Genomic DNA, 126,974 nt, shown 5'->3' on the forward strand with positions numbered 1-126,974 from the left:
TCTTCAGTCGAGACGCAACCAAAAACTTCTTCAGTCGAGACACAACCAAAAACCTCTTCAGTCGAGACACAACCAAAAACCTCTTCAGTCGAGACGCAACCAAAAACCACCTCCGCCGAGACACAACTAAAAACCTCTTCATCCGAGACACAACCACAAACCCCTTCAGCCGAGACACAACCACAAACCTCTTCAGCCGAGACACAACTAAAAAAACCTCTTCAGCCGAAACACAGCCAAAAACCTCTTCAGCCGAGACACAACCAAAAACGATGACGTTCTATTATATACCATGTGTGTTCTTTGCGTGATAAAATTATTCAAGGAAATGAAGTAGTAGTCTATAAACACGTCATCAAAGCGAAAACGTCACTCGAATGATAATAGCAATGGACACCAACGGTATAAATATTTCAATTTGCATCGACTTGACAGGCAATGCATGGGTACCAGACGGCTTCCATGTCGCAAACTAGTTATTGTCAGGGTTATAAGGTTGAATTATAGATTACTGTTACGTCATAAAACCATTACGTTATAATGAATATTTACATGACATTAGTTATCGGCACCTAACGGTAAACAAACCCTCTTCAGGTATTTCTTGGATGTTTCCCCATAGCCAAAACGAGCCAGCTGTGAAATTGTTCTCAGAAACTGTTTATGGTGCGTGTTGATGTTATCAGTAAAGGTAATTAAAGGTAAGTTAATATACCGAGATAATTTACCTATATAGAATCCTCAATCAGCGAAAGTAAGTTAAGATACCGAGATAATTTACCTATATAGAATCCTCGATCAGCGAAGGTAAGTTAAGATACCGAGATAATTTACCTATATAGAATCCTCAATCAGCGAAAGGTAAATTAAGATACCGAGATAATTTACCTATATAGAATCCTCGATCAGCGAAGGTAAGTTAAGATACCGAGATAATTTACCTATATAGAATCCTCGATCAGCGAAAGGTAAATTAAGATACCGAGATAATTTACCTATATAGAATCCTCGATCAGCGAAGGTAAGTTAAGATACCGAGATAATTTACCTATATAGAATGCTCGATCAGCGAAAGGTAAGTTAAGATACCGAGATAGTTTACCTATATAGAATCCTCGATCAGCGAAGGTATTTTGAAGGTAAGCTAGGATACCGAGATAAATTATCTGAAATCAGCGAAGGTAAGTTGAAGGTTAGCTAGGATACCGAGATAAATTATCTGAAATCAGCGAAGGTAAGTTGAAGGTTAGCTAGGATACCGAGATAAATTATCTGAAATCAGCGAAGGTAAGTTGAAGGTTAGCTAGGATACCGAGATAAATTATCTGAATTCAGCGAAGGTACGTTGAAGGTAAGCTAGGATACCGAGATAAATTATCTGAATTCAGCGAAGGTAAGACAAAGCTGAGATAAATTCTGTATGTACAGGATCCTAAATGAAATGTTATCTCATATCAGATTTTATGAAATGCGTCTTCAAGTTTTTATTTTTGCGAGCCTTGGAGAAAGGAAATTTTATATGAAATGTAATTAACTTTGAATTGTTTTTTTATCACATAACTCAGAAAACCTACATTTTGATAGGGTTTAATGTCACAATTTGAAGGCCAAATTAAACGAAGGCATTGTCAATATTCATGACGTAGCATCACATTTGATTTCTGACTATACACAGGTATCTTACACTAGTGATACTCACTGGATAATAGGCCGATTGTATGACAAGCTAAGTTATCATTTACTCCTGGAGCAATGTTGATCCAGTACTTATCCAAATTATATAAATTATATAAGATATTCTATTTATTATAAAAGATATCCTATAAAGTATATAAGATATCTTGTTTATATCTTATTTCTATGTAATACGATATAATTTATTATATAAGATAGGTTATGTAATTTGGTTGATTACTGGATCAACATTGCTATACAATCGGGTAATAAATGCGTTGCATGTCTGTTTTTTTCACAACACGTATTACTAAAATTTTGATTGGGCGGATGGCAGATTATTGGTACCAGACTGAATTTCTCAGGGTTAATACTTTGTCCTGAACCAACTATACAATAACCATCGCGTATGGTCAAGTCTCTAGTGAATGACGACGACGACAACGACGACGATGTTGACGAGGAGAGGTTGAGGTTTACATGCATTGTTTGGGTGTGTCCAATCCCACGGGGAGAGGCGGGTCTGCCATTACGTGAACATTTGACCCAAGCTAAATTTCCACGTTACTATAGCCATCTTTAATTTACCTTTGACTTTCGCTGGAATTTCCTAAGACCCGAATACCATGCAGACGTTTGACATTATGACCAAAACTGTCTTGATGTCTGCTGTTGGGGAAACTCGTTAAAAGGAAATAACGATTACCGACGACGGATTAAAATTCATAACAATACTTCACACGGCCTTCTGCTCAGATGTGTATAGCTCACCAGTTCTGCGATTTATGACATGAACCCTTTGTTACAGTTGATTAAGGTGATGGATGTGAAAGCCCAAGTTAAATACCTCGATTTCTGATAAGTGTTTTTTAAAAAGTGTATTTGATACCTACACTTTTAATGGCTATACATTTTGACAAATTTTTAATATGATAAATAAATAATTATTATGATTAAAATTCTTTTACTCGAGGACCCCATTGGAAATAAGCTGTATATCGGCTTTCATGGGCAATCCTAGGTAAAGCAAATTTACTCCATAACACTAATGTGCAATATATAACGTGATACGTATGTCCACTGTGATATTTCAACAATATTTGTGATAGTATTCATTAATCACTCATCGTTTTTATCTATTATGAAATTAAGAAAATAAGGAAACGATGTAAATATCATATAACATATATATGATACTATTGTACTGTGTATGCTTTACCTAAATAAATATTATTATTATTGTTACAAGTCAAATATCATTGCCTTGGGATTTTGTATTCTGGAACAACTAATTGGAAGATCTGATCACATTTGACCCCTGTTGCCTTGAAAGCAGGTCAAGGTCAATCGCTGGAAATCTATACTAGGAACACAACTGTCCCAAATATCGTAAAATGGGATCACAATTGTTAATATAACTTACACGATCCTTTTAACAAGGGCCGCGGTGGCCGAGTGGTTAAGGTGTACCGACACTTTAACACTAGCCCTCCACCACTGGGTTGCGAGTTCGAAACCTACGTGGGGCAGTTGCCAGGTACTGACCAAGTGGGGCAGTTGCCAGGTACTGACCGTAGGCCGGTGGCTTTCCTCCATCTCCAAAACCTGGCACGTCCTTAAATGACCCTGGCTGTTAATAGGACGTTAAACAAAAACAAACAAACCTTTTAACAGTTTAAAGCAGGTCAAGGTCATTTGCTGGAAATCTACTAGAAACACAACTGTCCCAAATACAGATGTATCTGAAATGGGGTCACTGTTGTTAATATAATTTACAGGTCAAGTTTAAAGTAGGTCAAGGTCATTCGTACCAGAATTCTCTGGGATGCATTGATATCAGCTTCCATAGTCCCTTCAATCAGTTCAGTTGAATATGTTTAATAAAAATTGTCCCATGGACAAATGGTGTAGCAACACATTTAATTCTTCACAGGTGAGTAAAGGAGAAAAATAGGATGCTTTTGCTTGATTATTTTATTTCAGTTTGTATAAAAAATGATCAATTACATAAAAAATAACCGTTTACTATATACAATATGACACACTTTAATTAGATACTTACAAATTAATCATGTATATAAAATCTGTATACTTCTATTCTCTACAGATAATGTATGTGGAAATGTCTGGTACCAGCTCCTTCCTACCGACATGACAGGAGAAATGTTCTATTTAGCTCTATCAGTAGGGCATCAGACTGGAAAGTCTGGGTCCTTGGTTCAATTTCCTTTAGTCATGTAATACAATAAACCTAATTAATAATGCCTTCTATTGCAGAGATGTAGCATTCCAATTAATTCATGGAGTGATTTAATCATAAAATTGAACATTAAGTGAAAAATATTCCCCCCCCCCCCACATATCAATATTAAATTTACTGATCAAAGCAATATATTAAGTGACATATAATATTGTATAATTTCTACTGTAATTTAAACCCTTGTATTAAGCTGACAAATACACAAGTACGAAAATTTTTTTGCCAAAAATTTATAAGTGATATGTTAACATAACAACCTTTAACATTTCTTAAGATTATTTACAATTTCTAGAGAACGTACATAAAAATGTCATGAATAAGTCCGGATCACGAGTGTCATGTTCAAAACCTTAAACACTTGATTTAACTAGTAAAAGTTAAAAACTATTTCTGAGATTATCTACAGGTCTATTGGCAGACGTATACTAGAAACTGTAGAAATACAGAATATGAAACAGAATACAGAGCTCTGTTGATGAGCAAGACTAAGTAGAATCTTATCAGTGATTTCTGGGATAACTTTATCTTCCTCAAATTTAAAGGGGTTTTGTTTCTGTACAAAATTTGAAGAATGCACCCTTTGATTTCAAGATGGACACCAATATTCAAGTTCAGCAATTCTATCATGATTCTATTTGTGATTCTAGTTTATTGCTTATCAACAAGCAACTTTGTAGACCATACGCAGTTTTTTTAAATATAATTATGATTAACCCGGTACACAAAAATTAAAGGATGTAATCAATTTCGTTTTTAATTTGAATAAATTATTTTTCTATGAAGTGAGTTGGGTTGTTGTCAAGATTCTGTGACATTACTATATTTCCTTAGTATAACGAAGGTTTATATTGGTTTGGAAGACAGTAACAAAGACGTTTTTGTTTAAGACCATGTCATAGACATCAAAAATATATGGAATGTACAAGTATGCCATAGATTTAAGCTAGGGAAATGGAATGTAAATCAATTCAATGACTCCTATATATACATGAATATGTACCTATATACATTGTGTTCCTGGTGTCCTAAGATTTATATATACAATGGTAAAAATGGCATTTTTCAGATGATATATACAATGTTATAATGAAATTAAAATATAAGTTCTAAATACAAGTTTAAAATCATGTCAATCAACTTTAACAGGATTACACCGATGAAATGTTTAGGAAAGTTTCCTTTGCGTCTGATCAGACAGTGATATTTTGTACAATAATGACATCTCTGTTGACTACATTCTCCTGTGTATTACCATGTCTTTGGTAGCTTGGATTACCTCCCCTGATAATACAAATAACCATGCATACATTTGATATACGAAACATCGTTTACAATACATAAATTCTTGTTTATCGTAGGTAGACTTGATCAGGTCTCAAATTTACTGATGTACATGTACTTTGAAGATTTTATCTTTCAAAAATAATTTACATTTTTAGTACAATATTTTTTTTTTTAATGAAGTAACAGCATACATCCACTTTGTATGCCAGTTAAAAATCTAGGTAAAGCAATGTTAATAGTTTAACATTTAAATTAAATGTATATTAAACATATACCTAGCATAGAAAATATTTTTTCTGCTTGAAGGATCTCTACAAATTTCACTAAAGAACACAACATTTACTTATTTAGTTACAGTAATTGTACAAATACAAATGTTTGAAGTAAATATTGCAATTAAGAAACATGATAATTCAATAGCATAATTTAATTTTATGGGTATTTTCTAAAAAAAAATTTTTTCAATTAAAATTTAATCCAAAAATTGTCCAATTTGCCCTTCATTAATTCATGTTGTTTAAGCTCAATATGTAACACTACTGGGTATTCAAGCTTAGATAAAACTGAAGACAAGCAGAGCACTTAAACGAAAGATTCGGAGGCCTTCCCAGTGGTAGTACTTCCCAGCTGACTTGCCGCTGGAGGAGGTGGGGGACGATGTTTATCCTGCACTCGAGTCCCACCTCTCCTCTTCTTTTTGCGAATGTCTGTAGATTTGATGAATGAGGCAAGGCCGCCAAATGCTGAGAAAAACCCAGACAGGACGTAGAATCCGAACGAGAATGAGAAATAGCTTAGCCATGGTCTAGGCATCCAATTCGGATCTTTGGCCTTGAACGCAAACACGAACGAGCAGATCAGTACCAGAATACCTGGAAATAAAAAAGTCCTCATATTAAAAATGATTATTATTTGGAGTTCTTATATTTACATGTTACACCATTATATCACAACACTATCATATATAGCGGTCTCAAAGGGGTTAACAAATTCAGCCAATGTTTTTCTCAACTCCTATGGTGATGTGCATGCATACAGCCGGAGCTGCCATTCACACTTACAGCTAGCACACTACAGTTCTTGCACTGCCATATAGTTATTACCTACTCATTTACAGCCAAGTCAATTGGAATAGAGTAAGGGATCTTGTACAACGCTACAACCCAGTGCTGTGCTGGGACTCGAACTAGGTACTCTAAGGGTTATGCCGCCCGATGTTCTACCACTAGCTATAGACCTACAATCTTTTAATGTGAGCTATTTTGTTTTTGTTTTGTTTTGATTTTTCTATTTTTCAAAGCAATGGATACTGCAATCTTGTGAGTCTACTATCATCTTAATTTACTGTACCTCTCATTTCCGATTGTGTGTGATGTTTATCTTATCAAATGAGGTCAACAATGTCCCAATACTATTAAATTTGATATTTTTCATGTGGGGGGCCGGGCTACATTGACATTTGATAATGATTAGTTATATTGTCCTTATAGTCTCTCAAAGAAATATGATGTCTCTGTGACGAGGACACAGAACCCAGAAACTTGGCTGATTTCGGATTTCCACTGGGTGATAATTTCCCAAAATGACCAGTAAAACCATTGATATATAATTTTATTACATTTTTACCAGTAAAATATCGAAAGTTATTCATTTTATAAAAGTGACATTTTTCATTTTTCACTTGTGAAAAATATCACTTTTTCTGATTTAACACTGCTTTATTACAAACAACATCGGGGAAAAATAAGATTTGCATATAGCTCTCCGTCATTAATATGATGCCACAATTTGGCGTACATTTGTGAGCTGTTGACAGAGGAACGCAATGAATTCTAGGACAGATTGAGCTGCCTTGGTATATTTTGCTATAAAATGTAAAACTCGTGAAATATATTTGGTATTACTGAAGACATTGTTAGATATCTTCTATATACTGTATCTAATATATACCCTAACAGTCTGTGCCCTGTAATAACATAATTATGTCCCTTGGACGCAGGGTTTTATCTCTCTAAAATGACTTTTTAAATTAGAATCGTGACATGACTCATATTTTGAAACTTTAAATTCATGGGAAAATGTTAATACAAGTAAGCAATTCATTAGTGTCTGGAATCACTATTAACTTCATGATTAATCATTGCAATTTCTTAAATGATTGATTATTGATTGATCATGAAGAGAAAGGGAATCATCTACAAAAACAAACAAAAATGGGGAATATGTTTTGGATATGTTTTATGGCATATCTAGCATTGTTTTAAAATGTTGTTTTAATGTATATTTTTATTTCAATTTACTAGTGATATTGTTAACATATTAATTGTCTAAGTCAGCTTCAAATCTTAAAAAATTCAATATTATATTGATCAAACCATGATCAATCACAAAAAAATCATGATCGATTAGTCATATATAGTCAGAGGTAAAACGAGTAATAAATCAATTAAATTGATTATCCAGTACAACACAACAATTCATCAGAAGGAAAATGCTGGCTTTGGAATGTTTCTCAATTCAAAGAAATCTCCTAATTGCCATAGGACAGCATTATATTCCAGAAGAGTTTAAGGAAATTAAAGTGTCCCTTACTTTAATAATGGCTCCACTTTATATGAACAACTTAAATTCTGCTACACATGAAATACACAGCATCCAGTTACCATCAAGAGTATGTTTTTGAAATAAAATCATATTTGACTTTTGAGTTTGAATGTACATGTCAATTTGACATGTTTGACACTTTTTTGTGAAATAATAATTTTACTTCTGAAATTACTTAGAAGTCAAGGATCAACTTGATGCCCTGTAAGATTTTGGTTCCTAAAAATATAAATCCTCTACTAGTAAATTGAGTAATCTTATATTGTATATATTAATTTTAATTATTAATGTTATTTCTCAAAACGCTGCAACGCGATACTTCACGACAACCACGAAAGTACATAATCACGCAAAAACAAATTGAGGAAATGTTTTCCTCCACCTATCATTTTGAAATTGTGGTGATCCCTGTATTTATCATTCTGTATTTACAAAAGTCAAAACAAGAACAATGGTTCTATTCAAGGTGTTGTCAATTATATACCTGAAGCGAAAAATAGTGTAGCAATGATCATAAACATCCTGAATTTTCGTTTTTCGTAGTACTTGATCCTGTAGTTTTCACACATGTAGAAACTCATCAAGAAGACAACTGCAATGCAGCATAACAGGGTGAAGATGACCAGGGCTTGGACAGCTCGGAACCATGCTGGTGATAAACACATTAACAAATATAAATGGAGAAACGTACAAAAGCAGATGTTTGTATACTAAAGGTACTTAATCACTAATAATATAAAGGAGCTGTCAATTCATTATCTCTGTACATCTGACTCCCAAATTTTGAATTTCAATCGGTGATAAAATTCAATTAATTTTGATGCCTGTACTTTATTGACATTTTTGTTTTACGATGATTATTTTCACCGGTTCATCAAAAATTACAACGAAAGTTATGTCCCCTTGGTAAAATGTATGAATCATAAACATTATACAAGTAAACATTAAAATTGCTACTCGTTTATATTTCCAAATAGTTTTCGATACACATTAAAATAAAACACATTTTCATTACAATGAAACTTTGGGAAAATATCAATATTTCTACAGTAAATGTAGTTTATAACAGATGATTCATTAGTGACCTACATTTTCAATACAGGTGTGTATCGTTTACACCTGTAAAGGTATACTCACGCGGCATAATGTCGTCAAAAACCTCCTCAAAGAATGTTGAATGTATCCACCAACATCCAACATAAGACCTCAAACTAGGATCTCTTGGTTTAACCCATCCTGAGAGACAAATTTGCCACATGCCCACATTGGCGAGCGGGCTGTGAACTCGTCCCCAAGATTTGAACCAGTACGGTGAAGCGAACGCCGTGAAAGTCAGAAAAAGGGAAGCGATGGCACACATGTAGGAGAACCAATAAACATATCCTAGACCTGCTTCCCGAATCCTTCTCCTCTCTGATGCTGTTGTGGTGGCCTCAGTAACCACAGATCCCCCCGCATTTGAGTCCGCTCCCCAGTCTCTTCGTCCCTTGACCATAGCCATTTTGTTATTTCTACCTGTTTGTTCCGTTGGACGAGTCGATTTTCGCACCTGTGTAGCTTCCTGTTTCCGCCGTTCGATTTACTCGGATTTTTACCTATTCCCACTACACTCAAAATGGAATAGTAATTTCTTTAGGGTAGACAGGTTCAATGTGAGAATTAATAAGCGGATTTAAGAGTAAATGCATATTAAGATACATTTAAGTAATATATGGATTGTTTTTGAAAAGATAAATACAACGAAATTAAGAAAGAAATATAAATCAATCAATTGGTTGTTTGCATTTTTTACCTGCGTTGTTGACATTCTTGGACACTGACATCACCCTCATGTTAGTGTCTCGGGCATCTTCTTTATCGTCAGAAATCCCCCTCAATCACAGCAGATTTATTTATTTATTTAGTTACCTATTTATTTATTCATATTCATCAAATGCTGTCTTAAGGCACAACAATTACCAAATAAAAAAGTTTATATCCATGTCTTAGTCAAGTACATCCGGACATAAAACTCTTGTTTCCGTTATTATCCCCACATGCAAATAATAATAATAAAAAATTCTGCAGAACTGAAACGCACAAAAACTGTACATTTTGTACAACTTTGATAAATATCTTTATCATATGGGATAACTTGAGAGAGACCTACATGTATATTTTGTATGTAAAACAATTATATTCTGACATTTTATATAATTACTCAGACAAAATTATATATACTTAGCCACTTTTTACCTTATATGGTACATATCGGAGACGTCTCTGTACATATGTACTGAATGGATAACATTAAGATAATAATTTCTTAGAGATATAAGTAAGAAATACCACCGACCACTGTCTATTTGTTAAAGGCACATCAATAAAAAATAAATTTCCATTATAATAATTCAGTTCAAGTCAATCAATTAAATTCAGATATTGTTTCACACTTCTCAATATTCCGAATGATTCTCTCTATCCTCTACACTGCTGGGGCGGTGATCCCCCCCCCCCCCCCCCCGTTTACTAGCGCAGTATCACGCATCCGATCATGTCAGTATATTAAAGCAATTATAAAGATTATGTGTTGCCCCATATTAACCTGGTGACATACGTTTGCAAAGATCCAGTGCTATCTGGAAGATTATCGTTTTATTACTTCTTTCCCCCCACATAACTGTATATGAATGGGGCAAAGAATTAATTCCAACAGTGTACACAATGATAAATGTCAAATTATGTATACAACAAACATACATAACGATGTTACAAATCCACCTCCAAAACCTGGCACGTCCTTAAATGACCCTGGCTGTTAATAGGACGTTAAATAAAACAAACCAAACAAACAAACATTTACAAATCAATATAAATTTAGAGAATTAGATTATACTGGAAGCAGACCTCCTCAGTTCCAACGACTAATGCATAGACAAGTTTAATAATAACAGGTTAATAATAATCAACATCTTCTGACATTTCTAGATTCATTTTGTAGAGATGCGTTTCTCTCACGGGGACTTAGGACTAGCTACAGTCTGTGTGTAATTGGACCTTCCCTGGTCTGAACATCTGAACATTTTCACACGTTTTGGAGGACTAGATTAAAATTCGGCAAAAATGGCTTCCCTTGGTGTTCATTAGATTAATCTAGCCCACAGAAAAGGTCTGGAAATGTGCTATACATACTGGGGATGTCCAATTACACGCAGACTGTAACTAGTTCTCAGGTCCCCGTGATTTATCTAACATTATCATATAAAGACATTTATAGTAAAAGTGGATTTCGTCTTCAATAACATTGTAAACTGTACATACTCTGAAGCGTACAAGGTCGGATACAGGATTTTCAGTTGGGGGTGGGGGTGGGGGTGCCACACACCCCCCCCACCCCCCCCCACCCCCAAATCCGCCAGTGGTGTACGCATTGGTAAGTTATTTACTTCATTACGGACTAGTTCTAAATCATGCTCACAGAATCTTATATAGATATCCGTCTTGGTTTCCGGCTGAAATTCCTGTTTCAACGTTATGCATAGCTTTATTTATAGTTTTAACTAACTGTAACATACACGATGCCTTTGCATGCATTTGTGTATTTTTAAACTATCTCAAAACGCTTAGAAATGTCCTCGAAATGACATCTGCAGTCTTGATAAGCTATATGACATCATACGTGCCATTTGCCACTGATTGATAATGGGAGATAACTCTGTCGTCTTTAATCGTCTGATAGTACGCGTAGTGATCGATTCATCATTTTCTCCATATAGTTATAAGCGAAACAAGGTAAGACTTTAGATACTCTGTACATAGAACAGAATAATTAAAACGGTACTATTTGACCACACAACTGTAAAATTCTATGGGACTTCAGTAACTGTTTCCATGAAAAAATAAGAAAATACATTGTGTGAAAAAAAAAATTTATCAAATACCAAAAAAACAGACATACATGTATATATAAAATGAACCTATTTTGCTTCGCAACGCTCTGGCCACTTCGTTGAATTGTGTTATTATTTTTTTGTGCAAAGCCACGCTCTTAACACCCAGGGTCATAAGGACAGGCGTCAAGCAGACACATAGAGTAAGACGTAAGACAAAAAACCACAGGGCAGAAATGATAGGGGGGGGGGGGGGGGGGGGGGAAATAAAACAAAATAGAAGGCTTGTAGTCGTCTTCTACCATCAACATGCAGTGTGATAGAGTGGGCTTCAAACTGTTGTAAAATAGCAAAAAAGAAACCGTCACAGTACCAGAGTAAAATGGGAATGTTGCTGTCGATTAAAGACTTACCTACTTACCTGTTCCACAGATAACTGATGATGGTGACCGTCCACTGGTACCGATGTACGTGAGGAAAAACCAGAGGTGTGGTAACTATAATATATAGTGAGAAGCCAGAGGTGTGTGGTAACTATAATATATAGTGAGAAGCCAGAGGTGTGTGGTAATTATAATATATAGTGAGAAACCAGAGGTGTGTGGTAATTATAATATATAGTGAGAGGCCAGAGGTGTGTGGTAACTATAATATATAGTTAGAAGCCAGAGGTGTGTGGTAATTATAATACATGTATATAGTTTACTGTTGTACAGTCCCAAAAGTCGCAATGGGAACAGAAGATCTATTTTGGTCTCTTCAATGAAGACACAAGAAAATCCCCGATTCTGCAGGAAGCCCACTTAAGTCGTCTTCTACGATCGACATGCTGTTGGGAAACAACAGGTTTTACTCTTCGTATCTCGAATGATCCCCAAACAGGAGAAAAAAACAACATTAAAAAAACAACAACAACAACAAACAAACAAAAAACACACACACACCAACCATGTTCAGGAGAGGAACACTTTAATCAGCCGACTTTCATGATAATCGTGAGATACAACATACATATCATTCCCCTGCTCCTGCATGGGTTCCAAATTATCTTCTTTTTCAAAAGAACATATTTTCTTTTATTCAAAACAAAGTTTAGACATTATAAACAGTGTCTTCTCGAAGGAGGGCTTTCTCTCGTCATTCACCTTTCTCTACATTCATTCTACTTTCATGCATCCTTGTTTATTTTATTGATATTGTTGTTATTATTATCTTACGATGGTATTCATTTTAGTGTTCTATACTGCCATCCGTTTTCTTTCATTCTTACACACTTAATTAGTTATAAATAATATTTGTACAAAATGTGAATTGTTACGTTAAACACAAATACATAAACAGAAAATTCAATAAATAAAATTAGATAGATAAATAATAAATAAATAATAAATAAATAATAAATAAATAAATATATAAATAATTATTAATTAAATTTTAAAACAAAATAGATAGATATAGAGATTGATAAATAGTTAACAGTTTTTCAATGAATAGATAGGATTAGTCAGGATCTTAGTGTGTTTAAATTTTTGTATTTTATATCGGGACAATTCATTCCAAAACGAATACGGCCACGACACCAGCTCCACACAAACAACGCGTTCCATATTTTCTACCAAATAAACTAAATTAACAAAGAAAACAGAAATACACTCTATAAAGATTATAGTGAAGGGGGGTTAAAAATGTTGAATATTGAAAATTTCATTATTGAATCAAAACAACATGGCTCCGAAGATTGATGATAGCACATACAAGTGAATGGATCAACGTGTTTTGAAAGACAAAACTGTAATAGTAAATACATTGTATATATATGATTTGGGTCCTGATTATGTCAAAAAGATTAGAACAGTAATCTATTCTGGAAAGATGTTTTTATAGTTTGGAATCAGGTAACAAAGAAAAATGAGCCACAAAATTGTAATAACATAATGAAATCTCCTTTATGGCACAATTGATTATTTCAAATAGATAATATATCAGGGTTTTTTTTGCAAGGAATGGTATGAGAAAGGTGTTAGAAATGTATGTGATCTTATGTCTGAAGAGGGTACTTTAAAAAAAAAAAATGAAGAATTTAAGAACATTTTCAGAATACGGTCAAATAATTTCTTATTGTTTAGGGGGCTTTGTCGGGCAATACAACAACAATGTAGAACGAAGAAAATAATAATGCAATCAACAGAACCATTTATACCTTACCACATACATATACTTCTTAGAAATAAGGAGAGTCAAGATATGTATACAACACTAAATAAAACAAATATCTCGAGAAACACAGCAGAGATAAAGTGGGGGAAAACAACACAATACACACCAGAAGTTTGGAAACAGTATTATATAATACCATTCACCACAACAAAAGATACAAATTTACATTGGTTTTAGTTCAGGCTACATAATAGAATACCACCAGCAAACTACCATTTAATATTACTAAACAAAACTCCAAATGACACTTGCAATCTTTGTAACTATCAGAAAGAAACTATAGAACACGTATTTTGGAACTGCGAAAAAGCTAGAACAATCTGGAGGAACATTGAACTTTGGGTATTGAAAAAACAAAAATTAATCTAATCCTTAATATCAAGAATATCCTATTCGGTATTTCAACAACTGATCAAAAACAAAAAAATCCAAGCAATTTTATAATAATATACTCAAAATACTACATTAATCTTACATCAAGAAAAAAATAAGACATACATATCAATGAATTAAAAGCATGCATAACAGAAATGTACAAAATACATAAGATAATTGCACAAATACAAAATAAATTGCATCTTTTTATTCAAACACGGGAAGACTTCCAGCAATTATTTTCCCAATAACATAACATTAATAAGTTAACATTAAAATGAAATACTACATACATGTACATGTATATACAATACAACATTTTTTTTAGTATTTCATCATTAAATCTTGTGTTGCCAAACAAAGTATAAAGATGTTAAAAGATATAAGTAGCACATGTATATTTATTCTAGAGTTATCTGACCATGGGTTTACTTAATTCTAGTAAATAAATTTGCATTTTTTTCTTATCCTATGTGGCCTGATCTTATATAAAGATAATCGATACATGTATAGTTATACTTGTTTATCTGGCCATGTATTTACTTACTTAATTCTAGCAAAAAAAATTCTAATTTGTTTATTTCATCCTATGTGCCTTGATATTATTTTGTTTCCTAACAAAGTATGAAGATGTTAATAAATACATATTTATACTTGTATATCTGGACATGGGCTTACTTAATTTCTAGCCGTTTATTTTGTCCTATGTTCCTGGATCATTTTTTTTCCAGAAAACTGTTTGCTTTTTATAATCTATCGATAGACTGGGTGAGAGTAGGAGTGTAAGTTGTTTGTGTTATTGCTATGTGGTAATGTTTATGTGAGAGAGTGTGAGATGTGTAACATGTGTCAGTTGTGTGGCGAGTGAGAGCCTCAACCTTGGCAGCCTTCCAATGTATTCATGTTCTTGGAGATTAAAATGTTTTTATATAAAAAAAAAGCAAACTAAATTTAGCTTATTTTATAAGAAAAAGAAAAAGAAATAAAATCAGATTCCGGTTTAAAATATTCCACATTAACTTAGAATGAATGGCCAAAGCCTGGTTTTTCTAAAAAAAACTACCCAGGAGAATTGTGATGCTTTGGCTTGAAACCTAGAATCAGACATATACTAGTGATAAAAATGGTAAAGCTTAATTCTACAATAACACCGGAATGGGCAAGTTATGTTTCCCTGTAGATCTCTTCCACTACTGAGAATCAAGCAGGTGGAACCAAATACCACCAAGCACCAGACATGGTGTCAGGGCCAGAGGAAACTCGGGCTAAGATTTAGTGTGTCTAGCCTGGGGTCAGACCCTATATTCTTCCATCAATCACCGCGGTGGCCGAGTGGTTAAGGTGTCCCGACACTTTATCACTAGCCCTCCACCTCTGGGTTGCGAGTTCGAAACCTACGTGGGGCAGTTGCCAGGTACTGACTGTAGGTCGGTGGTTTTTTTCCGGGTACTCCGGCTTTCCTACACCTTCAAAAACCTGGCACGTCCTTAAATGACCTGGCTGTTAATAGGACGTTAAACAAAAACAAACAAACCAAACCTCCATCAATCACAAATTTCCTTCCCATTTTATCTGTTCAAAACATCCCCCAATGGCGTGATTTCTTTATCAACTTCTCGAGTATGGTCTATAGAACATGTGCTGACAACAAAACAATCACGTCAACGGCGAAAACACTGTGTTGTTTCGTCAAACATTATTTATTATTTAAACAAATTCGAATATCACCCCGAGGTTTGGAGATATCTCTATCCAACCCTCAAGGTAGGGGGAGGTTGTATAAGTCATCTTACCGAGAAGTGAATGCACAAAATCAATATCAATGCAGTGCAACTGTCCACGGAGACAAAATCGAATAAAGCGATTGATTTTGTTTTGTTTTGTTTTATTTAACGTATCAACAGCTATTGTTATTTAAGGAAGGCCTTCCCTATATGCGAAATGTGTGTTTTGGGAGGCTGCAGTATGTTCGTATTTGTCTCCTAGTAATAGCTCGATTCTGATGTTGACAATATAGTGCTACCTCACTGAAGCACACTGTAGAAGACACCCAGCATGACACCACACCCGGTTACATTATATTGAGAACGGGCTAACCCGTTTTGCCTTTAAATGCCGAGCGATCAGCAAGAACAGCAACAACCGTTTCTTTTATAGAACCTGGACCCGGTTTAATCAACGATTCTTCAGGATATCCCTTAATTTAAATTACCCGTAGGAAAGCATTAAAGATTTAAGGAAAAATTCTTAGTTAAGGAGCTTTCCTTAAATTATGTAATGATTTCCTACGGAAACCTTTAACAATACACAACCATACACAACAAAACACAACAATACACAACAAAACAAAACAATACACAACAATACACAACAATACACAACACAACACAACAATACACAACAATACACAACAATACACAACACAACACAACAATACACAACAATACACAACAAAACACAACAATACACAACACTACACAACAACACACAACGATAACCACACGCGGTATCCTTGCAGCGTAAATGAGAGGCTACGGTTAGCTGAGAACATAATTAGGGCTTAAATATATCATATTAACAACGTATTGAAAATTATGTCAAATGAATATTTAAGAGCGTAAGTATATCATATGAGTAGTTAGGAACGTATGCCACATATAATTGGGAGTAAAGTATGTTACTTGTTCAGAGCGTAGGAATGTCACATGCTTATTGAAGGATGTATAGAATATGGATAGATAAAAGCGTATAATGTACGTATGGCACATAATTAGTTAGAGAGCGTAAGTAGGTAACATGATTAGTTATAAGAATATATGTCACATGATTATCTCGGAGCGTAAGTATGTCACATGATAAGTGAAGAACGTATATCACATGATTATCTAAGAGTGTAAATATGTCACATGATCAGTTAAGTTAGAGCGTCTGTCACATGATCTAAAAGTGTGACTATGTCACGTGATTATATCACTACTCTAAGTCGATAATAGATTAATTGTATGAGTGCATGGATTAGGTGATACTCTTTGAGTCTGTAAATAATTTCATGAATTTTGTATACGAGATATAACTTCATACACTTAAAGAGTACAAATGAACTACTCATACATATACATTAATTTCCCTTCAATTGAATCGGTCATTGACCCTCACTACAGTCGAACGTGCGGACCAGCGTTCATTGACCCCCTCGGCTGAAACGCGTGGCCGCATAGAACACATTATGCGGAATATATACTTGGGTGGGTCAGTGAGCCCTAGTTACACCATGACATTGCCTACTGACATACATACAGACCAATAGGAGCTCGCGTCCTTAAATGACTTCTCCTTAATAACCTGACAGTTATCCTTTTACATTACAAACTAAGGACAAATAATTTGGGCGAGGGGTGTTTGATACGTTTTGTGCTATTTTAGATATATCCTAAATATCTATACGTGATCTTCAGTTTGTAGTAAAAAGCAAGCAAGAGAAGTTGAGCGAAAAGCGTTTAACGCCGATGATGACTGTATAATGAGACTGTGAGATAACTTGTAATAATCAGTCTAGAACAAGGTGCCCGGCCAGATCTGGCTGGCCGGGAGGGGCAGCCCGGCGGGGAGGGACACACAAATGTAGCTGGACAGAGAGGATACGAACCAAAGGATACATTTGCCTGAGATAGAACTAAATGTGGTAAGTTATATAAACAATGGCAATACAAATGTAATTATATACATTTGTAATTATATTTTCAATGACGTTGCATTTTTGTGAATTTGTTTTAAAAGCACGTAAGAAATGCCCCTTTTTAGATAATTTTGACTTTTCCCCGATTCAGTACTGTCATTTGTCCTGCAGAGGGATGACGAGGTTTTCCCCCCAAGTATGACCGAAATTCAAATTCAGTTATTAGGTCATTCGTTCTCAATATACTTCCTGTTTTCTGTAATCAGCTACTTGTTTTTTTCCAGACAATTTATAAATGTAAAGAAAATATGTCAAATATTATATTATCTTATGCGATAATTGAAGTGTGTTTTTCACAATTCACAATTGTTGTAGTTTGATGTACATTGTATGTTTTTCACACTAAATCATGATTGAAGTTTGATGTACATTGTATGTTTTTCACACTTAATCACGGTTGTAGTGAGATGTACATTGTATGTTTTTCAGACTAAATCATGATTGAAGTTTGATTATATTGTGTATTTCACACTTCACAATTGTTGTGGTTTGATATATGAACATTATATTTTGTATTACGGTTTTATTTAGAAAGTACATGTACTTTATATCACTTTCTCACCAGTGCTTTAATTTGGCATATTTACAATGCATCAATGTGTCCTAGAACCTAGGGGGTGGGGGAACCCAAGCCAGTACTGAATTGATTCAATTCTAGTTAATAATGATGCGTCTGCATCTGGTTATTAATGATAGAAAACAATATAAGCCAATACTTTATCAACAAGGTGTAACACTTAATACTTACCAGATGCAGACGTTAAGGGGCATCTAAACAGCAAATTCTGTAAAACATTGATATTTTACAAACCTATAAATTCCTAATATGTATCATGGCAAACCATGGGCCTTACTGTAATGTAATTTGTAATTTCCACAAAACATGCGAAAATGCATGTTTCCGGGGGTCACAATTAGCATTTGTATCGCGTATATTGCACTAAACAACCATGTCATTATGCTCATAGCTTCACAGGTATCTTAAGCACACAATAGCAGCATTGGTTTGACCAGATTTGACTTTATAATATGTACGAACACTGGTTCTATATTGACCTTGGAATGACAATGGCGGTTGTGAATAATATCGCACAAATATGGCATTTAAGGAAGCATATCTAACATAAAAAATGTTCTTAATTCACGCTATCAAGAATTCTAGACATCGCAAGAAGACTGTGTTTAGGAAAAATATTCAACCGCTGAGTTTTGGGTAAAAGATGCATATTTCTACAAAGGGGTCAAACTCACCTGTTTAATAATTTGTCATAAAACGTCCATTTTACTATGATCAGATGTCTTAAATGTATGCCATAGGAGCATTTGCCATATTTGTGTAATATTGTTCACAGCCGCCATGTGCATTTCAAGATAAAAACAAAATAAGTGTTTATACATCCATAAAGTAAATTCCGCTCCAACAATTACTCCTACCGTGTGCTATAGATATTTGTGAACTTAACAGTATGGCTATGTTCAGGTTTGATTATTTGTATGACTGGAACTATTCCATGATATACATTTTACCACAAAGTAACTCTATAGCAGACACTGTCACCATCTACAGCATATTATTGGTGATTTGAAGAAACTGCATGTCCCAACAAATATATTACTTAACTAGATTTGTTCAAAATTGAAGTAATTCGTGTTTGAAATTCAATATTATTCTCCTATACAGCTAACCCTTAAACATCCACATTCTTAACTAGGTTTTGATAAATACATGCGCCTGGAATAATAAACAGTACAAATATAGAGCTAAATGATCTGTATCCATATTATTACATATACTTTTTTTTGTATATATTCAGTAATACGTGTAGAGGATTTCCATCCTGCACCAGAAATAAATCTAATCTCCTAAATCGATAATATAAATAGAATCCATGCATGTGTTATATACTTTACATATAAGCAACATATACAATTATGCTCAAACAAACTGGCAGTATATTGGTTGTTTATCTAGTACCCGGTATTTGTAGTAAGAAAGTAAGTAACAAACATTGTTTTAAAATTGATATATCATCTATAAAAATAGTACAAGCTCGCAATCATTCCAATTTTCTTAGACGACACTAACCCCACCTATATATATATATTTATATATATATACATACAACACGTTTTGTGTGCTTTCGGTCAGTGACCTATATTCCTCACTGGATCAATGCTCCCCTACTTCTTGCGGGCCCCATTAGCATATTATAAACTATCGATAGGCGTGGGAGTACTCAGTGTATCACCTATTACGGAGTATTTAGACAAAACTTACTTATTGTATCAATACGCTTCTATATGTACACGTATTATTTATGTATTGGGAAGGTGTATATGGATGTATATTGGGGTGAATGACCTGTACAAGCCCACACTACTAGTCTCGTCTGTCAATACACTCTTGGCATACGAGGATAGTACCTGTGTACAGGCCATGCTATTGGTAACGTATAACAGCAGATACTTCACACTAATCATGCTTCAATATAATAATCCTGTAATAATATAAAAATAAATAATATACTGCATAGGTTACACAATGTATCAATATTTCATATATTGTAAGGTTACTACATGTACAGTTCTTCATAAAACCACCAGCAACATGGTGCTTATATTTTACATAAATAATTGACAAGCACCATCACTGCTAGAACGAACACAATTCAATTTTACATAATAGAAAACAACACCGTTATCACATTGCTGCATTGATTAGTATCCCAGCTCCTAGGTATAAATGCCCGAGGTCTTTACATTGACGATTCCTAGAAGACGAAACAGCTGCATGATGAAGTTTAATTTTGGTTTTACTGTATATAATTCTGTATTGAAAGGTGCTAATATCTTTTGAGACTTTTACTCTAAGGCCTATGTGGTTCTGAACGACAGAGGATGATTATGACTTAAGGTTATTGACCTCCCTATATAATCGATACCATATACCACTACACCACTGTCCCCAACACATATAAGACCAATTGGATCTTGACCTAGTTTTTTGTCCACTGTGGACGGCCAATACAACCAGAATACGATATAGCCTGGTAAAGGTGAATGACTCCTAGGTCTACAATAATTAGATCAATACCCTTCTGTTCTAACAAGTGTGCTTGTTCCGATGTAGGATGGTGGGTCCTGTTAAATGTCCTGACTGCTGTATATTATTCAAGCTCTATTTCTGCGATGTCAGTTAGTTGTGACTCGCGTACTATCACCATTATATAGATGATTGATATCGGTTGTCCTGATATATGATCTACATTAATGTAGTTTGAAATCCGTACATAATCATAAATTAACACGGTTGGAACTCGTGCACGCGGTAAAAAAAATAAAACATATTTAGGTCAATATTCTCCTAATTAAATTACATGTATGTATGAACAAGTTTTCAAACCAAACATAATTATCTTTTAAAGTCACAGGACTATTATTCCGTAATGATGATTAAGATGATATCTCATGATGAATACAGGAGATGCCGGGAACGTTCTAGAATCTCTACTGAAGTGAATGACCTGGCACGGCCAGCACAGTATGCTGTTAACAGTTTATAGATAATGTATACTATATATATATATATATATATATCACAAATACTTTTATATAATTAAAAAATATTAAAATCGAATAACTCAAATTTTCATAAATTTCTATATATTTCATTGTTATAAATTTCACACTTTATCATAACTAATATGTTTTGTAAATAAAACAGAAAATACATTTGTTCAATTTTAACCTTTACATTGAAATGGCACATTATCAATAAGTTCAAGTCAACGTTACCTCAACGTTACCTGTTTCATTGTGATATATATCAGGTATATATAATCATAGAATTGTATATTGTTTGTATATCTGATATACAAGTCTCTGATATAATGTACTTAAGAGAAAACGATTAAAAACAAAAACACTTTAAATGACATTTTAATAGTTCAAGTAAAACAATTTAAATAACGTATGATCATGAAACTGATTGAATAATAAAGCATAAATCAGTATAATCCTAGAAATCACGGATAAAGTTCACAATATCACCAAAATCACTGTTTAATCATATCGGTGGTTCTCATATATGCAGTCTTCACATACGAAATTATTCACGTAATAAATAGTTTAATCTTATTATTACAAAGAAACACTAGTCTATATAATTGTCACTTCCTTTAACACGAGTATACGCTAATCATAACCCTTGCAAGTTCAAGTTTCTTTATGAAATCGAATGTTAAATTACACTTGTATATAATGTTTAGAATACACAAGTTCCATTTCTCAAAGTATATCATAATCATTTAGGTTGCTTTATGATATTGAATGTTAATGTTTAGGAAACACAATTGCAAGTATATGATACACGTGTATATAATTGTCATTATCCTGGATTTATTACTCCAAGTGGATAAGATGTGAAGTTGCATCAGCATATGCAGTCACATTCATGGTGTTGTTTCGTAGTCTCATCTTCAGAGTCTGGAGTCTCCATTCCAGTTGGCGATTTTCCCTCTTCTTTGCGCATGGTTTACCTCCAGCTTGATACTCTACCATTCTCCAAGAAATCAACCCTAATCTGGGCATTTGCCATTGCAATTGCAATCTATAATCTATTTTCAGTAACGTCAAGTACAGTCAGTGTTCAGAGAAAAATAACTAATGGAATTGGTAAAATGTTTTGACTACATATCATTGAGGTTTATGCTGTTAACTCTTTATGTGATTATAACAAAATGCACCTTTATTTTTTTTTTGAATCAATAATTCAATTAGTAAGAATTAGAGTTATAATATAGTAATCATATCTAATTGAAAGGGGAAAAACAAGAAAAAACTTATTGAAAGTACTATATATCATTGTTACCTATACATGTATGTGATGCATTTTTAATTATGAATTTTTTTCCCCATTATTTCATTTTATAGTGTTGTGTAATATCATTTTAATATAAGTGACAAATTATCACTATATGTATTCTGTTAATAATACGTAAATATCAATGTATATTTTTAAAGATATTCTTAAACATTTTCTTCAAAACATACGTACTGTCGGGTTTACCTATACCAGCTACAGAGCAAATACCCATTACTCAGGCATATACTGATGTATGTTAACGTAACAAAAAATGAATAGAAATCATTAAAATGTTTTATCTTATAATTTCGTTATAGAAGCAAATTTTATCGGCGACAGGCACAAGGCTATTGCGCGTGATATATTAGCTTGGTGTCATGCCTCAGCCTCCACCCGTTCTTTGCCGAGTGTCTTGTAATGCAAACTTTTATATATCACGTGCTTTATACATCGCTAGATGGATTAACATAAGAAGAGATATGATATGATAAATAAATTAATAAAGCTGATAACGTAAGATACATATTTTGATAAAATCAAATACTTTATGGTTTTGGATATCTCTGCAAATCAGTATCAGATAAGACTGAAAACATTAGGGACTCCTTATTAAAATAAGAAGATTTTACGATTTTGACACTATCGAAAGTTAAAATGCCTATTGGTGAGGCAGGTAGGGACACCGATTAGGGGAATTAATTAAAGCTTTCCTTATCAGTAAAATATATCACACTAGCAAACGCAGTCTATATAATCGTTGTTTAGAATAGATAAATGGATGTATTGCATATCTTTATGACCCGCTTATGTGTTTAAATAACTGACTGGACGATAGATCTGACCAAGGTAGAAATACTGATATGGCAAAATGTGAGGTATAAAGGACTTGAGCAAGTCTACTTACGTACCAGTACGGCCTGATCTGTGTTGACCTCATCAGTCAGTGACCCCCCGGTTGGCTGTATGCATGGCTTTACAATGATACGTCATGGGCTTGCAAGGAAATACCAGTACAAAAGAAAACGGAGTTCAGTGTTTTAGTTATGGAAGAGGTTAAATCATATGTAAATATGCTATGTATACAATATAGTCATCATACGGTTTGATTTCAATTCGATGAAGCTCTGTTATCAGTCATTCAACAGTTGGACGGACGATTGCCTGATAACAAAACGTAAAATTATGATTGAAATCAAGTATAATTGAAGCAATACTAAACGAATGTCGGGTCCTTCATTTTTCATAATCAGTGAAAGTGACTTTACCTTGTTATTTATTTATCAATACCAGAGATAAGACGAAATTAATTTCCAAAAGAGGATTTCTTATCAACGTACAATATAAAGATAGGAGCTACAACCAGAAATATATATAACATGTTTCTACTACAACAGTTGATCGATGCTATATTAATTCCCGTATGTACGTGTGTACAACAGTCGTTTTAGTCTGACCGGAGTGGTCAGTGACCTCTTTCACACAATGCGCATGCGTAAATACATTCACTGGAGAAAAAGCCAATACACAGCAAGTAGAAGCCATGAAGCGGCATGTTCAATTGCAATGATCTATAAATACCCACACGTGCCAGAAAAGGGTAGTATATAATGTACAGGTGACCTTAGTTCGACTAGTGCCGACCTACCGCTGAGATAGGGACGGATTAATTTATCGTTGGATATGTGTAAAGAATAGATATTCTTTTGGATTATATTGTGTTACAAGGAATTACGTCATTGGTAACTAAAACAATAAATGTAAGTAATAATAATTTTCATAGAATTTACTCTCATTCAACTTATTTGGTTCTAGAATAATCATAAGTTTGGTAATCTTATGATATGGCAATATCTGGTCAATAGATGCCATAAAACGATCAATTTATAATATATTCATGTTGCTACTACAATGTAGATATTTTAAAGTAAAAGTCAAATAAGTAATGGGATGTCCGATGTCGATAAAGTGACACAAAGTTTAGTACTATAAGTACTATAAGTGACGAGATGTCGTTTTATTATATGATAGGGAGCATTTATAATATTGTCACACAATTCAAATAATATGATACACATACAAAAACATACCAATGAGCCTCGTCAGTTACATAAGTGACGAAATGACGGAATTTATAAATGACGTCACACTATTGTACATGACATCACGATTGTTACGTCGATTATAAATCAACCTGTACATGTACCAGCATTAGTGACATGTTCCGTTTTACTTCTTAAAAATAACTTGTTTAACATGGATAACAATTTGTACATTTCAGATGACATCTACACATGGAATCTCATCGTATACATGAAATGATCTCAGCTGCTACTGAAAAGTTATTTACTGTGTAAAGGGTGAGTGTTTTGAAAGTTGTCTCATTGTCGCGGTATTTTTACATAACTTTTACTCTTATGTAGACCGGAAATACTTAAAGTCACATCTCTATTAGAGAAAAACATCCAGGTACATATCTATTTACTTGATATTTCATTGGGTAATTATCTGTCGGGTCTTTGTACATATAATGTGTTTGTATTACAGTCAAGATATGTCCCTTGATCTGGTAGCATAAGAAGAAGCTGGTAAAACATTATATTATCTAGTTGCTCGCGTGAACAAAGACTGAAGAAGTGCTGTATTGAAATTTGGTGTCAAAGGCTTGGGTTTTCTTAATTATACAAAGGAAATCATTTCTCGAGAAACAAAAACGATATTCTCATCAAACAAAAACGGTATTCTTATCTTGAATGGATTGAACATTAAACTTGCATATCTCTAATCTTTTTACAAATTGTGAATAAAAATGAGACTTGAATTAATGAAATGAGATTGCTAGTATGTCTGTTCCAGGAGTGTCAGACAAGGGGAGTTAAATCTAGTATAAATACTACTCAGTTTCTAACGTCTAATACATGTGACTCTATTTTGCAACGATAATTGATTTTATTCCGACATTTTGACACGGCAATCTACTCTTATCGAAATATCTTATTTCATGTGCATTTTTTTTTCCAGACAGAAATGGAAAATGGAATTAAATAAAATGGACTTTTAAGATCATGTACTTGCCAGCTGACCACCTCTCTGGGGCAATTGGTAAGTCAAGCCATGCAGCAGACTACAGCCAGAAGTCGTATGATTACCCAGTACCGTCTTGAGTTATTTGTCATACGAGTTTCAGTGTGAACAACTTAAGTGAATTTGTGATACATATGGAAAACGTCAAAAGTTCAGCTGTTACCATACTGCATGGGGATTCAAATAAAAAATAAAGAAGATTCATTTACACTCTAAAAAATAGACTGTACCATCATAAAGTGTTAACTACCAACGGAAAGCATCATTTCGATAAATGGAAGGTACAAACAGACTATACCTTCTTGTCCCTGAAGAGCATCTAATGGCGAAAAGAAGGAGGGAATACACAGACCATTATTTCTCATACGTGGTCTTTATTTTAACATTGGTGAATAGTTGTTCAAAAGTGATTCGCACAATTAGTTGCAGATCATTAAAATAGATATTTAAAAATTATGTAAAAGCGTATAATTTGCTGTGCATGTCTGTATTCTTCTGTTGTTAGAGAATTGTTACAGTTTTTTGACATGTCAGAATCCTGGGTATATCAAGACCCAATAACACATAACATCTAACTTAATAGTATTGTGTAAACAATATATTCAGAGTAGATGAGAAAAGGAAAGATGTTATAGCTAGGCTATTCATTAAGAGTGTATATATGTGTAAAAGTACGTTTGTGTATATACTAATGCATTGCGTATATGTGTGTTGATGAAGGGTGATAGAAAGAGAATCGGTGTGCACTATATATCATTATAATAATATACAGTTTACAATGTATATAGATATAATCATAATTATATAAATTCTATATAGATATGATTATATATAGTTCATATAGATATATAAGAAAGAACGTTCAGTCTGTGAAACGGTATGAACATTCTTTTTTAATCCACTACAGATAGAACCTCGATAAGCCGTAAAATTATATTGTAAAACAAAAATAAATGCAAATTTTGATTACCCCGAAATTTATTTGAGTATGTGAGGTATAAAGATAACGAGCTTCATGGTGAGAGTAAAATAGAGCAAACCTATTGTCAGAAAATACGTATTAACGAGATTTAACGAGATTTACGGAGTATCAGATGTTCTACTGTATCGTATCGATGTAAATATACTGATTCGGAAATAGACCGACAGTTAAATGAAGGATGACCTTCCCGGTGAAATTGTATATAAAGTTATAAATACTTAATGTGAAATTGTACGTAAAGTTGGCAATACTTAATGTGAAATTGTACATAAAGTTGACCATACTTAATGTGAAATTGTACGTAAAGTTGGCAATACTTAATGTGAAATTGTACATAAAGTTGACCATACTTAATGTGAAATTGTACATAAAGTTGACAATACTTAATGTGAAATTGTACATAAAGTTGACAATACTTAAATGTGAAATTGTATATAAAGTTGACAATACTTAAATGTGAAATTGTATATAAAGTTGACAATACCTAAATGTGAAATTGTACATAAAGTTGACAATACTTAATTGTACCATATCTATGCAAACTAATATAGTGATGTAATACTTATTCAGGACCCAGCTATTTAAATCCGTATCAGCTTAACGACTCGTTTAAAAATCTTTGAAATAACAAAAAGGAGAAAATAATTCTTGAAATATAGCTAACATTTTCCGAACTATTTCGTGTTATGCATTGAGAGATCATTATAAATTCTTTTACAACTTCAGTTTTAGATTCCATTTTTATGATATACTCGTACTACATTGAAGTTAAGTTATTGAGGATCTGAATTAGGGGTCCTGGATCGCTGACATTGTACATCTGTACATCTGTATCCATCATCATATGCTTCAATTAGAAGTAGTTTTTAAGATCGTTCCGTTGTGCCGGGTAAGGCAGAGGTGATATGATATGATAACGGTACCTAAAGGGGCGAACTGTATCGTATTCAAGTCGACGCATAGATACAATCGTTAAAACAATATGATTCACTTTTATTATTCCAATTACACATAATTAATGTCTGATTGTTATTCTGTGCCAAAACTATTTTATTACTCGTGATAATGTACAATGAAAATTGTGAATCATAATTTTAACAATTTTATTTGTTTTTTTGCTTCCTCTTGAAAACAAATTGCAATTGAAAATTGCTGCTTTATTTTCAATTTTATTTTGCATAATATTTATGCTTCAGTGTATATAAATCTATTTTGAAGTAGTGGTAGCTTTTACCATCATTTCGTAAAGCGGACAGAAAACAATGAACGATATAGTACATCAAACACAAATAAATCGTCACTGATATTCGTTAAATACAAATACATATATAATTGAATAATTAGCGCCTAAGAAGTGATAGCAACGTGATGGCCCAATATAGGTACTGGATCATTAGCTGGATGCGTATTACTAGATACACGATCTGTGAGGTAATAGCGACAGTCTGTACTGTACGGTGGTATCGCTATTAATTCACTGATGGTATAATTAAATAGTTAAATATATATATGTATATGGTGTATGCCAATTAAGACACCTTTGTTAAAACATATGGTTTATGCCAATTAAGACACATTTGTTAAAACATAGAAGGTTTTGCGCATTTTGATTTTTGAATTTTTGAATATGGAATCATTAAGAAAGAATTATCCCTTTTTATAATCTACAAAAATAGATATTAACTTATACGTTGTCATGGTACTGCATGTCATTGTTTTCTGTCCTCACACATATCGCTTGATATGTCTGTATAGTGCATTAACGTTATTTCAAACGTTGTTGTTTCTCAGGGGAATGGCTTATACGTTCTTCGAACTATCGCCATTCACGGATGAATTATTTCAACCCGGTTATTTTTATTTGTGCCATTATGTCATAAAATGCTGATTATTTAATGCTTGAGTGAACAAGTAAATATGAGAGGAGTGTATGATGAATATATAACGTGTGTTATGTGTTGAAGTTGAGATCATTTTGTGACGTATACAAACTATTGAAATGGTATACTAAGTATATGCTATAATCATAATTTATGAACATATATTGAAATGAGTGTGATGGATTTTTAAATGAAATATCTAGGTGCCTCAGTGATGTGTGTTAACTGTATCATGATGGGTGCATTCTTCCTGTAAATTTAAATACTTAGTATACGTAACTGTTAAGTAAATCATAATCAAACTCGTAGCAGTGGCCTAGAAATATAACGTTACAATCTTATAATGTATACAAAAACTGCTTTTCAAAAAATTACTTTGTGACTTCGGTAGAATAAAATCCGTATTGTAATTTACAATAACAATAATCGTCCGTATTGTAGATTTGTCTGCGGTGAGAATGTTTTATGCTTCAGATTATCCAATCTAAAAATATATAACTGAATAATCAATTGTATATAGGGAAATACTGACCCCCTATGGGCAAACAGAATGTTACATCCTTGTGAAATGTGTGGAAGGAGAGAAGAATGAATAAAACTAGATGTTACAACCCGGTGAAATGTGTAGATGGAAAGAAGAATGAATAAAACTAGATGTTATAACCCGGTGAATTGTGTGGATGGAGAGAAGAATGAATAAAACTAGATGTTATAACCCGGTGAAATGTTTAGATGGAGAGAAGAATGAATAAAACTAGATGATACAACCCGGTGAAATATGTAGATGGAAAGAAGAATGAATAAAACTAGATGTTACAACCCGGTGAAATGTGTAGATTGAGAGAAGAATGAATAAAACTAGATGTTACAACCCGGTGAAATGTGTAGATGGAGAGAATAATGAATAAAACTAGATGATACAACCCGGTGAAATGTGTAGATGGAGAGAAGAATTAATAAAACTAGATGTTACAACCCGGTGAAATATGTAGATGGAGAGAATATTGAATAAAACTAGATGTTACAACCCGGTGAAATGTGTAGATGGAGAGAAGAATGAATAAAACTAGATGTTACAACCCGGTGAAATGTTTGGACGGAAAGAAGAATGAATAAAACTAGATGTTATAACCCGGTGAAATGTGTAAATGGAGAGAAGAATGAATAAAACTAGATGTTACAACCCTGTGAAATGTGTAGATGAAGAGAAGAATGAATAAAACTAGATGTTACAACCCGGTGAAATGTGTAGATGGCGAGAAGAATGAATAAAACTAGATGTTACAACCCGGTGAAATGTGTAGATGGAGAGAAGAATGAATAAAACTAGATGTTACAACCCGGTGAAATGTGTAAATGGAGAGAAGATTGAATAAAACTAGATGTTACAACCCGGTGAAATGTGTAGATGGAGAGAAGAATGAATAAAACTAGATGTTACAGCCCGGTGAAATGTGAAGATGGAGAGAAGAATGAATAAAACTAGATGTTACAACCCGATGAAATGTGTAAATGGAGAGAAGATTGAATAAAACTAGATGTTACAACCCGGTGAAATATGTAGATGGAGAGAAGAATGAATAAAACTAGATGTTACAGCCCGGTGAAATGTGAAGATGGAGAGAAGAATGAATAAAACTAGATGTTACAACCCGGTGAAATGTGTAGTTTGAGAGAAGAATGAATAAAACTAGATGTTACAACCCGGTGAAATGTGTAGATGGAGAGAAGAATGAATAAAACTAGATGTTACAACCCGGTGAAATGTGTAGATGGAGAGAAGAATTAATAAAACTAGATGTTATAACCCGGTGAAATGTGTAGACGGAGAGAAGAATGAATAAAACTAGATGTTACAACCCGGTGAAATGTGTAAATGGAGAGAAGATTGAATAAAACTAGATGTTACAACCCGGTGAAATGTGTAAATGGAGAGAAGAATGAATAAAACTAGATGTTACAACCCGGTGAAATGTGTAGATGGAGAGAAGAATTAATAAAACTAGATGTTATAACCCGGTGAAATGTGTAGACGGAGAGAAGAATGAATAAAACTAGATGTTACAACCCGGTGAAATGTGTAAATGGAGAGAAGATTGAATAAAACTAGATGTTATAACCCGGTGAAATGTTTTTATGGAGAGAATAATGAATAAAACTAGATGTTACAACCCGGTGAAATGTGTGGAAGGAGAGAAGAATGAATAAAACTAGATGTTATAACCCGGTGAAATGTGTGGAAGGAGAGAAGAATGAATAAAACTAGATGTTATAACCCGGTGAAATGTGTGGAAGGAGAGAAGAATGAATAAAACTAGATGTTACAACCCGGTGAAATGTGTAAATGGAGAGAAGAATGAATAAAACTAGATGTTACAACTCGGTGAAATGTGTAGATGGAGAGAAGAATCAATAAAACTAGATGTTACAACTCGGTGAAATGTGTAGATGGAGAGAAGAATGAATAAAACTAGATGTTACAACTCGGTGAAATGTGTGGACGGAGAGAAGAATGAATAAAACTAGATGATACAACTCGGTGAAATGTGTAGATGGAGAGAAGAATCAATAAAACTAGATGTTACAACTCGGTGAAATGTGTAGATGGAGAGAAGAATGGATAAAACTAGATGTTACAACTCGGTGCAATGTGTGGACGGAGAGAAGAATGAATAAAACTAGATGATACAACTCGGTGAAATGTGTAGATGGAGAGAAGAATGAATAAAACTAGATGTTACAACCCGGTGAAATGTGTAAATGGAGAGAATAATTAATAAAACTAGATGTTACAACCCGGTGAAATGTGTAGATGGAGAGAAGTATGAATAAAACTAGATGTTACAACCCGGTGAAATGTGTAGATGGAGACAAGAATGAATAGATTAAGATGTTACAACCCGGTGAAATGTTTGGAGGAGAGAAGAATGAATAAAACTAGATGTTACAACCTGGTGAAATGTGTGGATGGAGAGAAGAATGAATAAAACTAGATGTTACAACCCGGTAAAATGTGTAGATGGAGAGAAAAATGAATAAAACTAGATGTTACACCCCGGTGAAATGTGTAGATGGAGAGAAGAATGAATAAAACTAGATGTTACAACCCGGTGAAATGTGTAGATGGAGAGAAGAATGAATAAAACTAGATGTTACAACCCGGTGAAATGTGTAGATGGAAAGAAGAATGAATAAAACTAGATGTTACAACCCGGTGAAATGTGTAGATGGAGAGAAGAATCAATAAAACTAGATGTTACAACCCGGTGAAATGTGTGGACGGAGAGAATTAGTAAAACTTTAAAATGTTTTAAACAAGATAAATGGTTAGAGAAAGAAGAGAACCAGGGATACAAATTGACTAAAATATGTTTACAAATAATTTGAAATAAGTTAAAATAATCCACTGATAGAAAATTGGACAAAGAACTTGTATTAAAAATAGATGACAACTATAAGGGTAAATTGGCGAAAAGCAGTTTATGTAAACAAAGTGTACCTGTGATATTGTGCATGAGGTATATATATGGCAATGTGAACGAGATACAAAGTTTATCTATAAGAATGTGTATGGGATATAAAGTTTATCTGTGATAATGTGTTTGCAATATAAAGTTGATCTATAAGAATGCGTATGATATATAAAGTTTATGTATAATAATATGTATGGAATATTAAGTTTATCTGTGAGAATGTATATGATATAAAGTTTATCTGTGACAATGTTTATGAGATATAAAGTTATCTGTTAGCATGTGTATGATATAAAGTTTATCTGAAAATTTGTATGAGATACAAAGTATATCTGTGAGAATGTATTAAGATGCATGTCACGTGATATACATGTACACACTGTATATAATAGTTATAGATGTATATATAACATTGAATTTAAATATACTATGTGGATGAATATCCCGGTGAATTAAGTACCACTCGTCCATTGGGCAGTGGTATTTCTTGTGTTTAATTGTGTCTGAATGGACGAGTTGATCTTTATTAGATTTTTGACATTATGAAGAACTAGCTTACACACTAGTGGTGAGATAAATGGCAGCATGCTTGAGATGAAGGTTGATATGTTTTATTTGTGTATATATCAAATTGTTAATATAACCTAGATTATAAACGTAATAATACTTACCAAAATCTGTGATTATCCGATGATGAAATGCATCGTCACTTGACTTCTGAATACTGTATAACATAAAATATCCGTGAGTTCTTTCTTTCGTGGTTTCAGACTATTTAGATAGCTACGTGGAACACAATTAATGTTTGCGGGAGCATCATGTAAATAGTGGTCTGGTTATTCAACCAAGTTCGAGGTTGTTTATCAACCACGAAAAACGTGAATTCGTGTTTATATGTAACGAATATTTTATGTTATACAGTAAGTTATTTTACCATTCCAATGAACATAATGATAATCTGTTTAAGCATTAGCATTCATTGTCATCTCTGTTTAAAGTCAAATTTATTATTAGTTCTTCAGAACATCAACTTTAAAAAGAGAACTTTATATATATATATATATATATAATAGATAATAAATTGTTTTTATCCTTACGGACGAATTATAAAAGTAAAATAAAAAAAAAAAACTCTCCGTTAGCGCTTTCGTCGCGTCATGGCGACTCTTCAGAATATATATATATATATATAAACGGCGAGAAGCTGATAAAAGGTTGTAATAAGTATCTGTACAATATTGTAAAAAATGAACCTTAATGATCTATGTAATAGTTTATAGTATAAGCGTTGAGGATCGATTTCATGTCTCTGGGTGATAGAATCTACACTATAAAATGACGTCAGAGCGCTGAATGAACCGTATTGTGTCTACTCTACTACAAACAATAATTGTACATATAAAATTGTTTCAATATGGTCTTAGATAATAAAACCTATTTGAAAATTACTTTTAAGTAGCGAATATATTTAGATTACATTTTAAAAACAAGACAAAAACGGATCGGAGACTTCATCACGTTTTGTACTAGATTTCAAATGAACTTTGTATAATTTATATCTGTTAGTTTGTAGAATGTTTGCACGTGTTAGTGATTTGTAGATAGATTTAAGAAATAAATTTTGAACCAGTAGTTTAGAAACGTTTAACCTTTCTTGAAATGAAACCGTACGAGGCAATATGAGATTCTGGAACATTTTTTTTTTGAAGGAGATCACGAAATAAATAGCAATAAAATGGATGCAGTATCAAACCGGACAGTTTAATAAAAACGAAAAAAAAAAAAACAAACAAACAAACAACAAACAAACTCGTGCTCGTACGGCTATTTATCTTTAGAAAGGTTTTAAACTGTTCAGTGAACGAACAACCGCGGATTCGAAACCAGTGCCATATATTTTGAATCAACTACTAGTATATGATTGTTCAACATACTAAATACATATATTAAGTGTATGTGTTGTTAGTTATAAAATCTAAATAACATATATCACCTTTACAAACTTATGTAGGAATAGATGCATAATATGTAAAATGTATGTATATATGTTGTCTATTGTCTAGATGTAATAAAAAATGAATACATATATCATAAATACTTGTGACGTATTGTTGAATTTTATCACCTGCACGCATCATCCTGATGTAAGGACATCCGTGTCGGTTTGTGTTTCTCGGCAAGCTGACAAACGGGCCGGTCTGTGCTGTTGTGGTTGGGTCCATGGACAAAACACTTTACCCGAATTACTCTGGATGGCATGTGACGGACCTTTGTATGTTGATAAGTGAGGTAGCCACCAACTACTACAATGAGACAAGATATAGACCAGGCAGATTCACAGTTTATATCTTTTGCAATGGAATCTTCAAGTTTGTATTGTATTTTCAATCTAAAGTTATTAAACTATTTAACGTCAATAAAACGTAAAATTCAATGTAAACACTACAATATGTATATATTTCCATATTGCCAATATTCGTTTACTTTATAATGAGTCCTATTTATGATTTCATTCGTATCACGATCAATAGTTGATTATCAAATTAGAGAATATATAGTTCAACTACATCATATATGAACCAAAAGAAACCGTGCAAGGAAATATAATGAAAATGAAAGTGAGAGGTTGTGACGTCACAACTCGTAGGTGATTGCAATATGGCAGGCGTAAACGCCTCCATAAAAAACGTCGGATTTCAAATCTACGCCATTTGTGAGCGTCTCCTTTTGATTTTAATTCACACGCTTATTGTATATCAAACTAAATGTTTAGAATTCATTTACGTTTGTTCGTAGTATTTATAGAATTTGGTGGTGTACATATAACTTTCGTAGATCTTACGTTCCGCCATTAGACTACCAACCAGCGTCTCCGAGGAGCTTGCAGCTAACACTCTTGCCAGTGCGGACGAAATATTTCGTAATTCTGAGAAAACACAAGCTGAAGTCAAACTCCAAACCTCCTAAGATCCTGTCTGTTACATCAGGTTAGCGTTCAGAGAGAATTCGTGGTCTAAAATCGCCATCAGGCACCGTCAGCCATACCCAACATTTTCGTTAAAGGGGACTGGATCAGTCAGAAATACCCCAATACGATGTCCATTCATGTAACCAGCGTCAACTGGGGTTAGGATAGCTTAAAACAGCCAACATAGGGATTGGTCAACTTAAAATCAAAGAGGATATGTACAAACTAAACCGTAAATCTAACTCAAACTCGATGAAAAGGGGGCAAGATATGAAGAAAATACAGATTTGCTTGAAGATCACTGACAAAGTACAAGAAACTTATGACGGCCGTACTCAAACAATGTTAGAGGATAAGATGAGAAACTTATGACGGGCGTACTCCAACAATGTTAGAGGATAACAAGGCGATAAACTTATGACGGGCGTACTCCAACAATGTTAGAGGATAACACGGTGAGAAACTTATGACGGGCGTACTCCAACAATGTTAGAGGATAAGATGAGAAACTTATGACGGGCGTACTCCAACAATGTTAGAGGATAACAAGGCGATAAACTTATGACGGGCATTTGTTGGCGTCAGAACCAAAAACTAGTCAGAGATCTTTAAAAGCTAGCTCAAGTAAATAAACGTCTTCTGCTTCTTCGAGTTAACCCGCCATGAAGATCGAGATTAAATCCAGGTTAATAAATTCGGTATTTATCCTATTAATATTTTCCACTGTTTGTTCTCCATAATACGTTCATAAATGTATCTACATTTGTATTTCATCAACACTACTATTGTATGTATGTTTGTAAAGAGAATGAAATAAAACTTTGTAATTACATCCTTAAAATGAGGACCAGGTAGATGACAATTGTACACAATATATTGTTTCTACCCACTCACCACACCTACAGATATACGTTCTGTTCTAGTTTATAACAAGAGGCCCATGGGGCCTGTATCGCTCACCTGGTTGGATTAGACCAAATGTTGAAATAATGTTCATATTCAAATTGTTTTATTTGTAAAACTCTAACAATGCTATATATGGTTATAGTGTGGGAATCCGAACTGCTTTAAAGATTAATGAAGTCCAGACTCTCTAAGGTCTGAAAGACCTCAAGAATTGCCCCTTTGGCCATTCGGGGGTCAGAGTCACCATTTATGCAAAATCTGTTCCCCTGTTTCTGACCAAATTGGGTTCAAATCCATTCATAACTTGATGACTAGTAGCGATTCAAAGGAATTACCTCTATTTCCCCCACTGGGCCCCTCCCTTTTGTCCCCTTTAGAGTCAGAGCCACCATTTATGCAAAATCTGTTCCCCTTCCCCCAAGGATATTTCTGACCAAATTGGGTTCAAATCCCTTCACAACTTTATGACAAGTAGAGATTTAGAGGAATTCCCTCTATTTTCCATATTTGGCCCTGCCCCTTTGGCCCCTCAGGGGTCAGAATCACCATTTATGCAAAATCTGTTCCCCTTCCCCCAAGGATATTTCTGACAAAATTTGGTTCAAATCCATTCATAACTTTATGACAAGTAGCGATTTAGAGGAATTACCTCTATTTCCAATATTTGGCCCCGCCCCTTTAGCCCCTTTGGGGTCAGAGCCACCATTTATGCAAAATCTGTTCCCCTTCCCCCAAAGATATCTCTGACCAAATTGGGTTCAAATCCATTCATAACTTTATGACAAGTAGCGATTTAAAGGAATTACCTCTATTTCACCTATTGGGCCCCGCCCCTTTGGTCCCTTTGGGGTCAGAGCCACCATTTATGCAAAATCTTTTTCCCTTCCCCCAGGGATGTTTCTGACCAAATTGGGTTCAAATCCATTCATAACTTTATGAGTAGTAGTGATTTAAAGGAATTACCTCTATTACCACTATTGGGCCCTGCCCCTTTGGCCCCTCGGGGTTCAGAGCCACCATTTATGCAAAATCTCTTCCCCTTCCCCCAAGGATGTTTCTGACCAAATTGGGTTGAAATCCATTCATAACTTTATGACTAGTAGAGATTTAGAGGAATTACCTCTATTTCCCATATTTGGCCCCGCCCCTTTGGCTCCTCGGGGGTCAGAATCACCATTTATGCAAAATCTGTTCCCTTTCCCCCAAGGATGTTTCTGACCAAATTGGGTTCAAATCCATTCATAAATTTATGACAAGTAGTGATTTAAAGGAATTACCTCTATTTCCCCTATTGGGCCCCGCCCCTTTGGCCCCTTGGGGGTCAGAGCCACCATTTATGCAAAATCTCTTCCTCTTCCCCCAAGGATGTTTCTGACCAAATTGGGTTCAAATCCCTTCATAACTTTATGACTAGTAGAGATTTAGAGGAATTACCTCTATTTCCCATATTTGGCCCCGCCCCTTTGGCTCCTCGGGGGTCAGAATCACCATTTATGCAAAATCTGTTCCCTTTCCCCCAAGGATGTTTCTGACCAAATTGGGTTCAAATCCATTCATAAATTTATGACTAGTAGTGATTTAAAGGAATTACCTCTATTTCCCCTATTGGGCCCCGCCCCTTTGGCCCCTTGGGGGTCAGAGCCACCATTTATGCAAAATCTCTTCCTCTTCCCCCAAGGATGTTTCTGACCAAATTGGGTTCAAATCCCTTCATAACTTTATGACTAGTAGCGATTTAAAGGAATTACCTCTATTTTCCCTATTGGGCCCCGCCCCTTTGGCCCCTCAGGGGTCAGAGTCACCATTTATGCAAAATCTGTTCCCATTCTGCCAAGGATGTTTCTGGCCAAATTTGGTCAGAATCCAATTAGAACTTTATGACTAGTAGCGATTTGAAGCAAATGTTGACGGACGGACGACGGACGCTGCGCCATGGCATAAGCTCACCGGACCTTCGGTCCAGGTGAGCTAAAAACACGCAGTAATTGAAAACTTTACAGTACATTGTACTTGTACAGGTAAGCTATGTATGATCCATTTGGAACTCCTCGTTTTTTTTCTTCAAAAATACACCGTGTATTTTTGAAAAAAAACCCCGAGGAGTTCGGGATGATGTATTATCATGGGATTACAGGTGTTATATATAACTTAGCTGATCAGATGGTAAACGTTTGTTAGTTACTATATTTAGCCGATCATGTGGTAAACGTTTGTTAGTTACTATATTTAGCCGGTCAGGTGGTAAACGTTTGTTAGTTACTATAATTAGCTGGTCAGGTGGTAAACGTTTGTTACAATGTAGTTACTATATTTAGCCGGTCAGGTGGTAAACGTTTGTTTGTTACTATAATTAGCCGGTCAGGTGGTAAACGTTTGTTAGTTACTATATTTAGCCGGTCAGGTGGTAAACGTTTGTTAGTTACTATATTTAGCTGATCAGGTGGTAAACGTTTGTTACAATGTAGTTACTATATTTAGCCGGTCAGGTGGTAAACGTTTGTTAGTTACTATATTTAGCCGGTCAGATGGTAAACGTTTGTTAGTTACTATATTTAGCCGGTCAGGTGGTAAACGTTTGTTAGTTACTATATTTAGCCGGTCAGGTGGTAAACGTTTGTTAGTTACTATATTTAGCCGGTCAGATGGTAAACGTTTGTTAGTTACTATATTAAGCTGGTCAGGTGGTAAACGTTTGTTAGTTACTATATTTAGCCAGTCAGGTGGTAAACGTTTGTTAGTTACTATATTTAGCCGGTCAGATGGTAAACGTTTGTTAGTTACTATATTTAGCCGGTCAGATGGTAAACGTTTGTTAGTTACTATATTTAGCTGGTCAGGTGGTAAACGTTTGTTAGTTACTATATTTAGCCGGTCAAGTGGTAAACGTTTGTTAGTTACTATATTTAGCTGGTCAGGTGGTAAACGTTTGTTACAATGTAGTTACTATATTTAGCTGATCAGATGGTAAACGTTTGTTAGTTACTATATTTAGCCGATCATGTGGTAAACGTTTGTTAGTTACTATATTTAGCCGGTCAGGTGGTAAACGTTTGTGAGTTACTATAATTAGCCGGTCAGGTGGTAAACGTTTGTTAGTTACTATATTTAGCCGATCAGGTGGTAAACGTTTGTTAGTTACTATATTAAGCTGGTCAGGTGGTAAACGTTTGTTAGTTACTATATTTAGCTGGTCAGGTGGTAAACGTTTGTTACAATGTAGTTACTATATTTAGCCGGTCAGGTGGTAAACACTTGTTAGTTACTATATTTAGCCGGTCAGGTGGTAAACACTTGTTAGTTACTATATTTAGCCGGTCAGGTGGTAAACGTTTGTTAGTTACTATATTTAGCCGGTCAGGTGGTAAACGTTTGTTAGTTACTATATTTAGCCGGTCAGATGGTAAGCGTTTGTTAGTTACTATATTTAGCCGGTCAGGTGGTAAACGTTTGTTAGTTACTATATTTAGCTGGTCAGGTGGTAAACGTTTGTTACAATGTAGTTACTATATTTAGCTGATCAGATGGTAAACGTTTGTTAGTTACTATATTTAGCCGGTCAGGTGGTAAACGTTTGTTAGTTACTATATTTAGCCGGTCAGATGGTAAACGTTTGTTAGTTACTATATTTAGCTGGTCAGGTGGTAAACGTTTGTTAGTTACTATATTTAGCCGGTCAGGTGGTAAACATTTGTTAGTTACTATATTTTGCTGGTCAGGTGGTAAACGTTTGTTACAATGTAGTTACTATATTTAGCTGATCAGATGGTAAACGTTTGTTAGTTACTATATTTAGCCGGTCAGGTGGTAAACGTTTGTTAGTTACTATATTTAGCCGGTCAGGTGGTAAACGTTTGTTAGTTACTATATTTAGCCGGTCAGGTGGTAAACGTTTGTTAGTTACTATATTTAGCCGGTCAGGTGGTAAACGTTTGCTAGTTACTATATTTAGCTGGTCAGGTGGTAAACGTTTGTTACAATGTAATTACTATATTTAGCCAGTCAGGTGGTAAACGTTTGTTACAATGTAGTTACTATATTTAGCCGGTCAGGTGGTAAACGTTTGTTAGTTACTATATTTAGCCGGTCAGGTGGTAAACGTTTGTTAGTTACTATAATTAGCCGGTCAGGTGTTAAACGTTTGTTAGTTACTATATTTAGCCGGTCAGGTGGTAAACGTTTGTTAGTTACTTTATTTAGCTGGTCATGTCATAAACTTTGTTAGTTACTTCAAAATAGTTTAGTTTTGTGATCACCAATCCCACAGACAAGGTGTTGTGGTTTATTCCATCTCTAGTTGGTACTTGTTACGTTAAAGTTGCTCACACGTGGTGCATGTGTACTTAGACCTTAGTCTGTATCCCACTTTCGTGACTTTTAGTTGCAGGCAAGACAAATACAACAATAATCGTTTTACAGATTTAATTAATTTTTTATTTAATTAAGTTTTTTTTTCATCTTTTACTCACTTGTTATGAAGTGCTTATTAACATATTTGATTCATAACTAGAAAATCATGGTGTTCATCCATCTGTTACCTAGGCAATGTAAAGTTAAAATACTTAAGTAACAAAATCAGCTGAAACTGCCAAATGTACCTGATAACCTGGTTAAAGCTGTCATTCTTTGTAATTAAGGTTAAGAATTATTACATGTACAAATCAATTATCACGTGAGCAATGATTCATATAAAACAAGAGAAAATACATAAGTGAAATGCCCTTGAATCAATATTTTTTGAGTACAGAAATAAATCACCTCGTGGAATTAAGCATGCATGAAGTTAATTAAGTCATCTACATTAATTTACAGTAATATTACATAATTATTCTGTTGACACTTAGGGATTCAGTGAAGTATCAATTAATGTAAACAATTAATCAGTAGGTACACAACATGTACCAAGTTTTAATTATGGAAGACAACATGTTACATTAAATTTCATATAATCATACATACCATACATATCTATACTCCGATAGGCTTAACAATACTGGAAGGTGAAATGAATATAATGTTGGTATTTCTACTGAACAGCAAAATTAGGATGGGCTTATTACCAGACATGGGCTTATTACCAGACATTGGCTTATAACCAGACATGGGCTTATTACCAAGTGTGGGCTTATAACCAGACATGGGCTTATTACCAAGTGTGGGCTTATTACCAAGCATGGGCTTATTACCAAGTGTAGGCTAAGATGATAGTGTAGTTATAGACACAGGGACTTGACATGAATTCCAAGTCAATATCTATCATACATATTTATGGATCACAGGTTGAAAGTCCCTGTGGTTATAAACCCTTATTATATCAAACATTTTAATATAGCCAATTGTGGAAGAAGGGCAAACAAAACCCACCTTTTCATTCATACAACATTAAAGCTAATCTCTCCTTCCTCCTCTTCAACTACATCTAATATTTGATTGTAAATATTTTGAGCATTTCATTCACAAAAAAATATACACAAATATGTACAAAACATGCGTAATTATAGTGAAAATGATTGTCTTACCCCACATTTCTAAAGCTGCATGCCTTATCACTCAATAAATACACCTCTTACTCAAATCGTTCAATAGTTAATGACAATAACTTATTTTTTAAAATAATAAATACAAATCAGTGTAATCTCGCTCAATAAACAATGGAACCCAAGGTCAAACCTTTCAACAATTAATGAAACTCAAGGTCAAACCTTTCAACAATTAATGAAACTCAAGGTCAAACCTTTCGACAATTAGTGGAACTCAAGGTCAAACCTTTCAACAATTAATGAAACTCAAGGTCATATCATTCAATAATTAATGGAAATCAAGGTCAAACCATTGAACATTCATAAATTAATGGAACTCAAGGTCATATCATTCAACAATTAATGGAACTCAAGGTCATATCATTTAACAAAAAATGAAACTCAATGTCAAACCATTCCCACAATTAATAGAATTCAAGGTCATATCATTCAACAATACATGAAACTCAAGGTCAAATCATTCAACAATTAATGGAACTCGACATCATATCATTCAACAATTAATGGAAATCAAGGTCAACCCATTCAACAACTAACGGAACTCAAGGTCATATCATTCAACAATTAATGGAACTCAAGGTCAAACCATTCAACCATTATTGAAATTATAGTTACATTGCTCAGTAAGTAATAAATCTAAAACTTGTTATATCATAATTAAACAATTAAACTCAATACATCAGCTAAATGGTATATTATTAATTAAAGCATTAAAATACAATGGATTTCATTTTGTATATGAACATTTATATTATGCTTATAATGAGTATTTTAAATCACAAAAAAATTTAACTCCTCATCATATTTGATATATCTTTTTTTATAAATTAACACATGAATCATACATTACTGGAAAATACACTTTGATTTTTAACAGGGCAATGCCTCAAATTTTGTTTTATATCATTCCATGATTATATTCTTGTTGCTTCAAAATTCTGGTTAAATTGCAAAAAATATTAACAACATTTAACTGCAAAAAATATTAAAATATTAAAACATTAAAAGTTTGATACGTGTATACTGTTTAAATATTAAAGAAAACATTATTTTTAACATCTTTACACAAAAATAAACTTAGCACCACAAAATTAATCTCCTTTGTATCATGAAAACAAGTCTAGGTCATCATCCTGTGAGGCATTCTGTTGAATATACTGCATGATATCATCTGTATCCAGTGTTTCAACTGTTTGTTTCTCAGACTCAATGTCTCCACTTGTTGCAGTTGGTTTCTTTGGTAACACTGGTTTGACCCCCTGACCTCCAGAAGCTGGTTTCCTTGGTAATACTGGTTTTGGCGATAGTCCCGGTTTAGGCTTCTAAAATTTAAAATGTTTCAGATTATTCAATAAAAAGATCAATAAAAAGTCTCCGCTGTCTATAATGGCCACAAAAAGGGAGCAGAAAAGTGGCCTTTGCATAGAATAGATGCCTTTAAAACAGGGTTATAGACAGGTGACCTTATGGACAGTTTTTGTTACTGTATATACAGGTGACCTTTATGGACAGTTTTTGTTATATACAGGAGGCCTTTCTGGACCGTTTTATTATATAAAGGTGACCTTTATGGACAGTTTCTGTTATATACAGGTGACCTTAATGGACAGTTTTTGTTATATACAGGTGACCTTTATGGACAGTTTTTGTTATATCTTATATACAGGTGACCTTTATGGACAGTTATTGTTATATACAGGTGACCTTTATGGACAGTTTATGCTTTATACAGAAGACCATTATGGACAGTTTTTTATATACAGGTGACCATTATGGACAGTTTCTGATATATACAGGTGATCTTGATGGACAGTTTCTGATATATACAGGTGACCTTTATGGACAGTGTTTGTTATATACAGGTGACCTTTATGGACAGTTTTTGTTATATCTTATATACAGGTGACCTTTATGGACAGTGTTTGTTATATACAGGTGACCTTTATGGACAGTTTTTGTTATATCTTATATACAGGTGACCTTTATGGACAGTTTTTGTTATATACAGGTGACCTTTATGGACAGTTTTTGTTATATCTTATATACAGGTGACCTTTATGGACAGTTTTTGTTATATCTTATATACAGGTGACCTTTATGGACAGTTTTTGTTATATACAGGATACCTTTATGGACAGTTTCTGTTATATACAGACCTTTATAGACAGTTTTTGTTATATCTTATATACAGGTGACCTTTATGGACAGTTTTTGTTATATACAGGTGACCTTTATGGACAGTTTTTGTTATATCTTATATACAGGTGACCTTTATGGACAGTTTTTGTTATATCTTATATACAGGTGACCTTTATGGACAGTTTTTGTTATATCTTATATACAGGTGACCTTTATGGACAGTTTTTGTTATATCTTATATACAGGTGACCTTTATGGACAGTTTTTGTTATATCTTATATATAGGTGACCTTTATGGACAGTTTTTGTTATATCTTATATACAGGTGACCTTTATGGACAGTTTTTGTTATATCTTATATACAGGTGACCTTTATGGACAGTTTTTGTTATATACACGTGACCTTTATGGACAGTTTTTGTTATATACAGGTGACTTTTATGGACAGTTTTTGTTATATTCAAGCTTCTTTTTTGACAGTTTTAGTAATTAGAGTACTATTGCTATATACACTGGTATGTCTCAGCTAAGGGACATGTCCCAAAGCCTTCCTAACAGGGGTGAATGCTCAACTAAAGGCCAAACGTCAGGCATTGTCAAGGGAGACATTTGGAAGAGTAAAGATTAACAAAAAATCAAAATAAAATCTGATTAGGACTAAGTGAAAATAAGTGTGATATAACTGTGGCAGCACCTTCCATCCACCCTTTGTATCACTGGTAGCCATAGGACAGATCAAATTTCTGACAGAATTACATTTTTTAAATATTCTCAATTGGTTTCAAAAGCAACAAACTTCAACATTTTGAGTTTCTTCCTTTGTCTCCTAGTTATCATCAACACTTTAGGCCCTTAGCAACAGCTGTATGATGTCCCTGACATCACTGACGAGTCCTAGAGGGACGTAACAGCTGTATGATGTCCCTGACATCACTGACGAGTCCTAGAGGGACATAACATCTGTATGACGTCCCTGACGAGTCCTAGAGGGACGAAACAGCTGTATGATGCCCCTAACATCACTGACGAGTCCTAGAGGGACATAACAGCTGTATGACGTCCCTGACATCACTGACGAGTCCTAGAGGGACGTAACAGCTGTATGATGTCCCTGACATCACTGACGAGTCCTAGAGGGACGTAACAGCTGTATGATGTCCCTGACATCACTGACGAGTCCTAGAGGGACGTAACAGCTGTATGATGTCCCTGACATCACTGACGAGTCCTAGAGGGACGAAACAGCTGTATGATGTCCCTTACATCACTGACGAGTCCTAGAGGGACGTAACATCTGTATGACATCCCTGACGAGTCCTAGAGGGACGTAACATCTGTATGATGTCCCTGACATCACTGACGAGTTCTAGAGGGACGAAACAGCTGTATGATGTCCCTAACATCACTGACGAGTCCTAGAAGGCCGGAACAGCTGTATGATGTCCCTAACATCACTGACGAGTCCTAGAGGGACGAAACAGCTGTATGATGTCCCTAACATCACTGACGAGTCCAAGAAGGACGAACAGCTGTATGATGTCCCTAACATCACTGACGAGTCCGAGAAGGACGTAACAGCTGTATGATGTCCCTAACATCACTGACAAGTCCTAGAAGGACGTAACATCTGTATGACATCCCTAACATCACTGACGAGTCCAAGAAGGACGAACAGCTGTATGATGTCCCTAACCCTCACTGACGAGTCCTAGAGGGACGAAACAGCTGTATGATGTCCCTAACATCACTGACGAGTCCTAGAAGGACGTAACATCTGTATGACATCCCTGACGAGTCCTAGAGGGACGAAACAGCTGTATGATGTCCCTTACATCACTGACGAGTCCTAGAGGGACGAAACAGCTGTATGACGTCCCTAACATCACTGACGAGTCCTAGAAGGACAGACAGCTGTATGATGTCCCTTACATCACTGACGAGTCCTAGAGGGACGAAACAGCTGTATGACGTCCCTGACATCACGGACGAGTCCTAGAGGGACGAAACAGCTGTATGACATCCCTGACGAGTCCTAGAGGGATGAAACAGCTGTATGATGTCCCTAACATCACTGACAAGTCCTAGAAGGACAGACAGCTGTATGATGTGCCTAACATCACTGACGAGTCCAAGAAGGACGAACAGCTGTATGATGTCCCTAACATCACTGACGAGTCCGAGAAGGACGTAACAGCTGTATGATGTCCCTAACATCATTGACGAGTCCTAGAAGGACGTAACATCTGTATGACATCCCTGACGAGTCCTAGAGGGACGAAACAGCTGTATGATGTCCCTTACATCACTGACGAGTCCTAGAGGGACGAAACAGCTGTATGACATCCCTAACATCACTGACGAGTCCTAGAAGGACAGACAACTGTATGATGTCCCTTACATCACGGACGAGTCCTAGAGGGACGAAACAGCTGTATGACATCCCTGACGAGTCCTAGAGGGATGAAACAGCTGTATGATGTCCCTAACATCACTGACAAGTCCTAGAAGGACAGACAGCTGTATGATGTGCCTAACATCACTGACGAGTCCCAGAAAGACTAAACAGCTGTATGATGTCCCAAACATCACTGACGAGTCCTAGAAGGACGAACAGCTGTATGATGTCCCTAAAATCACTGACCAGGCCTACAAGGACGCACGCTGTATGATGTCCCCAACATCACTGACGAGTCCTAGAACGACGAACAGCTGTATGATGACCCTAATATCACTGACGAGTCCTAGAAGGACAAAACAGCTGTCTGATGTGCCTAACATTACAGACAAGTCCTAGAAGGACGAACAGCTGTTTGATGTCCCTAACATCACTGACGAGTCCTAGAGGGACGAAACAGCTGTATGATATGCCTAACATCACTGACGAGTTCTAGAAGGACGAAAAAGTTGTATGATGTCCCTAACATCATTGATGAGTCCTAGAAGGACGAACAGCTGTATGATGTCCCTGACGAGTCCTAGAGGGACGAAACAGCTGTATGATGTGCCTAACATTACAGACGAGTCCTAGAGGGACGAAACAGCTGTTTGATGTCCCTAACATCACTGACGAGTCCTAGAAGGACGAAACAGCTGTATGATATGCCTAACATCACTGACGAGTCCTAGAGGGACGAACAGCTGTATGATGTCCCTAACATCATTGACGAGTCCTAGAAGGACGAACAGCTGTATGATGTCCCTAATTTCACTGACGAGTTCTAGAAGGACGAACAGCTGTATGATGTCCCTAACATCATTGACGAGTCCTAGAAGGACGAACAGCTGTATGATGTCCCTAACATCACTGATGAGTCCTAGAGGGACGAAACAGCTGTATGATGTCCTTAACATCACTGACGGGTCCTAGAAGGACGAAACAGCTGTATGATGTCCCTAACATCACTGATGAGTCCTAGAGGGACGAAACAGCTGTATGATGTCCCTAACATTACTGACGAGTCCTAGAGGGACAAAACAGCTGTATGATGTCCCTAACATCACTGATGAGTCCTAGAAGGATGAACAGCTGTATGATGTCCCTGACGAGTCCTAGAGGGACGAAACAGCTGTATGATGTGCTTAACATCACTGACGAGTCCTAGAGGCATGAAACAGCTGTATGATGTGCCTAACATCACTAACGAGTCCTAGAGGGACGAAACAGCTGTATGATGTCCCTAACATCACTGACGAGTCCTAGAGGGACAAAACAGCTGTATGATGTCCCTGACATCACTGACGAGTCCTAGAGGGACGAAACAGCTGTATGATGTCCCTAACATCACTGACGAGTCCTAGAAGGACGAACAGCTACATGATGTCCCTAACCCTCACTGACGAGTCATAGAGGGACGAAACAGCTGTATGATGTCCCTAACATCACTGACGAGTCCTAGAAGGACGGACAGCTGTATCAGTGAATATGTCGTACCTGGCGTCATTCCAAACAAAACATTCAGACTCATTTTTTGTAAATATTCTTACTGCCTATTCTATCTCTTTCAATTTTGAGTTTCCTGAACTATTTATTACTTTTTACTGTTTTATGGAACATATTGAAAAGGAACAAAATTTTTCCTTGAATACATTTCCTTTTGAAATGACCTCTATCATACAAACAATGGATTTTTACCTGGACTAAAATTTATCCTTACTGAGAGCTATTTTTAGATTTTTATCAACCAAATATCTATAAAAAATAGGAACATTTTCAACAAAACAAAAAAAAGTGTCCTTACTATCACTGGTTTCTTGTTGGTATCTTGCAACTCAGCAGGCTTTGGTTTCCGTGGTGCTGGTACTGGTTTTTCTGGAGAAACCAAAGGTTTCTGTGAGGGGACTGATGGCTTCTTTGGGGAAACAGCTGGCTTCTCTGACTTTTCAATGGGGCCAGGTGATGGTTTGGGTTTGGTCTCAGGCTTTTTGGTTTCAATATTCAAGAGTTTATCTAAATCATCGTCGATCCTAATTAAAAAACAAAAAAAAACAACATTTAAATGTTAAAAAAAACCTTTCAGCTATAGTTACATTTTCTAATGTAAATGCCTGGCTAGGTTTTTTGTTTTCCATATTTGATAATTTATAATGTCATCAATTTTAATATAAAAATGAAAGGATTTAACTGTTAAAATACTTGTTACTCTCATTACAGTGTATTCAATCTTATACTAACAAGCTATTTAAATTTCTAGTTGATGTGAATTTTGAATATTCTACTATCTACCAGTATTTACATGAAATATTTGCTTTAATATTTGATATCAGAATTTAGGAGTTCATACTGTATTAATAGGACAAATTTAAGGTGTCACTTTTCCCAATACACAAGAACTAATTGAAATTATGGTTTTTAATCGCTTGATTAACTATTCCAGTTGGGAATTTATTAGTTTGTATTCATATCACAATGATACATTTATAAAAGTATTGGTTCAATGAACAAACACAGTCAGAAGACAACACAGCTCGCCGATTGGGTTAAAATTCAGAATAAGTTTGTTAAAAGTAGTTCAAAGGTCAAGGTCAAGGTCAAGGTGAGCAAATGTAATACCAAAGGAAAGGAAAGGTCGCAAGGAACTCAAATGTCAAAAACCTACCGGTATAATATGTGTCTTCATTAGTATTGACACAATGACACAACATTGTCCTATAAAAAAACTTTAACCTAGCTGTCTACAGATGATGCCATACCAACAGCTCCCCTGGACTTGGTCTCAGTAAATTAAAAATTAAATGTACCAATTCAAAACATGCAGATCATGTTTATACATACTCTACATGAAAGATGCAATATTTCAGAAAATATATTTTAAACTTTCAATATCACCTACTGGAAAAGGTCAGAATTATCCTCCTCTGTAAACAAACTTGATGAGTCTTTGGTTTTCACATCCCTAGCATCAGGAAGGACAAAATCATTAGCATCATCTTCGGTGAAGGCTCCCGTTAAATCTTGGTCTTCAAAAAGCTTAGTATCATCTGTGGTTAAAAATTGTAAGTTATATTTTTAATAAATATTTGTTAAACTCTTACCCAGTACTTATGGTCTCGTATCAAAGAGCAACAGCTAAAATGGATCTGCATATTATATAATTAAGTGGATTACATTTGCAATTGTATTTAATGAATATTAATTAGTTAAAAAATGGTGTGAAGTTCAACAAATTGGAACTCTTCTTTGTTTGAGATACAATGTACTGTAAAGTATAAAGTGCTTGGGCCCTTAATGACATGATTTTTATACCGTGACAAATCAATCTGTTTGGAATCTGGTTGACTTGATATTACAATGTACCTTCAAATCTATTTGTGTAATCATCTTCTACACCTCCTAAGATATCCTCTCCTCCAGTATCTTCTTCTTTAGAGAAGAAATCATCTACATGCTCCTCCTCTTCTTCATCAAATAAACTATAAAACATCATCAGAAATTGGTTTGATATGCAAAGATGGCGAAATTTCCAGCAGCCACAGAATTATCAAACAAAGATTATAGCTACTTGGAAAACTTTGTTTCATGTTCTCTGTCTGTGATGTCATTTTTGTAGATATACAATGTATAATATAGCCCTCTGATAAGGCCAATACAAGGTTTTATTAACCTGAGAAAATGATATTGCCAGATAAGATTAATAAAACAATGATGCATTGACCCAAAACAAAATGCTATAATGATTTTATCATAAAATAACTACATTGTACTATAACAAAAACCCAAAAGTATCCATGTTAGAGAATTCTTTGTGAAGCATTTTGTACATTTGACCCAGGGGAGGTAATTCCTAATCTATTTTTTTACCAGCTTATTTTGTGCGGTCAGTCAATACCACCATTCTTTGGGAATCATGTGACACTATTTTGGCCAATAAGAAAGTGTTAAAAACATCATTTCATAATATATATTTATATCTAATTGATAAAGGGACACATTGCACAGACAATTTAACAATACACTCTGTCTGCACTGTCATATACAATGTAATTGTTACTATTTTGATTATCTACTGCGAAATATTTCCATACTTCAGGGTTAAGAAGAAGTACAGAAATATGAGATGTCAAACAATTTAAAATGGGCCTAACTGACTTAATAAGTTTGGCTTTGTTTATTTGTCCTACATACAGGTACTTGAAGCATGTCTGCCAACTCTCGTATCATTGAAAGTATCACTTGCAAACTCCCATAATTCCATTCCGTAATACGTATCAAGCAATTTTTCTCCGTCCACATCAACATATAAAACTCTATTAATGGCTTTGTTAATTTCAATACATGCTTTAGTAAAAGTTTTATAGAATGTACTTTCTATGGATACATTGCCTAGGTTCAACACCAATGAACAATCCTGCTAGAATCTTACAAAAAGAACTTGAGATAAATAACTTCCTTGCAGTTTAACAGTCAATGGATCTATATTTAATGGTGTCTACTCAAAAAAATTTTCTTGTAATCTAATCCACCTTTGTTCAGTATCTTGTGTGTCCTGCACTGCTGAATCATCTTGGTCTTCTGAACTCTTATTATTGTCTGTGTCTTCTTGAAGCTCTCCATCCTTCCTGTACTTTCCTGCTTTTATTGCATTTACACCTAAGAATGTATACATAAACATTTACAAAAATTATCAAAAATATGCATGACATTTTTTTTTCTGGTTTTATTGCCCCATTTGCTAGGATCATTTTGAAGCAGAACCCTCTTGTAGTATATGGTGGCTACTTCACTGAAGGCGATTTCATATTGGAGGCCTGACACAAGCTATCTAGATCAATATTAGGGTAAAGTGTCTCGCCCTAGGACATAAACACAAAAGCAAAAGCACAGACTGGTTGATGATCTCAGTTTCCACACGAAACACAAACCACCCTGTGTAGGGATTGAACCACACATCCCTGATCTTCACTCGAAGTTACATATATATTTGTATGTTGTAAGAAGCTCTGCCAACTGAGCCCTTGTAGCCTTCAAAAGAAATCAGAAAAACACAATGGTTGCAGAGATCAGTCTATTCCTAAATTTTTATTTTAACAAACCCTGTCTACAACACAATCAGCTTTAAAATGTCCCTTACCCAAAAATTCCAGCAAGACGGAGGAGGTAGAAAGCTTCGGAGTACAAGCTATAAATTTCAGAAAGGAATCAAGATTGCCACGTCTTTCTTTGGCAACAGAAGCATTGACAAGGATGGCTTTCTTTGACAATGGAGGCAAGACTGTTCCTGAAAACTTTCCAGTCAGTTTTGAGTGTAGATCTTCAAATTCAGCAAATTTTTTCGATACCTGAAATCAAATTTAAAGGAATATTTAACGATATTTCCATTTCAAGTTTCATTAATACCTGAATTACTTTAAAGCAAAAAGTAAATGTATTAGAGGGCTATCAAACACAAAACCCTTGTATCAAGTTTGTAGTTTAATTGAATGCCTACACATTGCATGAAAACATCAATATTATCTAAATCTTCTTTCAAAATAGTCATCTATATGATACTGAAATTTGTTTATTTGTTATTGTGTTGGGAAAATGAATTAGGTTGATATTGCTGCTGGCTATAGGTAACTTGAAGTGACAATAACTGTAGATCTCGCTCATTAAAACAATGATTTCTGGTTATTAATAGTGAAAAGGATTCAAGATATAGCAATACCTGGGCCTATACCATAAAACATGGTCTATAGATATCTTGTGAATCAGTTTTAAAACAATGGTTACCTCGGCGTGCTACATGGAGCTAGCCGAGGTGAACATGTGGGTACGAGTGACGAGTCGGCACAGCGTCTTGATTATGGACAGTATTTCTAACAAGAGATCCCAGAGGGATCTTGGCGCCCACCATTGAATGATCTTTATAGGTTCCATGTCAGATTGATCTTCTCTCTACTTTTCCCTTCCTCTTACTAATCTGTGTAAATTGAGAAACATCCTTCCAGTACTTTTCAAACAAGGGGAACCTATATATGAAATTTGACATTAAGCGATAATGGCTGTCTGTCGGCCATGTTGTTTCAGATTGGTCCCAAAATGCAATGCGAGGGACCAATGGGAACCCACATATGAAATTTGAGAACGATCCCTTCAGTACTTTCTGAGAAATAGCGATAACAAACTTCAATTGTTAAAATCCAAGATGGCTGCCTGTCAACCATGCTGTTTTCCGATTGGTCCCAAAATGCAATATGCATAACAAGGGACTAAGGGGAACCTACATATGAAATTTCAGAAAGATCCCTTCAGCGCTTTCTGAGAAATAGCGATAACAAACTTCAATTGTTAAAATACAAGATGGCTGCCTGTCGGCTAAGTTGTTTTCCGATTGGTCCCAAAATGCAATATACATAACAAGGGACTAAGGGGAACCTACATATGAAATTTCAGAAAGATCCCTTCAGCGCTTTCTGAGAAATAGCGATAACAAACTTCAATTGTTAAAATACAAGATGGCTGCCTGTCGGCTAAGTTGTTTTCCGATTGGTCCCAAAATGCAATATGCATAACTAGGCACCAAGGGGAACCAACATATGAAATTTCAGAAAGATCCCTTCAGTACTTTCTGAGAAATAGCGATAACAAACTTCAATTGTTGAAATCCAAGATGGCTGCGTGTTGGCCATGTTGTTTTCCGATTGGTCCCAAAATGCATTTTGCATAACAAGGTACTCAGTACTTTCTGAGAAATAGCGATAGCAAGAATTGTTTAAGGACGGACGGAGGGACGGAGGGACGAAGGACCACGGACGCAGGGCGATTTGAATAGCCCACCATCTGATGATGGTGAGCTAAAAATATATTAAACCTGAGGTATTTTTCAATAGTGATTTTTACAGTGATAGTCCCATTAACTGGTTAGAGTGTAGAATTCAGAGGTATTAGTCTCACTCTGGTCATCACATTTTTCCTCTCCTATTACTATAAATGATCAAATACTGGCATATAGGGCACATTTCATGTCTACCAGGCCTTGGACACATGTCTAGGAAGGAGCAAAACATCAACTCTGCCTATTTGCATACTGTACACTGCTTATTTGCATATTTTACCTGGAAAAAAACATATGCAATTAAGCAGATTCCTCTGTATATGTAATCTCATGGCTTTAGAAACTGAAAAATATGACAGATTGTAAAATACTAGCCACAATCCACCTCACAGCTAGAGAGATCTTCTCGTTATCTTGATTGGTGGAGTGTAAGACTAGTAAGCCAGAGATACTGGGTCCCATCCTGAGTGGAGGTTTGAATTTAATTAATTATGTGCTCTGTTACATAGAGATTCAAATTACCATGTATTGGACTACATCTCCAGGTTTGTGTTTCGCTGATTTGAAGAAAGGTAATGACGACACCACAACTACATGGAACTCAAAGTTGACTGTAACAGTCCTTTAGTTTCTTTATAAGTTGGTACTGTCATGTCAATACATGTGTCTTTGTTTTTCAGCTCCCTGGAAATATGTGAAAAGGAATAACAAGAGATCCCAGAGGGATCTTGGCGCCCACCATTGAATGTTCTTCATAGGTTCCATGTCAGATTGATCTTTTCTCTACTTTTCTCTTCTTCTAAGTCTTACTAATCTGTGTAAATTCAGAAGAAACCTCTAGTACTTTTCAAACAAGGGAAACCTTTATATGAAATTTAAGATTTAGGCACCAAGGGGAACCTATATATGGAATTTGAGAAAGATCCCTTCAGTACTTTCTCAGAAATAGCGATAACAAACTTCAATAGTCAAAATCCAAGATGGCTGCCTGTCGGCCATGTTGTTTTCCGATCGATCCCAAAATGCAATATGCATAACTAGGCACCAAGGGAAACCAACATATGAAATTTAAGAAAGATCCCTTCAGTACTTTCTCAGAAATAGCGATAACAAACTTCAATGGTCAAAATCCAAGATGGCTGCCTGTCGGCCATGTTGTTTTCCGATCGGTCCCAAAATGCAATATGCATAACTAGGCACCAAGGGGAACCTACATATGAAATTTGAGAAAGATCCCTTCAGTACTTTCTCAGAAATAGCGATAACAAACTTCAATGGTCAAAATCCAAGATGGCTGCCTGTCGGCCATCTTGTTTTCCGATCGGTCCCAAAATGCAATATGCATAACTAGGCACCAAGGGAAACCAACATATGAAATTTGAGAAAGATCCCTTCAGTACTTTCTCAGAAATAGCGATAACAAACTTCAATGGTCAAAATCCAAGATGGCTGCCTGTCGGCCATCTTGTTTTCCGATCGGTCCCAAAATGCAATATGCATAACTAGGCACCAAGGGGAACCTACATATGGAATTTGAGAAAGATCCCTTCAGCACTTTCTCAGAAATAGCGATAACAAACTTCAATGGTCAAAATCCAAGATGGCTGCCTGTCAGCCATGTTGTTTTCCGATTGGTCCCAAAATGCAATATGCATAACTAGCCACCAAGGGGAACCTACATATGGAATTTGAGAAAGATCCCTTCAGTACTTTCTCAGAAATAGCGATAACAAACTTCAATGGTCAAAATCCAAGATGGCTGCCTGTCGGCCATCTTGTTTTTCGATCGGTCCCAAAATGCAATATGCATAACTAGGCACCAAGGGAAACCAACATATGAAATTTGAGAAAGATCCCTTCAGTACTTTCTCAGAAATAGCGATAACAAACTTCAATGGTCAAAATCCAAGATGGCTGCCTGTCGGCCATGTTGCTTTCCGATCGGTCCCAAAATGCAATATGCATAACTAGGCACCAAGGGGAACCTACATATGGAATTTGAGAAAGATCCCTTCAGCACTTTCTCAGAAATAGCGACAACAAACTTCAATGGTCAAAATCCAAGATGGCTGCCTGTCGGCCATGTTGTTTTCCGATCGATCCCAAAATGCAATATGCATAACTAGGCACCAAGGGAAACCAACATATGAAATTTGAGAAAGATCCCTTCAGTACTTTCTCAGAAATAGCGATAACAAACTTCAATGGTCAAAATCCAAGATGGCTGCCTGTCGGCCATGTTGCTTTCCGATCGGTCCCAAAATGCAATATGCATAACTAGGCACCAAGGGGAACCTACATATGAAATTTGAGAAAGATCCCTTCAGTACTTTCTCAGAAATAGCGATAACAAACTTCAATGGTCAAAACCCAAGATGGCTGCCTGTCGGCCATCTTGTTTTCCGATCGGTCCCAAAATGCAATATGCATAACTAGGCACCAAAGGGAACCTACATATGAAGTTTGAGAAAGATCCCCTCAGTACTTTCTGAGGATTAGCGATAACAAGAATTGTTTACGGACGGACGGACGGACGGACGGACGGACGGACGGACGGACGGAGGGAGGGACGGACGGACGGACGGACGACGGACCACGGACGCAGGGCGATTTGAATAGCCCACCATCTGATGATGGTGGGCTAAAAATCTTTGAAAATGAGATAACTCTCCCCCTTCATTATGTTACACATGCAATTTTTTGTTCTCTTTTATTTTTAATTTCAAAGCATACAACAAAAAGTTTCCAAGCACCATCTTTGTTTACTTTATATCCGTTAAAGGTGCGCTCTCTGCTGTTTACATTTGTTTTTACAGTGGTGCATGTGTATACACTTTAGCAAATTAATTTAATACAAGTACATGTACAGTGGAACTTCATTAACTCGAACTCGGAAAACTCGAATACCCCGCTTAACTCGAAGTACCTCATCAGTCCCGGCCGAATTCTCTCTTTATCTTAGTAAAGAGAAAACTCGGAGGAAAACTCGAAAAACTCGGATAATACGAAGTGAAAATTTGGTCCCAACAATAAAAATCCTATTTGAAATGATCGAATAACTCGAAGTATAATTTTCGTGTCCAACAACAATCGGTGTATCTGTATATTTACACACTGTAAAAACAAATTAATTTAATACAAGTACGTGTATCTGTATATTTACGAAATTTGCTAAAAGTCAAATAAACGATGCAATACATGCAAATCAGTGATATCATTAAATGAGTTATTGATTTATTTATCATCAATTCAAATTTATGAGATCACTTATTCTAGGAATTGATATCAATAAAAAAAATGAGAATATCTGAAAAATAATGAAAACTCTAAATCAAATAGATCTTATCACTTATATTCATCAAAATTATACATACAAAGTGTATCATTCAAAGATGTATCCCTGTTTATGTATATCTGTATGAGTACATCATAGATTCCCAGTTGGTCTATTAGTACGAAGTGAGAAAGATTTAATTGCAGTGCCTCGCTAGGTTGAGCTTGAATGACTCAACTAGAGACTGCTCTGTTCCAGGTGGATTCCGTCAAAAGGAGTTTTATCTTTGGTACAAATTAGTTTTAATTTCTGTAATATTGTTGTTTGCTATCATTAATTCTTTAATTGATATCATTTGTTCAAATTACTGATATCTTTGGGGGATCCATGCAACTCCAACTACTAACTGTGTTAGAAGAATGGACCAAGATCTTTGATAACGGAGAAAACTTCATATAATATGACCAAGATCTTAGATAACGGAGGAAAACTTGATATAATATGACCAAGATCTTTGATAACGGAGGAAAACTTGATATAATATGACCAAGATCTTTGATAACGGAGGAAAACTTGATATAATATGACCAAGATCTTAGATAACGGAGGAAAAACTTGATATAATATGACCAAGATCTTTGATAACGGAGGAAAACTTGATATAATATGACCAAGATCTTTGATAACGGAGGAAAACTTGATATAATATGACCAAGATCTTTGATAACGGAGGAAAACTTCATATAATATGACCAAGATCTTAGATAACGGAGGAAAACTTGATATAATATGACCAAGATCTTAGGTAACGGAGGAAAACTTGATATAATATGACCAAGATCTTAGATAACGGAGAAAAACTTGATATAATATGACCAAGATCTTAGATAACGGAGGAAAAACTTGATATAATATGACCAAGATCTTTGATAACGGAGGAAAACTTGATATAATATGACCAAGATCTTAGATAACGGAGAAAAACTTGATATAATATATATGGACTTAATGAAGGTCTTTTATAAGGTGCCCCATCAACGCCTTATCAAAAATCTATCAGACTATGGAATGGGCAAACAACAAGTTATTAATTGGGTTCAGGATTTCCTTACAAACAGACGTCAACATGTATTGCATGTGAATGAAAAATCGTCTTCAACATACACGTATTCTGTAATAAGGGGTATTACCCAGAGAAGTGTATAAGGTCCAATTCTACTCGTCCTGTATATAAATGATCTCCCAGGAGTTGCTGTGCCCCCTTCACCACTATTTGCTGATGATACTAAATTATTCAGGTAGATAAAGACTAAGGTGGATGTTTTATTCTTTAAAATGATTTAGGCAAATTACAAAAACTGGTAGGATCCGTGGCTACTTCATTTTCATCCACACAAATTTAAAGTATTATCCATAATAGCTTCAGAAAAATTATGTCAGGACCAGAAGAAGGACTGCTTCAATTTAAGAAAATATCACCAGCGAAAAGTTAATAAGCCAGTTGGATTATTAAGTTCATTAGTGTATCTTGATATATAGGAATATTTAAATTATTATTTTAACATTATCAGACCCCATTTAGAGTACACTACTAGTGTTTGAAGCACTTACAAAGCTAAAGACATCAATCTCAACAAGAACATGCATTTTTAAAAAGAGTGACTAATTAAGCTACTTCCTGGCTTTAAGTATCTGTCAGACACCAAACGTTAGAAAAAAATTCAAACTTTAATTTGATATCAATTTCACATCGTTTGAACTTCAAACGGGCGAATGAAGGGATGGGGTCACTAGTAATAACATATAGTAAATTATTTAGTTGTGTGAGTCATTAAAAGAGATTAAATCTACCAACAATAAAGCACTGATGGAGCAGAGGAGACATAATAAACGTTTTCAAAATTGTCAACAATATTTATGATTCAAGAGTAACTAGAACAAATTTCCATGGACAATGTAAACAGAACCAGGGGCCACCAAGAAAATATATAAAAAAAGGTGTCATCTGGATATAAGAAAAACACTTTTTCAGTCAAAGTATTATTGGTACATGGAACAGTTTACCACAATCTGTTTTAGAGGCAGACAGCACACAACATTTTGAGATGCATGTATAATTAATGTACACGTATAATGTACATACCTAACAAAATGTAGCTCCAAATGAACATTGGAAAAAATAATTGTTTCAACAAGCAATAATAATAATAATAATAAAAGTACCAATATTGTCAATTAATATAATCAATGTATATATCGCATCAAAGATGAAGTATTATATCTATATTAAATTTGTTTGTTATTTATGATATGGACATAGAGGCTTTCATCCTTCATCCATCAGCTGTGGGCCATCAGCCTGTCAGCTGTCCACAGGTCCATGCTATATCCGAAACAACATGTAGATATTTTAATATGTACAATATAAAAACCTCACATGTTTACAAAATTCGAAAATAATATTTATCACGCATTTTAACAGGTATTTACCGCACTGTCAGTGTTGCTGAAGGCATGTTGCTCGTGTTGTTTTTCGTCTCCTAGGCCAGAATCTGACACACCCACTTGTTCATGGACGCGGCCATTGTATGTGATACTATTGACCGTCGTGTAGAGATGTATACTTCAAAAGCGCCCGGCAAATATTCAACGCTTCTAACATTCAAGCGGGTAAATTTTGTCTTAAGAACTATATCTGCTTCAATTCGATGGCAGCTAGTAGGCTAAATAGCCTAGTAATTTTAGATAAGCCTAAGAATAAATAACAATCTTTACTTTCTCCATAGATTATTTTTTACTCACAAAGTTGTGTCCCTTGTATATTGGAACTCTCTATTTTGTTTATAGAAGGAAGAAAACACGTGCTGTGGCCCCTGTTGATGTTGTGTTGATTTCCCGTAATTTGTCAGTTACGTTGTTACCAGCTAGTTATACTTATCGCGGGGATACCATATTCTTACTGAAGTTGGAAATCTAATTAATGGATTTATAAAGCAAATTGTCAGTACATCTAAAATTACATTTCTTCATATTACTGAGGAAATGGACGGGCCCAGTAATACTGTAGCGACTGTTAGGTACGTTGAGCTTGTTGAGTAACAGTAATACCCCGACCCCAAAATTTAGGATATTGTCGATCCTCATCAAGAGTTAAAATTCATTTTCATATACATGTAATATTAATCCTAGGGACTTAGCATGAATTCCCAACCCATGGTCTATTTTATATACTATGGTACTGTAGTATATTTCCTTATTTTATATGTATATATACATGTATATATATTGTATAAGTTGGAAATATTATTGTTCGTCGTTTTAGTAGTTCAGGTTTATGTTTACCATGAGTAATTAAATGGGGTGCCCCATTTGCCCTACATTGCCCGACTCAATTATACAAGTGTATACATGCTGACCGTGAGAATTTAGGCAGAGTAATACGCCATTCACTGATAATGTTTTTAATTACATTGATTTGTGGCTACAGTTTGTGTGACACCGTTTATGTTTGTGGTCCACACTACGGGTAAGGAGGTGTTAATTGCCCCTTAATTGATGTAAGGTCACCTGCAGTTACACCTCCCTGGGAGTTCTTTATAGTGTCCCGGCTGTCTATAATACACAAGGTCATCATATCATAATTAACTCATCCCTAATCACCATCTAATATATGTTTACATGTACAGTATGTGTATCCATGTAATTAAGTAAATTTGCCCGACAGCTCCTGACAGTTTGCCCGACTGCTCCTACAGGATTTGGTCAGGTTACGACAAAAGGTCGGTTAAGGTCACGTTTACCCGATTGGGCAAACTTTGCCCGATTGACTTTAGTATAAAAGGGAGAAGACTATTGCAGTTGAAATATTTACTGTGAGAGTTTAATTTCGCGCACTAGAGCAGTAGGATTACGCTACAGTACATATAATATGGACCATGGGAATTTTTGTCAAGTCCCTATGCATGTAATAGTACATATTGCTTTCATGGATTTCGGTGACTACATTACCATTGAAATGTTTCTAATGCAGGACAGAAACTCCTACCCATGATGCACCTTGTTTGAAAAGAAGCTTCTCTGACAATGTTGATAGCGAGACCAGTGAACCACAAAAGAGACTGAAAATTCAAATAAAGGTAAGGAACACTTCCTATATTATACATATCAAGTTCTCATTTTGAGTACAGATATAGAGCTGTAATTTGGTATACAGTTATTGTATGTGGTTGTATAATGATAAAGGAAGGGTTGATTTTGATATGGTCATGATCAAATGACAATTCATTTTGCTATAATTATATGGTCAGTTTAACCCATTTGATTGAATTTTTTTACAAAAGAAAAGTATGAACACGATTGGAGAATCATCTTAAACCCTAGTGGCCCCATGGGATTAAAAGAAAATCTCGAAAAAATGTTATTCCGAAATGTATACCTTGGAGTTTTTGTTAACATTGTTCTAGTTGTATATTTCTGTCAAATTGTTCTTGTTCTGAGGATTGTACACATCCTTTCAAAGCAAATCACACTAACATGTTCAAAACTTCTCCTTAGTTTTTAGCTCACCTGGTCGGAAAGACCCAGGTGAGTGTAGGCCATACCATACCGTCTGTCCTTCCGTCCTTTGGTCTGTCCTTTTGTCCGTCCTTCCATCCATCAACAAATGACTTCTTCTACATAACTGCTAATAGGAATTGAAAAAACTGCTAATAGGAATTGAAAAAAATTTGACTGGTAGCATCAATATGGGGTGGGAATTAAAAATTTTACAAATGATGGGGCTGACCCATAACTCAGCCAAATAACATCCGCAAAATTCTATCAAACTTGGTTGAGCCATATTCGCCATTTGAATGTTGTTACCAAGTTTCAAGAAAATCCAATAATATTTTTTTGCTGTTATTGCATAGAAACTTCCAAAAATGACATTTATATTAATAAAACGGCCATAACTCTACCAAATAATGTCCAGGGAAATTTGCCATAGAACTTGGATGAGCCATTAGGCATTTAATGTTGTTAGCAAGTTTCAAGAAAATCTGATAAAACTTTTTGCTGTTATTGCTCGGAAACAAAGTGTGACAGACGGCTGGCTGACAAACCCAAATTAACATCCCCCGTTTTGGTGAAACAGGGGATAATCAGATGAGGCCAAATTATGAATAAAATATTATTTTCATGGAGACCCTTGAAAAGTAAAAAAAAGGTTTAAGGCCATATATTCCCGTGGGGGTATCGGCAACAACAAAACCACTAGGAATCGAACACATTTTACATCATAGTTAACAAGAAATTAGATTATTTCTCATTTTCCCCAGTGACATCATACACTGAAATCAACATATCTGTATATTAATTTACATTGTCTTTCTACTCTCAGACAGATCCATGCTTTCTGCCAAACGACGTGGTCCTAGTCGTCGAGGATCATCGCCTTCATGTTAACAAAGATTTACTTGAAAGTGCATCCCCTGTTTTTGCGGCATGGCTTAAAAAGGAGTGGCAAAACGGACAGAGTACCGAAAACACGAAACTGGAGTTGTCATTACCCGGGAAATCATACACTGATATGTCAGTTTTCATTAAGTGTCTCTTGCCGTCTTTTCCTGAACGAGTCACTGGTAATTATCGATAAACATAAGTAGTTGTGTAAACATATTTATTTGGGAATACTGAAATTTTAGGGGATAACAGAATTTGAACAGGTGACTTAAATAATTATCAATACATTTAAGGAATGTACCTCATTTTGACTGTGTATACAGTAGTATGCCCGCAGTTGGCAATGAACATTTCCTATGGTTAGCTCGTATATGCTTATTTATTAGCAGTCAGAGTTTACTAAGCTGAAGAAGGGAGAGATGTAAATATACATATATGTAGCAGTGTCATTCCTTATTTATGTATTGCAAAATATGTAAATAGGTTTATCATAGCTCCAAACATTTGGCTCCTGGCATCACTGAGGAATATATAAAAAACATAACTAAACTGCAATTAGCTCAGTTATGATTAAGAAATAGCCACAAAAAATCAGATAACTCCCACAATATGTTTACCAGACAGGCAGGACAGGAAATCTGAACATACTTGGTACAGCTCATCTTGATTATAAAATTAAAATAATAAAGCTTAGAATTATTAAACAGTCAGTAGCACATCTAGAGGTACCCTGTGGTTAGTATAATGTACAGTACAATGTAAATTGATTTATTTTACAGATAAAACATTGGATATAGTGCTACCCTTAGCAGATGAGTATCAGGCAGATGGCCTGATCCGAGAATGTGTAAAGGTGATCCAGCAGAGTGTGGATTCTCTCTCCGAGGATGACATTTACATTCCACCTTTTCGAATTGTGGCATATCTACGCTGTGTTGAAAAGTTCCTTCTTGAAGATGCGAAACCACATGTGGTAAGACTAGCATCATACTTTGAGGGCAAGGAACTTTTAGCAGAACCAGAATACAAGGAGGTTGGATATGAACTTCAACTGGAGGTATCAAATGCAAGAGCCGAACTGCTTGGAAGTCTATTTGTGCTGACTGTTGATGAAATTACGGGTATGCATGATATTACTTGTCTACTAATTTAATTCAACCTTCATCCATGTTTGTGTAAGGATTTCCTGTTCAAATGTAGTTTTTAGCTCACCTGGATCGAAGGACTGGTGAACTTATGCCATGGCGCAGCATCCTTTGTCCTTCTGGTCGTTTGTTCGTCGTCCCTCGTCCGTCAACATTTGCTTTAAATCGCTACTTGCCATAAAATACTTAGTGGATTTTAACCAAATTTCGTCAGAAACATCCTTTGGGGAAGGGGAACAGATTTTGCATTAATGACAGTTCTGACCCAAAGGGGCAGGATCAAATAGGGGAAATAGAGATAATTTATTTAAATCACTACTTGCCATAGAATTATTGATGGATTTCAACCCAATTTGGTCAGAAACATCCTTGGGGGAAGCACAGGTGCTTGCTTTGAAAATGTGATTTTCAATTTTTTTTTTTATATGACAGTGGTATGTGTACTCTGTAAAGTACAAGGGTTGAAGTGAGATTGGGTGCCGTTTCGCTCGTGACAGAATTTCCAAGTACAAGGGTTGAAGTGAGATTGGGTGCCGTTTCGCTCGTGACAGAATTTCCGGCCTTCACTTTTGCACAGTACACATACCACTGATATCTTCTTTTTTTTAATTCTCATTTTCTATGCAAGCGCCTGTGGGGGAAGGGGAACAAATTTTGTATAAATGGTGACTCTGACCCTCAATGGGCAAAAAGGGCGGGGCCCAATAGAGGAAATTTAGGTAATTCCTTTAAATCGCTACTACATGTAGTCATAAAGTTATAAATGGATTTGAACCCAATTTAGTCAAAAACGTCCTTGGGGCAAGGGGAGCATATAGGCCTATTTTGCATAAATGGTAACTCTGACCCCGAAGGGGCCAAAAGGGCAGCTAGGGCCATGCACTAGGAGAAATAGAGGTAATTTAACGCTTTTAAATTGCTTCTTGTATAAGTTCTGAAAAGATTTTAACCTAATTTGGTCAGAAACATCTTTGGAAAAAGGGGATCAGATTTTGAATGGTGACTCTGACCCCACTGGCCCTAGGGGGATGGGCCCTATAGGGGAAATAGAGCTAAGTCCTATAAATCGCTACTTAGTCATAGAGTAGTGAATAGATTTTAACCAAATTTGGTCTGAAACATCCTTGGGAATATTTAAGGGAAACAGATTTTTTCATAAATAGTATCTCTGACCAACCCCAAAATATGCCCTGGGGTCTTTCCCCACCCCTACGTACTTAGTTTCTTTGATATATCTTAGAAACCATTTAGATCCCCACCCTATAGCCATATATAGCATTGTTGGGCATAAAGAGATAAAAGAAATCATGTTGCAGATATATGCCCTTGGGTCTTCCCCACCCATAGGGACTTAGTTTCTTAGTTATGTTTTTAGCCCACCATCATGGTATGGTGAGCTATGCAAATCACCCTGCGTCCGTGGTCCGTCCGTCCGTTGTCCCTCCGGAAACAATTCTTGTTATCGCTATTTCTCAGAAAGTACTGAAGGGATCTTTCTGAAATTTCATATATAGGTTGCCCTTGGTCCCTAGTTATGCATATTTCATTTTGGGATTGATAAGAAAACAACATGGCCGACAGGCAGCCATCTTTGATTTTGACCATTGAAGTTTGTTATCGCTATTCCTCAGAAAGTATTGAAGGCATCTTTCTAAAATTCAATTTGCAGGTGCCCCTTGGTCCCTAGTTATGCATGTTGTATTTAGAACTAATCTTAAAACAACATTGCCGACAGGCAGCCATCTTGGATTTTGACAATTGAAGTTTGTTATTGCTATTTTACAGAAGGTACTGAAGGAATCTTTTCTCAAATTCATATATAGGTTCCCCTTGTTTGAAAAGTACTGGTGGGATGTTTCTCAAAGTAACACAGATTAGTAACAGGAAGGGAAAAATATAGAGAAGATCAATCTGACATGGAATCTATAATGATCATTCAATGGTGGGCGCCAAGATCCATCTGGGATCTCTTGTTGAAACTGTTGAGAGCCCCACCCCATAACCATATACAGAATAGCATTATTTGGCATCAAGAAATAAACATAATCCTTGAAACTGTTGAGATCCCCATCCCTTAACCATGTACATAGCTTCGCTGGCCGTTAAGGGATAAACACAATCCTGATGTAAATGTAGGCCTAAGGGTCTTTCCCCACCCCAAGGGACTTAGTTTCTTTAAACACAATCATGTTGTAAAAACAATCCCTTGGGTTTTTTCACACCCTTAGAGAGTCTGGACTTCATTTCTTAGTTAGTTCTTTAAAGCAGTTGAGATCCCTACACTATAACCATATATAGCAATATTGTTCGAGATTGACAAATAAAGCTATTAACAAAATGAACATGAATATTATTTTGACGTTTGGTCAAATCCATCCAGGTAAGCGATACAGGCCCCATGGGCCTCTTGTTATAAATGTATTAGACATCAAAAAAGTGATGCATAGTAGGTTAACATGCAGGTATAAAGAAACTTTCTCACAATTCTATGCAAATATACATATGTATGCTGTGGTATCCAACTTGTGGGGAACAGTATTGCAGCAAATCCTACTTTTCTGGTACAGTATCTAAGGTGGTCCTACCTCTTGGTGCAATATCGCAGTAAGGCCTACCTGTCAGGTACAATATCGGAGCTAGTCCTTCCTCTCGGATACACTATCCCAGGTATTCCTACTTTTTGGTAACAATATCTAAGCTTGAGTCCTATGTCTCGGGTACGATATTTCAGCTTATCCTACCTGTCAGATACAATACCAAGGCTTGTCCTACCTCTTTAATACAATATCACAGCTCGTCCTCCCTGTCGGGCATAATATCTAGGCTTATCCTACCTCTCTAATACAATATCACAGCTCGTCCTCCCTGTCGGGCATAATATCTCGGCTTATCCTACCTCTCTAATACAATATCACAGCTCGTCCTCCCTGTGGGGAATAATATCTTGGCCTATCCTACCTCGCTTATACACTATCGCAGCTCGTCTTGTGCGTCGGGTACAATATTGCAGCTTGTCATATGTGTCAGGTTCAATATCACAGCTAATCTTACCTGTAAGGTACAATATCAAAGATATTGCAGATAGTCCTGCTTTACAGGTATAATATTTTGACTTATTCTACCTGTCGGGTAGAATATTGCTGCTAGTCCTACTTGTCAGATACAATATTGCAGTAATTTGCAGCTCATTGTACTTTTCTTTTTGGGTACAATATCTCAGCTTATCCTACAATACGCTACCTTTCCAATAAAATGTCGCAGTTAGTCCTACCTCTCGGTTCAATATCTCAGCTAATCCTGCAGAAACAATATCTCAGCTAGTCTTTCCTCTTGGGAACAATATCACAGCTAATCCTTTACCTCTCGAGAACAATATCATCGCTAATCTTGTATCTTAGGTACAATATCGCAGCTTCTATTCATTACGAATGGTATGTGTAAGCGTTTTCAGATTTATCAGACACTCGTCATGCCAGTTTAGGCAAAATTCAGATAATCATGTGCTTGAAATGGGAATTTGAATGATTTTGGTGATTAAGGAACCAGTACGTCATACCATATTGTAATTATTTATATCATTAATTTAGTTCAGTAACTGTTGCTTTGTTTTATAAGCTAAATGTATTTGTTTTTTCTTTATTTCCAGACAGAATACAGCAGTTCAAAATTCCTGTTTCTCACCATTACCTCTTAGCCTGGAAGAAACACATGATAAACATTTTGAGGAAAGAAGTAACTATACGAGAGGAAGACAAACGTCTTCTGTTTAGTCACCGCCGAGAAATGACTACATCCCAGCTTCCAGTCATCTTTGCTAGCATGTGTATTTGTGATAAATTCAAATTCTTCCAAACCTATGATCTATGCTTGAAGAGTTTAAAGATTTTGAAAATAAAAAAGACAGATTTTGAAAGGCGTTGGGCCAACCATTTTGCTGCTGAAGGTTTTGCCAAAGAAAGAGATTCTGTGAAACGCCATTCACTGCGGATGTGTAACTGTGATAGTTTTTGATGGAATCTAAAATTCATAAAACTGACAAATGATACCTGCTTGTTTTAATTATTCCTAAATTAATGATGTTGGAAAATAGTGTGGTTACATGATCAATGTATATGATTAAGTTTAAACATACTTATATGGCAAACGAACCTTAAGGAGTTGCATGACTGGTATTTTATGGCCAAAAAGTTGACAAATTGGACAAAGTTGTATCGCAATTATAAATGCTTTTTCCTTGTAGTTTTATATTTGTCCACATCATGAAATTGTTAATGTGATATACATGTTGATAAATGATGAAAAAGTCTTGCTTTAGTTAGTCAATATAACGAACTGGTGGAAGTGAAGAAGTGCGTCAGTTTTTGTTTTAATTTAACGCACATGTAAGCAAGTGACAGAGATGTTTTGTTGGACCATTTTACCATAACAGAAGACATGGGAACACATTTATCAAAATGAACGGGTTTTTGATTATTATTATATATACATGTATATACTTACTGTTACACAGCTGGCTTATCGTTGTTTTATCATGTTTAAGAAATGGTCTGTGTTTTACATCATTTCACAATTTTTTTTATATCCAAAAACATGTAACAGGTCTTGTTAGGAATGTACAATGTTACATGTATATCGTTATAGTTAGGATCTTTTAAGAATGTACAACGTTACATGTATATCTTTAAGATCTTGTTAGGAATGTACAACGTTACATGTATATCGTTCAGATCTTGTTAGGAATGTACAACGTTACATGTATATCTTTGAGATCTTGTTAGGAATGTACAACGTTACACGTATATCGTTCAGATCTTATTAGGAATGTACAACGTTACATGTATATCGTTCAGATCTTGTTAGGAATGTACAACGTTACACGTATATCTATAAGATATTGTTAGTAATGTACAACGTTACATGTATATCTTTAAGATCTTATTAGGAATGTACAACGTTACATGTATATCGTTCAGATCTTGTTAGGAATGTACAACGTTACATGTACATCGTTCAGATCTTGTTAGGAATGTACAACGTTACATGTATATCGTTAAGATCTTGTTAGGATAAACGACGTTACATGTACAAAAAAAAAGTATATCATTAAGATATTGTCAGGAATGTACAACGTTACATGTATACCGTTAATATTTTTGTTTAGAATGTACTATTTTACATGTACATTTTTTGTATATCGTTCAGATCTTGTTAGGAATGTACAATGTTACATGTATATCTATAAGATCTTGTTAGGAATGTACAACGTTACATGTATATCTATAAGATCTTGTTAGGAATGTACAACGTTACATGTATATCTATAAGATCTTGTTAGGAATGTACAACGTTACATGTATATCTATAAGATCTTGTTAGGAATGTACAATGTTACATGTATATCGTTCAGATCTTGTTAGGAATGTACAACGTTACATGTATATCTTTAAGATCTTGTTAGGAATGTACAACGTTACATGTATATCGTTCAGATCTTGTTAGGAATGTACAATGTTACATGTATATCTTTAAGATCTTGTTAGGAATGTACAACGTTACATGTATATCATTCAGATCTTGTTAGGAATGTACCACGTTACATGTATATCGTTAAGATCTTGTTAGGAATGTACAACGTTACATGTATATCTATAAGATCTTGTTAGGAATGTACAACGTTACATGTATATCGTTTAGATCTTGTTAGGAATGTACAACGTTACATGTATATCATTCAGATCTTGTTAGGAATGTACGACGTTACATGTATATCGTTAAGATCTTATTAGGAATGTACAACGTTACATGTATATCGTTCAGATCTTGTTAGGAATGTACAACGTTACATGTATATCTATAAGATCTTGTTAGGAATGTACAACGTTACATGTATATCTATAAGATCTTGTTAGGAATGTACAACGTTACATGTATATCTTTAAGATCTTGTTAGGAATGTACAACGTTACACGTATATCTTTAAGATCTTGTTAGGAATGTACAACGTTACACGTATATCGTTCAGATCTTGTTAGGAATGTACAACGTTACATGTATATCATTATGATCTTGTTAGGAATGTACCATGTTACATGTATATCATTCAGATCTTGTTAGGAATGTACAACGTTACATGTATATCATTCAGATCTTGTTAGGAATGTACCACGTTACATGTATATCATTCAGATCTTGTTAGGAATGTACAACGTTACATGTATATCATTCAGATCTTGTTAGGAATGTACAACGTTACATGTATATCGTTCAGATCTTGTTAGGAATGTACAACGTTACATGTATATCATTATGATCTTGTTAGGAATGTACAACGTTACATGTATATCATTCAGATCTTGTTAGGAATGTACAACGTTACACGTATACCGTTCAGATCTTGTTAGGAATGTACAACGTTACATGTATATCTTTAAGATCTTGTTAGGAATGTACAACGTTACATGTATATCTATAAGATCTTGTTAGGAATGTACAACGTTACATGTATATCTATAAGATCTTGTTAGGAATGTACAACGTTACATGTATATCGTTCAGATCTTGTTAGGAATGTACAACGTTACATGTATATCTATAAGATCTTGTTAGGAATGTACAACGTTACATGTATATCGTTCAGATCTTGTTAGGAATGTACAACGTTACATGTATATCGTTCAGATCTTGTTAGGAATGTACAACGTTACATGTATATCGTTCAGATCTTGTTAGGAATGTACAACGTTACATGTATACCGTTCAGATCTTGTTTAGAATGTACAACGTTACATGTATATCGTTCAGATCTTGTTAGGAATGTACAACGTTACATGTATATCGTTCAGATCTTGTTAGGAATGTACAACGTTACATGTATATCTTTAAGATCTTGTTAGGAATGTACAATGTTACATGTATATCGTTCAGATCTTGTTATGAATGTACAACGTTACATGTATATATTTAAGATCTTGTTAGGAATGTACAACGTTACATGTATATCATTAAGATCTTGTTAGGAATGTACAATGTTACATGTATATCGTTCAGATCTTGTTAGGAATGTACAACGTTACATGTATATATTTAAGATCTTGTTAGGAATTGAGTTGTTATATGTATATCGTTAAGATCTCGTTTAGAATGTACGATTTTACATGTACGTTCTTTGTATATCGTATATATTGTTAGGAATGTACAACGTTACATGTATATCATTAAGATCTTGTTAGGAATGTACAATGTTACATGTATATCGTTCAGATCTTGTTATGAATGTACAACGTTACATGTATATATTTAAGATCTTGTTAGGAATGTACAACGTTACATGTATATCGTTAAGATCTTGTTAGGAATGTACCATGTTACATGTATATCATTAAGATCTTGTTAGGAATGTACAACGTTACATGTATATCATTAAGATCTTGTTAGGAATGTACAACTGTTGATTTACTGGGGCATTGTTTCACTAGTGAGGGACTGTCTGGTCGGCCTAAGTCATGTTGATATTAGGCTGTAAAACCTTATTTTACTACCAATATGGAATATTAGGATTTTTTCTACCTCAGTGTTTTTTTCTGATAATGAAAAAAGTCCTGATACATATACATATATAGTTTAGTGTGAAAAGCATTTTTATTAGGCTTATCAGAGACATATTATCTCTGGTATATATGTCTCTGGGCTTATTCCCTACATATTACCAGAGACCTATATACTATAGGTCTCTGGTATTACCAAACCAGGTATCATTGTTATATTACGTTTATCGTATTATGTTGTTTTTTTATTTCATTGGAGAGTGAAGAGGCGATTATTAAGTCCCTTAAATAAAATATCAGGAATTATTGTTTTTATCCTGATTCTTCTTCTTCTTCTTGTGGAAACAACTGTTTATTTTCCGAAACCATCCAAGATGTCTACCGTAGCCTCTGATTTGCTAAAATATTTTGAATCATAATTTTGTTCTGCTTGGGGCATGCAACAAACAAAAGATAGACATTGTCCAAAAATTAATTGAGATGTGTTCTGATTTTCTTTAAAATTGTATATCGATGTGGAATGACATGATCCGTTTTGTGATAATACAGTTTGCAGTCTTCTGAAATTCGAAATGTAACGTACCTTGGTTCCACAGTCGATGCATCGTCTGATCTTCGAGTTCTACACCTTGTTGATATACAAAGAATATATATCGTTTAAATATATTGCAAATTTATTGATACATGTAGTACATTATATATGTTCTCACAGTGATAAAATTACTCGATAAAAGCAGAGACCTATATAGGTCTCTGATACAAGTAATAAATATCACCATATACATGTATAAGTGTTACGATGTAGATTGAACTTTATATTTAGTACCTTATGTAATATGTATATCATGTATGTTAATGTTGATCTCCATATGTTATCCTTTGTATTTTGTACAATATGAAGTGTTTATGTTTGTACAAAACTGATTGGCTGTCAAGCCAAAGGTAATAAAATGAATTGAATTCAATTGATATAGTAGGAGTAGGCTAATATTTTTTCGTATAATACTAACCAGAAACAGACGCCCGTGTTAAAGGGGCATTCCTTCTTTCTCACATCAGAAACACGCACAATTTCTATCGATGAAATCTATATCAGAACGATGGTTATACGGGTATTTGTGCCTACAACTAATGAAATTAATGCTGAAATGTACAAGAAAAAGGCGTATCTTATACAAATACTTTAGGCTTTTGCGGTAATTAGTGATACTTCGGGTCAAATTAAGAATTTTCAGCACTTAATACTCGAAGAACGTTGGTTTATCTTGAGAGTAAAGCTGCCTTATTAATGTAACGATTGTAACTTTTACTATTTGCAAAAAATACATAATTTCAAGTAAGTTTAATTTTGACGACCTCAACTTTATTCAAACGAAGGAATGCCTCCACTGATATAACCATATAGAAAATAAGTCATGAATGTTAATGATTATTGCGAAGATGTGTTGAGCGTATAAACTATTTTCGTTAAGAAAGCACCAGATTTACATTTGTATATTAACTCTTCTCAATGCATTACCTTTTACGATGACTCGTTTAAAAATATATCTTGTTGTTACGTTGCTATTCAATTTTAAACATGTAAATATGTATCATATAATCTATAAAATACAATTTCATTATTACATGTTGTTCTTTTGTGGATTTTTTATGCTACATATTATATATCACCTTTTACATCTGACTAACGCCTCCTGCAGTACTTTCAGTACTTTGATTTTATGCTACATATTATATATTTTATTCATATTTTATCATCCTTTTAAGGATTCCGAGTTAAAACAACGATGTCGTCATCATGATAGTATTCAATGTTTATAAAAAAAAGTTTTCATATTTTAATCATTTCATCAGAATTGAATATTCTTTTGAACATTTTAAATATCTGGTTTCGCTATAATATGTTTAGGAGCGGAAAGCTTAGATGTATCTTCATATGCGTGTATTTTAATGTAAATAAGGGTCAGCACACTTTTATCATTCACCGATTATACAGAATGTTTTTCAATAAAAAAATATCTGAAGAAAAATTGCGTTTTGTGTTGTGAAGGAAAGTGTCAATCTGGAACAAGGCATTTCTGAAGAAAATGGAATTGGCTGGTTGCTTAATCCAGCTACGTCGACAACTATTTTATAAATTAAAATAAACATCATTTGGCAAACTGGGGTTTCTCTACGACTCACAACTCATTTCTCGGTGAAAATAAACCTGTTCTACAAAGTGGATGCTTCTTTCTGAAGAAACGGTTTATATAAATCCCAGTGTGAAGATTTCGAATGATAACGAGGTGATCGATGACGGCCTAATTAACTTTTACCGATCGCGAGTTACTGTGACGTAGCATTGATGTAATCTTTTTTCTACATAACTGTTATTTAAGGAATGAAATTTATTTTTTCAACATTCATGAACTTACCTTATATCCACAATATGGTTATGTTCTATTTTATCTGCTAAAGTCCCCAATGATGAAAAAACATGTTTATACTAGCTGTATATAGAAACGTACGTACAGCTCTCATGTGGCCATGTCACGTGTTCACACCCTACAAGGCTAACCTCACGAGACTGACCACACATCATATCAGCAATTGTTATTTTTCCCCGTTCTGGATCGTCCTTTCTCACATGCTTCACAAGCCTCAGCATCTTCTTCCATTGGGTAGCTCTAAGTCCACCACACTTTCTCCCTGCAATCCACTACTTTGACTTGCGTCTTTCCTCCCATGGAACTGTCAGCTCTATAACAACGAAATTCCTGGTAATCAAATACAAAGGACCCTGTCTTGACCGAGATCGGTTGAAACTATCTCTGGAAATGTCAATATCTACAGTTTACTGTCTGGTTAAATATTCCGAAGCCATTTCCTTTGTGTTGAATGTTGTTTCCTGGAACTCGACGTACATGTGACAATGTGATGCTACTGTAAACTTAGATATTTAAGAAGTAAGTAGACTGTAACAAACGCTCATGTCCCTGTGGACCAAATGAGAGACTATAGATGGAATTGAGGGTACCTCCAGATTTATGTCCAGTTCATTACACGTTGTTCCAAATCTTGTCCAAGATCTCTGAATTCCCATTGGCTTGCCTGAATTCTTCCGTCTTGGTTCTAATTCTGGACTTTGCCTCTCAGCTACATCAGCTTTCTTCTACTTCCTACTTTTACTGTCCTCACGATATCTTTAGGAAATAATTATTTTTGTCGCAACATATTATCCGCCTCTTAAACTGTTCTTGATGCTGATTGCTTCCTGCCTATCCGCGCTGTCACCATTGTGTTTTTATTTTTATGAAACATATATACATGTAAAAGTTAGATATTTTGCTGAACATATTCACTTATTAAAGTGTTGATTATAGATTATAAAATGGAATTACAGTAATTTCGTACCCAAAGAAGGGATTTACAAAGTGAACTAAAAACCAAATATGATATAGCTTCAGTGTTGGATTCTACATTTAAAAGTATCTTTTACAAGTATGTAGCGCCATTTTTGCAAAAACACGAGTTTTTAGAAAAGATTCATAATGGTATTCCTGCTATATATATATATTAAATACATTTAAGTCCAAATATGTACATACGCAAGAATATAGCGCCTTTTTGTGCTAAAAATGGAAAAAATATGGTTTTGGAGAAAAATGCTACAATATCAATTCTTCATTTTATTGAGAAAAATAAACATGAACATGTTAATAACAATATGTTCTTAAGGTCAAAAGTACAACTTCCTATTGCAGTTCATTCGTAATTATGTGCTAAAACATCTTCAAACATTATAGAATAAATCGTCCAAAATTAACAGTAAGCAGTTTTGTGCAAAGTAATTAAAATTGATTCAAAATATTGCTATGTAATGTTTAAAGGAAACATTATTAGCTCGGGGGAAAATCTGTTTTACATTAAAATGTCGTTAAGTAAACTGAAATAGAATATTTATACATTTACATGGTTTCATAATTACACAACGACTGACACATACACTAATAAGTGTTAGATGCTAATTACAGGTAGGTAAGGCAGAGGAGCCTGGCACAGCATGCTATAAATGGACCCTTGGGGGTAATTGGGGACTTGACAAAACTATAGCCAGGTGTTAAAACAGGAACACCTTAGACTGATCCTCATCTGATACATATATATAGGTAAGGTGTTATGGATGTCCATAAGGTAGTGTCCTAGGCTCGGTTATAACCGGAACAAGGACGTTAACCCCATCAATCAATCAATCAGGTCCATAAGGTGGTGGTGAGGTGGGGTTTGGGCCCTGGGGTCCAGGTGGCCATGACAACAGGCATGTCCTGAGAGTACCAATTATACATACAGGTACATGTACATAACTTGTTGTGTAGATAGTATATGTCTCTTACAGAACATAAATGAGAATATACGAAACTTCTGATTCTTGATACTTGATTATGTACTTTGAAATGATTTCATGGTTGAATTAAAGAATTAGTGAAGTAACAATACATTGAATTTAAAAATATTTTTGTCTGATAAAATAATAAATATTAAAATATATGTATGTACATATACAGTGTACTTGAGAAAAAAAATCTACAAACAGTCATCAAGGCCTAAGGTAGGATTAATTATTAATATAAAATGTATATTAATTACATCTAAAAAACAAATAAATGAAAAGCATCAAAATTTTGAAATCAGGAAGATAAACCATAATTTTACACTATAATGAAATCTTTAAAAAAAATTAATGATAAAAAAAAACACTTGTTAATATATATATATACATATATGTTTAATTGTCAAGAAGTAATAACGACAGTACAGACAAGTAATTTGTCAAATTTTCGAGGCAATCTGCCCCTTTATCAAGACACAGGTAAATTACAAACGATCACATATAGACATAGAGCATGGAACAGTTATGTTTTACATTTAGTTGTATTACAGAAGAAAAATATTGCACTGACAAACAATCTGCTGACTGTCGGTAAGCCGGGAATTGTGAATTTTAAATATGAATTAAAGCATGTAAAAAATACAAAAAAGTAAAAGGAATATAAATATAAGCGTTGAACTGTTTGTGTATGGTATTTATGATCTATTTGAATGCCAGAACTTTGCAAGCAAACAAATCATAATGTTGTTTGCTTGCAAAGCTCTGGGATTCAAATAGATCATAAATAACATACAAAAACAGTTCAATGCTTAAGTAATTCTTGTCACAACACTCTCCTCATTATAGGATATAGAATATCGGCCAATGGAGATACTGCGTGGTCGTTTCGTATATAAAAATGTTTAATAATGTCTATATATATATAATGTTTTACCAAAGATGTAGTAGTTATGACATGATAAATATCATGGAATAAGATACAGTTTAAATGGAATGAAATGATATCTTTAGCATTCTGTGCACTAGTTTTGATACCAAAACAGTTATGATACTGTGTTCTATCGATATGTATTATTCTCTATGTCATAGAGAGTCCGTGAAGGATATTTCTCAGATTTTTTTTATGTAGGTTCAGGTTGTTTTCTGCTTCTGTTCATTAACTGTATTTACATGTCATAGTGGGCATTTAATTATCCAAATGAGAGCCTCGTTTTCGTCGCAAGGGGAATTCCCATCGCATGTGAAAAGAAAGATGGCGGATAACGAAAACACGAATAGTAGTAGCAGTGTAATTTCTCCAAAAACAAAACAGAAGAAGAAAGATGTTGTTCCTGGTGTGATATATCTCAGTAGAATTCCACCTTTTATGAGTGTGAAGAAGATACGGGACATTTTCAGTGATTATGGAGACGTCGAAAGGATATTTCTTCAACCAAATGGTACCTGCTCTAGCAGTCATAACGATGTAATTTCATCAGTAATGACTAATGTACTAAATTATTAGACTTAATTACCGGTCTAACACTGACATGTGAAATATTTCACTCATTCCTATGATGTATTTTAATATAATGTCATCGTTTCTGGCATCAAATCATGCCCGTTGTGAAACATCATCAGGTTAGCTTGAGTTTCTGAAAACGTGGAATTCTCGGACACCAGTTGTGTTCACAGGTACTTGGGGTAAGAAATTACATTTGTATATATATACTATATAGCCTCGTTTATATAGTAATACGAGGCTATATAGTATATATATACAAATGTAATTTCTTACCCCAAGTACCTGTGCACCGATACAACATTGGAATCGATTATAAAGCGGTTTTTTTTTTTTTTTTTTAAAAACACCAGTTTCTGGTTATTATAAAACTCTGTATTATAGATCTAGAGTCATGCCATGTAATAAAAAGGCTTCTTAAAGTGTTAGTTTTAAGGGTTTTAAATAGCGTATAAATAAGGTGTATCAAACGTTTTTAGTTAACGTTTTATTGACAACGTATTTGCGACATTAATCAATATACGAATATAAGTGGCGGTTAATCAAATGTAAAGAATATATATGTTTGAATTAAATTGACTTTAATTTTGAGAAACGTGTATACATTGTTGTAGTTCATGGTGATGTCACAAGCAATACAAGCTACACATAAACCAGTAGTCTTAGCACAGGGTGGTGGATCAGGAGTAATCTGACCAGGCATAAACAAAAAAACCAGCGTTCATCGCCGGGATAAAAAAAAGGCAGAATTTGTAATTAAGACTTATGTTTATATCATAAACTATGTTTACTTGAAGTGTGGAATCAAAAATATAAAAAATAAACTGTTTTTCACAGATAAATAGTCAAAACATGTAAATTTTCATGGTTGAGTGCAGCACAAAATCACGCTCTGAAAAATGTCAATTGACGATTACAAAAGTTCTAGGAATTGCTTCCTTTTTTTATTTAATGAGCGATATTTTTCAAATATTATTTTGGATTTATCAGAAAATGATAATAGTTTTTCTCATCAGTGACTCAATGAATAATTGAGTCACTGATGAGAAAAACTATTATCAATATTCCTGGTACGGTGATCGGATCCGGGTACCGCGTACACGAAATCATGGGGACCCCATATCAATGTTCTATTCTGTTACGCTGGTCCAAAGTTTTTGGTATACAATTGTTGAAAGGCATTAATTATAACACATCACTTAATAATTGTACAATGGTACTGATATTTGACATTAGGCTCCCTGCAGGGTTAGACTATCACATCCTGAAATTGAACTCCAATGTTTTTTTAGCCCACCATCATCAGATGGTGGGCTGTTCAAATCGCCCTGCGTCCGTGGTCCGTCGTCCGTCCGTCCCTCCGTCCGTCCGTCCCTCCGTCCGTCCGTCCGTCCCTCCGTCCGTAAACAATTCTTGTTATCGCTATTTCTCAGAAAGTACTGAAGGGATCTTTCTCAAATTTCATATGTAGGTTCCCCTTGGTGCCTAGTTATGCATATTGCGTTTTGAGACCAATCGGAAAACAACATGGCCGACAGGCAGCCATCTTGGATTTTGACAATTGAAGTTTGTTATCGCTATTTCTGAGAAAGTACTGAAGGGATCTTTCTCAAATTTCATATGTAGGTTCCCCTTGGTGCCTTGTTATGCATATTGCGTTTTGAGACCAATCGGAAAACAACATGGCCGACAGGCAGCCATCTTGGATTTTGACGATTGAAGTTTGTTATCGCTATTTCTGAGAATGTACTGAAGGGATCTTTCTCAAATTTCATATGTAGTTTCCCCTTGGTGCCTAGTTATGCATATTGCGTTTTGAGACCAATCGGAAAACAACATGGCCGACAGGCAGCCATCTTGGATTTTGACGATTGAAGTTTGTTATCGCTATTTCTGAGAATGTACTGAAGGGATCTTTCTCAAATTTCATATGAAGGTTCCCCTTGGTGCCTAGTTATGCATATTGCGTTTTGAGACCAATCGGATAACAACATGGCCGACAGGCAGCCATCTTGGATTTTGACGATTGAAGTTTGTTATCGCTATTTCTGAGAATGTACTGAAGGGATCTTTCTCAAATTTCATATGAAGGTTCCCCTTGGTGCCTAGTTATGCATATTGCGTTTTGAGACCAATCGGATAACAACATGGCCGACAGGCAGCCGTCTTGGATTTTGACAATTGAAGTTTGTTATCGCTATTTCTGAGAAAGTACTGAAGGGATCTTTCTCAAATTTCATATGAAGGTTCCCCTTGGTGCTAGTTATGCATATTGTAGTTTGAGACCAATCAGAAAACAACATGGCCGACAGGCAGCCATCTTGGATTTTGACAATTGAAGTTTGTTATCACTATTTCAGAGAAAGTACTGAATGGATCTTTCTAGTTATCACTATTTCAGAGAAAGTACTGAATGGATCTTTCTGAAATTTCATATGTAAGTTTCCCTTGGTGCCTAGTTATGCATATTGCGTTTTGAGACCAATCTGAAAACAACATGGCCGACAGGCAGCCATCTTGGATTTTGACAATTGAAGTTTGTTATCACTATTTCTGAGAAAGTACTGAAGGGATCTTTCTCAAATTTCATATGTAAGTTTCCCTTGGTGCCTAGTTATGCATATTGCATTTTGAGACCAATCTGAAAATAACATGGCCGACAGTCAGCCATCTTGGATTTTGACAATTGAAGTTTGTTATCGCTATTTCTGAGAAAGTACTGAAGGGATCTTTCTCAAATTTCATATGGAGGTTCCCCTTGGTGCCTCTTTATGCTTATTGCATTTTGAGACCAATCTGAAAATAACATGGCCGACAGGCAGCCATCTTGGATTTTGACAATTGAAGTTTGTTATCGCTATTTCTGAGAAAGCACTGAAGAGATCTTTCTCAAATTTCATATGGAGGTTCCCCTTGGTGCCTCTTTATGCTTATTGCATTTTGAGATCAATTGGAAAACAATATGGCCGACAGACCGCCATCTTGGATTTTGACAATTGAAGTTTGTTATCTCTATTTCTCAAAGTACTGAATGGATCTTTCTCAAATTTCATAAGTAGGTTCCCCTTGGTCCCTTGTATTGCATTTTTGGACCAGTCTGTCCTGAAAACAACCTGGCAAACAAACAGCCATTATCGTTAAATCTCAAATTTCTTATATAGCTAGGATTCCCTTGTTTGAAAAGTACTGGTGGGATGTCTCAATTTGCACAGATTAGTAAAATGAAGGGAAAAGTAGAGAAAAGATCAATCTGACATGGAACTTACGAAGATCATTCAATGGTGGGCGCCAAGATCCCTCTGGGATCTCTTGTTTTGTGGGGGAAATGCTTTTTGACATGATCAGTTAACTTTTGTACAAAGCGATGATTGTTTTCCTATGCACCAAGCTTAAGGTGAGACGAAAAACAAAAGTCTTATACTGTTATGTTCTTAGTAAATAACTATTCAAACAAAGGCTTTATACCTCAGATAAGTAATTCAATACTGTCATTTAGCCACAGGGCTTTTAATCCCTGTTTACGTGTTCACACGGCATGGCTTCTAAACTTTTTTTTTAATCCTGTGGCAAATGACATTTTACTTAAAAATATGGAAATGAGAATGGCTAGTTTTTTATAATAAACTTTCTACTGTATTTAAATCCAAAGAAAAAATAACATCCATTAGGCCTATATGTATGTATATTACATCTGCATCAGGGTTACTGAGACGCTTTTTTTCTCGTAAGGATTTGAAATCGGAAATATATACATATGTAGCATAATAATCGTATGTAGCGATCAGCTAATGAACAAACATATCAATTAAATATAGTTAATATCATTACAAAAGCATTTGTAATAGGTTTGAGACTATATCTAACCATGATTATATAGTTTGGTCTCTCGCTCTCTCATCTAGTCCGAGTTTCCTCTGGCCCTGACACCATGTCTATTGTACAGGGCCCAGACATGGTGGCGGGGCTATAGGAAACTTGGGCACTCTCTCATCATGATAGAATCAAAAATTGATAAGAGTCTTCGTATTCCCTGCTGTCAAGCAATAATATTAATATTTTCCATGGATAGCTATAGGCATACACGCAGTAGAGAGGAAACTCCTACTAATAGTAGATCTAGACTAGTCAGTTATGATAGAGATCCCTGTATGATTGATTCCTGCAGTACAGTATATTGCATCGGAATAATGTCATTATAGCAAATATAGAATACAAATCGTTATGCTGAATATTGCACATTTATCACTACATTTAAAGTTAATTTCTAAGTTCATGTAGATGTTTATTTATTGTTTAACTTTGCAGAGCGAGGAGCAAACACTAAGAAGGGTCGACTGTTCACAGAGGGCTGGTTGGAATTTAGTAACAAGAAAGTCGCCAAACAAGTAGCATTAGCATTGAATAACACTAATGTTGGGGGTAAAAAGTCAAGTCAGTGGTACGACGAGCTCTGGAATATCAAGTACCTGCACAGGTAACAAATAAATATATGTATACATGTAATTACGGAGGCACAGTGGTCTATTGGTAGGAAGCAGGGGGATATGTATCTGAAGGGATCGCTAGTTCGTGTCCATGTATATGCATGGGCGCTGTGTTGTATCCTTGAACAAGATACTTTACTCCGTTGTGTTCCAGTCAACTCAGCTGTAAAGGAGTACGTGGTAGGGAAATATTAATGTTGTGTGTATGAGCTGTTATATTAGCACCAAATGGCAGCTCCGGCTAACAGTACACACAGTTCATGGAGGTAGCTCAGTGTGGAATTTAATTGAATTTCCACCAAGTATCTAAAAGTTATATCGGAAAAAACGAACTTGTGTTTCTTTTTTCCGCTATCTAGAGTATATCATATTAAGGTGCTCCAAAGAAAACACTGTAAAAACAATAAATAATGTCACTTGACTGGAGGAATGATACCACTGTGATATGTAGAAAAAGTTGTCATACCATATTTCAGGTTAAAGTTGATAAATTTAAAGATCATGATCCTAATAGTTCATAATATAAAGCAAGCAATTCATTTGTGTATTTCTGTATTACATTAATATCAAATTTGTTATTAGATTATCTAGAATTGATTTCCTTTTACAGATTTAAATGGGCTCATTTAAATGAAAGGCTGGCATATGAGAAAGAAGTACGGAAGCAGCGAATGAGAACAGAGATCTCCCAAGTGAAGCGTCAGGCACAGTTTCATATTCGCAACGCTGAGGGTCATCAGGTCAAAGCACACATTCAGGAGAGGAAAAGGAAACAGGGAAAGCCTGTTGATGGAGACAAAGAAGGAAGGACTGATGAAAAAACTTTTGTTATAGCACAGAAAGATACAGAGGATGACCTGATGTTAAATAAGAAAAGAAAGTTAGAGGGGAAAAGTGACATTTCAAACTCAAAGATGAAAGGGAAAAAAGGCATAGCGAGGAAAAAGTCTGTAGCTGCACGGTCATCATTTCTTAAAAATATTTTCTCTGGAGGGCTTGTTGGGGGAGACAGCTGAATTAAATACGTTCATTTATTTCATATCATTTAACCCTTTGTTGTCCGTTTGTCAATGTCAGGTTCTTGTTCAGACAACTCTTCCAACAGTTATGTCCCTTCTTCTATGTCTATATAGACAGTATCTTGGCCAGACAACTCTTCCAAAAGTTATGTCCCTTTTTGTGTCCTGCGAAAGCAGGAGACATTTAGGAATTGTCAGCACAAGATATTTCCCCGCGATAACTCAACTTTTCTTGGGCTGATCAAAACCAATCTTCATACACACCTTCCTTAGCAAAAGTGCTTTCATTGGATTGCTTTTCAGACCCAAAAATAGAAAATTGATTTATATGCCATAACTCAAGTTTCCTTTTGGCTTACCTTACCAAAGGGGCTTGCATGGGATTGCTTTTCAGGCCTGAAGGTCAAAGGTCAAGGTCACTTACTTAAAAAGAGAAAATTAGTTTTCGTGCCATAACTCATGTTTTCTTTGGCAGATCAACCTCAAACTTCATAGACATTCCTTACAAAAGGGACTTGCTACGGATTACATTTCATATCCGGAGGTCAAAGGAAGCTAGGTCAACGTCACTTATTAGAAAAACAAAATGTGTTTCTGTGCGATAAATCAAGTTAGATGAAGCTTTTGGAGAGCTTAGTTTTATAGGCCTTAAAATGAAAAAAACTTAAATACTTCCCTTAAGTTTAATTATGTCCATGGTCCACCTTTGAATCTACCACTGTTAACGTTGTTGACAGAAATCTTATTTGAATTACCTGGTACATGAAATAATGACTTGTGGTAACTGGTAGTTCTCAGGAAGAGGTAGAAACCATTGAATTGTATTAAACCTGTTTTGTATATATAGATTGTCACTTTCATATATGTGCATTATCTGTCTGGAATTCAAAATGTTTTATGAGCTTCAAACGCACAAAATGATTTTCCTTTTGGTTTAAATTATATCATTTTCTTCGTAATCACTCAACATGCTACACAGGCGACACCTCCACTTCCGTGTGATATCTTGTCTGGATGACTCTGCACTAGAGATATGTCCACTGACTCGAATGTTCCTGTCCTGTCCTGGACATTTTCCCTCTCCCGTTACATAATTTGTGCTCAGATATAGATACTCACCAAAATTGTTCTAGGGTCCAATATGTGTCTTCAGGGCTGAAGACTGAAGGAGGGAGGATTGTAGCAGAACTGGGCTATTAATTTCTTTATGAAATATGTGATTGTCAGAAAATTGGATGGATGAAGGTTTGGCACTCAAGATAGAGGGCATTAACTAGCAATTGAAAAAAGTATTAAAAGTCGATGCTAAAACTGGGGTAAAGGAACCACAGGTTATCAAAATTAACATCAATTTCCATCATAACGGTATGGTCAACAAGGGTAGAATATTTTACAAAAGATTGAAACAACCTGAAGCCAACCTAACATTATTCAGGTAGCAATGTCCATCTCAGATTCTATCAAATTGTATGTTTTGTGAATTAACATATGACCAGACCTTTCCATTGATACATTTGTGGACCTGCTGACTTTGACCGTAAATTTTGACAAACTTTTTAAAAAGAAAAAGAAAACAAGACATTCCCATTTGCCGACCTAGATCGTGAGGTTTGTCCTACTCTTTTACCAATAATTCTGAATATCAACCCACTCGATAAGCCATGTTGTTTCTTGTTTTACATACAATGTATTCCAATAACTGATTACCTAACCACACTTGAAATGATGAGACAAACGCCCTAAAAACCATTTACATTAAGTAAGCTGGTCTTACAACTCGCCGTACGTGCTTCTACGTGCTGTCTACGGGCAAAAATGGACCAAATAGCAAGGGACACGCAAGGCACCCGTACGGTTTTCCAGCCCCGTAGACCACATGCAAAGGCCCGTAGAAGAAAATTGGCATGCACATTATTTTCTGCGTGCACCCTGCGATTTCAGAATCGCAGTCAGCCCGCAAGGGGACTGCACGGGGACACTGCGCTACCCTTGCGTTCTCCTTGCGTTCTCCTCGCGTGTTTCACAAGTTTAAAATGGAGGGTTAGGCGAAAAAGTCGCCTCCAAACAACTACAAGGCACGTACTTGTGACTCACTTGCCAGTTGCGTTCCCCGTGTCAAGTTCGTTGCAAGTGCGGTCAACTTACGTGGCTCGTGCTTGTCCAGTGCGTGTACCGCCTAACTCGCAAGAGTGACATACGGGGCAAACACGTGTTTTACTCCACACGCACGTGCCAGCACTTGTCTTTGGGACAGCACACTTCTATTTCAGTTTCTGTGAAGAGATGGCTCCAAAGAAAGGAAGAAAAGGACCAGCAAAGGCCAGCAAGAGGGACGAGGAGGAGAGGGTCCAGGTAGAGAGGGAGCGTCAATCGACGACGTAAATTTAGACCTGGGAGCTGAAGGTGATGCTGACGATGGGAGTGAGTGTGGCGGTGGGAGTGAGACCGGGAAGAGGAAAGACCAGAAGTCCTACAACGTCGGGGCAGCAGACGAAAATCGCCTGGTCAAATTTGTTGAAGCCAACGAGCTGAAGGTTCATTCTCTGTTGCTCCAGACGCTTCCTAGCGAACACGAGAACAACAGCTTCACGGTCTTCTTCGAGCAACCTCCAATAGCTCACAGTAATGGATGTGGTTGTGGTTGGAGTAGCTATGGCGATCCTATAGATGATACTGAAGATGTGGATCAATATGATATGTCTTTATTACTCCTGGATAAAGGTCAGGGTAGGAGTAGATGCCGTAGGATGCCAGTACGTTTATCTTGCAATGGAAGTGAGTCGCACGGGCGACGTACGATTCCCAAACACGTACGTACCGAGTGAGTGAAACGCACGACAGCCGTACTAGAAGTGCACTTAGCACGAATGAGACGCACGCTGCACGCATGATTAAAAGCGTCCAATTGACGTACGATGGGCGAGCAGCACGCAAGTTGGATGTTTGGTTTGGTTTATTTTGTTTAACGTCCTATTAACATCTAAGGTCATTTAAGGACGGCCTCCCATGCGTGCGACATGTATGCGTGTGGTGAGTGCGTATGTGTGTTTTGGGATGTGTGTATTACAATCATAATATCGTACTTACCGATTCAAGTCGACTCGGACCATGGAGAAAATCGAATGTATCTTCATGACCAACAGAACGGCAGGATCGACACAGGTAAGCCTCATCTGATGCCGTAAATTTAGACAATTTGGCAGAAGTGATGCATTCGCATTTAGCATGGAACCAAAGATTGCAAATTTCGCATAGCAAACTTTCAATGTCATGTGTATCCAGTTTGCAAGTACCACATGGCCATTTTGATTTTGTTTTACCACGCGCCATGACTACAGTGGGATACTGTTAATGCTGATGGTTAACAGGTCATTTTATAGTGATTTCTGAAAACTACTGAATACAAAAAGACATGATTGGCTGAAATTCCATTGTTTTTACATTAAAGTATGTTTATGCAGGTATGCTTACATCGGGCACGCTTCTGAAAACATGCTTCATGGTTTCGCAACCATACCAAGTTTTATTAAAATTAAAATCACAGACGAAATCACATATACCAAGCTTGTCCTCTCCTTTAATCTAGCCGTATAATTACGCCCCTAGGCGATATCAATACCACACCTGGGACCAATTAACACCTGGCCAGTGGATGGCCATTTAATCACTCCTCACTACTCCGTTATATACACAATAGCCTAATTAACAGCACACGACCGACAAATCAGGCGTGTCGAACAGTCGCTACACGACCGACAAATCAGGCGTGTCGAACAGTCGCTACACGACCGACAAATCAGGCGTGTCGAACAGTCGCTACACGACCGACAAATCAGGCGTGTCGAACAGTCGCTACACGACCGACAAATCAGGCGTGACGAACAGTCGCTACACGACCGACAAATCAGGCGTGACGAACAGTCGCTACACGACCAACTTTCCGGACACATAAGTACAATTTTAACACAAAACACAAAATTAAATTTTATTTTCAAATATTATAAGCCAGGCTGTTCTCTATCATATCAATGATTTAGTATCATTACATTATAAAGAAATGATATCTTATAAACATATCAGATATCTTATATGATCAATAATATATGTTATAAATAATAAATGTATAGTCAAGTAATTATCAAAACCAAAGATACATTTGAATAATATATCATTTTGCCCTCTACTTCTCTTCTCGATATCCACAAAACCACTTTTGAATAGCCTGGTCAATTAGCTTTTGTTTAACAATATACATGTATTTCAGTTTTTGCCGATCTTAACTTGAATTTTTTCAAAATACCATACATAACCACTTTAAATGAAATACATCCATTTTGTCATATAATTTACTTGATAATTCATCATCTGTAGTTAATTAGTGCCAAAATAAAAATTATATTTACTAATGAGAAACGTCCTGATTCCCCGTATACCATATCATTTGGGATACCTCTTCATGTATTAGTATGTTTTTTTTTATAAACATGAAATGACTGTCTCTAGGCAAGTAATACTTTCAAATCCCCAGAAAAGGGAGGCATAGGAAGCGAACGGAGAGAGCTAACCATGGCACAGGATGTGATGAACTTTAGAAACAGCAGAGTGTTTTGAAAAGTGAATAGTGTGAACTTCTGCTATCGGCATCGGAATAGTTTATTGGAATAGTTTACTTGAATTGTTTATTCATTTGATAATCTATAGTCATAATGATTTTTTTTTAAATTATATCTTCATTATAACTCTCTCTCTCTCTCTCTCTCTCTCTCTCTCTCTCTCTCTCTCTCATATGTAAATATATGTCATCTTGTAAAATAAATGTATTATATGTATGTAAAATTATATAGGGAAAGGGCTTAATATAAGTTTGATAACTTGTGCCCAATTCCCATGTATATATTAAGATACAATAAAATATGTTTAAATCAAATCAAAAGGGGGTACGTGAATATTACCGGGCGAGAGACCGCACCGCTGATGAGTCGGCGTCTCGTCACGGTGTCTTTTCACATGTGAACAGAACATTACCTGAATATTAATAAGAAACTAGCTGCAAATTACAATATCTATTTTATTTTAGTATGCAAAAGTTTTCATAAAGTTCAGATATAGATATTATAGATATAGATACAGATATAGAATATAGATAGAGATCTATAGATATAGATATACAGATACAGATACAGATGCAGATATAGAATATAGATATAAGTAGTAGGAAAGGGATGGGTCAGCTGCCCCTCCCCCCCTCCGGCCCCTCCCAAATCCGCGGGAATGTATTTCCCGCCATATCCCTGACCAATATATCCCGCCATCTTTGAACCTAATCCCTGACCAATATTTCCCACCATATCCCTGACCAATATATCCTACCATTTTTAATACCATTTCGCGGAAAAATTAAAAGGCAAGGTCATTCAGTCCCCTGACCAGTATCTCCCGCCATATCCCTGACCAGTATATCCTACCAGTTTTAATACCATATAATTCTATATCCTTTAAAGGTCCAGGGGATTAAGTTGTACAGTCATTGGCCATTTAAATATCCGACATATACACTTATTAACAACATATAACAGACATAAGCCAAATCATGACCAATATATCCTACCATTTTTAATACCATTTCGCGGAAAAATTAAAAGGCAAGGTCATTCAGTCCCCTGACCAGTATCTCCCGCCATATCCCTGACCAGAATATCCTATCAGTTTTAATACCATATAATTCTATATCCTTTAAAGGTCCAGGGGATTAAGTTGTACAGTCAACAGTTTCCGTTTACTTTACCTAGGCTTTCATCACACTACCCGAACAACCAGAACATTAAAAAAATTCAAATTTTATTTTAGAAGGTACATGTTTGAGGTTTTGATTAGCCAACGTTGTTTAAGTCGGACTTCGTTGTTTTAGTATACACGCAGTGACCTTATACATATCCCAATCTATTCATCGACATCCCTAATTTCAAGAATGATCGTTTGATTCAGATAATATTCTCGTAATAATCTCGGTAATAAACGATGGAATCTCAGCAACAGGTTTCGTTTTCTTGCCAAACTTGCTATTGGGTTAACAAGTTGTCTCAGGACATCGATTTGGTTCCTCAGTATTTCAGAATCTCTATGTAATATTTGAAGGGAACCATTTAACATGAATTGTATGATTTTTCCAAGTGCATTCATCTGATCAATGTTCATGCTTCGTATCATGGCTTTCCTATATCGTACTCTAGTAATACCAAGTTCTCTGAGAAAATAGATCCGCCCGTAGACTAGCGAGTGTTCCATTCTCTCGACCTGGTGATAATGGGTAATTATGTTATTTGTCCACATTTTTATAGCTCCAATAATATTTACATGCCATACACGCATGTATGTGTACTTTAACATCGTGTACACGTGTCAAATAGTCGAGTCAATCTTAAGGTATTATATCCAAACCTTCATTTACTCTGGAGATTAAATCCGTGCATCATTATTGCCATCTTTAACACCTAATCCCTGACCAGAATATCCTACCAGTTTTAATACCATGTAATTCTATATCCTTTAAAGGTCCAGGTGATTAAGTTGTACAGTTCCTTTCTAGAATTATCGATCACACAATTTAACCCAGGATCAAAAACTTTTATTCAATAAACGATAAACACATCGTATAAACTTCAACAATTTTATTCATTCTAACCACTATACAAACTTCAACAATTACATTTAAGTAATTAAAAATATACATATGATTCTTCACTCACACTTTCAAATATATTTTTTATGATATGTAAATTCTAACCACTATACAAACTTCAACAATTACATTTAAGTAATTAAAAATATACATATGATTCTTCACTCACACTTTCAAATATATTTTTTATGATATGTAAATTCTAACCCGTATACAAACTTCAACAATTACATTTAAGTAATTAAAAATATACATATGATTCTTCACTCACACTTTCAAATATATTTTTTATGATATGTAAATTCTAACCCGTATACAAATTTCAACAATTATATTTAAATAATTAAAAATATACATAAGATTTTTCTAACACTTCTACAAGATTGTTTTCTACTCGAATCCATAACGTGAGGGCGGTCTCCGAATCCTTGTGGATCGACGTCGTGGGTCACGGTAATACGAGAATCTGTGAAAGTGTTCGCGCACATCTCTGGCCATAGCATCAACTATTGGCATACAGAACATTATCCCACCAAGCATAACCATCAGCAGCATGACTGCGAAAAAATTAGTCTAGTTTTAATTCACACACCAATTCATCGTCAATTGTAAATCTTGGTAAACTGTTCATTTGCAATCCTATTGTGGACCCGTCTTTATTGTTTTTCTTATATTTCCTCAAAATCATGATCATGCAGAGAATCAAAAGTGTTGGAGCCGCAAAGGAAATCGTTACAATGAATGCGGGAGATAGAAATGCAACACATCCTTGAAGTACAGCCTACGGATTTGGTAATATTGTAATATCAGGAGAAGTAGTGGAATATTACCAAAATTTTATTATTCTATCCAAACCAATCGTTTTCCAGATCCCCCGCACTATAAAAGAGACTACAACCCTATTCTCCTCACAATCGCTTGACCATCTCAAGAGATTTTATTTTTTGAAAATAATGATGGCATCGAGACATTTCTTCGGAAATGGACAATATGTCCAGTTGTCAGTATATAGGGGTGTAACCTATGTCCATATAAATGGACGCAATAACAGGTGCACCACCGTGAGTGTGGACGAATTCATGGACATGGTGCAGAACTATGCACTAATGGCAGATATCCAGTCCCATATAAAAAAGGTACGTATGAAAGTTACTTTATGAAATTCATTTTTTCATTAACTCACAAATTGAAGAATATAAAATAATGTCATCTTTAAAACAAATAACTAGTCAAAGCAATTAACATGATGTTTTGGATTGTATATCCTGATACTATAAATGATTAAATTATTTCCATGTTTAGGAGTCTTCCAAACGAATTGATACTACACCGCCACAGACACCGGTCCCATTGGGACCACAACTGGTGACCCCACCAGTAACAAAGGTGCTATTTTCTTTGCATTACTGTAATACTGTCGCATTAATCATATAGCATTTCATATTTCCATCATATTGTTTCACATCGAATAACTTAATTTGTTTTACTGTTACAGAAAAGGAAGAGGGATGAAGAGCCAGTAAGTATACTTATTTTAACTCTATCATATTTCGATTTGTCGTTATCACACATTTACTTCCCATGTCTTAATATATAAATGTATGTTTTTCCAGTCCGAAGACCTGCAGAGAAAGAGGGTGAGGTTGGAATCGCCTGAAAGAATCGACGTTGTAAGTATAGCTATTTTGTACGATTTTTACAGTTTCCTCCACAACTTTTAAGACATTTTCCCTATTAAACCATTCTCATTTCAGCTGACATCTGACTTCCACACAGTATCCATAGATGAGGAAATGTTCAAGGCCCTTATTACCTCATTAGACATGTAAAGTGAGTAACTGAGTTTTCTCCTTTTCATTTTAACTCTTTTTCAACTTGAATAATTGTTAATATTTTCTACAATTCGATTTTTTCTTTTATTGAAATATCTGTGGTAAAATATTTGTTCTCTCTCTTTTCAGATCTCCAAAATAAATGAAACGAATCGTAAAATACGTGTTTGTTCTATATTTAACTAGTAATACTCAGGTAAGGCATTTCTGTAGTCGACTGAGACTAAGTACTTTTGTCAATAGACCATTACACAGGTAAGAATGACCATTGTCAGTCTATTGTACAATACTTTGACTATTTGAGGAGAATCACCAGATGGCGTTCACGTCGAAGCATGCGCAGTCAACTTCTCCCAGCATTTCCGATGATTGTTTGAGCATGCCCTCCACCTACAGACCATGCGGTCAACCATCCCCATCAGTTAATGGGATATATATAAATCATATCAAAGGTAAGTTTCTTTTTTTTTTCATATTTTATTGCTTTATACATCATATTGTGATACATATTTGAAACAAACTTCTACATTTGCTACCCTAAAATGTACACTCGATCGTATTTTTTACACGTACAACAAAAATAGTTATATCAAAAACTTGAACGAAAACTATTTACTAAAAGTGTTTAGACTAAAATGAATTCAGCGATACTATTATTTACAAAACACACATGAAAAAGTACTACCATCACAACATGAATTTAGCAAAAAACAAATTAAACATTAGTTCAAATACAAATTATTTACAATATATATATATAATTATCTTAACGTCTCATTGTCCAATTTTGTAATGTCCGTAAGGTAGTGTGTTTATTCCGTTTAGTATATATCTCTTGTCGTCAAAACTGTTCAGAGTCACTTTGTTCTGGCTGACGATATGAAGTTGATGTTGTGTGGATTGGATGCGATGCATGTTGGCATAAAACACTGTCTGGTCAAATAAGCATTCCTTATAAAGTTGGTGATGTAGGCAATGTTTGATGACGGCACGTGCAACTCCTTTCGCAGTTCGTTTCTGTCTGTCCCCATACACATAGGAATACATTTTGGCTCGTAAGCCAACAAACTCCTTGATCGGGTTTCCTCCTGTTTCGTCTTTCATTTTCCCCAACACTTTCTTGTTTGTTGTGCTGTATAATAAATCATCTATAGGGTAGTTGGAAGTGTCGAATAAATCTAAATTTACAAATATGTCTGCGTAGATGTCGTCAGTATGGGTCAAGTAGGTTAGCGAATCTGTGTCCGTGAATAAAAGTTTTGTATTTTGTCCGTAATTTTGTTTCATGTAGTTGTAATGGAAATCGTACATGATGAGTTTTGACAAGTCCAAGACCGTAAATCCCACGTAGACGGGGCGATTCAGTAGTAAGTTAGTTTTCAACATCTGTACTCCAACCAGATCTTCATTAAAAATCCTGCATTGTTGGAATGATGGTTTAGCACAATATTTACAAAGTCTGTCTTCCGAATGAATTAGTTTAATGTCGACTCTGTTACGTAAGTTTTCCATTGTTTTCCCAAAGACTGCATTGTTTTTTAATTTATAGTAATCTTTTTCAAAATCGTTGCTAGCCTGTTTTCTCTTGTTGGTGTTAAATTCAATGTAAGGTTTCAGCCACGGACTCTGTTTGAATTTTATGACACGATGTATTGTGGTGAGTATCATACCTTGGTCCAAATAGAGGGTAGTCTGAGTGTATACTGTGAAGGTGTGAGGGATATTGCATATCCACTTCCAGGATGTACCCGTATTGACCCTCTTTTGGAATGGTTGATATGTCTAATTGACTAATTTCAACGTCAGTCAACCAGGTGAATCCACCGTGGGGGAGATAATCACTCATGGCACATCCATACAAGTTGTTTGCGTCATAGGAAGTGATGTAAGATGTCGGTTTAGTGGGGTCGTAAGTTTCCGGTATGTATCTGTTGTTGGCGTTGGCATAGCGGTGCATGATACCACTCACACCTCCCCTGATACCCATTTCCACCATTTGGTGCATGTCGATGTCCGTCAATAACTCCAAGGTCACGCCAGTCATTTTAAGGGCAGCACTCCACGCTAATCCGGGGGAAGTGTAGAAGTGACAGGGGTCGAGCTGGTAATTGTCGAGATTTAAAGTTCTGTAAGCTTCAAACACGTCAGCTAATAATAGACAGTCACATTTTAAATACAAGTCTGTGTAATCTCCCAGGTGTTTAACATCACACACTTGCCACACTCTCTGTGCATGGTCGTAATCTTCTTGCGTAATATCCTCTTCAGATAGTTCACTATAGAAAGATGACTTTGACGGTAATTGTGTGTCTGAGAATTTCGTAGAGTCCGTCAGGTATTGGTATGGATAGACCCCTTTTCTGAGCAAGACTTCTCTATGTTCCGGTAGCGTAAACTCTCTGTTGAAATATTTGAAATTGTCATGTCCTTTGTCTTTGAGATTGGTCACCAAAGTATCTAGTGAACTAGGCATGAAGCGGCACGAGTCCAGAAAACGTAAATTCCCGAGTGAAAAAGAAATGTAGTTTTCCATGTTTTGTGCTATACATGTGATATTTTGTTCTTTGTATTTCCCTATGGCATCACAGAGTATGTGTCCATCGAACCGGGACATGTTGTGTAGAAATACCGGGATGTGTTTAGGTTGTTTGAACTGCAAGTTGCATTTTTTGCATGCAGCCCCTCTAAACTTTCCCGTCACGTGACAATGGTCTCGTACCTTGTCTTTGTTGTTTTTAAAGTAATTGTTGCAAAGGTAGCATTTCGCTGTGTTGTCAAAAGTTTCCTGGTCTTCTTGGGTCATAACCATGGGTTCTATATCTTCCAAGATATGTTGGATCTCTCTTTCTTCCTCCATGAGATAGTTAATAAACGTTTCCACGACGTTAGACCCTCTATAAATGATGGGCGGTTTGTCGTAACGCTCGTCGATTGAAGCACGCACGTATCCGAATGAACAGGGTGTGAATTTGGTCGTTACGGTTGAGTTGGATTCCGATGGATCTTGAGAACAGGTGTGTACAGGTTCGGAATAACATTCAAAATCGGCATATATCACAAAAGGTACTTTCATCTGTTTGTGGATCTCTTTGAAATGCAATACCGACTCCATACTGCCTTCAGCGGGTAGAGTAGTTTTCTGGGTACCAAACTTTCCGCAGTACTCCTTGTGTGCATTCAATAAATCCTTTCTTCTAAATCCGTGAAAACAAAGGGGACAAAAGAAATGTTCGTTCTGTCGAGTTTTAGTTCTGGACAGGAAGCGGTTTAAATCCCTGATCAAACAATAGTGAGTTTTCTTTCCTTCCGTCAACAACAACAAATCCACGTGGAACTTGTCATTGCTCTTAGAAATTCTCAGTGGGTAGATATTCTTGTCAAATCCAAACACGTTGATTGACATGTTATTTTGATCCTCAAACTTGTCAATTTGTTGTACTGTTACTGGGTAGGTGATCCCCGTCATGTTGAGTTCGTCCTGATATGGTCTGTAGTGATCCAATAAATGTTGGTCTTGTCTTACGGGATGTAAAGCAGCAAGCACACTCCATAGGAAACATTTCTCGTCGGTGTTTTGAATGTTGGTAATACACTTTGATTTACGTAGAGTGTGCGGGAGGTCGATGTAACTGGATCCACCGAGGGGTCTGTAAGGTAGTACGTGTAGTTTCAACTTTATCACTTTCTTTAATCTCCAATTACTCCCGTGTCTGATGAATTCTTCAAAGCTGGCATACATTTTCTGGTAAGCTTCGTTCAATTCGTGATCGTTGACATCATTTGAGGTCATGTAGGTATAGTTCGTGGATCTAAAGTGTGGCTCTGCTCTGTCTACGATACCTTCGGGTGAATGTTTTTCCAACTTCACCTGAACGCTAAGGTACCATTTAATAGCTCGCCCTCGTCTTCCGATTTCCGATGTTAACATGTATTTGATCATGTTCCTGGACTGTTGGAAGGCTTTCAATAAATCATACTGTTCCCCAGGTTTTGGTACATACAGAAATTCTCTAACCAATCCATTGATAGCTTCCTGTTCTATTTCCATGGGTTCTTCTGGTGGTGGTGGTGGTGGTAAATCTTGTACTGGGGGAGGCTGTCTCCCTCCCTGTTGTATGTGGAGTGTCTGATGGTCTTCCAGATCTTTTCGTGAGTCGAAATACGCTGGACATTCGTCGCAACGGATCTTCTTGGCAGCAGGAACGTCAGGTTTGTCGACAGCAGATCTTTTCAAGATCTTGTGAGCGTTTCGTAAATGACGAGTTAAATTGTCTTGTCTAACGAATTTTTCTTGACAAATATGACAAGAATACGTAGCTTCTTCATGACTCTTCTGGTGTCGTGTGAGATGTTTACTTGTTGTGTAAGATTTCTGGCAGACATCGCAAACGAATACTCTTTCCATGGTGACAAAAATCAAACTGATCAAATATGAAGCGTTCAAGTTTACTTATACCTTTATAGAGCACCACTTAGGTTTAGCGTAAATAGTTTTTCCACCAAACATTTCACGAATTTTTTTCTCGCGGAACTTTTCCCGTACTTTTTCCTTGCTACTTTTTTCCCGCGAAAGTTTTCCCGTAATTTTTTTCTTGGTCACGTCATTGTGATCTAATTCTAGTTCGTACTGTTTGCGTAGGGGATTAGCGATCAGCCCACGTGGTGTATGAAATGTTGTTAAGGCTTGATAGAATTCTGTAAATCCTACAGGTGAAGATTTTGTATTCACCACTGCGTCTCTTATCAGGTCTGCTATGTGTGAATGGGTTATTATCTGTCCTTTGTAAATAACGTTGCCATTATGTGTCCAGTCTAGCACAGTTCTGTCTTGCCTCTTTAGATACTCATATAAATTTAATCCCTTCTCCCTCCGATTTTTTGGTAAAGCTAATTCTATGGCACGGTGTATGTTGTCAGCAGCATCTGGTAATTCTACTTCAGTGGCGGAAGGTCCTGTTTCCTCCGTTTTAGGGTTTAAGAGTGATTGGTATTTCGATCTTGGTACGAGTATGAATTCTTTAGCCATTATAGTAAATGTAGGACTTGTTTGATGATTAATGGTAAAATACTTTCTAACCTCAACAAGATTTTTCGCCTCGTATCACGACTACTTTCCTTAGCAATCAAACGTAAAATGAATCTTTTCTGTTTAACCATCTTTTTTATACATGCTGGTGATGCATTAACATGCAAATGATAGATGTTTAAGAATATTTCTGTCACCGCTTTCAACTGATGAGGTGTGATTGTTTTTATAAGGGCCATTCTTTGCCCCCTTGTCGTGTACCTTAATTATCTTAAGAAATCGGCTTCCTGCGTCATGATTCGACTCATAATGGTAAATAAATACGTACGTCTTCTCCCACGAATATATGACTACGTAACTGATACTTTTTGTCAGTATGTGGACTTATATCTATCAAGAGATATCCATACTTTTCTGCTGTAGCCATTTCGTAAGCTTTTGTGAAAAATTTATTTTTGGTAGGAAAAATTTGTCGGCCCAAAGTATACACTTGTTGTTCGTCTCTCTTGTTTTTGAATAAAACGATGTAATGACTATTCAAGGATATCGTTCGCATACACTTCCCCTTAGAAAATATATTTTGGGTTAAAAAGATGACGGTGGTATTGTGGTGATGACAGCCGACTGTAAATAAATCTTGTACATCGACACTGTTGCACACCGCTGCCATTAAATCATCTAAAATGAGTAGCAGAGGTAAGCCGTCGGACCACCAATCTTCTAAATCTTCTTTTGTAGGCACCCCTTCGTGAAAGGTTATCTTTTGGACCTCCTTTTGTAAATCGTCGAATAGTGGTTGCCATACGCTATAAGCATAGATTATCCTCTTAGGCGCTGTCTCGAATAAGCCATCTGACTGTTTAATAATTTTAGAGGTAAATACAGACTTACCACTACCACTCGGTCCTACAATTAAAAAGCTACTGGGCCAGGTGAGCTTAATCAGACTTTCGTGTTCCCACCAAGACATCATGTTAACAAATGACAAAATCACATTTTGCTTTTCAAATTTATTTCAAACAGTAAGGGAATGAATGCATGATGAAATCATATACAAATACATCGTTGACATGAAAGTCGATACAAAATAGGTCGATAAAATCAGATAAAGTAAAACCTCTACATCTATACACGAGATACATTAAACAATATTGACCACAAACCATACTACTACTACTTTGCAATCTATTTACATTATAATGTTTCAGCGTGAGTCCATAGAATGGGGGTGGATATCCGTAACTGTCAAACAATTCCCAGCACCCCTTTACATCAATGTAAATGGCTAACCAATGAGTTCCATCGTCCACGGATATGTCTGTATTGAGAATGAAACAACACGGATAAGATGTCACAATAGGTAAGTGGTCTCTAGAAAACACTCCTAATGCATAAGAGTTCATATAAGGATCGCAACGAAGTACACATTCTAACTGTATTGTGTTCATCCTTCGGTGATGATATTTCTGGAATGATCGATTTCAAAGTAACCTGATCTCTCACTGTATATAATGATGGAGGCTCCTTCGGGTAGTGGTGTTCCAAATTGTAGTTCGAGTCGAATGACCCCCTGCTTGACTAAATTGAGATAATCTTCACGTTGGAAGGTCGGTTGTAGGTCAAATCCATAAAGGGCGTATCCAGACCCCATTTCATCTCGGTCTATTCCATTCCCCACGTTTTGCATCCATTGTCCACTGACTTGGAACAGACTGATATAGGCTGGAATGACGGTCTCACCCTGACTTTTACTGTAATTCAGTTTCAATGGTCCTCCACCCACAGGTACACCATCGCATAATAAAGTGATCTGTCGTAAGTCATAGTTTTTAAAGTTGTAAGGATTTAGCGTATAGCTTCCAGCCATGGCTACGGTGCTTACTAGTCCCAAGATGATCTTATTTGGTTTACTCCCTTGGAAAATGTTGTCCCAGGATACACTCAATTGACCTTGTGGTACAGACATAACCTTGATTTCCGATTTATCGTAAGGATACTTAGCATTCATCTTCTGTAAAGCTTCGGCATGACCGTAAATGATTGCTGGATTCAATCTTACTTTGCAGGCCCTCAGTATAATGTCTTCTATGACGACTTCGTAGTTAGCGTTTACTTCCTCAGACATGAGACAAAAATTTGGAGAACTTCTATACAACCTGATACCCACATCTACTTGGTTCAAGATGTAACGTTTGATCTTGAATAAATCTTGAAATAAAGTTCCTTCCATATCTACAGATTTACTTTGGTTGGTATAAGTACTGCGTTCATAAAATCCACTGTTTGCTCCGTTTGGGTTGGCTGCGTCCATAGACCCGGGGGAGTCCTTAGAGAATAACTGTGACGTCATCTGAGTCTGTTTACAATCGTCACCATAATTCAACAGAGCCTGTATCATCGCTTTATAAGGGTAGTGGTTATTGGTAGAAGTGATGAGTTTTCCTTGTAACGTGACATCGATCTGACTCCAGAGACCTTGTAGAAATAGGTTGGTAGGCCCCACTTTTTCATCCGCTATGAGATTGCTACCGTCACCGCCTTTGATTTTACATCTTACGTATAAACGAGAGCGGGACAAGTCCAAATATTCCATTCCATTCTGTCCGGATAGATGAAATTCAATCGGAGACTGACCGGACACTTGAGATATGGATCGGCAGTCTTGATAAAATATCTCTTCTACTGCAGTCTGTGTATGTGGTATAGTAAACAGGTCTAACTCCTTAGGTTGCATTTCTTGAAAATTAGTCGTAGATAACATTGCCATATTTAAAATGCTGTATTTTTCGGTGAGCTCTTCTTATACGTCTTACCCCTACCGGTGACTTTCTCGATACTACCATTTTTACCGAGTCTGCTTCCTTTTATCTTTTTTTCTCGTTTCAGCTCTGATCTCGTTTCAGCTCTGATTTAGCCTGTTCCACCACTTGCTGAGCGGGGGAGACCATGGTGACCTTGACATCGTCGGGAGACTTTTTGATGTCGTCTTTAGTCAGGTAATCATCTATACAAATCATGCCTGACCTACAACCACCGTCCCCCCCCCCCCCCCCCCCCCCCCCCCCCCCCCCCCCTAGATTGCCTCCGGATTGTACGTCTTTGTAGTTATCGTAACGTAATTTGATCTCCCCGTTGGCTAATTTCCTGTAAAAAGTTACCCATTTGTTGGTATCGGGAATGTAGAGTTTATTCATCGCAGAAACGGGTAGCGTCTTATGTGAAGTGTCATGTAGCTCGTCTCACTCAAGAATGAGGCAGGTTCGCCGTTTGTGGTCTTTATATCGATACCGATGCTAGACACGTGTCTTAAATTAATACGTCGGTAATACAGGTTCTCGAATGAATTCTCGTTATGAAATATTCGCCTTAAAATCGGTAACTGTAGATTTCCCACAATGCTCACATCGCATATGTCACAATGCACGACTAATGGTAGGTTCGTCACGGTTCCTTTGTTGTGAAATTCTGTTAGAGCTATCATCCATAATCCGCTTAAATCCATGGGGTTGTTGACTTGGACTTTAAAGGACCACGGTGTGTTGTTTGGATAAACGTCTAGACATTGTGTACTATCTAGATACAGGTAGAGGTCCATGGTTCAAATGGTGTATTTCAGTTTAGTCGAGTGTCTTTATATCTTCTTCTGGTACGTATTGATTAAATTGTTTTGGCCACCCTTCGAACTGTACTAGGTACTCTATTTTCCCGTTTCTTTTTCGTTTCTTTAGGATTTTAGAGATCCTCCATAATTCATCCTCATTCTTTTGAACTTTTTGTAATTCCGATTGGTAAAATGTTCCTTCTATAGATTTGTCTTGATAGTCTCTGATTTTGTATATGGGAATGCCCTGTTGATGAAATCGCTGGCTAATTTTGAAAAGTTCAGTTGTCCATTGTTCTTGGTAGGATCTTCTGAATGGGTGCTTGATATGAGTCAGTCTTACCGTATCCCCTATTTTAAATTTGTATCGAATGTATTTCGTCTTGTTCAGTTTAGTTCGTAAATATTGGAAAGCCCAAAGGTCTGCCTCGTTTTGATGGGAGACTTGTGTTGGACTTAGACCATTGAGAGACCTATGTGGTGTAATGTTATAATTGTTTACTAACTCCTGTATGTGATCGATGTACCTGTAGGTATGATTCTTGGTTAAATAACGAAACAATTTGTCACGGAACGTTCTATTCACTCGCTCCACCACAGATGCTTAAGTCTCGGTATTTTGGGAAGTGAAAAATTGTATATTTTGAGATTTAAGATAGCTTTTAACCCACCTATTTTCAAACTCACTCCCTTTATCTGTATAAAACTTCTCCGGAATTCTCCAGTTTTTAAATACTAGCTTTAATGCTGCTATGATGCTCTTTGATCTTTTATTCAATAATGGTTGTACCCAAAGAAATTTAGAAAAAATGTCGATGACCATTATCAAATACTGAACTTTATCATTGTGTTCTGCTAGGTTTCGGACGTCCAGGAGATCACCTTGGAATTCTTCATCGATGTGAGTGACAATGACCTGCTGCCTCCTGTATTTGTGTCGGACTGGTTTCTGCAGTGAATATGCATCCTCGTTCTGAAGGAACTGTTTGATCTGCCCGTAACTATATGAACCTTTAAGTGCTTGAAACAATTTCCGTGGACCACTGTAAGCTGCTGGATTGTCTAAATTGTAATAAAATTTTCTGAGATATTCTACATCGTCTTTTGTCAACTGTCTCGTCATCGTGTCTCAAATGGAATGAATGTTATAACGAAAACAACATCTATTATAAGAATGAAAACAAGAACGAGGAAATAGAATGACAACATGTTTATTTACAACATAAGCAGAATATATACAACATGATATTTATATACATTTACATTATTGGTGTAGATAAATTGATTTTACTTGTTCCTGTAAGTACGTAGAGTATTCATCAAAATTAAATAGAACAGTATTCCAAAATGTACACAAAACATCTGCTCTGATTAAGTCCCTTGTGAGATACATTTGTGTCCATATCTCTATAACATAATCATAATCAATGTCTGATAAGACCGAATCGAAATAAAAGTCTATGTGTTCTTCTCTTGTTAACATGCCACAACAAACCGAATTTGAAATATTCATAATGAGTTTTTCCACGATAAGAGTGATTAAGGAATGCCACATGTCCTCCAACACATCTTGACGTTCTACTTCATCACACACTATCTCCATCTTGGTCCGATGATTTTCAGGTAGATACAGTTTGGTGAAAATTGTTTGTGTTGTACGTAAGGGGTGTGGTAGGGTGACCACTGTGATATTTGTACACCACAGTAAAAACAAACGACGTTATCACAGATCCCAGAGTAGAAAAACCCTGCAGATGCTAATTCCGTGGATTGTTGTCGTACCTGAGGAGGCCAGTGTTGGAAAGACTTTACTCTGTCTTGGTGGAACAAGTAGTCTGAATGAATTGGTCTGATATCAGTGTATGTCCATTCCATAGTCTTAGAAAACACGTTCTAGATTGATCAGGCGGTGGATGGTGTCGAAAATGTCGCACTGGCTATCGTCTGATTTCCAGGTAGTTTCGCGCCAATCTTTGGAATAAAACTTTTGTTTATAGATGATGACAAAGTTTGAAGGTATGTGAGACTTTAATAGTCGTTCTTCAAATTCTGCTAATACCTTTTCTTCATCCAGTGACTGTAATGCGTCGGCAAAGTAGAAGAAGAGATTATCTTCTTCATTGTGCATGAGACAGGAGTGTTGTCTTTGGCTGGGGTGGTCAATTTCACAGCCGTAACATTTTGTGGTGGCAACTTCTTGGATATTCCGTCTTAGGGCCTCGCAGTAGACAATCTTCCACTCGCTGTCTATATAGTGCGCATACTTCTGTTCCATGTCGAAAACTGGTGAGGTTGATGCGAAATGGTCGGTTTATATGTAGAAATATTTGGCGGGAAACAAAAATCCGCGAAATAATTCGCGGAAAAAATTAAGCAGGAGGAAAGTTGTGGAAATATTTGGCGGGAAACAAAAATCCGCGAAACCATTCGCGAAAAAAATTAAGTAGGAGGAAAGTTGTGGAAATATGTGGCGGGAAACAAAAATCTGCGAAATAATATTTGGCGGGGAAAAAGTTCGAGAAATGTTTGGTGGGAACAATCTAATTTTGTGAGGCTTCTGATATTGCTATATTTATATGTTCCCATAATGTATGCAAATAATTCCACTGAGAAACATTAAAAACGATCCCCTTGATGGTTGGTCTCCCATTGATGAATCTTCTGATGTCGATTCTTACTTGGTGTTGAAAGCGACAAATACTCACATAGGATCCGCGTGGTAAAGGGTATTGTTTTAGATAGGTACAGAGCGTCGAATTAAACCGGATGGGTGGCTCGATCTTTTCACAATTCGAACAGGGTGTTGAATTAAATGGTATGGATGCTTCTATCTTTCTACAATCTGATGTATCGTAGCTATGGGTATTGGTAGATATACACAAGCTGGTAATGGTGATTGATAGCAGAACGATGACTCCCATTAGCTTTAGTATCGTAAAATGGATCTTGTATCTGTCCGATATGCTGTCGAGACTGGTGGATAAACCTGTAGTGATCATAACACTTTCACAATCCTTCTGGTCCATGTTGTCGGTATCGATGACACTTGGTGACTGAAGCAATGACTGTTAATGATTATTATTTATAGTAGACAGTATTTTAGTTTGCTTCAATAATTCTAAACTGTTACAAAATTCCTTAAACGCTTTTGGTCCCCGACGTGGTAAAATATCTAGCAACTTTCTTGCCCTGTCAAACTTGTTTGGCTCTACGGAAATATCTTCTACCATGTACTTAGATAAAATGTTGGTTTGGAATAAATGGGTTGTAACTTCTAGAGTCGGTAAATGTTCTACCAGCAACACCCGGTTCTTTCTTAGTACCTGTCTGTGTACTTCCTCCATGACTTTATTAATGAGCTGTAAAGAATGGATGGTCAGGTTTTTAATTGTATTGCGGTTTTGTTTTGTTTTCGGTGGATAATTTGATCTTGTGTAATGATTTGGCTTATGTCTGTTATATGTTGTTAATAAGTGTATATGTCGGATATTTAAATGGCCAATGACTGTACAACTTAATCCCCTGGACCTTTAAAGGATATGGAATTATATGGTATTAAAACTGGTAGGATATACTGGTCAGGGATATGGCGGGAGATACTGGTCAGGGGACTGAATGACCTTGCCTTTTAATTTTTCCGCGAAATGGTATTAAAAATGGTAGGATATATTGGTCAGGAATATGGTGGGAAATATTGGTCAGGGATTAGGTTCAAAGATGGCGGGATATATTGGTCAGGGATATGGCGGGAAATACATTCCCGCGGATTTGGGAGGGGCCGGAGGGGGGGAGGGGCAGCTGACCCATCCCTTTCCTACTACTGATATAGATATAGAAGGTAGCAAGATATGTATTTGATACCAACAAAGTCAGAGTGCAATAGCATATAGACACGTCACAATGTTAATCTTCATTTATTGTTTTGTGATTTCTCAGTATGTCTGCACAATCAACGGACATGTATATACATATATGCTTTATCGAACAGCATATCCATGAGAAAACACATCAAATTCAAGCAATAGTAATAATTCAATCGTTAATAAGGTAAATGAAAAAAAAATGTCTGGAAGATAAATGTGCGTGAATCGACAAACTACGCTAGATAATTGTCTTGCCGGTTTTATTGTATGACTGTTTGTAAGAGTTATCTCCCTCGACGTCAAAACCCTACTCTCCGATAAGTCAACAAAAGAAGGTATCAATAGCTGTATTTGATATGTTAACATATACATATCAATTTCTAATGATGTTTTCATGTAATGTTTTGATGTTGTGAGATGTTTTAAGGTGTTTTTGAGTAGGTTTTGGGGTGTTTTGGGGTGTATTTGGGTAAATCGTTCTGCCGTGGGAGGCTGCAGTATGTTCGTGTTAAGTCTCCATGTGATAGGCCGGAACTTTGCCGATTTAAAGTGCTATCTCACTACTTGCACGAGCCACTTGCTCCATAAGTACGACACGCTTGCAACACCACAGAAACACTACATCCTCTACGGGATGGCTACGGCCAATGAATTCGATAAAATTGACGCCGCCCGTGCGTGCTTTAGGCTGCTACCGCGCTCGTGTGGTTTACGTTATCGTTCAATTGAGCACTGAATTGAGCTCATTTCTGCGAGTCCCATACCTCACTTGGTGTGTGTGCGATATTAGGTCAACATCCTAACGTCCTAAACACTCTTGTAATAATGAGACAAACACCTTAAGAACCTGTTTACATTTAGTTATAAGGCTGTTGCCGCACTCATGCTCGCTGCCCGATTCAGCCGACCAGCCGGGTAATGTGGTCTCTCCACCTAGATGGCGGGACGACTGATGCTTATTTTGACAGGCTGTCACCTCGCAGTTTGTGCGCTGGTAACGGCTAGGTTACCGTTGTCCGGATTCTGGAAATGCAGGACATGCAGCGTGCATCCTCCCGCCAACCAGATGGGGCGACCACATCACCCGGCTGCTCAGTCGGGCCGGTCATCTAAACATCATCCAGACTCTCTCTCTCTCTCTCTCTCTCTCTCTCTCTCTCTCTCTCTCTCTCATTTCATTAATGACATAAGAATTGACATTCTGAGTTGAAACATAGTATTGATTAACAATCTGTTATCATGACAGTTATACGTGAAGGTCAGTGAGGGTTTCATTTCTGTGTATGTCCCACCTGCCACAACAGGAATATTCAATCGGAGACTAAACTAACTGCACTAAATTGCAGTCTATGAGAGTATAACTGATATCTAAATCGTGACATTATTGAATATTGAATATCTAAGCGTAACACAGCCATTCAATGTTCGAATGATCGAAATTCCTAGACACGACACATTTAAAATGTTTATTATATCCAAAAATTTGGTTTGGTTTGTTTTTGTTTAACGTCCTATTAACAGCCAGGGTCATTTAAGGACGTGCCAGGTTTAGAGGTGGAGGAAAGCCGGAGTACCCGGAGAAAAACCACCAGCCTACCTGGCAACTGCCCCACGTAGGTTTCGAACTCGCAACCCAGAGGTGGAGGGCTAGTGATAAAGTGTCTGGACACCTTAACCACTCGGCCACCGCGGCCCCAAAAACAAAAACAATATATATATATATATACATATAACCACGCTGTACTTTTGAATCATACACTTACGGTTTTGTAATGTATACTGTGCATCTGAGTAATATATAAGGTGTCTGAAAACTATTGCGCATAATTATCGAGAGGTCAGAGATAATTGTAAATTTCATTTGTGCTTTGAAATTTGTCACAAGAACTTTCTAGAACACTTTTTAGACATTTGCGTAATCTGAAATCCAAACAATAAATACTTGCATCAAGAAACAGTTTTACATGCGCATACAAGTATATTTCTTTGATGTATTTTTTTCGGTTTCTTCATAATTATATTATAAGATAAACAAATACGACATATTTATAACTAGAAATTACCATAGACAATTTGACGGAATTTTCACCCACTAAGCACAAAAGACCTAAAGGTATTATATTTCAAAACGTAAAGACTATTCTAGAATACTTAAGTTCCAAATAAAGCCGGCATTAGAGATATTATGTGTCAACAAAGGAGTTGGAAGAGAGGTGATAACGCTGCCATGTGAAAGGTTTTACCAACACTTTGTCAGCTATCCTTCCTTAACATCCCTACCAATTGTTGAAACAGCTCGATGGCACCAGCGGAACTGAAGACTCATCTTAGGATCATTTCAGGCAAGTCATGTATGGACTTGGTCACCCCGTGGTCCTTGCTATCGTGTTAAGATACGTTACCAACGTGTTTTGAGTCTCGCCTTATGATAAATTAAAATAAGATTCTTAACATGAATATCATGGTGAAGAAATATTTTAGTTCTGATTGTCATCAAAGGTAATATCCATCATTCGTATAGAATCTGGCTGTAGAAACAGGAATAGATACAACTGACACCGAGTTCGCCTACTTGCCTGGGTATAATGAGACTGTCAGTACGCTAACGGAATGTCGGAGATATTGGTCCTTATTTTTATACGTCCAAAACCCGTTTATAATTCACGATAAAAAACAAAACAAACTTATCCCGAATATTTCAGGGGACTCCATCCTCCCCTCCAACAAAAATAAAAACAAAACAAAAAAAAGAAAGGGGAGGGTCCAGTAATTTAGTGATAATGCGAGCCGATTTTTTTTTTTTTTTTGCGAGGGGTCTGGGGTCTGTTTTATTTGCATCAATAGATACCAAAGGATTGGGCAAAGGCTTTCAAACTTATATGAAGCCATTTCCCAATGATTTATATGTTATATATTTATATGTATCCAGGAGTTTCGAAAGGGGGGAGACGTCCAGTAATTTAGTGATAATGCGAGCGTCCGTAGGCGCGAGCCGAATTTTTTTTGGCGATGGGTCTGGGGACCGCCAAGGCATTTTTAAGGGTATACAAAAAATTTTCTCCTCCGAAAAAGGAGGGGTCCTGAGGAAACTCGGGCTATGCCACAGGTATGACGTAAAACTTGTACCTGCTGTCTCAAGAGGCGACTAAATTTGGAATTTTGTCTTTTCTCTTTTTTCTTGCAAATTTATTCTCCCTAATGTCTCCCTTGACAATGCCTCAATTTTGGCCTTTAGTACAGCGTTCGCCGCTGTGAGGAAGGCTTTGGGTTCTGTCCCCTAGCCGAGACATTCCAAGGTCTATAAATGGCAGTTACTGCTCCTGTTTGACGCTAAGCATTTTTGGGAGTGGAACGACTGGTTCGCCCGTTGTCACGGTGACCGTGTGAGGTGTCCTGCTTCGTGGGGGTAGCACTATAACGTCAACATCAGACTCGAGGAATTACAAGGAGACAAACACGAATATACCACGGCCTCACAAAACACACATTCACTACTCGCATGCATTTCATACACCGGGGAGTCCCCCATAAATGACCAGAGCTGTTGATGGGACCCCCTCCCACACTCACAAACACTCGCCACGCTCTCATAAAAACATCGTAGTCCCGTGTAAATCCATTACATTTACTTCATTCCATTGAATTGCTGAAGTGTTATTTACATGTAAATATAATCTTAGTTAGTTTCGGATTTTGTCCAGTTAGTTTCGTATTTTGCCAATTTGCTAGCTCTGCTTTGAAAGTTTACGCTGCCTCGTTTTCAATTTCCATGTGCTCGCAAAGGATGAAGCTTCTTCATAATTTTTTACAGGCTCATGTAAAGCTAAATATTGTTATTTGCTGTTTCTACGACCCATCCGCGTTGAATCATGAGTAATCATTAAAGAAGACATAATGCCGGTGCACGCATGAACGATATCATTCAACAAGTGCTAAACAATGAGGAAAACTCCGACGAGGAACAATTTCACGACTCGTTCCAAGAATCCGAGGCAGCCATGGTGGATAACGCTACCGGAAACGAACCTGACATCAGATTAGAGGCAGACGAACCCACAGATAATAACACCGACAATAGTGACCAACAACGGGCTAACGATATTGACGAAACAAACAACGTCGAAACCCTACAAAGGCAGTTAAAGGAGTCAAAACTTGCCCGTGCTACAGCCGAATTACGCACACAGATCGAGGAGGAATGTGAGGCTCTAAGAAAAATCACCGGCCCTCGTAAACCACGTGAAAGTCAAACAGACTCAGACACGTTTACTACGCTTGGAACTATTGATACAGGTGAGCCCTTTTCAATCCCTAAGATTCGACACCTCCCATTTTGGTGGCCACTCCTTTCGCCGGGGGCAGCTACATGGGTGGGTATTTCCGGCCTTGCAGAGTCCGAAATACAATTACTGGGCATGTGGTCTAGCGATTGCTTTAAAAGATACTTGGATCAGACCGCCTTCAGCGTCTAGCTGCTGTAAAAGCTTTTTGTGCACCAATTCCCTCTCATGTGCTTTAATTATGTAAAAGGCCTTATAAATATTTATTTTATAAATAACTAACAAGTACATGTTTAAATACATATGTGATCAATTGATACTGAAAATACAGTGCGCGAGGCATAATTCCTCAAATTTTCATAAAGTCGTTAAAAGTAACGTCTTTTTAATGTTGTAATTCATTTACTTTGGAACACCAAAAAATACGTATGTACGTATCATTCTATATCTATGTCAGTTTCAGCCATTTTCACGGAAAAGGACAAACCACCATTAGCAAAGTTTATAGACTACCAGTAATTATAGAAAGTGGACGGTGGTCATTTTGATGTGCTGGAATCTCAACGTAACCTGTTAATGATAGGATGGACAAATTCATAAGTACATTCTCTCAGAGATTTGTTTATTACTTGTGTATAGATAAAAAATAAAAACATCACTCAGAATTCCACGAGTGTTAAACACAGCAGAGGAGTTCCGAATGTCACACTATATCTTATTTGATGCACCAACATGAACTTCACAAAACCACCCCTGTAAGTGTACCATATCCTGTAGAGATATTACGTTATTCACTCTGTCTGACTAATGAAATCAAAACATGAATAAACGTCATCTTGTCTCTCGGATTAATTAGACTATTAACGCAGACGTGAAATCTGAACATCTTTCAGTTCATGGCAGAGAATCCATTTTTTATTAACAACACTGAAACACCGCTTAAGATCTCGGTCTTGGATTGCAACAAAAAAATACATCAACGCGTCTGTTTATGACATGTATCCACCTGTTGAACCTTATATATATATATATACGAGTCAAAAAGTTGTCTTCCTTCGTCATTTGTGTTTCTAAGCTATATATCTATTTATTAGCACAATGTATCATATACGCTCTGTGTTGGTGATCCGAAGATAGAGATTTGAATTTCCTGTCGTAGTTGTACCGAGAGAAATATATATAATATATGTACAATTCGTATCCATGTATGTAAATACATTGCGATCCAGGTATTCTATATCACCTTATAGACGACTTCCACAATGATCATGTCAGGGTATCGGGCCGACCATCACTGCGCCATTGAAACGTTCTTTTTTAAGAACGCCGGTATAGGCGGTATAGGCTGCGGATATTTCTGGCTAGGCGATTCGGTGCCGTAGATCGTGAGTTCGAGGCCCGGTCAGGGCACGAGTCAAAAAGTTGTCTTCCTTCGTCATTTGTGTTTCTAAGCTATATATATATATATATACATTATCTGTTTTTATGTTTGTGAGTAAGAATGGGCTTACTTTACATCGAGGTGATTTTCATTAGTGGGTTTTGTCAGCGTCTGCTAGTTGTTGGTTTTTTATTATAAATGCATTTTATTTTCTGAGAGTTGGTGACCATACTGTGTGGAAATTACTGTTATGGCAGGAACAGGTGTGTACAGAAAGCGATAGATGGGGTTATTGAGATGAGTGGGCAGTAAAATGGAACGGACACTGGAATGTGAAGATGTGAGGATGTATTCATTGACAGTTCTGTGCTTTGTGTGAATAAGAAGCCAATATTATCGTCAACACCTTTGTACCTATCTTTAAACATGAATTAAGTAAGATGGAACGATGTGTACGTCGCTTAATAAATACAAATATAGCATTCAGCTGTTTCGACATGGCTTGAATTTGTACATATGGGAAATGTGCGTGTGTATTTTGCCTCAATTTGATAGTACCTCACAGAAACATATACTGCAAAAGACCCCCGTTAGGATACCTCACCTGGGCACACTATGCTGACAATCGGCGAACCAGTCATCCTACTCGTATTCCGGATATGCATATACATATATATATACAGTCTGTGTAAGTAAGTGTCTGAAATTTGTCTTTGTTTCTTTCTGTATCATGTGATAACTTCATGTGGAAAATCTGAATAAAAATGTCAAAAGTAAAAAAAAAAAAAAATTATTCCGGATATGCTTAAAGAGGCTTACCCGCAGACGGACCGGTAAACGGCACATCTCCGATCACTAAATAAACTTCAGTACACGTTTCTATGTGACAAAATTAGAGGCTTTCCGACTTTATTTCTTGAAAACAATTACAGAATATGTATTTAAAAGACGTTTTAAAACTCAACCTGAGAGGGAAATGTATGGAATATAACGGCAAATCTTCTTTGTAAATCGCCGCTGCCTTTGAAGTTATCACTGTGCGGCACTGTGCACGTGCTTGTTTCTTTGATGTGTCAATCAAATTAGACTTATTGCGGGTTGCGATTAAATAAATAATATTTTAAAATGAGGTTTTAATATCACTTTTCAGCGTTTTATAAGGAAAATAAAATGAAAAACTCAACAATTCCAACAATCTGTCATGTGTAAAAAATCTTTTTCTATTAGCCAATTTTTCTGATCTCTCTGCGGGCAAGCCTCTTTAACGCTATGAAGGAGCAATAACTACCATTTACATTGGCATCATCATTTTTTTTCACGTGTCATAAAATCATCACGTCAACTATAATACTATTTTTTTTTAAATGTAAAAAAATCATAAAAAGAAATTCTGAAATAACAGTAATTAAATAAAACATTATCTTTACGTTTACTCTCGTTCACAATTTGCCGTCTGTTTGTTATTACCTGTACAAAAGCAATGTAGTCCGATTCAGACAGTTTCACAGTTTTTGTTGATATCGAATATTTGAGACAAACAATTTATTCAAGGGTATTGACACCAGCGATGACCTATTTGATGAAGCAACGGACAATGCTGTCAGTATCGAAATACAAAACATGTTGACTGATTGGAGAGAACCCAAGGACGACACAAGGACGACACAAGGCCTGCAGTTCCTGAGCGAATATTAAATGATCCTCATCAACAAAAGAGACTTAAAACAGTCATAGGAAATGTCCACTGCCAACTACGGCTATACTACCGTATACGCAGTCAAAATTAAGTAAAATCGTTAAATATTTCAAATTACTTTCATGAATTTGTTTTCAATTATGTTTTTGATAATTATTTCTTTATCGATTAAACGTATGGTATCATTTGTCTAGAGTTTTCCAACTTCAATTTTTGCATATATCTTTAGCATCTGGGTCCGGTTGTTCAAAGGTCTATCAAATGTTAATCGAGGATTAAACCTTCATTAAATCATCATTAATTTTATGCCGTCATTTCCTGAAAATGTTACATTGCACAAACCTTCATTAAAGATTCATTAACTTATAATCGTTTAAATGACCTTTTAAACAATGGTTTTTGAATCCATGATTAACTAATCCTCGATTAAGACAATGTAAATTAAAGCTTGATTAAAAGTTAATGGAGGTTTAATTTAATGGACCTCTGAACAACCGGCCCGAGGTCGCTATATGTACTCGCTAGAATCAGGTTCTAAATGAACATTTTCTTGATTGTTTAAGCCCGGTGCCTTATTTCTTTATCATTTCATCTCAGAATTCCTTGATAATATTATTTGAGAGACAGTCATACCCTTTACAAGCATCCTTGATAACGTGAACACTTCAACCCTATTCCACATATTCAAACTCTATTCCACATAAACATAGTTATGTGATCATATATTACTTATAAGTAGAATGACTGATAAGGGATAACTTTAGAATACAAATAAGTATGTATAACATGTATATCGACTGGTCATGGTATTTTAACAGTGGCAATACCGGTTATGAACATGGTCGATAACCGACGGTCATGTCGCTCCTGGACAGAGACCTTTTAAAGACCTAGTTCAATATAGCTAGTTCACTAATGACTCGATTAACAACTTTCCCCTGTTTTGTCAACTCCTAAAAGTCAAATGGTTGACGAGGTGATGTTCCAATATTGTTTTTCACAGTTTTTGTTCGTATATATAAGTCGGTATCTCCAATACCTTACACAGCCAGAGAATCATCACAGATCACACAAGTAAGTACTATATTGTAGCATAGTCATTGGTAATGTAAGGCTGAGACAATACATGAGGAAGGACCTTAGCAATGTCATACGTAAATAACCTACCATAAACGATAACTAATTTAACAATGATTTCGTTGTCTAAGATATTAGAATACAGCTATGTAACATGCTCATTTAATTTAACTTTCATTGAAATATCTACAGTAATTACTGATAGTTCAATTGTTTGAGGTTTAGCCAAAATTGTAAATGTTTTCTTCCAATAGTAATTATTCCTCTTATTCATTTTATTTTTCGAAAGTGACGAAAAATAAAAAAAAAACTTCAGAAGCATTTTGGAATTCCCTACTTGTAATAATACATAACTAAAAGCGTCTTTGAGTTACACGGAGGCATGGTGGTAATAAAATGGTTTTGTTGTTGATTGTTGATGATGAATGAATTGAGTTTATGGCGCCGTTTACTCTTCTTCTTCAAATTTATTCGTATACAAACTCCATATATACATGTGCATATTTACAATATATATACAGAGAGTGTTGAACGGTTATCCCGCCGGGACTCTCTCTCTCTCTCTCTCTCTCTCTCTCTCTCTCTCTCTCTCTCTCTCTCTCTGCTGTTATTGGAGAATCTGTGCATGAATAGCTAACGTCAAGTGAGTATTAAGTCAGAATATTTCAGAAATACAGCAAAATAACCAATTTATCTATCTCCGCTTCGATTGGAAAAATCGGCAAGTTTCAACGAGGTGAATACAAAGGTCCGCTCTGATTGGTCAAAAACGGAAAACTTATATTTTCACTGTAAAACTTATATGTTCACTGCAAAATCTTATATTTTCAATGCAAAACTTATATTTTCACTGCAAAATCTTATATTTTCACTGCAAAATCATATAATTTCACTGTAAAATCTCATATTTTCACTGCTCATCGCTGCAGTGAAAATATAAGTTTTATTAGTTTGATAAATCTCTATATTTCACTGGCAAAAATGCAATTAAACGGGAAGCCATTCAATATCCTCCAAATACTTCAGTGGTAGGACACCAAGCTACGAGGCCGAATGAGCATTGTGTTGTATCCTTGAACAAGATACTTTGCTGCGTTGTGTTCCACTCGACTCGGCTGTAAACGAGTACGTGATGGTGCAGTGCAAGAAATGTCGTACAATGTATGTAAGCCGAAATGACAGCTCCAGCTGCTAAAAGCCCAATAACCAGGGATAATAATTTGTTAACCACTTTGAGACGGTTACGTTGCTGTGTTATAGAGGTATATAAAACTCCAAATTATTATCATTTTTATTTCACTCCATATTTCAGCTCACTTTGCCTGGGAGTAGGACGGAAAAAATGCCCGCCCATGTCTATGTCAACCTATTGGAAAACCAAAACATAATGTATTTGGATAAACATCGCTTAGAGCAGCCAGATATACTTGTATTCATACCGGGAATAGAGGGGAAAACCGAGAAGCAACGGCACCTATCCCAACAGAATGGCGATAGCAGATGTCATGCCGATAAATACGCCACGAACAGACAAGGTCAGAAGGTCAAGCCAACTGAAAGAATGGGAGATAAGTCAGCAAGAATCCAGGAGCAGCTTCCAGTACCTGTTCAAGACAGTCGCTACAATTACCACGTCTACAAAAGATCTCGAGGGGACATTTATATGAAGTACGATAACAATGGTCACGGTCAAAGCTCTGAGAGATCTCAGACGTTTCCTAAAGAAGACAGGAACAACAACAACAACAACAAGATAATGAAAGTGGTCATAGATAATCTTCATACATTGCCATCCTCTGGAAAACTGGAGATTATGATAGAATTGCCATCTATTTTTCATGAAAACTGCAAATCAGTCTCAGCAGACGATCACAGTACTTTACATGTTCTGGGAAGTCAAAACGAATTCCATCCGGGACTAAAGGTAAAGAACTGCACTTGTCGAAACTTAGCTGCCTTTAAAGCGCCAGGGGACAGTTGTCATCATTTGAATATACCCAAAATGAGACCACGGTCATATTCTGATTCCAAAATTCAGTTCCAAAGGCCAGAAGAAAAGAGGAATTCAGCACCGATGTCAGAGAGATGGAAACAAAGATTGGAGAGACAGGACAGTTCCCCCGTACCTCATATAACGGTGGAAGATTTCTCAGATAGACGTAAAGATTTGCGATCGCGATTGAAGGATGAATCTGATGAACTGAAGAAAGATCTGATCGACAGCGCTGAATTTGTATCGCAAATTAATCATTACAGAAAAAAATCGAATCCAAGGGAGACTTGAAGATGTCGTCAGACCGCGAGATTATTAATCATATAGAAAAGTGTAGTAATGTATTTTATGGTGGATATATATATTTATTACATAATGTTTTTGATTTTCCTTAACTATACAAATAAGCTGTATTTTGAACTATTGCACTGCTTAAATAATTACCGCAAGGCCATGATTTATTGAACACCTATGACGCTTTTGAATTTGATCACGTGCGAACTATTGAACACCTGTGACGTTTCGAAATTTCCTCCTACCCTTTCAAGCGTCTAAGTCACCCGGATGTCAACACTGCCGACGACTTTAGGCTTAAAGGAAAGTCGATATGTCAGTGTTCTAACTGTGTTTTAGTGATTATGTTATAAAACAAGTATATCATGGGTGTCTCTGTGCAATAGTCCTGAATATTTGACACTTGGTACTGGTAATCGACCGATGTTCTATTGAACGAGGTTGAGGTACCCATGATATATTTGTATAATATAAAGAAAGAAATATTAACGCGGCAACACATCTTTAGCGATTTCGTTGCATCTCGGCGATTCTTCAGACTGATTTATTCAAAGAAGTTCATTGTGACGTCATATAGCGATGGAATAAACATTTGCTACATTTATGTCACAACAAATACATAATAGGTATGTCAGAGTTAAGACAAAGAGCATTGTGTGTGGTTTATAAAATATAAATATATATGTTGTGGATAGTGGGAGTCGAACTCACAATATTGGTGTTAAATGGTTTACCACACTACTGCCAATGTAGCTATTAGGGCGCATTGAAAACTGATAGGCCCTTATACATTTTTTTGTTTAAAACTTTCAAAAAAAAAAAAAAAACTTTTTTATTTTCCCCCCGTATTTGGAGGGGGAAAAAAAATAATTTATTTAAATTTTTTTTTTTTTATTTGGGAAAAATTTTTAAAAAAACCCCTTTTTTTTTCACTTTTTTAAAAACCAATTGATGGGGGAAAAAAATTTTCCTTGGTTTCCCTTTTCCCGGGGAAAGGTTTTTTCCCAAAAAACCTTTAAAAAAAAAAAAAAATTTTTGGGTTTTGCTAAAAAAAAATTCTTTGGGGCCCCCCCTGGTTCCCGGTTTTTTTTTTTTAAAAAAAAATTTTTTTTTTTCTTTTTTTTTTTCTTTTGTTAATTTGGCGAGGATTAAAACCCTTCCAAAATCTTTTTCAATTAAAATTTAAAATCCTTTTTAGGTTTTCCTTAAAAGGGGTTTAAAAAGAAAAAACCTTCATTAAAGATTCATTAACTTATAATCGTTTAAATGACCTTTTAAACAATGGTTTTTGAATCCATGATTAACTAATCCTCGATTAAGACAATGTAAATTAAAGCTTGATTAAAAGTTAATGGAGGTTTAATTTAATGGACCTCTGAACAACCGGCCCGAGGTCGCTATATGTACTCGCTAGAATCAGGTTCTAAATGAACATTTTCTTGATTGTTTAAGCCCGGTGCCTTATTTCTTTATCATTTCATCTCAGAATTCCTTGATAATATTATTTGAGAGACAGTCATACCCTTTACAAGCATCCTTGATAACGTGAACACTTCAACCCTATTCCACATATTCAAACTCTATTCCACATAAACATAGTTATGTGATCATATATTACTTATAAGTAGAATGACTGATAAGGGATAACTTTAGAATACAAATAAGTATGTATAACATGTATATCGACTGGTCATGGTATTTTAACAGTGGCAATACCGGTTATGAACATGGTCGATAACCGACGGTCATGTCGCTCCTGGACAGAGACCTTTTAAAGACCTAGTTCAATATAGCTAGTTCACTAATGACTCGATTAACAACTTTCCCCTGTTTTGTCAACTCCTAAAAGTCAAATGGTTGACGAGGTGATGTTCCAATATTGTTTTTCACAGTTTTTGTTCGTATATATAAGTCGGTATCTCCAATACCTTACACAGCCAGAGAATCATCACAGATCACACAAGTAAGTACTATATTGTAGCATAGTCATTGGTAATGTAAGGCTGAGACAATACATGAGGAAGGACCTTAGCAATGTCATACGTAAATAACCTACCATAAACGATAACTAATTTAACAATGATTTCGTTGTCTAAGATATTAGAATACAGCTATGTAACATGCTCATTTAATTTAACTTTCATTGAAATATCTACAGTAATTACTGATAGTTCAATTGTTTGAGGTTTAGCCAAAATTGTAAATGTTTTCTTCCAATAGTAATTATTCCTCTTATTCATTTTATTTTTCGAAAGTGACGAAAAATAAAAAAAAAACTTCAGAAGCATTTTGGAATTCCCTACTTGTAATAATACATAACTAAAAGCGTCTTTGAGTTACACGGAGGCATGGTGGTAATAAAATGGTTTTGTTGTTGATTGTTGATGATGAATGAATTGAGTTTATGGCGCCGTTTACTCTTCTTCTTCAAATTTATTCGTATACAAACTCCATATATACATGTGCATATTTACAATATATATACAGAGAGTGTTGAACGGTTATCCCGCCGGGACTCTCTCTCTCTCTCTCTCTCTCTCTCTCTCTCTCTCTCTCTCTCTCTCTCTCTCTGCTGTTATTGGAGAATCTGTGCATGAATAGCTAACGTCAAGTGAGTATTAAGTCAGAATATTTCAGAAATACAGCAAAATAACCAATTTATCTATCTCCGCTTCGATTGGAAAAATCGGCAAGTTTCAACGAGGTGAATACAAAGGTCCGCTCTGATTGGTCAAAAACGGAAAACTTATATTTTCACTGTAAAACTTATATGTTCACTGCAAAATCTTATATTTTCAATGCAAAACTTATATTTTCACTGCAAAATCTTATATTTTCACTGCAAAATCATATAATTTCACTGTAAAATCTCATATTTTCACTGCTCATCGCTGCAGTGAAAATATAAGTTTTATTAGTTTGATAAATCTCTATATTTCACTGGCAAAAATGCAATTAAACGGGAAGCCATTCAATATCCTCCAAATACTTCAGTGGTAGGACACCAAGCTACGAGGCCGAATGAGCATTGTGTTGTATCCTTGAACAAGATACTTTGCTGCGTTGTGTTCCACTCGACTCGGCTGTAAACGAGTACGTGATGGTGCAGTGCAAGAAATGTCGTACAATGTATGTAAGCCGAAATGACAGCTCCAGCTGCTAAAAGCCCAATAACCAGGGATAATAATTTGTTAACCACTTTGAGACGGTTACGTTGCTGTGTTATAGAGGTATATAAAACTCCAAATTATTATCATTTTTATTTCACTCCATATTTCAGCTCACTTTGCCTGGGAGTAGGACGGAAAAAATGCCCGCCCATGTCTATGTCAACCTATTGGAAAACCAAAACATAATGTATTTGGATAAACATCGCTTAGAGCAGCCAGATATACTTGTATTCATACCGGGAATAGAGGGGAAAACCGAGAAGCAACGGCACCTATCCCAACAGAATGGCGATAGCAGATGTCATGCCGATAAATACGCCACGAACAGACAAGGTCAGAAGGTCAAGCCAACTGAAAGAATGGGAGATAAGTCAGCAAGAATCCAGGAGCAGCTTCCAGTACCTGTTCAAGACAGTCGCTACAATTACCACGTCTACAAAAGATCTCGAGGGGACATTTATATGAAGTACGATAACAATGGTCACGGTCAAAGCTCTGAGAGATCTCAGACGTTTCCTAAAGAAGACAGGAACAACAACAACAACAACAAGATAATGAAAGTGGTCATAGATAATCTTCATACATTGCCATCCTCTGGAAAACTGGAGATTATGATAGAATTGCCATCTATTTTTCATGAAAACTGCAAATCAGTCTCAGCAGACGATCACAGTACTTTACATGTTCTGGGAAGTCAAAACGAATTCCATCCGGGACTAAAGGTAAAGAACTGCACTTGTCGAAACTTAGCTGCCTTTAAAGCGCCAGGGGACAGTTGTCATCATTTGAATATACCCAAAATGAGACCACGGTCATATTCTGATTCCAAAATTCAGTTCCAAAGGCCAGAAGAAAAGAGGAATTCAGCACCGATGTCAGAGAGATGGAAACAAAGATTGGAGAGACAGGACAGTTCCCCCGTACCTCATATAACGGTGGAAGATTTCTCAGATAGACGTAAAGATTTGCGATCGCGATTGAAGGATGAATCTGATGAACTGAAGAAAGATCTGATCGACAGCGCTGAATTTGTATCGCAAATTAATCATTACAGAAAAAAATCGAATCCAAGGGAGACTTGAAGATGTCGTCAGACCGCGAGATTATTAATCATATAGAAAAGTGTAGTAATGTATTTTATGGTGGATATATATATTTATTACATAATGTTTTTGATTTTCCTTAACTATACAAATAAGCTGTATTTTGAACTATTGCACTGCTTAAATAATTACCGCAAGGCCATGATTTATTGAACACCTATGACGCTTTTGAATTTGATCACGTGCGAACTATTGAACACCTGTGACGTTTCGAAATTTCCTCCTACCCTTTCAAGCGTCTAAGTCACCCGGATGTCAACACTGCCGACGACTTTTAGGCTTAAAGGAAAGTCGATATGTCAGTGTTCTAACTGTGTTTTAGTGATTATGTTATAAAACAAGTATATCATGGGTGTCTCTGTGCAATAGTCCTGAATATTTGACACTTGGTACTGGTAATCGACCGATGTTCTATTGAACGAGGTTGAGGTACCCATGATATATTTGTATAATATAAAGAAAGAAATATTAACGCGGCAACACATCTTTAGCGATTTCGTTGCATCTCGGCGATTCTTCAGACTGATTTATTCAAAGAAGTTCATTGTGACGTCATATAGCGATGGAATAAACATTTGCTACATTTATGTCACAACAAATACATAATAGGTATGTCAGAGTTAAGACAAAGAGCATTGTGTGTGGTTTATAAAATATAAATATATATGTTGTGGATAGTGGGAGTCGAACTCACAATATTGGTGTTAAATGGTTTACCACACTACTGCCAATGTAGCTATTAGGGCGCATTGAAAACTGATAGGCCCTTATACATTTTTTGTCCGTTCAACACTGTATACTGTATTCTGAGAAAAAAAATTATTACATAAAAATATATTTGTACATTTTGTATATCCCTTTTGTCACTATTCTACACAGTTGATGTGATGTTTTGATTCATGTTTTGTTTAGTTTGTATGTAGGTAAGAGAGTAATGTTGGTATATATACATGTTCTTATATTTTGCCTTTTTATTTTGTAAGTGTAACATTGTACTATCAAAACTCCTAATAAAGTCTTTAAAAATATTTGTCACTCTTTGTTAGGTAACTGTTCATAGATTTACCAGAGTGCCCCTCGTCTCGATTCAAACATGACAAGTATTAAGCAAACCTAAATCGAATAGCAGGTAAACAGTATCTTCATAGCATTAAAATGATAGAAATCTATCTTCGATCGGTTACTTGCTTTTCCAAACACAAGATATCCCGGATTACACCATATTGAAAGACTGAGAACCTAACAGATCATGGAAGACATCTGGAGAAGCATGCCAAAAGGCTATAATGTGAGAGCAAACAACAGACTTGGAGTGAAAGAAAGGGACCATTAATCATGAATAAACAGGGAATCATGGATGGTCGAAGAAGATAGGAAGCAGTTAAAATAGAAGCTCACAAACAGTAAATCAGAATTGTTGAAAAGGAATTTAAGAATTAGATATAGCGACAAAGACAGAGATGTAAAGCGCGACATGAAAGGAGGAAGTGGACAGAAAATCTGATAACCGAAGCAGGAGGACGAGCCAAAAAATGGGCACATAAAAACTGTATATGAGGTAAGTAGAGTGTTTAACAATGACAGGAAAGGCACAACAAAAGCAATAAGGGGCAAAAAGGCACGATTCTGAGCAGCCAGGAAAAGAGAATTAAAAGGTTGAAGAGCACTTTGAAGAAGCACTAAACTGTCCACAACCTGAATATCCACTATATGTAGTAAGTGAAGGAGACACAGTAGGTGAAAGCGATACTGGACAGCAATCTCTCCAAGACTGCATTGCGGTTCCCTTCATAACACCTCTTTAAACGCCTCAAGCAATTTTTGAAAAACGTATTTGTGGTATGTAATAAAGTTGCTCCAATTTCGAAGTTTCTTCTTGTGTCATTTACTTCTATATGATTCTCAGTTACTTCAGAAAATAATCACATCATTTTAGATGACTTTGCTTGTAATAGGCATCATAATGAAAAGTTCAGCAGACAGAGAACTAATAGGAATAAGATAGGACTTCACCACGAAATTGGAAGGTCTACTGGCGATATTGCTCTACTCTCATCAAGGTTTCAGGATATCCAACAAAAGATGTCAAGTTGGCCTTAGAACAAACGTCAAGAAAACTAAAGTGATGAGGATAAACTTTGACATTAGGGCAGCGTGTCTGGGAGACAGGTGGCGGTAGTGTATCATTGCCTTATGTGCCAGTGGGCACGAAGAGGATAGGTGAGGAACATACAGGTGACCTGTTTACCTTTAAGCGTCTACGTGTACAGTATTATTATTATTATAAACCTTATGATTAAAAATCTGATTGCTATAAAACGATTTTTCTCGTCTAACTCACCATAGTTAATGAGAAATTGTATTCATGCGCACAATTATCAGCTTGTAAAAATATATTTGTAGACAAATATGGTAAAATTTGAGATAGTTGGATAAGTAGAAACTCGAGACTTTACGCACACTCAACATTTTGAAAACCATTGGTATGATTTAGAGGCGGGGCTTACCATCATGGTCACGTGCTATCGAATCGCAACAATTTGGACATACGTCATGACCGACAACATAAAACAATTACTCTAAGAACTCGTCTCAAATTCTCTTTCAGGTAGTATTCCAATTAAAATTATTGATTTATCTTGAACATTTACGTGTCATCGGTATACCTGTATAGATTAAAACGCACTTTTGATAAGCTTATGCGAAAAAGATTAATAAATCAAATTATTGGCATATGGAATACGTGGACAACAACAGTTTTGAAGTATCAAATACTCCATTAGTTTGACCTCATTTGAACAAACTTGGTAGCCCTTCATCCCAGCATACCACATGCCTACTATTAGGTATCTGGGCCTGTTGGTTATTGAGAAGAAGTTGTTTAAATGGAAAAGTTGACGACGGATGGACGACGGACGCTGCGCCACGGTATAAGTTCACTTGCCCTTGTGTTATCAAACTTATTGTCACAAAACTCGCTATTCAATCTATTGTTATTACCATATACATACACCGGAAGTGACGTAAATAAGCGATTAACTCCTGGGACCGAAGAAGCCTGTAGCATATCTTTTTATCATTACTGCACTTCTGGCTAAATTAAATATAGTTAGTTTGTTGTATATATTTGCATGTCCAGAAACCAAGGTAGAAATAACTGGTATGTGTCTCTGCCTTCTAGAATTCGTCGGTGATCCTATGATCATACAGCTGTTTCGTCCTTCTAGGACTTGTCAGTGAGGCCGGGGCATCAAACAAACTGTTTCGTCCTTCTATGACTCGTCAGTAATCCGAGTACTCCAACAATATTACAGGATAACACGACGAGAAAATTATGACAGGCGCCATGCAACCTCTAACTTCCCAAAAATTCACAAAAATAGCACTCGAAGACACGCAATCACAATTATTTACATGTCCAGGCTTTATTCCGGTAAAAACTCGGATTGAAAAATGGCGGCCTGGTAAATACAAAAATGGAATATATGGCAAAACCAAACGAAAAGCTATTTGCTTTGTACTTTATATTTGTTTTTCTTGGTACACACATTCCATATTTTTCACAACCAATGCCGCCATGTTCGAAATAGGTTACGTGAAGCGGTGAAAAGGTGAAGCAAAGTGTTTTGCGTCAAAGTATTATTAATTTTGTGTGAATTAGTGATTGGACTGTTTAAATCGGAAATATTTACATTTTCACTTCGCTCCGCCTCAATGAACATAGTAAACTCAGATCACTTCATTTCCCGTTGAAGATTTTGGGTCGCGTGCTTCTGTTCTGAGAGACGAATCACTTTCACTTGAATGCACTTTCATGTTGTGAATTGTGTAACATTGTTATAAACGTATATGAACACAAGTGGAATAGCCGCTTTATGTGCTAATAAAAATGCCAGTATAATGCAGACAGTTTAGAAAACAGGATCTGACAGAACACTGACACTCTCGATAGCACCGAGCTCATGACCTACGTAGCGCAGTAGGTCTAACGTTAGCTCTATCTCGAATGCCATGCTTAATACCACAGAAAATAAACCTAAATTTAAACACTATTTAACAACACAAAACAGACTGGTAGCAGTAGTATGCTATATCGAGAACAGGGACACATTATTGTCGTAATTTGACTCAATCTAAACATATGGAGGACACAAGTTTCCGGTCGTCGAATACCGCCAATTTTCAAACCAATGTTTCTTTACTTACTCAAGTCTTACTATTATCAGAATTTACATCCCAAAACGCCAGTGCGACAATGAAATCCAATATTTCAAGAATACCATGTACATCACCAGCTAACCTGCGACTAAAATCTACATTGTTACACTTTTTCTCGAGCTCTGAATATCCCGGCTAGACTGCATCACATCATTTTTTTTAACCGAGTCCCTGTGTCTCGAGTGACCAAATCACACACATAGTATACTGTCAACACTGCACTTAAAATTCGTATCTATATGGGTATTGCTAAGTTTGTATTATACAATATCATAAATATTTGTTATAAATGAATATTTTACCTTGAAGATATCGTATCTTTGTGTATCAACATCGTGATAATCAAAACGTGTATGGCACTATGTTTTGTGTTGCCTTGGCGACGAGAATAGTTGACTGTCTGCTGTTCCACTACTGTGCACACATGTACGATAAGTATAACAATGTTATAAAGTGACGCACTTACGTCACACTGTTGCGACCGAATTTTGCAATCTGGTGGCGAAGTTTTAAATTTGGTTAACGTAAATATAAGGATTGATTGTCAGTTTTGTTGCTTGCATGGACTGATGAAGGGAAGTGAACCTCGTGCAAATGGTACATGAACTGCTTCGCAGTTCACTTCATTTGCACGAGGTTCACTTCCCTTCATCAGTCCATGCAAGCAACAAAATTGACAATCAATCCTTAAATATAATACCTAAACTCTAAGTACACACCGTTGTCACCAAGTTTAGACTTATGGATACCGATATTATCATCTCTTTCTTTCCGCCCTAAAATCAGGGCGGAACTTGTGCAGTGTCAAATAGGGTTCGATTGCTAAAGGTCGGTTGGCGTCAGAACCAAAAAATAGCTAGAGACCTTTAGCTAGCTGAAGTATAATCCAAGGAACACTATACAGTAGTTTCGTCCTTCTAGGATTCGACAGTGATCATACGAACATCATACAGCTTTCCATCCTTCTAGGACACGTAACTGATGCTAGGGACATCTTACAGTCGTATCAACCTTCTAGGACTCGTCAGTAATCTCAGGAACATTATACAGTAGTTTCGTCCTTCTAGGATCCGCCAGTGATCATACGGCCATCATACAGCCGTCTATCCTCGGACTCGTCAGTGGTTCCAGGGACACCATACAGCTGTCTATCCTCGGACTCGTCAGTGGTTCCAGGGACACCATACAGCTGTCTATCCTCGGACTCGTCAGTGGTTCCAGGGACATCATACAGCTGTCTATCCTCGGACTCGTCAGTGGTTCCAGGGACACCATACAGCTGTCTATCCTCGGACTCGTCAGTGATTCCAGGGACACCATACAGCTGTCTATCCTCGGACTCGTCAGTGGTTCCAGGGACACCATACAGCTGTCTATCCTCGGACTCGTCAGTGGTTCCAGGGACACCATACAGCTGTCTATCCTCGGACTCGTCAGTGGTTCCAGGGACACCATACAGCTGTCTATCCTCGGACTCGTCAGTGATTCCAGGGTCACCATGCTGCTGTGTCAACCTTCTAGGAATCGTCAGGCTGAAATAGCTTGATAAGACTGGTCAGTGATCCTTTGGGCCAAAAGTATTGGATTTCAGATAAATTGAAATATCATCGAATACGTATGTATATTATATATGCGGGATGTTTTCAAAAATGTCACGCTATCAGCTACCTTCAGCCCACGCAAACCGAAAGGTTCATAGTTGTTTTTTGAACTACTGTACATATTACTCTTACTGTATCTAATTGTATTTCTAGTACTGTTTATTTACCATGTGATTGTATTAATATTCTTTGTCCGAATGAAAGGGCCCATAGCTTCGAAACTTTGACTTTTTTTCCATTGTCCACACTGTTGGAATTACTGCTTTGCCCAATATATAATATATTATATATATTCTTTTAAAGAATAACACTGAATTAAAAATGTTGCATTCAAGTAGCAATATTTGTCAAATATTTGATTCAATAGTTTTACACCATTGATGATAACACATCTTTTTACCAGGTTTGAAAAAAACAAGCTTATTGAATGTCATTTGAGGAAACCAATGAGACTCTGCACTATCGATTGAGGCAATGCTGTCTCATGGGTTTTCTAGTTTTATACCACTAAATACACTGTTATTTGTAACAGTTTCATTTGCTTGCAAATGTTGTTTATACAGAGTTCACACCAACGGCGCTTTGATGGCGCTTTAAAGCGGCGTGTAAAGCGGCACCAAAGCGTAACAAAGCTTGATTAAAGCGTTAGGGTCGTAATAGATCGTGGGAAAGCTTGGAGTAAAGTTGGACATTCGGCTAGAGCGCCAATTTTTTTTAAACTGTTTAAAAATTTTGCGCGCTCTGTCACGAATTGATTAAAGTGCCGAGAGCGTATCAAAGCTTAACAAAGCATAACAAAGCTCAGCAAAGCTTGACTCAAAGCGTAGGAAAGCTTAAACAGAGCTTGGTTCAAAGCGGGGACCCCAGTCTTCTCAGATTTCTCAAGATTTGCTACGATCGTATCGTATCCATCGTGTTCTTCAAAGATGCAATGATTTTGTGGATCTGCAGCATCTTTATATAGGCTTTTGATCAAAAGCCGCATGAAATCGGCGATCTCGACATTTTCCAATGCGTAACAGAGCTTAACAAAGCGTAACAATGCATAACAGAGCTTGAAAACCGTATCAGAGCCTGATCTAAAGCGTCATAATCGCATAAAAGCGTAATAAAGCGTAACAAAGCTTATCAAAGCGTGACCAAAGCGTGAGGAACCGTTACAAGTCGGGAAATAATTCGTCCCCAAAGCGGCAACCAATTCGTATCGGGGCTTATCAGAGCGTAAGAGATCGTGATATTGTTTGAAAAGTAAACAAAAATGACGGCGCTTTGCTCGCTAATTTAAAGCGCTGCGTTGGTGTGAACTTAGCATTACAACCGACATGTCCGTTACTGAATAATATTTTTTTCGTGTTTGTCCTTACTAGTGGGGTGACACCTGAAGGATGTCACAGAAAGAATGAAGTGTAGTGAGGGGCGATAACTCTGTTCCAGCAGTTTTCATCAAAATCGCTCTCTATCTACATTTCGACCAATAAGATAAGACCTTGTGTTGTGGGCCGCCATAGCCGAGTGGTTAAGGTGTCCCGACACTTTTTCACTAGCCCTTCACCTCTGGGTTGTGAGTTCGAAACAAACAAGGGGCAGATACCTTGTTCTGACTCTAGGTCGGTGGTTTTTCTCCGGGTACTCCAGCTTTCCTCCACCACGAAAACCAAGCACGTCCTTAAATGATCCTGGCATTTTATAGGACGTTAAAAAAATAAGTAAAACTGTGTTGTTGCCAAGAAAATGAAACCCATTAAGTTTAATTTTCTGTCCCATAATACCCCTATTTCAATGAAATCAAACAATATCTAAAGGATTTGGACCAATCAGAGGCTAGAAAATGGCGACCTTTTCGGTAAAATATGATTATTGTTAAGTGAGGTTATACAAGAGTAGCCAGTGTCCCATGATGTACCTACATACCAAATTTAAATTTCATTGCAATTGGACAATAACTAAAATCTTCGAAAATGAATACGTTCCGTTACCACACTTCATTCTTTATAATATTCTATCGTCAATTTATCCATCGGAATCCTGAGATCTCATTACCAAGATAGTTAAGAAATAATTAACGATGATTCGTGTATTGTTGCAGGATATACAACGAGGACGAGGGTATTTTGCAATTAAATTAATAACGAAGGCCGCAGGTCAAAGTTGATTATTTCTATTCTACCATGTACTGTTTAGTTCTGAGATCTATATAGAAAAACGGCAAAGAAACCCCGGAAAAACCTTGTAATTTATTTCTTGAGTATTGCATTATTTTGTTGATAAAATATATACATTTGTATTTCTTTACAGGCACTACAGTACTACAATCAAAAACATCTATGATATGGCATTGATTTTGAAAATTAAAAAAAAAAAAGGATAAAAAAAATAGGCCTTCGTAGGATTCGAACTCGCGTCTTGATCAAAAATAGAAGAAGTCTAACCATTATAGTCCACTCGGCTACAGTAACCGTCTAACCTAATGGGTGAATATTAGATACATAACATTGTAACAGCCGTGACTCATAAACGTCTATTTTTGACACGTGCGTGTATTACTGGAAAATAATCATGGTTTTTAACCAATCAAAACTGTACTGTCGTTGCATAGCAAACATGGTAGAATATTAAATGATTAATGAATTTCGTTGCTTATACTGCCATTCATTATATTTTAAAATTAATAAAGTATTTCTATTACTAAGTCTAAAATACCTCTTGAGTATTAATACTAAAAAAACAATTCCACATGTGTACACAAAATCCTAAACATCACTTCTGGTTATAACATCATATATTGGGACCGAGTTCACAATTAGCTTCGCTATATGTTTCATTGTAATATTAAAATTCATAATAAATTCCCAAAATTGCATTTACAACTTTCTATTTCACCTGGTCAAGACCAACATCTGAGAAACAAAATATAAAAGTTCAACACAGAGTGTTGGACATTATCAGGAGATATCTGTCAACATATGTCAACAAATACCGATTGTATACATCCGGGTCAGGGGTAGAGGTCAAATCTACACCCAAAAGTGTGTTAACGACTTGCGCAACACGACCGGCCAATCAGCTTGTGTTTCACCTGATCCAAGTCCCTTTGGAGAATGCGTTTCTCTGGTTTATAGCTGTTTACCCCGAGTAAATACATGTAACACATGAAACGGGTACTTTATATATGATACGAGGATAAATAGTAGTGTGTTGAGATTTAGAAAATCACAAATACACACTGTTACTGAAAATAGAATGACGTAGGATTCTGGTGTAAAAAGGCGGGAATTC

The 126,974-nt window shown here is 36.1% G+C and overlaps 7 protein-coding genes and 2 long non-coding RNA genes across 9 annotated transcripts in view; 5 read left to right on the top strand and 4 right to left on the bottom strand.

Moving 5' to 3' along the window:
* Nucleotides 1-311, top strand: part of LOC117316352 (location of vulva defective 1-like) — a 2,916-nt gene extending 2,605 nt beyond the window's left edge. Inside the window, exon 3 of the mRNA XM_033870893.1 lies at nucleotides 1-311. This exon is cut by the window's left edge and continues 705 nt beyond it. Within this exon, the coding sequence (XP_033726784.1) occupies nucleotides 1-311 (311 nt within the window).
* A 3,322-nt stretch (nucleotides 312-3,633) lies between these two features.
* Nucleotides 3,634-9,356, bottom strand: LOC117316480. The gene is made up of 3 exons (XM_033871087.1): nucleotides 8,960-9,356; nucleotides 8,307-8,471; nucleotides 3,634-6,090 (listed from the first exon to the last, which is right to left on the bottom strand). The coding sequence occupies exons 1-3, from the start codon at nucleotides 9,321-9,323 to the stop codon at nucleotides 5,801-5,803; spliced, it is 819 nt and encodes a 272-aa protein (XP_033726978.1). The 5' UTR covers nucleotides 9,324-9,356; the 3' UTR covers nucleotides 3,634-5,800.
* An 8,436-nt stretch (nucleotides 9,357-17,792) lies between these two features.
* On the top strand, nucleotides 17,793-26,701 carry LOC117316907. The gene is made up of 3 exons (XR_004530037.1): nucleotides 17,793-17,965; nucleotides 25,162-25,240; nucleotides 25,902-26,701. It is a non-coding gene; the product is annotated as an uncharacterized LOC117316907 (long non-coding RNA).
* A 13,880-nt stretch (nucleotides 26,702-40,581) lies between these two features.
* On the bottom strand, nucleotides 40,582-58,947 carry LOC117316712 (HCLS1-binding protein 3-like). Its single transcript, XM_033871464.1, is given in 9 exon segments — nucleotides 40,582-43,032; nucleotides 48,088-48,313; nucleotides 49,180-49,327; nucleotides 49,644-49,759; nucleotides 50,810-50,936; nucleotides 51,418-51,625; nucleotides 53,626-53,708; nucleotides 53,711-53,787; nucleotides 58,868-58,947. Coding segments are annotated over 9 exon segments (1,227 nt in total). The 5' UTR covers nucleotides 58,894-58,947; the 3' UTR covers nucleotides 40,582-42,816.
* Nucleotides 58,948-59,256: 309 nt separating this feature from the next.
* LOC117316064 lies at nucleotides 59,257-68,024 on the top strand. Its single transcript, XM_033870540.1, has 5 exons — nucleotides 59,257-59,454; nucleotides 60,408-60,513; nucleotides 61,758-61,998; nucleotides 62,599-62,940; nucleotides 66,611-68,024. The coding sequence occupies exons 1-5, from the start codon at nucleotides 59,420-59,422 to the stop codon at nucleotides 66,973-66,975; spliced, it is 1,089 nt and encodes a 362-aa protein (XP_033726431.1). The 5' UTR covers nucleotides 59,257-59,419; the 3' UTR covers nucleotides 66,976-68,024.
* Nucleotides 68,025-76,104: 8,080 nt separating this feature from the next.
* Nucleotides 76,105-81,909, top strand: LOC117317120 (activator of basal transcription 1-like). The gene is made up of 3 exons (XM_033871916.1): nucleotides 76,105-76,319; nucleotides 80,687-80,855; nucleotides 81,476-81,909. Exons 1-3 carry the CDS (start codon nucleotides 76,133-76,135, stop codon nucleotides 81,879-81,881), a joined length of 762 nt encoding a protein of 253 aa, XP_033727807.1. The 5' UTR covers nucleotides 76,105-76,132; the 3' UTR covers nucleotides 81,882-81,909.
* A 7,477-nt stretch (nucleotides 81,910-89,386) lies between these two features.
* On the top strand, nucleotides 89,387-90,302 carry LOC117316742. Its single transcript, XR_004529992.1, has 3 exons — nucleotides 89,387-89,949; nucleotides 90,059-90,082; nucleotides 90,177-90,302. It is a non-coding gene; the product is annotated as an uncharacterized LOC117316742 (long non-coding RNA).
* A 6,563-nt stretch (nucleotides 90,303-96,865) lies between these two features.
* Nucleotides 96,866-98,155, bottom strand: LOC117316353 (uncharacterized protein F54H12.2-like). The gene has a single exon (XM_033870894.1). The coding sequence runs from the start codon at nucleotides 98,153-98,155 to the stop codon at nucleotides 96,866-96,868; it is 1,290 nt and encodes a 429-aa protein (XP_033726785.1).
* A 148-nt stretch (nucleotides 98,156-98,303) lies between these two features.
* LOC117316354 lies at nucleotides 98,304-100,145 on the bottom strand. The gene is made up of 2 exons (XM_033870895.1): nucleotides 99,710-100,145; nucleotides 98,304-98,407 (listed from the first exon to the last, which is right to left on the bottom strand). Exons 1-2 carry the CDS (start codon nucleotides 100,143-100,145, stop codon nucleotides 98,304-98,306), a joined length of 540 nt encoding a protein of 179 aa, XP_033726786.1.
* Nucleotides 100,146-126,974: the final 26,829 nt, after the last annotated feature.

This window comes from Pecten maximus, chromosome 18 (genome assembly GCF_902652985.1).
Source record: "Pecten maximus chromosome 18, xPecMax1.1, whole genome shotgun sequence".
In the NCBI taxonomy this organism is placed as follows: domain Eukaryota; kingdom Metazoa; phylum Mollusca; class Bivalvia; order Pectinida; family Pectinidae; genus Pecten; species Pecten maximus.

What these genes read in the sequence shown, in the direction of transcription:
- LOC117316353 (XM_033870894.1), bottom strand. Translation starts at nt 98,155, where the DNA reads ATGCAACCTAAGGAGTTAGACCTGTTTACTATACCACATACACAGACT.
- LOC117316064 (XM_033870540.1), top strand. Translation starts at nt 59,420, where the DNA reads ATGGACGGGCCCAGTAATACTGTAGCGACTGTTAG. An exon ending in AATACTGTAGCGACTGTTAG is followed by an intron (nt 59,455 to 60,407) that starts GTACGTTGAGCT and finishes TTTCTAATGCAG; the next exon opens with GACAGAAACTCCTACCCATG. An exon ending in TTTTCCTGAACGAGTCACTG is followed by an intron (nt 61,999 to 62,598) that starts GTAATTATCGAT and finishes TTTATTTTACAG; the next exon opens with ATAAAACATTGGATATAGTG.
- LOC117317120 (XM_033871916.1), top strand. Translation starts at nt 76,133, where the DNA reads ATGGCGGATAACGAAAACACGAATAGTAGTAGCAGTGTAATTTCTCCA. An exon ending in GATATTTCTTCAACCAAATG is followed by an intron (nt 76,320 to 80,686) that starts GTACCTGCTCTA and finishes TTAACTTTGCAG; the next exon opens with AGCGAGGAGCAAACACTAAG. An exon ending in AATATCAAGTACCTGCACAG is followed by an intron (nt 80,856 to 81,475) that starts GTAACAAATAAA and finishes TTCCTTTTACAG; the next exon opens with ATTTAAATGGGCTCATTTAA.
- LOC117316354 (XM_033870895.1), bottom strand. Translation starts at nt 100,145, where the DNA reads ATGACGAGACAGTTGACAAAAGACGATGTAGAATATCTCAGAAAATTT. An exon ending in GTTTTATACAGATAAAGGGA is followed by an intron (nt 98,408 to 99,709) that starts GTGAGTTTGAAA and finishes ACCTGACTAAAG; the next exon opens with ACGACATCAAAAAGTCTCCC.
- LOC117316480 (XM_033871087.1), bottom strand. Translation starts at nt 9,323, where the DNA reads ATGGCTATGGTCAAGGGACGAAGAGACTGGGGAGCGGACTCAAATGCG. An exon ending in TTTTGACGACATTATGCCGC is followed by an intron (nt 8,472 to 8,959) that starts GTGAGTATACCT and finishes GTTTATCACCAG; the next exon opens with CATGGTTCCGAGCTGTCCAA. An exon ending in TACACTATTTTTCGCTTCAG is followed by an intron (nt 6,091 to 8,306) that starts GTATATAATTGA and finishes TTTTATTTCCAG; the next exon opens with GTATTCTGGTACTGATCTGC.